The sequence below is a fragment of the Thermobia domestica genome, chromosome 11, assembly GCF_964235325.1.
Source record: "Thermobia domestica chromosome 11, izTheDome1.hap1.1, whole genome shotgun sequence".
Lineage (NCBI taxonomy): Eukaryota > Metazoa > Arthropoda > Insecta > Zygentoma > Lepismatidae > Thermobia > Thermobia domestica.
Window position 1 is genome coordinate 86,757,165 of NC_137464.1, and position 117,583 is coordinate 86,874,747.

The 117,583-nt window shown below is 34.1% G+C and overlaps 2 protein-coding genes across 4 annotated transcripts in view; both read left to right on the forward strand.

The window, feature by feature from the left end:
* Positions 1-6,310, forward strand: part of LOC145664256 (UDP-glycosyltransferase UGT5-like) — a 59,946-nt gene extending 53,636 nt beyond the window's left edge. For all 3 annotated transcript variants that reach the window (XM_081730760.1, XM_081730762.1, XM_081730761.1), the window contains exon 5: positions 5,247-6,310. In XM_081730760.1, the coding sequence (XP_081586886.1) occupies positions 5,247-5,523 (277 nt within the window). In that variant the 3' untranslated portion in view covers positions 5,524-6,310. The remainder of the gene's footprint in view (positions 1-5,246) is intronic.
* A 30,386-nt stretch (positions 6,311-36,696) lies between these two features.
* Positions 36,697-85,805, forward strand: LOC145665202 (UDP-glycosyltransferase UGT5-like). The gene is made up of 4 exons (XM_081732487.1): positions 36,697-37,428; positions 55,474-55,696; positions 64,168-64,387; positions 85,513-85,805. Exons 1-4 carry the CDS (start codon positions 36,697-36,699, stop codon positions 85,790-85,792), a joined length of 1,455 nt encoding a protein of 484 aa, XP_081588613.1. The 3' UTR covers positions 85,793-85,805.
* Positions 85,806-117,583: the final 31,778 nt, after the last annotated feature.

Sequence of the window (117,583 nt, forward strand, 5' to 3'; positions counted from 1 at the left end):
GGGCCATTAGCTCACGTTTAAGGTTTTCATTTGCGTCTTGATCTTTGACTAAATCTTCTATGAGCTTTATTTGGATTTTCTTGGAATTTATTTGGATGTAGTTTACAGCTGCTTTTGCATTGTACAGTGACTAGAACCTTCGTCCCTTATTAATTATGAAAAATCTTAGCTGTTGTATTTGTAGTTACTAATTTTGGTAAACATATAATTGCTTATAAATTTGTTGATAATATATAACTTATATTCAAGTTTGTGAAATTATGTTCATAATAAGATGGGTGCAATATTTTGTGTGCGTGTAACTCCGGTCATATATTGCAGACAGGGTTGTTAATGTTTTAGGTTCCAGTCCCGCGGAAAGAAAGCCCTAAATATATTTTGACATATCGATTCTGTACACAAAACCGAAAACCATGATCCCGTGTTTCCACAACACACCAGAAATATATTTTAACATCATTATATGCAAATATCGTTAGCTCAAGATTATCACAAGCTGCTAACGATGTTGAGACAATGTACACTCATGTCCAAAATTATTGTCGCATGTTTATAAATATGTCGTTATAGGAATATAATTTGATAACGAATTTGCCCGGTATTTCTTATAATGTTAGTATGTGTATAGTCGGCAAAGACATGTATGTGGCAAATTTGATGTCAAAAGAGCAGTAAATAAGAACAATAAAACGAAAATAAAACTTTCTTGTCCATTTAACAACAGTTTGTTTTACTTATTCTAATTTTCATATTTATAATTCTTTTCCTATGCAATTTACCACAAATATACATTTCCCGATTATACACATAGTGTCAGTATTAAAAGTATCCTGCAAAATCATTATCAAATTATATTCTTACAAGAAGACAGTTATAGATATGCGACAATCATTTTGGACATGAGTGTACATTGATAGCGCGAGGGAAAGACCAACAGTGATTTTGTTACAGAAGCTGTTTCTGTATTCTCTGTAGTTTAGCTTCCACCCCAACATCGATTTCGGTTCCAGAATCAGAATTCAATTTCAATTCTCTCAGCAAATCAATTTCAGTTTACAAGCTCAAAACGATTTCCTCAAAAGATTGGTTTCAGTACCGAGCCTGAAACCGTTCTTATCAGAAAATCTCTCTCGATCCCTCTCTTGGAATCTTTTGTTGTTTATTTACTGAATATAGTTTCCTATTCTACAGGGTGACCAATATACAATCACACCCGGAGTTTGAAGTAGTAGAACTTTTGAACCTGAAGCGATACACAAATAATGGTTATACCAAAATGAAATTTTGTTCATGCATATATTTTTAAACTAGGAAGCAACGATTGAAGTAAACTAGAAACTACACAGTATTGCCAGATGTAACCGAAGGTGTCAATCATTAAAAAAAAAAACATGTAAATTCACTCATAACTCATACATATGGATGTTCTGTCGTTAATTTTCAGTTTGTTTAGTTGGTGTAGCTTGGAAACTATGGAGGAGAAAAAAGAATTTTTCATTTGCAGCGATAACTAATCGGATGAACCCTGTATAAAGGGGAACTAGGGTAAATCGTAGTTTTCATAAATTAACACTCTGAATTGGCAACACTGCTGATGTTTCAGTGCAGCAAAAGATACTTTAAAAATATATGCATGAACAAAGCTTCAATTTGGTATAACCATTATTTGTGTACCGTTTCAGGTTCGAAAGTTCTAATATATATCAAAATCCGGGTTGCATTGTATATTGGACACCCTGTAGAACCGAAACCCAGCACAACCCATTTACGCTTATTGGAAATAAAGTATTGTTTTTTTATAGTGAACAGCCCTACTCTGTAAGCGTGTTAATACTATTTTTCATGTAGACTTTTATTACATGAATGCAGAGACTAAATCGAAATTTTCAAGAAATCAATATTATAACTTTATTCACAAAAATGTCATCAGCTTGTTCACAATTACATTCAATCCGAACAGAAAAACTATTGTTAGGATTGTTTACATACAATTGGTGAAGGGTACCAGCAAACTAAAAACAACCAAACATTTGTATAAGAAAAATAATTAGTTACCAAATATATTTGTTTCGAAAGTGAAAGACGGACTTCCTGATATACGCCACAGACCTACAACTTTTTCTGCCTAGGAAAGCCCTGGCCGAAAAGGATAAGAGAATGAAAATATGAGGTATATAAAAGCCACTCGTGATTAGACCAAAGGGTTCATTCTGTTCAGTTCAAATTGTTCTGTTCATTTGTTCATTGCGTATAGTCTTTATCACGATAACGTTCGAGAAACCAACATACTGTATACTTTGGTGTATTAGAAATGGAAAGGATCACGTAAGTTGGATGTTGTTCTTGATTTCTATTTATTGTACTTAATTACAGTCAATTAAGTTCCTTATCAGAACCGAAGGCTTTTATGCCAGATGTTGTTATTGATATTTCATGTATTAATACTATGTGCAATATTAGTTGTTGTATAACGCTAGATGGTTCAGTAACTTTTCCAGATAATCATGTCAGTTACTTTAATAATATTTAATGTTTGTAAGGGTCATCCACCAGCTTGCTATTCTGCTTAATTCAAAATGAAAGGTAGACTAGGCTAATTGTTACGTAGTTATTGAACTCGGGTGATAGCATTAACTTTTACCCTGTTTTCCTAATACATGTGATTGGTGTGAATACTAAAGGTAATTGATGTCTCTACATCTGTAACTATCAGCAATTTAAATTAATCTTGGTTTAACTGCAATTCGATATCAAGTACAGTCACGGTCCATATGATGAAAGTGACAATCATTACAAATTACAAATTGTGATGTCTAATAAATGTCTAATACCTATAGTTGGCAAGCAGGATTTAAATCCCTTGCTCTTGTTAAACCTTTAGTCATAATCTCTTATTTCGCTTTAACGTTACAAGTTTCTTCAATAAAATTAAGTTGTGAAAAATTTCACATAAAAGCAATACCTCTGGCAACCCGTCAATGTGTACGACACTACGTGTAAACCAGTGTAAACCACAAAATTAGTTCGCAATCTTATTGTCTTCAGAAATATATCAGGCGCGTAATAATATTGTATTTATATAATGTATAAATACATTTCTAGGAAATAAGAGACATTTAAATATACCAAGAATAAGAATAGGTAAAATCAAACCATTTAAATTTGTATTAATTTTAGAAAAAGAAAAAGAAAACTTCCCGATATAAGCCAATGCAATGGGCTGAAGAAACAAAATTGTGTAGGTATTAAGTAACCACAATGCTGAGAAATAAACGTACTTTTGGATTGTGTTTATTGCATGAAGTAAACATTAATATTTGTTGAGTAAAGCTTAAATGATTTATTATTAAATATAACATCCGTTACACCCTCAAATAAGTCAAGTTAAATGAAAATGTACATTAAGTAAAATGTACGTTAATAACTCATTTTTATTTTGTATTTAGAAGTTTGAATATTTTCAGGAAATCAGTTATTCCATGTTCGAACTGTCAACCAAACAAACTCGGGTCTCAGGTAGTTAAGGCGCGAATTATAGAATGAAATCCTTCTACTATGTGACTTTGGCATTTATGTGAGTCTGTTATACGAAACTCGAATTTGGTGGAAATCTTGAAGGATCACCGCGGAGTATCCCATTATTATGTATGCATGATATCCTAGTATTATATGTATTATTATAGGTACGAATTTCTAGTCATTTATATTGTTGATAATTTTGACTTTGTTGCGGTCTTTAATTGTTTCAATCGTTGACGAGAATTGATCATTTATCAATGATTCTATATGATAGATAATTCAATACGCAATTCGTTTCTTCGATAGAGACTATTCCATTATTAACTTCAATAATTGGTTTGCTTCAATCCTTTGAGAGAGGAAAAAACTAACGATCAGTAATTAAACATCAGAACAAATATGATTCTGGCTTAAATTAGAAGGAACACTGCACTTTTAGCAACAACAAATTCATAGTATAAACACATAAGAAAATGGAGGGTAAATTTTGTAATATACGCTCCAGCTGCACATCGATAAGTAGGACACTTTTAATGGGTATAGAATAGCGTACGTTCGGGTTATCTTAGTGTTAGGGAAGTTTGGACCCATTTTGTTAAAATTAATCCAGTGTAATTTCTTGTTTGAATAAGGATACCAGCTGGAGCAGACATAGTAAAATTTACCCAAAATGGCCCCATATTCTCTGTCAAATGTTAGTCCAACGTTAACACAATAAACTTCGGTGACATTGTACTATTAATAGTTCTTATTGACGTACTATATAGCACCTGCCTCCGTAAAAATAAATCTTGTAAACTTATATTTCCCCCAAATAACTATCAGTCGACGGAATAAACGGTATATTTTGACAATTCGCTCTCCTCGTGGATTAGTGTGGATTATATCAATATTATATTTTACTAAAATTACATTTCAGTTCACACATTCTTCGAAAATAAGATATTTCGTATGTCAGACGAGGTTTGTTCTTTCGTCAGTTGCAGCGGCGCAAATCTCTCTTCAACATTGGGGACGGGGGGGGGGGGCACGTAAGATTTTTTTTTTTTGTTAAGCGATGCTCAAAATATTTGTGAAGTTGAAAAACAATGCTATGGAGGACCAGGGAGTAGAGTTGTCTTCAACATTGGGAGGCGGGCAGATTTGAGGCTTATTCTGGGGGAACATCAATTTCATCTCACTTTTCTTTGTGGTGATCGGACACAAATCATCATTTTTTCCCCAAAAAGCACATTTCAAATCGGATTATTGGGGGGGACAGCCCCCGCAGTTCCAAGATCGGAGAGGACATCCCCCTCATCCCTCCGGGATTGGCGCCAGTGGTCAGTTGGTAAGTAGAACTGTAGAATGAAACGTTACTCTGGAACTAAGCTGCTTTCAGCAAACTAGAAAATATAATTTTAGCCTTCTTTGAAACAAAAAATCAATTGTAAACTGATTTATCGAAAATTTGACCGTACATTGTATGTACAATACACTGCATTCGTTTATGCACTTTTCCTCTTAAAAGAATACAGGAAGTTCCATTGGTATCATTGACGAGACAATTGTATTTTTGTTTCTACTGTTTAACGTTTTGTAAATCCCTTCTTGAATAAATAATTTGATAGTAGTTGATAATAACTTACCAGTACAACTATCATAATCAGAATAAACTTTAAAATGAAACTGTATAGGCTAAAAGATAAAATAATAATAAATTAATAACTGTTACTGATTTTTTACAGTTGCACCGAAAACGTCCAACGTTTATCAGCCATATTTAAAGACCAACCAGAGTCGCCACTTGAGAGAGCCATCTTCTGGACAGAATATGTAATCCGGCACAAGGGTGCCAAGCATTTACGAGTTGCTGCATTAGATTTGTATTGGTACCAATACTTCCTTTTAGATGTCATTGCTTTTGTTTTACTAATTGTAGTCATTGTATTTGCCCTAGTATTTGTAAGTATTCGCTTTGTTTGGAGATTGTTAAGAAGAAAAGATAAATTGAAGAAAAATTAAATACTATTTATAATTTCTAAAGTATTAATGATTTTGTTTCGAATGTGAAAGTTGTACTATTGAGCAAAAAGCGTGATGACGTAAAATAGGTCCGGAAATATTAATATACTACATTAATATTCCAAGAAGATATTGAAGTCGAGATTAATGTGTGAACTTTCACTGTTTACGGATACGTTTGGATATGTTATAAATTCACCGGTCATACTCGTATTTAATTATCGTTCTTTATTTCAATCAACTTTACATTCTTATAAATTACTACGATAAAAACACAATTATAGCAGTTGACATTACTTAATGAAGTATATGGCAGGCACCTAAGTCTGCACCTGAGGATATAATACCTCAATTAAATGAGGGAGGGGAACATTGAGGTATAAGTAATATTTTGTTCAAAATTGAAGTGAGTTCATAAATGATGACTACATGCCAGGAAGATCATGTGACAAAGGATCTAAGGAGAACAATGTTATTTGTCATGTATGTGACCGTATATAATTGAACTTTTCTTAACAAACTTATGGGATTGGCCAATTTTAAACACGTTTTTCTCGGAAATAAAATGTATGTACTTGTTATAGTTTCCACCCATTCAATCGAGATTATAAAAGAAGAATGTTTTGAATTGCGGAAGGTCCAAAATTATATATGTGTATTACTTATATCTGTGAGTTTTATGTAAATAATGTGTTAAAGTGATTTACAAATGTTAAAAAGATTATTTAATTTGTATATAATCTCAGTGTATTTTTATATGAAAATACAGGACATTTAGATGTGAAAATTATATAATATTTGACAACTCTTACATTTAGACCTAACTTTTGGAAGTAGACAGTACGATGTTTTCGGATTGGCATATTACTATGGAGAATCTATAAATATTTACTATGATATTTTACTAGTCATGTCAATGAAATTACTAATGGAGCAATCTCATATTTAATGAATTATTAAGTATACATAAAATAAGTATGGTTAAAATTAGGCTCATTCTGTACATAGTTGTATGAAGCACAATCAATGAGACAGATTATGCTCTGTAGACCACTACGAAACGAATATGAGTTTATCGATTGTGGAAAAAATTCCTCCTCTATTGATTTGAGTGAATCCAAGGACGCCGATCCTGGGGGAGCCCGGGCCCCCCAAAACTCATGTGGGCCCCCTCATTGCATTTGTGAATATACAATATTTTACATAATTTGAATGAAATTTGTCTTAAAATCTTCATATATATGCCGTCTGGATCTGATTGCCCCCCCCCCCCACCCCTAAAAAAAATTTTGAGAAATCGGCACCCTTGAGTGAATCCTTCGTTTTCAGGCAGAAACAAGCAATTTAGCTAGTTTTAAGTTTAAAAGAAATCATTTAGGAATACCTTTGAAAAAAATTCGAGAAAGAAAATAATTAAGATTTTTCTCTGGATTTCCACTAAATTAGCTCAATTTATTGCCTTTGGGTGGAAATATAGATAAGTCTCAATTACAGAACAACTTATTTAGCGACGCTATGAGGAAACCCAAACGATTTCGATGTAATGGAATCTATTTACGAATTTGATATAACAGTCTCAACTTAACAAAAAATCTTTTGACTGACTGAGAAAAATCATTTTTGGACGACCTAGTTCTTTCCGTTACATTACGCAAATCATCATCTGTTAGGTGAGAGAGAATTATCTTACTATATTTTTATATTAGGAAGGTATTTAGAAATGAGTGGAAAATTCAAGACTAAAAAATTTTTTACAGGAAATCTACCGTTTTGATCTGTGAGAAATCAGTTTGACATTGAGAAAAATTACGATGAGCGATAATTTAAAGTGTTTAAGGAACATTAGTAAGTTTCTACTTGCTCGTCAGGACATTACAGTCAGTGACTATTCTGAGAGCAGAAATTTGTACATCTTTCAAAATATTACTTTGTAATATGGGGCATTCAGAGCACAAGGGAATCAAGTCCAATTACTAAACTTGTGAGAAAGTGAGACATAACGTTTGTACGGTGTGCTGAAGTCTATGTAAAAATTAACAATGTTATTATTATTATTATTATTATTATTATTATTATTATTATTATTATTATTATTATTATTGTGTCCAAAATGACCGTAAATGGACTTGCTTCTCTTGCGTACTGAATCCGCCATATGTCTTGCAGTGCGATGAGCAGGCCAATTATGAAGATAATAGATGACAATGAAGATAATGAGAAATAATGTTTTCTAAAAAAATCTTTCAGTTTAACGTCCTACGATTATGCTCTTTAGGCCAAGAGAGATGATGATTAAGACTAGTGAATGATAATGGAAGGATTGGTGAAACGAGAACGTGGAAGGAAACGGGAGTATCGAGACAAAGCCAACAGATACGAAGTTGTCTACCACAAATTTACTTGGCCGGGGATTGAACCAGGGATCCAACGCACCAGGGGTAAGCGCTCCCCCACTCAGCCACTGTGCCTCCCACTAAATATTATTTTAACAACCCTATAATACGGCATGAGCAAGCCATTTCTTTGAAAATGTCTAGAAAGAATAATTTCTTCTTCAAAGTGAGTTTCCTTCGGACTTACCTAGGTAGTTTTCCGAGAATGCTTATTATAATTTTATTCTTGTGATATCAATAAATATTTTAGTAATAACTAAAACATTGTTTAATTTAAGAAAGAAAAAGGAGGCTTAAATGAGTGGTCTGTATGTTTGTTCTCAATTCTAGTCGAGATATGATATACATTGAATTATGTGGTTGACGAAATATTGATTTATATAACATGAACAAAATCACCTCAATGGGATTTTTACAGAAATTCAATCTCATACATAGTAACCTACAGTACAATCTTCAAGATTTACCCAAACAAATGACTTACACCATGTTGTACGACTATTGATGGAATATCAATTTAGGTACAATCGCTATAAACGTTTTCGACAACGTTGTAAATTTTTGTATATTAATCACCCTGCAATAAACTATCCGTATTTGAGGGTAGGAGAAAACTGTAAAAGAAAAAAGTTGAAGAATCACATTAAAACAAAACAAAACTAGAGTATCGGACGAATGGATTGAAAGACGTCAATCAAAAAGTACTGACTTGAAATGTATAAATCCGTTGAAAGTCTAGAAATTTTCTCTATCACAAAACTTTCTTAAATCCTATTATCCTTCAAAACAAAAATGAAGAAGAAATAAGTCAGTGAGATATGGAAGCACGTTGTTTCTAACACAACTTAGTTATTAAATTCTAATGAATTGAGACCATGCGTTCTTGAACTTTGTCACTGTTTCTCCAGTAGAAAACAATCCAGCGCATTCTTGAGGACGTTGATACATGTTGTGTCATATAATAAACAGAACAATTCCGTGCTCTTGTTAAAAATATTGAAAATGAACCAGGGTTTGTGAAAGTGTATGTCGAGGAATATCAGCAGTATTTCTGTAATGTATTTGTACTTGCAAGCCTCTATAGTGGAGAAACTACCCACGGTGATACGAGTACCGCGAGTAGTATGGTAAAACCAGGGTGCTGTATCCTTATCTAGTCATTACAGCATTGGATGTTTAAAATTATGAAATTTTGAACGAAGTAGGTTCTGAAAATTGCAAATAATAATAAATGAACGTCTTCAATAACAATATATTTGTATTTCCTGCCTCATCGTCCGCTATTACAACTATTACAAATCTTGACTGTTATTTAAAAGGTGAAAATTTTTGAGAGCTTCAAACGGACTAATCCCGCGGTCATATTTATAAAGTAAAACCTTGATATTAAAATTCATTTTCTTATATACCACTGAAATTACCTTATACACTATTCTTATTTAAATGAAAGAAGACTTATATACTGGGTAACTGGGTAACCCTTTTCACTGGGTAACGATACCTCGAAACTCCCCATCTGAACAACTTAATTGCTAATAATAATTATCAAGATCAAATAAATATTTTTCTAATGTTATATTTTCATAATAAGTTGTAAATTAAATAAAAAATAAATTTCTCATATTAAAATGCCCTGAATTTTGTTTCCAAGTATAACACTCACCAGAACGTAACACACTTCCTACAAAATATGTAGTTTTATTATTATTATTATTATTATTTCAAACTTACCTGTGTGAGTAGGATTAGTACATTATGCACTGATATAAATGTATTTACTAACACAAGAAACCTGAAAATAACTCACCTCCAAGAATAAACTACGTGTTTTCTTCTGTATATGGGTCATTATAGACTTGAGCTAAACTAAGCTATATATCATTCAATTCAGTAAAAGAGGTGGAACATTTTGATATTCACACATGTAGGTGGCCATCTATGTATGAGTTACAGTTTATTTAGGGGGGATGTATTAACCATCCCCTAACCTATAATCAGTAGCGTCCTTTCAGACCTGTCACTTCTTAGTATCATCTCTGTGCTAAATTACATCTCGATCAGCTAAATATGCCACATTGACTTGATCCCTAGTCTTCCGTAGCAAGCGCTGCTATCGGCTGAAGGAATTCCACTTGCTTTCTCTCGCTTAGCAACAGCTGAACTCTTATTGGCTCAACGCGTGGATGTGTGAGGGTGTGAGCTTTAGTTCGCATTTTTGTCACGGCTCAAGACATTTTGGCAGCACAATAGTACTTTTTGCTGCTGCGAAGTGCAATTGTTACATTCGTTATTCCCGGAGAATATTCCCCTTGTAGTCGAATCAATTATTATTATTATTATTATTATTATTATTATTATTATTATTATTATTATTATTATTATCTTACACGTAAAGTAATAAGCAGGTTTAGGACTTTAGGAGCAGTTTGCAAGGAAAAAGGATGCTATAATAAAGGGTATACGTATATCGCCTTTGTACTGTGTTAGTATAAAATAGTCTGCATAGACCTACTTATATTAGTTGACACTATAGGAACGACAACCATAAAGCTGTCTTACTTAAGTATTTTAAGATAAAGTATCGTTACAGGTGGTAAAGATTCTTTCCACATCCACAAAGACCAGTAAACCAAACTTTGTATTCCCTCGGAATGGCTGTAAATGCAAATTCGTCAATATTCATATCCTTCTGAAGACTAACCTGAAGAAACCATTTAAGTGTTCCCCACGGAAACAGACAGTCCATTGTTCTTTTCCAAATCATTGTTGTTTCAATTTTTTAATGGCAGCTATCACTCATTATATTTCTAAACGTTGATACAAAGCAATTCTGTCTGTTCATAATTTATCTTTTCAAGCTGAAGTAGTTGATATACTTTAAAAATTGTATCTAAATCCAGAGAAACCACGAACTGCTTCATCTTGTCGGAATTCTCGGACGAGAAAAACACATTTGATCAAGGTTGACCAGGAAATTTTGACTAAAATTCTAAAAGGTAACAATGAAAGAAGAGGACAGGGAGTTGAAGGCAGACAAAGAAAATAAAGGGACAAAGAAATCCTAAAAGAGAGGAAAGGTATAGGAAACTATATATATATATATATATATATATATATATATATATATATATATATATATATATATATATATGTGTGTGTGTGTGTGTGTGTGTGTGTGGGTGAGGAAAAAGTCCCGGAACGGTTTAATATCTCGCGAAATATACACATAGTGATGGGCAGTGGGAATATTCCCGGTGGGAAGGAATTTAAAAATGGGAATATTCCCGGGTTTTTTCCCTGGCCTATAAATTCCCGGGAAGGAATTTATTTCAATTTCTTTACTTTATCTTCCAAATTATAAGAACCATATGACTAATTACTTTATTTTAATATATTATGATTTACTTCCAGGTTTTAAAGAGTTTGGAGGTTAAAACATTTAAAAATATTTGACGATACTTTATATAATTAATAATATGATTTTTTAAGTTCCATTTCCATTTGCAATAAAAAGTAAGGTAATCGTTTAGTATTGGGGGGCCAAAATTAGCAAAAAGTAGGATGATTTATGGAAGAAATGAGTTGATAGTGGTGTTCAAGTAGTCAAGAAATTATCGAACACAATTTGTTTAGGGCAGATGGGGATTTATACAAAACGGAAAGGTAAGTGGAAGTGATTTATGTGAGAAAAGAAAGTGAATTATTAGTAACGAATATAGAAAAGAACGTGCCATACGGAGCTCTAACCCTCCTTAATTCGCTAACGCTCGCTCTGCAATTCTGTCTGAATTTAATGTTGGCAACGTAATTTAACGTATGAAACCATAAAACAATCGCATCGGAATAGAATATTGCAAAAAAGTAGGTGCAAAAGCTGGCCCCCAATGCTAAAGAGCAGCCAAAATTAGCAAAGTACTAATTTACAAATGATGAAAAGGAACCATTTTGTAAAGTAATTTAGAATTATGTAGAATAAGAGATGAAGTATTATTAATAAACCCTGAACCACCATTAGTAATAGACGTCGGTCTGTCTCCTCTCTCTGGCTCGAATTTCTGAAATGGTACTTGGACTACTTTTACATGTTAATTAACGTATGGAATTACGAGGAATATGTAGATTGAAAGGTCGTGTATGGCAATGTTTCGTGCTAAAATATAAAGATAAGTAAGTATCTTGCAAATTTTGTGAACATAAATATGTGTGCGCAAATTTTGATAAATTGGTGAGACATGTATTTGGTCTAGGAATTAATTCGTGCGGTTTTTAATAAAAATTGAAGCTTTATTTCAAAAACAAAGTAAATGAATACGTTAACAAAAATATTGTCCATCGCTAGCCACTACTTTCTCCCATCTTTCAGGCAATTTACGGATTCCGTGTCAAAAGAATTCCTCATCTTTTGACGCAATCTAATCAAAGATCCATTTTTCGATATTTTCTGAAGAAGTGAACCGCTGTCCAATCAAATCGTTATTCATGCAATCGATCAAATAGTAGTCAGACGGAGCAGTGTCTGGTGAATATGGCGGGTGGAGTAACACTTTCCATCCGACATTTTCCAAATAGGTTTTGACCGGTTTTGCGACATGTGGTCGAGCGTTATCATCTTGATAAATAAGTTTATTATGCCTGTTATTCCATTCTGGTCGTTTTCAGGCCAGAGCTTGCTTCAAACGCATTAATTGTAGTCGATAGCGGTGTCCATTAATAGTTTCACCAAGTTTCAGAAGTTCATAGTACACCACACGTTTCAAATCCCACCATATATACAGCATAACCTTTGCACAATGAATATCTCGTTTCGGTTGTGAAGGACCTGGTTCACCTTGCTTCACCCAGGCCTTTTTTCGTTTAGGATTCTCGTAATGAATCCACTTCTCATCACCAGTTACAATTCGATACAAAAATCCCTTCCTTTTCTGTCTTTGAAGCAGCAATTCGCAAACGGTTTTTCTTCTTTCAACGTCTTTCTTTTCAATTCATGTGAAGCCCAATAAGACATCTTTTGAATCATTCCTATGGCTTTGAGACGTTTGGAAACTGTTGTTTGCTCAACTCCAAATGCTTCTGCAAGTACGTCCTGCGTTTGACACGAATCCTGATCAAGCAATGCTCTCAATTCTTCATCTTCAAATTCTTTTGGCTGTCCAAATTGCTTTTGGTCTTCCAAGCTGAAATCACCACCTTTAAACCGTGCAAACCACTTCTGACACGTTCGCTCAGCTAGAGTATGGTCACCAAACACTTCCACTAAAATATGATGACTTGCGGTAGCACTTTTCTTCATGTTAAAGCAATGAAGAATAACTCCCCGCAAAAACACTTTATCAGGCACAAAATGCGCCATTTTCAGTTGAATAAAAAATGTTGTTGTTTCCGCTTCAAGCAACTGACATATACTAAACAAGATGCTCAATGACAGTAGTTTTCAACGCATGTTTGGATCAACGAAACTATGGGACAATAAGCTAGTTACGCCATCTTTTGTAAAACCGCACGAATTAATTCCTAGACCAAATATCTTCCAGCATTTACCGAATCTAATTGCTTCATAACATTTATAAATTTAATGTTTTCATAATATCAAGTTGAGCAAATCCACTTACATATAAATTTAAACTGTTACTATATAATTTTTTCACACATATTTAATTGAAAGAACATATTATAAATAAATATACATTTATGCGTACTCTCTAAATATAATAAAGTGTTAATAAAATAACATAGTACCGTTCAGAATATACATTTTAAAGAATCCTCTGTGGACTACAGTAATAATATGCTGTGATATAAAAATTAATTCAACTTTGAAATCATAATATAGTAATAGAATGCAATTTTCTTTTTGATTAAACATAAATTCCCGGATAAATTCCCATTTTGGGAATCTTCCCGGGAATATTCCCAGGGAATATTCCCGAAAAATATATTCCCGGGAATTTACCCATCACTATATACACATAGGCGTCTCTGGCGGGGGGCGAGGGGGTCTAATATTTTGAAGTACAAAATATTCAATATTTCATTCTAATTTAATTTATTTACCAACGACAGAATAACAAATAAATAAATAATAATATTTATTTGGAATATATTATTCAGGCGGTGGAACGATTATAGAAATATCAGAGTTCTTGATATACCTTAGGGGATCCGTGAAGGTAAACAGAAAGGTAACAAATGGAATTGAAGATAATAAATAGGTTGGGCTAGGTAGAACCATTTTAACCACTTTCTTCGATGTCCCACCCCAAATTTTACATGTCAGAGACGCCAGTGAATATACAGATCAGCAAAACAAAGGTAACCCGTGTTAAGTGGTTTTGAAAAAGCTATCCAATGATACCAAACGCAATCCCCTATCCCCACCACCTTCGGGGTTACGGGGAGTAACTAGGAACCCCCATTTTATTGCACATTTGGATTATCCAGAAAAAGTGACAATGATTTGACCCAAAATTAAAAATAGTGCCTTCACAGATGGCGTTTAAGTAGACACAAAGAAAAAAGGAGGCGGCAAAACGTTCTCATTAACGTTACGAAAATGTTACCTTCTGGTATTGTACTCTGTGCCCAAAAAGTTGGCTTACTGGGCTGCGGAATTAGAGGTCGAGAGTTCGGTTCCCGCGCAGAGTAATATTTTTATTTTTTATATACCCAAATAATGAATTCATACATTTTAACTTCGATAAAAATAATGGTCCTTATGCAGAGTTGTTCTGGAGCGTTATTAGTCCCATACTAAAGAGTTCGACTAACATATGTTTTCTGCAGTAGTCAGCCCTTTAGTATCACGCTAACCATTCGTCAAAACGACTTTGCATAAGGCCCAATATGTTTGTCCATATTTAATAATTTCCAAGAAAATATCTAAATAGACTACCTAATCTAAAAAGGCATCCAAAATGTGCACACCTAGTAACAAAATATTCCTCTAAGAGTTTTCCTTAAAATATATCTGAATATTATAGTCATGGTATCCAGGAGGCATATTCATAATAAACGTATATTTAACATCAAGATTGGTCATATATGGCCTTTACGTAGATCACTTAACACACACACACACAAGGTAAAAAGTTAGTAGGCCTAGTGTTTATTATCTTCATATTTTATTTTTATTATTTATTTCTTTTTCAATTCAAAGAAATATCTTCGAACACATATCATTCTGCTTCTTTTTAATATGTCAATGTCATTTCTGTTAATGTTTAAGTTGCTTGTGTTTACTTGCTTTGCCAGTGCTTTCGTTATATTATTAGTTGGCTATTTATTTGTTTCTATTAGTGCTTTTTCGTTGTTAACCTTATTAGTGTTTCTTATTTGGCTAAATCGAGCTTCAAATGCCAATCATTCTATTTGATGTTCTCATAAAAACATAAACAAAACATTTTCATACCACACGCTCTGACGCAACAATGTTTACTTATGTTGCTTAAGAGTAGTATAGATGAATATGAATTCTCATTTTGTCGGTGTGCGTACGTGGTAATAATGATATTCTTGTGTATAATTTTCTCAATCTTTTTGAAGATAGTGATTTTATAAGAATACCTTGCTTTATACAGTTCTACAAACTATTTGAAGATTTTTTAGCTTCCATTAACTCTAATGTAATAGTGTTGGAGGTAAGTTATTTATTACCTACTAGCTGAATGTGCGCTCTCTATACAGCGCATCATTCACATATGAGCATGAATCTCGTCATTTCTCACATCTGTACATGTCTCTTTACAGACACAAGTGAAAGACGTCTCGATAAAAATAGGCAAGGAGTACCATAAAGGGGAGATTTTTTATTATTTTTTCAACATCTCGCACCGTTTGAAAGATTTGAGCCTACTTCCGGTTGAAGTTTCTAATGTATGATCAGTGTTTTGTTTCTTCTTGCATATAGTATGTAGTACGCAAGTACATTACATAAACAATTAATTATAATGTCAGTGATATAGATGTTCATTGGGCAAAACACTCCAAGCAATAAAGATTCATCTTAGACTGGAGAAATGGTTATCCTTCGTTTTCATTACAATTTGTTCATTTGTTGCAAATGAAGGAGAAAACCTCTAGATGTCGAGGTTAACTGCGAATATACTAAATGAGCAGTCGCGGATAGACGACAAGGGATGGTCCTTCAGCTTGGAGGTTTGGTGTGAGCCTAACAAACTCATTTCGTAACAGAAGTCAGTTGTTCACAAACATTCACAAAAGCCTCGGACCAAGACTGATAACTTGGCACGAACTCAGCAGAGTAAAATGGATATGAGATTTAAAACATGGAAGTCCTTATAGTGTAGTAGCGTTAAAATCTGTACCGAGTGAGTTATATATATATATATATATATATATATATATATATATATATATATATATATATATATATATATATATATATATATATATATAACGGGGCTTTTCGTTCACAAACGAATAATACCAGCAATTAAAGAAGTTGAATTTGTTAATGATAGACTTTCTTTTATTACTCTTAAGGGTCGGTGGTGTGATATTATTCTTTTAAATGTACATGTCCCAACAAAATAAAGGAAGACGATATAGAAGACAGTTTTTAAAAAGAAGTAGAACGGGTATTTGATCAACTTCCGTGGTACCATATGAAAATCCCATTAGGGGATTTTAACGCGAAGGTAGGACGAGAGGGTATTTTCAAACCGATTATAGGGAATGAAAGTCTTCATAAGGAAAGTAATGACAATGGCGTTAAACTCGTGAACTTGGCAACACCCAGAAACCTTATCGTCAAGAGTACAAAGTTCCCACACGCGACGTTCATAAATATACCTGAACCTCACCAGATGGAAAAGCACATAATCAAATTGATCACGTTTCAGTAGACAGAAGAAGACAGTCTAGCATAATTGATGCTCGGTCGTTCATAGAAGATGACTGTGAGTGACTGATCGATACCTGGTAGCAGCAATTATAAGAAAGAGATTATCGTTGAATAAAGCAAATATTTAACATCTGAAAACGTTGAGGTTTAATTTATAGCAATAAGAGGAGAACCAGGTGAGAGAAAAATACCAGATTGAAGTTTCGAATAGATTCTCGGTTTTATAAGGTTCGTAGTGCACTAGTGTTGAGGATTCTTGGTTTGAAACCAGAAATAGCATTAAAATTTCAGCAAAAGAAAAATTGGGACATGCAGTAATAAGTAGTAACAAACCATGGTTTCAGCAGGAATGCACTAAACTAGCAGAGAAGAGAGAACAAGCAAGATTGCGGTGGCTAAAATCCGAACGTGACATCAGACGGATAGCTTTTAGAACAAAGAAACACGATATTTCGGAAGCTAAAATCAATGAACTTGAAGGTAATAGTAAAATAATAATAATAATAATAATAATAATAATAATAATAATAATAATAATAATAATAATAATAATAATAATAATAATAATAATAATAATAATATAATGTATGTGTATGTGTTTCATCAGGATTTCACATAAAAAGGGAAAAAATTGCTACACAGATAGATATTTTACCAGATCTAATAGCGTAATATACCATTTTTTTTTTTTTTAATTTTCGGCTCCGGGGGAGGGTCGGAGAGGTCAAATATTAAACATGTTTCTTCTCTGTTTATTTCTAAGAACGCCTTGAGAGTATGCAACTCACGTTAACTCTGTATTATGCGGGTTTACATAATATTACTGGATAAATACATGGGCAATTGTATGTTTATAGAGAAATTCTTTAAGGATATTCTTCTCTCTTTTTATCTTGTTTGTCAATTAAGACTGGAAATGACCTGTGCCTACTCATTTTAGCCAGGTTTTCAATTAAGACCTGATGACGATGGGTAGTTACAGCTATAGGTAGATAATGAAAACTGAGTTAGAGCCAAATCCGCGTTGTGCAATTATTTCCTGTACTTCCCACAATGTTATTGAATAAACTATTTATTGCTTTCAAGGATTTTAATATCACAAGTAATAAATAATAATTCCTCCTATATTCTGCTTTGAAATTCGAGTTATAAAGGCTATTTATATAGACCCTAAAAGCCAATCAGATTCGAGCAAGATTGAAATAGAGTGGCATTGTCGTCGCTGTTCCTTGTGACGTCAAAAGCAGAAGGAAAGAAATTTAGCTGCTTACTGAGGCCAAACAAAAGTACTGGAATAAAGGGTACGTGCCATTCATTAGACTTTCAGAAACTCATTTCTTAAATTGAAATCAAATCAAGTTGTAGTTATTACTGAAACTTTTATGAATGAAACATGGACAAATTTATATGACTTTTTTGGAAAATTTCCTACCGAGGAAAACAGGATTTTGTAGGGTTTCGTCCCAAGCCAAAATCCGTAGCATTTCGTCCCGATGTAGTAGTGTTTCATCCCAATGCAAATCCGTAGCAGTTCGTCTCGAGCTATTTTTATTGATTAGTGAAGAAGAAAATGAGTAGAGTTTCGTCCCAGCGACACACAGGTGATGACTCACACGTCGATCAATCAGTAATTCGTGAAACTTAAATTGGTACCTCAGAAGACCACGACAAACTCACTGAATTTTTCAACTACTTTGTTGACCAATGATTGGAAAATCCACAAATATCAGTTGGCATATGGAACTGCTACAAAGACGACACCGAGCAAAAACGCTGTAGCAGATTGGAACCATCGCATAAACTGAGTTGTGGGTAAACCATACCCCTGAGTGAAAGATTTGGTTGTATTCTTGAAGAAAAGAAGTACAACGTTTAGATGCAAAGATTATGAGGATGGTTTTGAAAGGAGTGAGAAGGAAGAAAAAGTATGTTTCGATGGACGACAGAATTGTAAGTGCAACTGAGTAACTGGAAAATTCAGCAGACGTTGTCAAGTTTTTAAGAAATGTCTGTCACATAATCCACATGGATTTAAGAGAAAGAAAAGCCGTTAGGACTAACATATGAAAATATTGGACGAAGTTTTGATAGGAGTATTGAAATATCATTTAATAAGTGACAAAGTCCTGGCTGCAATTTTATTTTTTGGATTAGGCCTTAAGTTTTAAGGCTGAGTGCGGTAATTCAGTTGGGTTTTTAGTTTATATATTTTTTTTTTAGAAAATAATCCATGAATTAACCGCTCAGGTCCACGGCGCCCTTTCGTATGTGAAACTTATACGGTAGGCGCACCTCTGTCAGAGAGGTGTCAATAAAAGAGGGCACACAGTTGTGTTAACAATGGGCCTTATCGCACTGTAAACTTAAACAATGTGTGTGTGTGTGTGAGAGAGAGAGAGAGAGAGAGAGAGAGGGAGAGGGAAAGTGTGTGTTTTTAACTACTGGACGAAACGCTACTCGATCAAGTGGGCCGAAACCTAAGCTTAGTGCTCGCGGAATTGGAACGAAACGCTACTGAGATGAAATGCTGCTTGGGACGAAACGATACGACATGTGGGATTGGGACGAAACAACACGACACGAAAACTGTACCCAATAGCAAACTACCACTTATTTTTTTAAAAATGATTTACACCATGTTCTAGATTTCTTAACTGAACATTTATTTACAGGATATTAACTAAATAACAATAGTCATTTTTGAGAAATTTGTCCAGAAAACTCACCCTCAAGGATAAACTACTCCTAGTGACCTTTTAAATGAAAATGATTTATACGATGTAATCGGTTTGTTAATGAAACATTTACTTACGAAATATGAACAAAATTGACTGAGTCGCTTTTGACAAAATTGTCCGTGAATTTTTACCATGTTGTAGATCTAGGTTATTTAATGGAACATTTACTTAAGAAAGAACAAAATTGCATAAGCTAACTTCCAAGAGTAAAATACCCCTTAAATGAAAAAATGATTTGTTTTATATTGCATATTGGTTAATGAAACTACTACTTAATGAAATATGAACAAAATTGCATGAGTCATTTTTGAAAAAATAATTCGAGAAAAACTCACCCCAAGGAAACACCAGCACTTTTGATTTTTTTTCGAGAAACGGCTTATACTATACTATAGGGTTTTTAGTGAAATATTGATTTAAGAACGATGAAAAACTCGTTACAATCGTTTTGAAGAAAATAACATCTATTTTATTTTGACCCCTCAACACCTGCGGTAAATGCAAAAGGTGAGTGATGAGTAGTGCGAATTATGTCTCAGCACACGTGTTTCAATAGAGAAATTAACTCACCACTACAACAGTGAGTCAATTCGATCAATTTCGTCAGTTAACATATGACGTACAGAACATCAGCTGAGGTATCATAGTCGTAGACCAACATGAGTACCTGTGACAAAACGATAAGCTCAACTCTCATCGGCAAAAGCGATGTGTCATGGGACTATGGACAATGGAAGAACGTTGCATAGAGCGTTGAGTCACGGATTTTACTGAATCATGCCGATGGACGAGTTCGAATCTAAAGTAAACATCATGAATACTATCCCCGGGTTGCACCATAGGACTTCAACAAGCCAGCGGCGGTGGTGTCACTACCTGGGTTAGCGATCTCCTGGCATTACTTAGAGACATTAGTCATCATTCACCAAACTTCGAATGGCTAAAGGTATCTCAATTTATTAGCTGATCATTTGGACCCACACCCCAAGCCGAGCTTTCTCATAACAGTGCTACAGTACAAGGGATGGACAAAAATAATAAAACACCTGAAAATTTGCGTATTACCTTTATTAATAGCGAGTAGGACTACCTTTGGCACGGAGAATAGCTTGCAGTCGACGGGGAATTGAGAAACACAAACCACGTGTGGTTGTCAAAGGGACATTGTACCATTATTCCACCAAAGCAGCTGCAAGTTTTTGTAGACGGTGATAGTGGGTTCGCACATTGGCCTCCAAAATTGACCACAAAGACTCAATGATATTGAGGTCTGGTGATTGTGGAGCCCACGGCAGATGTGACACTTCAGTTTTGTGCTCATCAAACCAGTCCTGGACGATGTGAACTGTATGAACAGGGGCTCTGTCATTTTGAAACACGACATTACCATCTTGGAACAAAATTCGCACCATGGGATGCAGCTGGTCACTCAAAATGGTTACGCAGTAAAATGTTCATGCAGGGTGATGATGAGTCCAGCATAACATCACCATATGGCTGTGCAAATCATAATTGAACCACCGTCATGATTCACTCTTGGTAACAGACAGTCTGTATTGTACACTTATACTAGCGTTCTCCACACGCAAAGTCGGCCAGTAGTTAGAAAACAATATAAAGGAAAACTCATCCGACCAGATGACAGCCTTCCACTGCTCTATTGTCCAGTTTGTATGGAGCAGTATGGACGTTGCACCACTGTCTCCGCATAGCAGCATGGTCAACAGTCAATAGTGGTTGGGGAATTCCAGATCTGCCATAAATACCCTGCTCGTAGAGTTCTCTTCTGACTGTTTTCACGCTAACAGGGTTTGTAAGCACTGTATACAGCTCAGCTATCACTTTTGGCTCCTTGGTGATCTGCTTGGTCACACTCCAATTACTCTTCGTCTGTCTCTGTCACGCAACACACACTTGCGTCCACACTGGTGCTTCGCTGATGCGGTTTCCTCGGAGCACTCTCAGGCAGTCACGATCTCCGAGACTGTGCCTCTTGATACACCAACCATTTCCGCTACTTTCGTCACGGAAGCTCCCACCATACGCGCAAACACAATTTGCTCTCTTTAAAACTCCGTCAGCTCAGATACGATTCACAATAACCTGCACGGACCGGTCGCTGAACTATAACGGGTCCATCTGTTCGATTGGCCAGGTTGTATAACTCACAGGATATGCTGATGACCACAGTGACACCTACCATTCAGACGCTAATGTTGTTTGATACCAGGTATTTCCATATTTTTGTCCATTCCCAGTATATTCCAGTGGAATAATGCAACATGTCATCGGCCACAGAATAGTTACGGGAATAAGACGATGAGTTCTCAACACTATCCTGATCTCCAAACTCGCCAGACTATAACGTCATTGAACATGTATGAGACATGCTGGAAGTGCTTCCTCACCTCCCCTAAATGTGAACCAATTGGAGAAGCTCCTACAATAGTTATAGCTTGATGTGAACTTACAAGATGTTCAGCGCTTTGTAGAATCTGTTACTGGACGTTTGGATGCTGTGATTGCTCGCAAAGGTGAACCAACCAGCTATTAGTTAACTGTCCTTCATGTAGCGATCATTCAATGTGTATATACTATACACAGAATTATATACACACAGAGAACTTAGAGATATATCACTGAACGCACTATACATCCAATACATCCAACTGCTTACAACATTAGGTTACAACACTCATTTAGATGGTGCGCAGATCTTGAAAATTTAACACAATCTTAGAAGTTGTCTTAATTCCATATTCGATGCTTTGGTAGGGCGTGGTACAAAAATCTCCTGGCTACTATGCATAATCACTAGCGGGAGGAAGTTCATGACCTTATATATATATATATATATATATATATATATATATATATATATATATATATATATATATATATATATCAAGATCTGAAGTAAATTAAGATCTAAGTGCTATTTGAACAGTTTTGAGATAATGATGTTTTTCCTCGAGAATTTGTGGCGTATACATACACTTCACGCATTCTATTGGCAATGATATGGACTACTATGCACAGGTTTGGCGCTTAAATCTGAATTTACTTAAACTGGCTTGGCTCATAGACCATCATTCCGGTTATAACTCGAAACTTCAGAAAATGGCACTTAGATCGAAATTTACTTTAGGTCTTTTTATTTATATAGGGTGACCCATGTTAATCTTTCCACGGAAATATCTCGAAAACGGTTGAGCATAATTGAACCAAACAAAAACACAAATAGGAAATGCCAAGGAGCACATCGAATGTTGTTGTCGAAGTGAACCCAGGGCCGCCCTTCAAGGGGGTCCAGGGCACAACTTTAAAATTTTGAATGGAAACATGGATCGAGTGATACCTTGTTTGATAGATCTCTAAACACTAAACAGCGTTGTGGCAAAAGATTTTTCATATCGGTCACTGTATTCAAAATGGCCGCCGAGAATTGGTGTTTGTATCAGATAAAACGTCCACTACCACTAATAACGAAGAGAATAAAAAGAGAAACAAGAAAATAGCATGAGGAACGTCCAATAATATCCGGTGATCCTAGGGCCACCCTTCATGGGGGCCCAGGGCACAACTTTAAAATTTTCAATGAAAATATGAGGTGAGTGATACGCTGATACCTCGTTCGATAGATCTTTAAAAACTAAAAAATGCGTTGTTGCAAAAGATTTTGCATATGCGTTCACCGTTTTTATTTTGGCCACCGTGACATGGTGCCTGTATCAGATAAAACTTCCAGTACCACTAATATGAAAATGGTTGAACATAAATGAACTGAACAAAAACTCAAATAGGAAATGCCATGAGACAGATCGAATGGGATTGCCGCGGTGACCCACAGGACTGCGTTTCATGGGGACCCAAGGCCCAACTTCAAAATTTGAAATAGAAACATGGGGCAAGTGATACCTCGTTCAATAGATCTATAAAAACTAAAGAACACTGTGGAAAAAGATTGGAGTTTCAGTTTTCGTGCGTAAAGTTCAGGAACGTGAATTGACGTGACATAACTTTATTTTATGACGTGCAGTTTTCTAATTCACAGATCGAAGATTGGTGGTCAAAGATGTGGAAAGTCAACGGCCATGGCAGTACAGAAGGTACCATCCCGATATTGATTTAGTAGAACAGAAAGACAAGCACAATCTCAGTTATAACGGGCGGAACAGGATGCATGCCCATTTTTAACCTACCCAATACCACCTGCGAGGGAAATTTAAGAGATAGAATATGAGGTCTACTGAGATGTTGTCCACAGTTACATTCCGATTAACTTTCAGCTGTAATTTCAGTTGTGAACCTCAGTAACGAAACGGTACATACTGACGCAGATGCATCCCAAATATGTTGCACTCATTGCGTTAAATTATCAGGAACGGCCAAAATGCAAGTTCCGAAACTGTATTCTTATAACCTTTGCTTCGAATTTCAGTTGCTTCCTCTTTCCTATCAAATCACACTTTGTAATACAAATGAGTGTTACCCTACAAATCAAATTTCAACTTATTTTTATTCATTACAGTACCAGTCAATTGTATACAGAAATGTTTCAGACAAACCACACCTATTGCAAGTAAAAGTACATGCTAGAGACATGCAAGTGGTTCCGTTTGAAAGACTGGTTCATGCCAAAGAAACCGAGGTACGTATCAAGACTTTAGAATAAATAGTGATAATACTGTAGATATTTTACTAAAGTAATTGACTAAAAATGTATAAAAAATGAAAAAATAAAGAAATCAAGATTTTTTACACATGTCTGTTGACTCTAGCAACATGAATCATACCTCATTTTCTACAGCGTAAGGCAAGCTTTCAAATGGTACCACTCAAATTTCGCTATCGTGTACCTGTGAAGAGAAAAATGGAGAAAAGGGATTTTTTTCTTTAAAAGATCCCCTTTTTCCATTTTGGACGAGATTTTTCTGCTTCTAGTACACGATAGGAAAATTCGTGTGGTACATTTCGAAAGCCTGTCTCATGACGAAACCAGCGAGGTACAAACCATGATTCTAGGGTAAATAGTAATGTGTCAGGGATTTTTTGAAAAAACTTCTCAAATATACCCGGTTTTAAACCCATCGTCCATGTTTGTGACGTCACAGCCCCCATACAGAGCACGCGAGGCTGCAAAATGCCCATAAAATATGTTCTATGGTGCTTCCATATTTGAATGAATACAAAAAAACCCTGTCTAAAAAGCTTTACTAGAAACTTATAAAGCAAATTTCGAAGGTCGACGCAATGGCTCAGGTGTTGTGCCATCATAATTTAAAAGGGTTAATGAGCATAGTTAGTGCTTTCGATTAGTGTATAAACAATCTTCCACTTATATATATCCGTCCCTTTTCGTTTTTCTGCACTTGTCGTTTCCTTTCTTTCGTTCTTTCTTTCGTTACACGTTAATGGGCCCCGAAGAGCAGAATCTCACAGTAGGCGCATTTCCTTTCTTTACGTTGCGTACACGAATGAAGGTGAAAACAAACGAACACCCGACTACAGAAAGAAGAATTAAACGCAAGATGTTTGCACAGTGTTATCGTAGAGCATCCAGCTTTGTTCTATCTGCTTTCATTTAACAACAGCTATTAAACAATATGCTACTTCACCCCCTTGAAATTTGAAAATTTCGAGTAGGACCCCGTCTGAGACCCTGTGGAGGACCCTGGGACAAATATTCTTACTTTCAATCATTCTAATTTCGAAGTGATGATTCACGCATTTTCCTGTTCTGACATCTGTTGCACCGTTTCAGATTTTGCACATGGTAATTTTAGAGAGTCGAGACTTGTTTCGTCTTCTTTTATTTCCCAACAGCTTTCCAACGATATGCTACTTGATTCCGTAACATTTGCAATTTTTGAGTTAGACCCCGCCTGGGACCCTGTGGCTGGCCCTGGTACAATAATTTTTGCTTTGATATGTTGTACTTTTAAAATGATCAAACGCATGTTTTTCTATTTTGGCATCTGTCTTACCGTTTCCGATTTGTAGGGGTGGAAATTGACTTTCTAGACACCCTTTATATTCACATAACTCGCACAGTATATGCATTCGGAAAATTTTTATTAGTGTTTCGTAATAGACATCATTAGTGCTATCGATTGGTGTATAAACCATCTTCCACTTCGATATATAATCTCCCTCTGTTTCCTTGTTAGGGAAAATGACAAAAATGACATATAGTCGGAAAGAATGACCTAAATGCTAAAAATTGGCAAAATATGCAAAAAAAGTACAATTTAAAATTTCAATTTCTTTGTTTCAGATCGAATTACAAGGTCATTTGTTCAAAGACAACTATTTGTTAAAGACGGCCCACCCATAACGTTGTTTGGCGCGTGGCGAAATTTGTAACTAACAATTCCTGTTCCAACAGGCAGTGAGGCTTTCAGAAATTGAGTGAATAAGCGCCTTGTTGATAAAAGAAAGCATCCAGCTGCATACTACTAAATATATAGGAAAGTGATAATAATATAACTATCAAAATGGCTGATATAACTCTTTGCTTAATGAAAATTTTTAGATAAACAAGCAAATCTGTAGTTATATAAAAGTCAGGTCTAAAGGATTATTAGATAAGGTGTCGAGCATACAACGCTGCTTCCTGGTTTGAATGCTATAACGTACAAGGATGTCCCTTGTTGTTTTCGCTGCATGAAAGGCGTTGGGGTAAGGCGGCCCATTCTGTGCATTAGTCATGCGGGGTAAGACGGCCCCCAAAAATATTGTTATGGCGGCGAGAGCCCCGACATTCGAGATTTCCCTTTCTGCTCGTATGTCGGGGCTACCCTGCACTAATTTTGAAGCTTTAATTACTCGCATGCCACTTCAATAACCCACAGAAGCCAAACAAATGGGGGCTACGAGTATTTGTATTGGCCAACTCAAGTACTGGGTATATCTCAAAATAAATCCGAGCTGTACAGCTTGCTGTGTCAAAACAAATTCGATGGGAAAGGGTTAATATGTCGTGAATTTAGATTAATAAATAATATTCACCTCATGTCACTGATACCACACATAACACATGTTACGCAGCCGCTTGACAAAACATTTTCCAGATCACTTAACAGTCACTACAAAGTCTGTTGCAACATCTGGGTGAGAAACAATCCAAGTAAGCCTATAAATAAGTTTAGATTTGCGGAAATACTTACTTAGGCGTGGAACAAAAGTGCCAGTGTAGATTTGACTGTCTCCGGGTTCTCGAGCACAGGTATATACGCTGTGAACAGACACAATTCCACCACTTTACTTCAATATCACTGATTCTACTGATAGACCTAGGGCTACTGCAGAAGATGTCACAGCCTCCTCCACAAGTGCAACCACTCCATCCACTGATCCCAACGCCGATGCTGGCCTTATTCAATCTCCAGTCAGATCTAGGCCTAACTTAGATGTTTCAACCCCTATCTTCGAACCCATGCCTTTAAGATCATGTGGGACAACGAATGGAAATGAAAGCAAGGTGTGGTTTGCAGATTTAATTGAGGTATCACGTCTTGATACTGCTAGGTACACGATGAAATGCAGATTTACATCTTCTGAAGAGTTGACATCCCTTGAATACATAGAGAAAGCAAGGGAGAGAAACGAACAGTCAAGAAAGGAAGGCACTCAGACGCACAAGAATTGGGAAGATCGAGAGAAAGGAATCGCAAGCAAACGTAGTAGAAACTATTGTTATAAGTATGGCGGTTATTATTACAATTCAATTGATGGGAAGGATTGGTTCAAGTGTAACGACTGCAAGAGTTGGTTTCATGAAGACTGGTTTGGACGAAATAGAGTCCAGATTGGAATACATGCTGTTTGTGGTGATTAGTGATGGTTTATAGTGAGGTACATAGAATATGGAATACACATGCTGAAAATAGATTTCTCGCTTATTTATTACATTTACTTTACGTTTTTTTTAAATATCTCGGAGTACAATTTAAAGGGTTACATCTTTGCACAACCAACTTTTAATGGTAGGCCGACTTTGACACATGTTTGTAAAAACGGCCTACTTTCCACTACCTGCTATTTTGATTTTTGTGAAGACAGTATGTCTGGTTGAAACGTACCTCTCCCTCCTTACAGATAGGAGAAAGAAGACGATTTATTTATTTATGATTAATCACGATATCAGAAGGAATAAAAAAAAACATTTTATAACGCTTACTTTCCGTCCATGAAAGAAAGAAAAAAATACCGGAATCAGATAGTCACCTTTTGACACACCTTATTGTTTCCAGTTACTTAAACTCACTGTTTCAAATATTTACAATTTAATTTGCATAAAGAAAAACCGAAAAAGGAAATGAAAAAAATTTATATCGATAGTTATTTAACCCAGGTCCTTTCTAGAATTGTACACCAGCAGTAAGATCTGTGAAGAAATCCTTTATCTTATTTTTTTTCTATAGTTTTGTATTTGCAAATATATATTAGTTATGTATTGATAAATAAGGTTAATTTAAACAAATTACCTTTATTGTTCCAGACAATATTAATGCTACAAACCAAAAATACAACGAGGACTGATAATAGCCTTAGCAGAAAATAACTATGATTGTATCGCCGACTTCAGTCTATACAAGATCATATTTTCATGATAATTCGGAGAACAGTTAATGTTCATACTAGTGTGTCGCTATGGCGATGTTATGATTGCAGCCCACGAGGCGCCATCTTAAGTTGGCAGCTTCAACCTTGGACGAATAAAAATATTATGTTACCTGAATGGCAGCAAATTCTCTTAAAAACAGTGACTAGGTTTCAGGTACCAAGGGCTTCCACCTCCGAAAGTTCACAAGCTCGGCTGACGATTCCCTTTATAACTGGATTCCAGCCACTATATTATTCCTGTTCCACAAAATGGCGGATTACAGCAAATGTTTATCGGGTGACATCCAAAAGGCATTTTACTAAATTTTTATTGATCCTCCTGTTTCACACTAAATCATATAATATCAAGGTTTGATCTGAAAACTTTTCGATAAGGTTAAAGTCCAAAAGTGAAAATTTTCTACGTTGACTTTCAAATTACAGGAGGATCCGCCACCGGTAATCTGTTGTTTATAACTTTTTACTTCTTCTTCTTCTACAAAGTACGTCACTAATCTCAAGGACGATAGTACAAACTCACTTCGTCTCGGAACGAATTCATTTTAATTTCAAAATATTGTTTTGAATGTATACTGGTTTTCCCGATTAATAATTTACGTTATTCTAATATTTAACTTTAATATAATTGACTAATGTTCCGTAGTTTCAAGGTAATAATGTTATATGGGAAGTTACAAAAGTGACAAAATTAGCTAGTTTAGTTTCACCCAAATAATAATAAGCTACCAGTTGCCTATAAAACAAACATAGTTAAAGGGAAAATTAATGAAAACTCAACCTAATAAAATATCACTATTATAACATTAACTATATCAAAAGTGACAGATTAACTATATGGGTGCCACCAAAACAATAGCACCAACAACAAAATAATTCATGTACTATGTTGACACTGCACAGATAGAGTATACCAGTGTCGCCGAGTAATAGAATAGGCAACAAAATAATCAATGTATCGTTACCGGGATACCGGTACGTTACATGGTTAGTGAATAAAATTTGTATTTTCCGATAACGTAAATAACAATCGTGTTAATCCTAAAATTTCTTTTTCTTCAAAATCTATATTTTCTTGTTATTCAGGGACAAAGTCCTTAGGGGTGCCGTCTTTGAACAAATGACCCTAATATTATTATATTTGATGGACATTGTGTCCGCGATATCAGAAAAAAGAAGATGGCATTTCGTAATCTTCTGCCTCCTATCAATGTATTTGGCTAGATTTAAAAAGTTTGTGTTACTCCTCCTCTTGGAAATGAGTTTGAATTACAGAATCTGATATAAACAAAGCATTGATTAAAACATTGTTTGTAGAATTTGCAAAATCATAAAACGGGGCATTTGCAACTATGGAAGTTCTGAGTGGTGATAATGGAAATGGTGATAATTTCAGGAGGGGGATCGTGTCAGATGCTCAAGTATGTTTTGCCCAACCATTAAAATGTTGGACATTTACTCAAGTATCTTATCTTGCTATTGATCATTAACTGGAAATCCATGATAGGCACGAAAATCTGGCTAATGGCCAAAACGGGGAGGGGGTTAAATTTTCATACATGATCAAATATAAGCAGGGTTGCCACAAGTTAGATAAAAATTTTACTATGATTTTTCATTAATAAGATTGAATGTTTTTCATTGATCATTTATGTCAAAGAAGATCTGAATATTCCTGAAGTATGTGCATGCGCTTGCAATTTAGGACTCAATCCTAGCAGTTATCACATTCTCAGTATCATATTTTCCATATTAGGAAGGTAAAACACTGCATCTGAGCAATTTAAGGTACACTCATGTCCAAAATTATTGTCGCATGTCTATAAATATATTGTTCTACGAATATAATTTGATAACAAATTCGCCCGGTATTTCTTATAATGTTAGTATGTGTATAATAGGCTAAAACAAGTATGTGGCAAAATTCATGTCAAAAGAACAGTAAATAAGAACAATAGAACGAAAATAAAACTTTCTTGTCCATTTAGCAACATTTTGTTTTACTCATTCTAATTTTCGTATTTATAATTCTTTTCCTATGAAATTTACCACAATTATACATTTCCAGAGTATACACATAGTATCAGTATTAAAAGTACCCTGCAAAATCATTATCAAATTATATTCTTACAAGAAGACAGTTATAGATATGCGACAATCATTTTGGACATGAGTGTACAAACTGGATTTGTTTTATTGCTTAAAAGACTTAAGAAAAAGAGAATAATTACGTAATTACAGATGATATTTATTTAAAACAAACTGTCCTTTTACACCGTATGTACGAATTCTTCAATAAATCACATTAATTTCTTAGGTTATGTCTGTATAATTCAAATAAGCTGTATTGAAGGAAATTATATTAAATTTTCCATTGTTTGAAACAAAATGTTTTATGCGTAGAGTATAACAAAGATTAAGAATAGTGTTAGGCAGGAGACGAGATTTAAGGCTGTTTCGTCTTGAAAATTAGGCGTGAAAGTGTTATCTTCAAAAACGTGTTTATTGGAAGAGTTCCGTGTCATCTCGACATTCTGTTGGGTAACAGTAATACCATAATCTATATAGTACTATTATACAAAAGAATGGAAGTGATTCGCTCATCATCGCCTAGACCATACTTTAGATAAAAATAAACGTGAAATTTGGACAGAATATTCCTTGGGTGTACTCCACTACCTCACCAAGAAATGAAACAAAGTGCTTATGGTATCACGAGTACACAATATTCGACGCTGCATTGTCATGTTTGGAATTGTTTTACATATTATATAAAACATTGTTTCTGTTATGTAGAGAGCCAAATATCAAGAAATATAATTGACGTTTATTATAATATGATTAATTGCCACATTTTGACTTTTGAAAAATATGGGAAGATATTTTTGTATGAAAAGGTAAATAGCAAGAAGTATAACATATACGTACGTAAAATTATTATATAGTAAATTTTATATCCACCATTTGTCTTTAATTGACATTTACCCATTTTTAGTACGCACCTATAAAAAACAAAATATGTAAGCATCAAAGGTTACCACCACAGTATAAGTGCCGCTAAATGTGTAACTTTCGTCAAGGGGAAGATTTAAGTTTGGTTGTATACCAGTTTTAAACACTTTAAAATAGGATTCTTGAATTTCATTTATGCACAATTATCCTTGCTGTTTACTTTGAAACTGATAACGTTATGTTAATAGAGAACGGCAGTTTACTTTTTCAAGTATATGAAAGTATAAAGACAGGTCACGTAATATGTTGACCTATCTCTAAATTTTGTTTTCTTCTCTAGCGCTAAATAAATTAACTAGTATTGTGCCTAGTATTGTGCCTAGTATGATAATATGAAAGTATAAAGACAGGTCACCAGGTCACGTAATATGTTGACCTATCTCCAAATTTTGTTTTCTTCTCTAGCGCTAAATAAATTAACTAGTATTGTGCCTAGTATTGTGCCTAGTATGATAATATGAAAGTATAAAGACAGATCACGTAATATGTTGACCTATCTCCAAATTTTGATTTCTTCTCTAGCGCTAAATAAATTAACTAGTATTGTGCCTAGTGATAATGCAATATTTGTTGCGAGGGTGAAGGATGGTGATTTTGAAAAAAAAAATCCCTATTGCCAAAAGCTGTTTCACACAATCGAGTATCATCGCATCATATTTTGCGCACTCGAGGTTTGTTATTTATGTCATAATCCCACATAAGATCTTGTTTGTGCGTCCCCTACCTACGGTCTATTCCTTTTATCCCGGAGGCAAGAGATAAGAAAGGATTTTTTGGAGCATGTATTCAAAGGGAAATAAAGAGTTTAAAGGAAAAGAATTGAATATCTCACACATTCATGCAATTAGAGATGAAACTCAGCATATAAACTCTACTTTAAAATAAGAGAATACGTATTCAGCGCTTTCAAAATGCCGCTTCTAAAAGAGAAATTTCTATAATTTTCAAACTTCTCTTCCTTTCTTCAGGGACTGTCGAATGAGAAGATTCGCTTAAGTTAAGTTGGAGTTGTGGAATTCGGTACATAGATTCTTAATTAAAAATAAGATAATACGTGTTTCAAGAGCAGAAAGAAGTCATATTCAGTATACAGGGTGGCCCAAAAATAGTTATACAGTCTCGTACTGATCATGGCGTTTTATATCATTTCTCATTGTTATCCATCAGGTAGACTTAGTTTCTTTATTATTTGTTCTTAATGTCATTTTACTTACAGTATAGCTTAAGCTCGAAACAGCCGAAGTAAATAAACCTATAAGCTAGAATGTTCTACTTGATCAATGCAGGGGTGTATACCTACTTTTGGGCCATCCTGTATTGAAATTTCCTTTTATTTATACATAAAATGCCGAGTGTGACAATTTAAAACTCCGTTTTTATATTTATTACACCTCATCTTCCCGTAAGGAGAACGGACACTAATGCTACCGTGTGTATAATCAGAATGCGATAAAATATGTATTTAATACTTAGCCTTCGATTATCTGGGGACTTCGCCCAGAAACCACCGTGCTTTCTCGGTTATACGGCCTCACATCTCATACACCTGCAAGCATACCGAATTTCAGTTCAAATATCAAGTTTCATGTTTCTAACTTTCGGGATCCCCAGATAAGAATGTATTATTATAATAAACTCAAAGACCGTAAAGAGGATTACGTAATAGTTTATCATTCAATATGGGATATGGAAGTTGTAGTATGGTTCTTTCAATTCCGGTTTGAGTAGAAATATTACTGTTGACATGGAATATATTCCTGGGACACTTAATTGATTAAAGAAAATAGCTTCTTGTTATCAATTACTGTTTTTTTTTTTTTTTTTTTTAATTTAAAGTCATCAACATTATAACTGGAAGTGAGTAATTTCCACTTCTGGTTATACTAGAGTGTTAAGGATGAAGATGAAAATTGTCCTTGAAAGGTTTAATCGATTACGCAAACAGGTTTTCGCTATCTATTATCGTTTTTGCTATATAGTGATCAACGTTAAAACAAGACGTGGCTTATTTCTACAACTTCCAGTTTCACTAAAGTGTGAAGGATTAAGATGAAAGTGTAGCGCCCCATTGTATTTCTATAAATTTTATAGATACTCTTTAATTTCAATGTGTAAAATTTTTCAAATAACAAGATCTTGCAACACTGAAAGCCATCGTGTTCGAGCGCTTTCGATAGGAATTCTGGGTACTCACCCGCGAACATGGCTACATTATAGTCCGCAATTATTAGTCTCTGTGTTTTTATCATTGTGAATTTGTTTAACAGTGCATCATCAAGCTACCAAACTGAGGGTTAAACTTCTCCCGAGTGTGAACATAGGATTTCGTTGGCCATTTATCTTCAAGTAATGTTGGTTTGGTAAAAACAATGATAAAATAGAGGCTCGGCATTATGCTTTGTTAAGCCATGCGGCTTGGTTGTTTTAAGCAATTCATTTGTAATCCTTTGTAGTGACTTATTGAAGCAAATAATATTCCTAAGTGCCTAAATACCTTTCAGAGTATTTGCTACCATTAGTACGAACTGCCGAGATGTGGTGTTTTATTAGCAGGAACAGCATGTTATGTACTCTCTCTTTCTTTGAGTTGCGTTGATTACTACAGTGTATATCGTTCCTGTGAAATTTAGTCATGGAAGTGTTTATTTGGAGTAGACATTTTTGCCTAAGTGCGCGGAGTTCATGTGTCCTTCTATATTGCTACAAGACTAAAGTTAAAATGAAGCTGCAGGCGCACATGTAGAATCGCCCAGTTGGTTGGTTTATTTGTTGCTGCGCTTAGTGTCCACTGCTCACCTCTACTCCTATTTCCTGTTTGTAAACGTTAATAATCAAACGTCAGCGGTTGGCATTTGAGGTAGACCCAAACGCATCAATAATTGTAGTGGAGAGAAGTAATGTTGTTTGTACCGGAAGGAGCTGTCCAATATAGACTAGCTAGGGCCCTCCAGCTCAGCGCCGCCCTGCCTTCGTCCAATATAATGAGATAATGTACGCCAGGAGAGTAGTGTTTGCATTTTCCACAGTTAATGGATGATGCCTTGTCCTGTTTCACTCATCAACTAGGATAGCATATATAAATTAAATGAACGATATCCTTGGTTGCATTTATTGGCCTCGACATCTCTTTTCTTTGAAGTTATTTGCAGCCTTTGGTGGTTTTCTGCTTAAGTGGAGTTCCTGGAGATTCCTCATTAATTCCTTAAGTTCAATTTATCAACGTAGCTCATGCGTGGTGCTTTTATTTTGTGTGTGGGTTTAATGCAAATGAAATAGCGATATGTTTGTCATTCTCAGGTGAAGTGTTACAAATAAAACAATTTTTGCTCAAGTGAGCCTACCATCGAAGTGGGCATTTTAGTGTTTTCTCCGCTTCGTACGGAGACCGAAATAGTTTCACGCTATAATGTGTGTTTAGTGAAATCTTATGCATAGCATGTGACCTATTTTCAAGTTCATGTATATGCAGCCAGTGCAGGTAAGTTAGTGCTGCACATAAATGAGGAAGCAGTATGACCATGGCATGTTAGAAATTTTTATCAAGCTGCTAGTTATCAAGCTCTGAGTTTATACACTCATGTTTATTCCAGGCCAATATAAAGCTATCCAGGTTATTCCAGCTATTTAAATTTACACCAGAAGTCCATCTAGCACAAGTTGGTGTTTTACGTTTTCTCCTAGTTTTTCATTACGTTCGTTCCTTCGGCGAATCAATGTTATTGTTGCAGTTCTTACTGATCCCTCTCGAGTTCTTTCTTTCTTACTTCGTAGTACGGTATCCCCACTACATTTTTAAGTTGGTTACGCAACGTTTTATTATGCTGACTACGTGGGTCTTACTTATTGCACCTTAATGATGTTTGCAAGGCGCTAAACACCTCCAACGACCTTTCGTATGTTTTCCGCGTCCCATTTCCGTATCTGCGAACAATTTGTATTATTGTTACAACATGATGACTTTCATTTCTTGATAGTTGCAAGTATAATTGCCAATTGTCTCTGTCAGTGAAAATGTATTTTCTTAGTCCACTTAACTTAATTACTATATTGTGCACCCGACTAGTCGAGGTTTTCATATAAGCGTACGCATATTACGATGAGTAAGTTTAAAGGTATATATCCTATATTGCAATTTTATTGGTAGCCTAATTATTGCTTATTTTTGTGCATTCTATATTTCATGATTACTGTAAAAATCTTGTTGCTTTATCATTTAATTTGGTTTTTATGTTTCGCCTCCATTGCATATTTAAATTGGCACTGCATTGATAAGAGGAGTAATTTTAATTAGATGTGCCTATATTACTTGGTTTTAAAGATGCTAACTATGCATAAGTATACAAGGAAAGATTACAGTTGGTGCATCCTATTTTACAATAAATAAGTTTAATTATGAGCACCAAGAATAATGCTATAATAGAAATATATATATAGAAATATAGAAATATATATACTTTGCATTCTTGCTCAACTTGTATTGTATTGCTCAAACAATTATTGAGACATTCAATATTTGATAGCATAATAATAAAAGTCTAATTCAAAATTTTTAGTTGTTGATATTTAGTTAACTCAATTCTGGTGAACGTTTACAAGGTTGTTAATTTATTTTCAGAGTTACTGTCTAAGTACCAAGGTAAGAGTTTCATAACACAAGAAAAGGGCTGCTTCCCATTTACTCGTAGAGTATGTGGGGAGTAGCTTGGCTTAGGTTGGACACGTTAGTTGCCTCTTTCTTTTAATTTCGTCTTAGTACAATTTGCTTTTCCCCTTAGGATTCCTGTGTTCCTTTCAACACACAGGTGGCGACCCTCTGTTGTCATTAACTCAGTGCGGTAGTGTTGAACGTTAGACTTAGCCGTGGCTTTCTAGAGATTAGGGCCATCTGGGACGCTACAAAAGTTGTCCTTGAAACTTGTAATCGATTTCAGAAAACCGTTTATCTCTGTCTATTACCGTTTTCCTCTACAGTGATAAATGTGGAAACCGGAAATGGCTCATTTCTACTACTTTTGGCGAGCGAATCATCTTCATCAACGAACTTCCTCGAGAAAATCACTCTATCTATCTATGGAAAGATGAGAATTTAAAAAATCGCATCCGTTCAAAAGTTATCGTGCGGAGTATAAAATTCCCCCAGGGCCATATTTCCGTCTATGCTCAATATGGATTGCTACCCGTAGAAAATCTTAAATCCCCACTGGATTGAAATTGTGATGATCTGGCCAAAATGTTGAATTTTAGAGTTTTCTTTTCATGTGATTAATTATAGTTCTGTACGACGGGAACTAGAAGATTTCAATTATCTGCATACAAGTCAGAATTTTGGGTGGCACTTTTAAAAGAGCATATCGTAATCCCCCCACTAGTTTTTAAACATGTATTTTAAATATGTGTTGTATTTCGATACAATCCAATTCTTTACTTATTGTTTTACAGGTAAACAATGGATAAATGTGGTTTCATCGCAATATTGATGCTGTGGTGCCTATTACACACTATTATTATCAATTGTTCAAGAATTCTTGCAGTGTTTCCGTTTGCAATGCGCAGTCACACTCACATGTTCTACGCGTTGACTTCAGAACTAGCCAGAAGAGGCCATGAAGTTGTTGTTCTTACTCCATTCCCTTTGGAGAAACCAGTTCCCAACCAAACAGAAATATTCATTCCATTCATGCAGGAATACGTAGCGAACAGGGACTTCGATCCTTTAGCCATGAAGAACATGTCTCTCTGGCAGGTTTTACAAACTTTTCATTTCACTTCTACAAGAATCTGCGAAAATGCATTACAAATGCGAGACGTTCAGAAACTAATTAGAGGAGAGGAGAAATTTCATTTAGTGATTCAGAGTATGGTTTTTAATGAATGTTTTTTGGGAATAGCATACAAGTTACAAGTTCCTATCATTGGTATGTCACCAAATACGATCTTGAGCTTTATGAATGTCATGGTGGGTAATCCTGAAGCTTATTCGTACGTGCCCAACAACGGATTGGCATACTCAGACCGAATGACTTTCATTCAACGTGTTGTTAATACAGTTATTGGAATCTTCCTGAATTTCGTGAGAGAGATTTCCCTTCTTCCTCGGGTGGACGGAATTGTTAAACGATTCATTGGCGAAGATGTTCCACCAGTCTCTAAAATTGCAAGGAATATCAGTTTGCTTTTAGTAAACTCTCAAGTAGCCGTGAATTATCCAAGACCATTAGTTCCCAGTGTTCTTGAGATTGGAGGTATTCATCTAAAACTTCCAGGAAAGCTTCCACAGGTAAGAAAACAACTGTTAATCGTTTTCAAAACTTTTAACTAATCTTACAAAAACTACATAGCACACCCATAAAGTCATTTATTGATTTTTATTTAATTTTATTTATTTATTTATTTTTGCAACCAGAGAAAGAGACCCATCACAGGAATAACAACAGCGAACTGTCTGTCGAGTGTTGGACTAGCTCCGATCAGCAATTGAGTAGTAGAGTTTAACTATGCTACACGTTTCGCAAGGGGTTGATCAAGAATTCAGCATGGAACAGAACGCTGCAATTAAGTCTTGTATTTTAAAAAGTAGAAATATTAGAATACGGAAACGTGTGGCTTGCTATACAATGCTTACAAGCATCAAGCATCGTCTAAAACAGTGGTTCTCAACATTTTCTACCCTAGCACCCCAATTTGAGTGAGGTGACTAGGGTGGTCAGACGTCCTCTTTTATCCGGACATGTCCTCTTTTTCAGACTCTAAGAAGGCGTCCGGGGTGGGGGATTTTGTAGAAAATAGTCAAATGTCCTCTTTATTCGGATTCCTTTATGAACCATAATATTAATACAAATTAACATGTGAAAGAAATATATTTTTACCTGATTTTTACATAATCAGGTAAAAATATATTTCTCCCAATCTTTTCTTATAAAAATAAATTTAAGAAATTTATTCTGCCTATTGACATGAAAGGCTAAGCTGACTTACCGTATTTAGTAATCTAGGGAAAACGTGAGAGCGTTTTTTTTAATTTTGCTTCCCTTTTACCTGGCAACATTGTGTTTGTCAGAAGTAAACGGCGTAAGTTGTAGAGCTTTGAATCAACATTGGGAGTTCCGCGGTGCATGTGATAGTGTAAACATCTCCTATAGTGAGCTGCAGAAGAGGAAATGGATAAAATGAAGAATCCTCATCGTTCACTTTTATACACCCTTACATATACTCATCACAATATTCACATTCATCTACAATTACTTTATACGTATTCATTTCACGTATTTTTCACTTTTTTAACTTTTACACCCTGAATATCTGGGTAACTGACCCTCTTCTTCCCGTTGGAACTCCATGATTTTGACTGCTATTACACCTGATTATGACTATATATTTCTTTAACTGAATTTGACGAACTTTTTTTCTCTAAACTTACGCAATAACAATTTTTACTTTATTACATTTTCTTACTATATATGACAGGTAACATGACTGGAAAGTCGACCAAAAAGTGCAAATGGCGACGTCCACCATTTGTAAACTTCTTTACATTTTTAAACAAAATAATTCAATTCTTGTACAAGTAATTCAATTTACTCACATTTTTAGCATACTTGCTTATAAAGCTCCTATTAAAAACACCGTTCACTGGTGAAGAAGACAAGAAGAAGAATTAACATTGCGCGTTTAATGGGGTTGCGAAGTGTTATAAAAGATACAAATGCCGAAAAGTGAAAGTGTTTTTGCTGAAGCTTTATCCAAGAGATTTTCTGGTTTGAAGCGAGGAAGAAATGACTGGGAAGCTGAGTGTTTGGTGAAGAAAAATAATTGGTGAATCAGCGTAGCGTTTTAAGTTTATTACAGTAGTAATATAGTATGCCATATTTTCTACTTAAATATATTTTTGTATGCACTCTTACCATTCAAACAATGGTTGATTTTTGTTCATAATGCCAGGTTTAAGAAAGAAATATAAAATTTATAAATATTTCTTAAAGCTCTCAGAATATGTTTCCATTATATATAAATTCTTAACCCTTTCACGGTATAATAGTATGTAATATTACTTATTAGTCTTACAACCATCTCATCAACTTGAAAGGATCATAGGGACACCCTGAGTTCACAATATACAAGTAGCTATTTTCAGTATACGGTAATTATTATAGATATATGTTATTTCGGTTCACGTCATTTTAGACAAACGTCTTTTTTTTCACGTTAGTACTCTGGTCACCCTAGATGTGACTGTATCTGTCAGGATTAAATTATATTAATAGACGAATACAATTCCAGGGAATACAACGCAAAAGTACGAGCAACGCAACAATACTGTTGCTTTGGGGCCGCCCCTAGGCACGATTCTGCCTACCGCCCTTGTGTGTTTTGCGAATATAGGAAACGTGTCAACGTAATTTCCCTTGTACTTAGATAAATGTTAGATGATCAGGTTAGTTAAGGTGCTGTTAGTGATGGAGGCCGTATTGTAACAATATGGCTCTTGTACTTACGTAAATGCTAAAATTTATACAAAACGATACAAAATACATCGCCGACATCATAAGAATGTTTGATTTCGTATTACTGAAGAGAGACTAGCATTATCTCAACGTTTTTTGTGCCTTAAAATTTTGGTCCTACTCTGCTATACAAAGGCCATACTTCGACCCTACCGCTATAATTAAGAAATTTGTTCTAATTTTCCTACAGTTCACGCTCCTATTATTTTCCAAAAATTTCTGTTTCAAAGAAACAAGCTCGTAAAATAATCACAAAACATCAAAAACTATGCAGTAAGAATGATAAATATTACAACTTTATTGTGCTTTGACTCATAGCAGATTACAACTGCTGGGCAGTAAAACCATTGGACTACCTACGTCACAAAATGCGACGTTGCCTTATTCACTTCGTGGCTAGGAACTACCGTATATAGAAGGCTATGCTATAGCCTATTATATTAAAGGGTGGCACGGAATATTTCATTAATGAATTTTAAAAAATAAATCCTCCTAATGAAATTAAATTGAGGGTCATATTGAAGAACTGTAAGTACTAATGTTCCTATAATTTATCGGTAAAAAAAAATTCTTCCGGCTGCCGCCCCTCAAATTCTGCGCCTCTAGGTACGTGCCTAGTGTGTCTAATGGTATGTCCGCCACTGGCTTTGTTGTTTTCATACAATATAGCGCTACTACCTACCCATTTTCCGATTGTTCGAAAGGAAAAATCGTTTTCCCCTCTGATGGTGCGAGTACAGAGAAGTACCAAATTTCACAGAAGTAAATCCCCACGTTAAACGGGTTTGCATATCCAGGCTCCTAACTATGAAAACATTTACGATAAATCCAACCCCAATCATTTCACAGATTAAACCTGTTGTATATAAGTTATTAGGACATAAAATTGAATATATTTTATACGAAAAAGACTTGCATTGCAAGAGTTGTAACATCCAAATATTCACCACAAACTTATAGTCGTATCGACATAAACAAAAAAGTGTGGAACAGGAAACCACTTTACAAAAAAGTCAAAAGAGGCTCAGTGACGACATACGAACTTGTCTAGCGGTTTGGGTCACTAGCCTATCAATCAGAAGTTTATGTGTTCAAACCCTGTAGGAAGTATTCGTTTTGTTGTTTTTTCTTAAAAGTGAGTTCCCACTTTCATCAGAGGATTGAGAACATTTCTTTGAATAAATCTTTGGCAACTACTTTTTTCTCAAATTCGATTAGAAGCGAACATTATATGAATTGCAAATCTAAAATCCACAGCTGAGAACAAAATATTAAATATGTTCAATATTTCATTATTATCCTTTCATTTGTAATGAAAAACTAATTATAAGCATTGACGATTTCAGAAGATTCTCCCCGGGGGATGGCCAATATATGAATGAGAGAAAACTGATAAAACATTATTAGTCCACTTTGAGCATGATCGAAGATATGGCCACGAACTTATGTCGACAGGGTCTCAAATTCTCCGACAGGTCATACCCTGAAATCATCACTGTTTCAAAGGTTTTCTTAACAAATAGAATATTACATTTATTTCTCGTTCTACGTTTTGAAATGGAAAAATCATAATTTTAAAGAGAATTATAATACGATAAGCATAAAGATATATAGAACTAATAAAGTAAATATTCTTGTGTAAGTTATCGATTTCTAATCGCATTAAAACTCAAATATTCGTTTGCATCGCACTTTAAAATAAATCATCTCTCTATATAATTCTTACGGGAAAGCATGTTTAACTCCAATTACTTAATCAATATTTTTAATAATATATTTTTATTGTAATACTTTTACTATTCATTGTTGTATACGCTTCATTTCCCAAAGCAAAACACGCAAATGTATAGTGGACTAGTGAATATTATCGAATACATTATCATTTAGTTCACGTAAATACTGCATCGCCTGATTTGAAACTTCGTACTTACAATAATAATAATAATAATAATAATAATAATAATAATAATAATAATAATAATATCATAGCCACATCTTTATCAGAATGTCAGGCTTAGTTAATAAATGAATTCAACGTAGTCTTTATTCAAAGTTCTATTTACTCGAATCCGATAGAAATACAAAGAGAAACTTGGAGAACAGGTAAAAGAAAAATGTTAGTTTTGTGGGATTGGAAGTAACCTTTAAGAGTTCTTTACAATTTGCAGACAAGTAACTTAGCCACTTTTTCCTTTTCTTTAAGTTAACTGATTCACCGAACGTATCTAAGTAACTTGTCTCTATTTTCTACCGGTTATACACGTTTTAAAATCATTTCCATTAACCTTGAAGGACAAGAACACTAAAACATCTACTTAGGTAGGACAGCTAAAATTCCTAACTTCTCCCACCAGGAATCGAACCCGGTACCCCATACACTCAAGGCACACGTGTTAGCCACTAGGCCAGCGGGAAGATCGAGTGAAATGTATTCTGTAGTGTCTGAAGTTTATACCTATTTCAGCATGCTGTATATATGTATTGATTTTTAATGTTTACCGTATTCGATACTTTGAGGAATTATATATGTTGTTGATATATGTTGTATTACATATTCGTCCATAAATATTATATAAATTATCAGAATTATTCATGGAAATTCACTGGTGCATGCGCAGTAGAAACAGAAGGATTCAGTTTACTGATATTAGTCAGAATGCAAATTTATAACAGGCTGTCAGAATTTCTTAATGGAAAGCAGTGGTTCCCAACCTGGGGACGCGAAGCTCCCTCCTGAGTAAGCACGAAGACGGAGTAAGAAGGCGAAAGCTACTGGCAGAAATGAATTGTGAAATAAATAAATAAAGCACCACTTATAATGACTTAAAATTTAGCTTGACAATTTTATAAGGACCGTTTAAAAACATAATACTGTACTGGAGGGTATGCAAAAGTCTTGCTGGAAATAAATATAAATTTCTGAGATTATTATTATTATTATTATTATTATTATTATTATTATTATTATTATTATTATTATTATTATTATTATTATTATTATTATTATTATTATTATTATTATTGGTCTCCCACTTCTTCGCCGAGATGTGAAATATCCACCACCTTCTTCATACCGCTAAATCAATTTCTTCACTGTTTTCTCGCCACAGCTCATACTTCTAGCTATCTGAATGGCGGTTTGTCCCATTGTTGCTCGACCTATGATTTCCCCTCGCATTGTAACAGATAGTTTTCTACAGTCTTTAGAGCGAGGCATTTTGGCAGACTGTAGAAATTTGCATTGTGATTCGTATTAGCAATGACAGTGAAATGGATCTTCCTGTTTCTACCGTGTATAATCAGCATCATTATATCAGTAGTATTCCGCCATTACCAGCGGGTCACTTACCGCAGCTGAGAAGCTGCCATGCTCCACGATCTTCTATTAACCTCTCCATCTTCACATACGATTTTTCTATTTCGATATCTCCAATAGCCTAATTTTGTTTCTATATAGTCTAATAAGTCCCCTCCCTCTCTTTCCTGCCACCATACCCTCTAGCACATCCCTCATGATACAGTTTCTTCTTAACCAATACCCCAACCAGTTTCTCTTCCTCTTCTTAATAATATTTTTCTCCTTCCCTTTCTAACACCCTCTCATTCGTTTTCCTCTCGACCCAGCTATTTCTCCCCATTCTTCTCCACGCACATATTTCGAAAGCCTTTGATTGTTCCTCATCATTTTTGCGTAATGTCCATGTTTCTGTCCTATAAGTACAGTAAAATACAGTACACGAAGCATTTTATGAGTCTTTTTTCAACTCTATTCAAGGTCCCACAAAATAGGATTTTTTCATCCTAATAGCTTCTTTCGCCATTTCTATCCTTCCTTTTATTTCACGTTCGCATGTCATATCATCACTAATAATACTACTCAGATATCGAAAACTAGTCACCTGTTCTCTTTTCCCGCTCCTACTTCTATATTTGACACCGATCGCTTCGTTTCAATCACCATGGATTTTGTCTTTCTAACATTTATTTTCATCCCATATTCTTCACAAGCCTTACTCAAATTTTCTACATCTTATTAATTTTCTTTTTAGATTATGCAATAACAACCATATAAACTTCAAACCGTATACACATCATGCCTACCGAAATTCCATCTTCATGTAGACTCCTTTTCGCTATCTCTTCTACATAGCTATTAAATAATGTCGGCGAAATATATAATCTCTGTTGAACTCACCTTCCAATTACAATGTCTGTCTACTGTGCATGCACCAGTGAATTTCCATGGAAGACCATGAATAATTCTGATAATTTATATAATATTTATGGATGAATACGTAACAGACCCCATATGGATAACATATATCATTCCTCAAAGTAACAAATACGGTAAAAATAAAAACATTAATAGACATATTATATCATGGCGAAATAGGCATAAACTTCAGACACTACATAATACATTTAGTTCCTCCCGCTGGTCTAGTGGCTAGCACGTGTAACTTGGCTGTACGGGGTCGCGGGTTCGAATCCCGGTGGTGAAATTTTAATTGTACTAGATGTTTTTGTATTCGTGTTCCTGTTGTTCAAGATTAATGGAAATGATTGTAAAACGTGTATAACCGAGTAGGAAATAGAGACAAGTTACTCAGATACGTTCGGTGAATCAGTTACCTTAAAGAAAAGAAAAGGTGTCTAAGGCATTTGTCTGTAAATTGTGAAGAACTCTTAAAAGTTAGTTCCAGTTCCACCAAAGCAACTTTTTTCTTTTACCTATTCTCGAAGTTCCTCTTCGTATTTGTGTCGGATTCGATTAAATAGAACCTCGAACAGAGAACCCGTTGAATTCATTTATTGACTAAGCCTGAAATTCTGATAAAGATATGGCTATGATTTATTATTATTATTATTATTATTATTATTATTATTATTATTATTATTAGTAGTAGTAGTAGTAGTAGTAGTAGTAGTAGTAGTAGTAGTAGTATTTAAAGTACGAAGTTTTAAATCCGGCGATGCAGTATTTACGTAAACTAAATGATAATTTATTTGATAATATTTACTAGTCCACTATAAATTTGCGAGGTTTTGCTTTGGGAAATGAAGTACATACGACACTGAATAGTAAAAGTATTACAATAAAATATATTATTAAAAATCTTGATCAAGTAATTGGAGTTAAACATGCTTTCCAGTAAGAATTATATAGAGAGATGATTTACTTCAAACTGCGATGCAAACGAATATTTGAGTTTTAATGTGATTAGAAATCGATAACTTACACAAGAATATTTACTTAATTAGTTCTATAAATCTTTATGCTTATCATATTATAATTCTCTTTAAAATTATGATTTTTCCATTTCAAAACGTAGAACGAGAAATAAATGTAATATTCTATTTGTTAAGAAAACCTTTGAAACAGTGATGATTTCAGGGTATGACCTGTCGGAGAATTTGAGACCCTGTCGACATAAGTTCGTGACCATATCTTCGATCATGCTCAAAGTGGACTAATAATGTTTTATCAGTTTTCTCTCATTCATATATTGGCCATCCCCCGGGGAGAATCTTCTGAAATCGTCAATGCTTATAATTAGTTTTTCATTACAAATAAAAGGATAATAATGAAATATTGAACATATTTAATATTTTGTTCTCAGCTGTGGATTTTAGATTTGCAATTCATATAATGTTCGCTTCTAATCGAATTTGAGAAAAAAGTAGTTGCCAAAGATTTATTCAAAGAAATGTTCTCAATCGTCTGATGAAAGTGGGAACTCACTTTGAAGAAAAAACAAAGCAAAACGAATACTTGCTACAGGGTTTGAACACATAAACTTCTATTATTATTATTATTATTATTATTATTATTATTATTATTATTATTATTATTATTATTATTATTATTATTATTATTATTATTATTATTATTATAGGGCAACAGTGATGGTTTATTAGTTGCATTGCCAAGTAGTAGTTGTTTCCCTTCATCTCCTCAGTTAGAACTTAAGACTGCTGGTCAAAGTGAGCTTCATGCACCACCTGCAAATGAATTTAACAAGATAGTGCAGAATCCTTCAGCTGATCAAATAACAGTGTCAAGTGGTCTTCCATTCCAGACAAACCTGATTTCTCTCGTGAAGATGTACGGTCCTATCCAAAAGCTGGAACTCGAAAACTGACAGCTCGAAAAAGGAAGAGATGTGCTATTATCACAGACACTCCAGGAAAAAGTGCTATCGAAATGAAAAAGAAGCGTCTAAAAACAGGCGGAAAGGTGAAGTCATCAGCTAAGAAGAATTTATTCTCAAGTCGTTTCACAGAAGATTGTATCTGTTTGGTTTGTGAAGAACCGTACGAAGAACAGGATGCAGAAGAAGACTGGGTACAGTGTTTATGTTGTGAGAAGTGGTATCATTGGTGTGTGCCAAGAGAAATCCGTATTACATCTGTATAGATTGTAAAGATATTGACTGCCACAGTGAAAGTGAGTGAAGCAATGTTGAAACTGTAGATTTGATAGCATTTACTGCCACAGTGATAGTGAGTTAAACGATGTTCAAACTGTAGATTTGATAGCATCGACTGCCACAGTGATAGCGAGTTACACAATGTTGGAACTGTAGATTTGATAGCTTGGATTCTGAACCAAGTCCGATTGTTGCAACTTACCCCACATGATGTTGCAATTTACACCATGGGTGGGGCAAGTGTCAACAGTCGGACCTAGTTTAAAAAGTTGATGCTATCAAACCTACCGTTCGATTTTTTGCACTTCTATATATATTTTTTGGGTATGTACCTTTTAGTCCACTCAATATGGTTTTTGTATTTATAATAGTTTTGAGTAAAAAAATCAGACCTGAAAAGTGTTGCAACTAGCGCCACCTTCCCCTATGTTAGTTGAACTCTTTAGTATGACATTAATCACGCGTCAGAACGACTCTGCATAGACCTGTATAGTCTACCAAAACAGCCATGACGAGGGAACTGAAGATCATCCAGGAAGTTCGCTAAAGAGAGAGATTTTGCTCCATCAACTCCTACAATGGATTCCAATCGTTGTACTAAAGAACAATGTTGCGAATCGAGAGAGGAGGTGACAACACAGACACTAAAAGGCATTATCTTCCTGCAGATATTCTTCACTTAAGATCTGACTGAAAAACTTTATTGCTGTACTGTGTATTGATAGATTTCATTTGTATCATTTTTTAGCGTAGAAGTTTAGCTATAACTATAATCATTAACTTATTTCATTATAACCTAAATATTGAACTTTAATCCTTGCAATGACGGCTTTTGAGAGAAATCTCATTTAAAAACAATTTATATCGAGAATAAAATAGGTGATGTAAACTTTATGTTCCTGAAAAATGTTTGGAATTCGAAAAGAAACTATGTAGATCGTTTGGTCACGATTGCTCATATAAAAATTTAGTTTGTTCAGAACTTGTAAACAATTTCTTTATTTTTCAAAAAGAACAGCACTAACTTTACATATCTGGAAAATGTTCAGAAATCGAAAATAAACCATGAAGATCATTTGTTCATTATTTGTTCACGATTGTTCATTAAAAAATCCGTATGTTCATAATTAATAAATAATTTATACCAAAAACAAAATGATGGTATGATTTACCTATAATAATAATAATTTAATCCAGTTCCAGTTCTTATGAATTGCTGTAAGAACTACTAGAGGAAAACATTAAAAAGGACATATTACGATTTGTAAGGGAAACACATATAATTAATGTAATTTTACACGTAATCATTAATAATCTGTATTTCATATTACATTGATACATTTTTATAGTACTTTTATAGTGTTAACTATTTTGTACTTTTGTTGCTCCATGCGAACTTTCGCCTTTCCCATGCGAGCTTTTACTTCACAGCACAGAGGGATAAAATGCCAAATTAGCTGAAAAAAAATCCAAATTTGAAGTTGATCAAAATCATGAGTGACGACATACGCCAGATAGGATAAGGTCAGAAATACATTAATGCACGTTTGTTAGAAACACCACTGTAGAACAGCCACAGTAAAATCGCGGTTATTTGTCTGTTTTACATATCGTAATTTGAGATGCGTAAGTTAGCGAGATATTATAGTCATGATATCATTTGGCCAAAGATACTAATGAATCTTTGGCATTGGCCGATATTTTAAAAAGTCTACGTCAATTTTACGTATATTACGAAACAAAAATTCATTTGCATGCACCGCCATTTGCTATAGAAATGCAATGATAAATCCTATTATTACTGTCGTGCTTCTTCAAAATTATGTATACATTCCAATTATTAACTTTAAAAAATATGAGGTTCATTAGTGTCTTTGGCCAAATGACATCGTGACTATAATATCTCACTAACTCACACATCTCAAATCACGGTAAAGCCAATAAATAACCGCGATTTTACAGTGGCTGTTCTCATACAATATGGCAGTGATTGTTCTAACAAACATAAATTGCTGTATCTTTGATCTTACCCTATTAGACACATGTCGTCACTCATGGTTTTGTTCAACTTCAAATTTCGATTTTTTTTAACTATAAGGGTAACTAGGAAAGTTCTGTCGCGTTTTGTGGAGGTCTGTGTTCAATTGACCCTCACACGTGAGTTGAATGCGAATGGACATAAGGCAAAGGTCAGTTATTGGTGTGGGTACATCCAATATACTACCTGCTTGTGGCAGTTCAGTTGCGTAAGGGAAGAGTGAACATGGGACCTCCACAGAGCGTCATAAGCGCGTGTATTCTGTACGAATTCAAACTGGGGTCAAACGCCGCTGCAGTGGGGCGGAAGATATGACAGGACTTTCATGGAGGTGTCGTGACTACGCGGACACTGCAGCGGTGGTTTAACAAGTTTAAGGACTGTGACGAAACACTCAAAGAAGCACCACATACCAGAAGGCCAACACATGTACAAATCTTCAGGCAACAATTGAGGCGAACAGTGGCGAGACATGTAACGAACTGGAACTACAATTCAATGTGAGTGGAGAAACCATTCGGCAGCATCTCCATAAATTTGGGAAGCACAACAAGTTTGGTCGATGGGTCCCACATGATTTGACTCCGGTCCAAAAGGCAACGCGAGCAGACACCTGTGTTTCTTTGCTGTCTCGTCTGATGAAGGAGCCATTTATGGACAGGGTGGTGACATATGATGAGAAGGGGATCCTGTACGAAGCTCCACAGTGCCGTTATCACTGGTTAGCATCCCATGAACCGGTTTCAGAACAACCGAAATCAGTGCTGCACCAGAAGAAGATCCTCCTGTGTTTGGCGGACTGCTCGTGATATCGTGCATCGGGAACTGCTACCAGCTGGTCAGAGCATCAATGCAATTTTGTACTGTCAGCAGTTGAGCCGTGTTCAAGAAAAACTCAAAACTCTGGAGGCAACACTTCTAAATTGCAAAGGGGTCCTCTTGTTACAGGACAATGCTAAGCCCCATGTGGCTAGGATGACCCGGGACATTATTCTACGCCTTGGATGGGAAACACTAATGCATCCGGCATACTCTCCGGACATTGCACCGTTCGATTATCACCTGTTCCATTCTTTGGAAATTCACCTTAGAGGACGCCAGTTCAAATCCCTAGTAGAGGATCAAAATGCACTTGATACCTTCTTCGCTTCATGGCCCACCAAGTTCTATCGCAATGGAATCCGTGGCTTTCCAGAACATTGGCAGAAGATTGTCGATGCTGATGGGTACTACTTTTGGTCTTTCAGATACGTCTTAGGTGACATGTTGATGTTCGAAGGTGCTGGGTGAAAAAGCGACAGAACTTTCTTGATTACCTTTATAGATTGGCGTTTTGTCCCAATGTGCACCGGTACGGTAAAAGTGTCTTTTCACCGTCGGTTAAATTATCATTTAGGAACCAGGATCTATACATCATTAATATCAATATGCTCAAACTAAAAGGAAAATGTTTGAAGATTGTCAGGTGTAAATTACGATCCTCTGTTTCCCTTTGCAACCGAGATATGAATTGAAACTAATTTTATATTAGGTATTAATTTGTTTGGATTAGTACAGATTTAATTTTTTATAGATAATAGCAATTAATAATTTTCGCCTTTTTAGCGCTTTGGCTGAAGTCGGTTGATATTTTTTTTAAATATATTATTATTGAAGAGTTTATATACCGAGTTTCGTTTCTCTGTCTTGATAGACTTAGGAAATACATGCATTTTTGAACTCCCTCAACCCTTTTTAGGATACTCCTTTGGGGAAAACTACCTGTAATATAACGATAACTTAAGTTGGATCATGATTCATTTATGTTCCAAAAATTATCAAAATCGATCGAGCAGTCTAGAAGAAATTAGCCGTATATGTGTACGTGTCTGTGAGGTGCTAGACCGTAGCCACCGATATACAGGCCTGAGAGCGCTGACGTCACGAGACTCATACGTCATAACCGGTAGGGTCAAGTCTTATTAATATTGTACTCTTGCTTATTTGATGTTTTATTGTAAATTGTGAAGGTAAAACATATAAAACACATCATTGTAAGCAAAATTACAGCAATTGTGGTAAAAGCATGAGAAGATAACGTTAAAAAGCAAAAGTTAAATGAATATACTTAGCTTAATCTTTAACACAACCGAGTCGAAGCCCATTCCTGCGATGTTTCTCCCTCAAGTTGGCAGGTTTTGCGATACTTTTCGATTTTTATAAACAATAATGTAAAAACGATAGAGCAATGAAATATTTATTTTCTTGAAATATGAACTTAGTACTACAGAATACAGCATTGTCAATCTGTTTTCTCATTTTTATTTGCCTTTTATATTGTTTTACAAATGTACCTTTTTCAGTTATGAAAAAAATTCGACAAGCAATATGATTGATTATAAGTATCCATATATGAGCTTTTTTTTGGTGCATTACAGCCCTTCGAATGTTACAAACCATCAATAGAAATATTAGATACTTTGAAATGGTAGAAATATATAAATAGAAAGTAAAAATGTAGTGCAAGATCTATTTTTCGCCTGGAGTCGCCCTTTTTGCATTCGCTCTTCTGTCGTGCAACCATTGCCAGAAAATGTATAAGAATATAAATAAATAAATAAGATTGTTGTACCTAAGAAAATATTACAAAGAGATGTTTCCCACCCACTCACATAAATGCTTATGTTACAGTCATCCTTATTTGTCAGGCATTACAATCTAAAAGAAAAAAACTCAACCTCCCCGCCAACATTATCTGGATCAATATTTTGAATCATCAATTTCACATCCAGAATGAACAGCAAACTCATCAAGCATATTCTAAATTTCTTCTTCTGATAAATCTCCCATTTTGAATCAGAAATGCATATAAAATTGCTAGAAACGTATGCGAATTGTTATCGCTCTAACTCGCTCTGCACCGAATGCATTGACATTTTTTATTTTTTTTTTATTATTTTTATTTTTTTATTTATTTTTTTTACAAGTGCTAAAAGGATCGCAAAGTATATATGAGAATAGAAAGTCACCAACCGATAGCCATCCAATGTTCAATTAACGGAAATATCATCACGTCGGAGAGACGTGATCCATCCACTGAGGAAAAAAACATCACGGATATGTGACGTGCTGACGCTCGAATGTGTTAAATATAATATTGTAAAACTCTGTCCCATATAGGATGTAGGTAGAGCAAGGTAATAAAATGAGTGTCCGGAATCGACTCTCACTACCGGCTGTCATAAAATTTCACTAAATAACAGTATTTTACAGAAATACTACAAAGATATTTTTCTCTATGCTTGTGAGGTTAGAGACAGGTAGTCCTTGACCGAGGGGTCGCAGACAGGATCTCCACAAAGCCCCGTAGCAGGCTAAGCAGAGTGGCGAAGGTTTCCCCAAAGCTTCGTGGCATGCAGTGAGGAGGTTAGTGATTACAGAGCCCGAAACAGGCTAAATAATGGGTGTAGGATTCCCGACAGAGCCCCGAAGTAGGCTAAGCCAGGTGAAAGGAAAAGTCAAAAGTGCCGAAGCAGACTAGAGCCTTGGGGTTAGGTTACTCCTAATGTTCCGAAGCAAACAGTAGGAGGTCACCAGAGAACTGATACTGGTCCGCTGTTGGCTGCCGAATTTATAGATCCCCAGACGGCGGTGCAGCTGCTGCTCCGATGTCGTCGTTTGCTTCGTGGGAGGAGCCAGGGGTATGTCGTCTGCTGGTTGTTGTGGATCAATGTGGTGCATAGTTACTTTACGTAAAACCATGTGGTGGTGTTTATAAACATAAGCGTAAAGTGTTGTTTATACACAATATCACGTGGGATATCTTATATATAAAAGAGAACGCACAAATCCTTTGTTCCCTCATCACGCTAATACGGCTGAACCAATTTCTTTCATTTTTGGGGGGTTATTAGGATTTGGACCCTAAATGGTTTTTATCATATCACTTTAATTTTCAATTACCAGTGTCTTGAGATAATTGACCATTCAAGTGTCCATAACGTACAAATCCTTTGTTAGTTCATCATAGGTAAAAATAAACGTATTTATATGCAACCCGCATGACCGTGTCACTCGGCGGGTTAACATAAATGACAGGCGATATAATGTTAACATTTACTGCAATCTACTATGGTTTTTATCATATCACTTGAAAGCGAAAAAGTAAAAATTATCTAAGTAACAAAGTTTATTGCGTTCCGGGGTGACCGCAGCGAAGCGGGGTGAACGCTGCTAGTTACAATATAAAGTTCATAACTCCAGCAGCATCTTTGATTTCATAGCTTTATCTACAGTATAAATAGAAGAGGTTGATTTTAATGTATGTTTCTCTTTCCTTTGTTGTAGTTTATCGATAAGGATCGTAAAAATCATAAGTGATACAACAATTATTTATTCTTGTACCAGAAAATAAAAGAGAATGACAAGTGTACTATAGTCTGGAAGGATAAGAGAGATTCATTATTACAGACTGTAAGCAGCCAATATGAATCAAAAGTTCTGAAATAGGTTTTAATTGAATATTGTACGTCCATATACATACAAAAATCTGTTTTCAGGGAGTGCGCACATTGAAATACTGCAAAGAATTTGTGTAATTTTTTTAGTGTATAAGGTGCATTATGAGTAATGCATACAGCTACACCTTGTACATCACCTGTACTCAATTATGTAAATCCATGAGGGAAATTGTTGAAAAGTAGCCTTAATGTAGTGTATCAATTGCATCATTGTGATTTAAGTTTTTGAGTGCGTATTTAGTTTGATTTTCCTCATGAATGACTTTGCGGTGTTCATTAAGTTGGGTGCAGATATAGAACCTGGTTCCAAATTGACTTGAATTACTTATCCTTCCTTTTCACCAAGAAACACTCTTAGTACATAAGATCGTGTTTAATTTGCGGTGTTATATTCCTCAATACAAATTCGTTCAGGAATATACAAGCGTTATTACTTAAAAAAAAAAATCGGATTTATGCGAAAATACGCACGACCCTGTGGTAGATAGTTACTATGGGTAAAGTTCCGTAGCTGGTTCCCCCAGATTACTTTCCGTGATGAAATAGTGGCCGCGATTATTTAACACAAGCTAAGCTAATTCAACCTACTACTACTACTACTGCCGAACTACTTATTACTTTAGTATCGCTGGAATAAATAATAATGCTGATACAAATACATTATAATATAATAGCAATACATAGTAATCATATTAATAGTCAAGTCACTGTACTAGCCATAGAACATAGGAGTTGTTAAACACTAAGCACAGTACAGGTTGTTAATTACTAATCATTAAATTGTTTATATAATACCACTGGCTGTAAGTACCATTTTTTGTATCTGTGGAGATAGTGTGCAAATTGAGGATTTTTTTCCAGGCGGGGATGAGTTTCACCCATATACTCACCCAACCATTACATGTAAACTATATAGAGAATGAGGAACGTTACCCCTACCAAGGATGAACATTATCTTCTCCAGAGGGAGGATGAAGTTTTGCCAGAGGGAGGAATTCCTAGCATCCCGCCGTCAATTTGCAGTGTGTGTAGGAACCTGAAGAATAAATTAAACTCTATACTGTAATAGGTTCTATATAGAACAGCAGGAACGTACGCAGGGGTGGGTCATACAGGTAGTGTTATATGCCGAAATATTCTAGACATAATTTACGTACTTGGACCTTTCGAATAGCTAGCTTGCAGGCAAAAACCGGATTATTTTTATTTCATGAAGATCGTTTGACCGGTTTCCAAGTTAAAATTTTAGTTCTCCCATAATGAAATGTCGCCAAGTAAACTTTCCGAAAGTTAGGACTAAGCTAAATCTATTTCTTGTACATGAAGATGTTTTATAAAATTTCATAATGATCGCAAGAGCTATTTTAACTTGAAATTTTGTAGCCTACAAATAATGCGGCTGGACTAATTTGAGGTACTTGAGTCTTAGCTAAATCGCTTTCTTGTACTTGAAAACGCATGTGTACAAAATATCTTGAAGATAGTATGTTCAATTTGAAATATAATTTAAGCGCCCGAAAACTCCGCTAAAGTGATTTGTGATAGTTGAGCCATAACTAAATCGCTTTCTTGTACGCTGCAATGTATTAGTACAAAATTTCTTGGAGATCCTTTGTTTATTTAAAACATAAGTGAAGCGCCCGAAAACGCCACTAAACAAGTTTCTTCGAAAGTTGAGACTATGCTAAATGTCTGTACTGTACTCGAAGAAGGTAGTTTTACAAAATTTCACAATGATCGTAAAAACTCTTTTAAGTTAAATTTTTCCGGCCATCAAATGAAGTTCCGAAAACTCTACTGAACTAATTTGATGAACTTGAAACTAAGCTAAGACGCCTTCTTGTACGCGAAAATACATTTGCGAAAAATTTCATTTACATAATTTGTTCTTTTTGAAATATAATTGAGGCGCCCCTAAAATGAAGCGCCCAAAACGCCACTAAACTAATTCTAGATAATTGATCCATGCCTAAACCGTTTTCCTGTACGTGAAAATGAATTTTCACAAATTTTTTGAACATTCTTTGTTGCTTTTGTAATACAAGTAAGGCGGCTCCAAAATTGGTGCGTCCGAAAACGCCACTGAACAAGCTTACCGAAAGTTGAGACCAAGCTAGATCGACTTCTCGTATCAAGAAACGTTTCACCACCAAATTTCATGTAACTTGTTGGAACCGTTTCAAAATAATGGTCTTTCAATCTTTCCTCTATTGTAACACGAAAATCCTACAATGATGACGTCACATTTTTGTCCACAGGCCTGTATATCGGTGGCTTGGCTAGACCCGAATTCAATTTCAAGTGGGATTTTATGTCAATCGTGTCATTTGGATCCCATGTTTCGGCTATAGGTCTACATATTGCATAGTTTCGGTACTGAAAGCTACCCTAATATCCAATTCAAGTAATAAACCAAACAATTGTGCAAGTAATTTTAGCAAAGCTTCGTATCAAAGATGGCATAATACCAGTATTTTCTTTCAAGAATCTTCACATAACATTTTTCCCCATTTTATATTAAACCGACTAAAGTAGTAAATTCAAGTAAATTTGGGCAGTAATTGAAGTCAATGTAAAGAACAATATAGCCATTTGAAATTATTTAGTTGAACAGTTCTTGGTAAATGTGATTTGGAAGATATTGAGGTACTTACAAGCCAGGTGAAAATGAATTATCTAAATATTCTATGAGAGGTATGGTTACAAAATTCGATTTTGTTTTTTTGTCTTCAAAAACTCTCTATTAAAAGCACTTAAATTTACATTTTTAAAAGAGAATTCGAGGATAATATCCTACGAACTACAAAACTACAAATAAAAACTTGGCTATACTATATTTTTTTATTATTAAAGGATTTGCAGATATTTCTGGATGAAGCTAAAGATGGTGCTATTTTCTTCAGCTTGGGAAGTGGTACACGTGGCGATAAAATACCAACAGATAAAAGACAAATATTTTTAGATGTGTTTTCTGAATTGCCTCAAAGAATTCTGTGGAAATGGGAGTTTGATACACTGCCAGGCCAACCGAAAAATGTGAAAATAGGAAAATGGTTACCGCAGCAAGATATTCTAAGTATGTCTATATTTATTACTTTAATTATGCCATTACATACAGTTTTCTCATTATCATAGCTAAGGCTTATATGTACTAACAAATAGATTTATGTATACATACATGTGTAAATAATGAATCAATAAGACTTTTTCACTGTGATATCCTAATTTGTGTGTGATTTTTTTTTAAAAAATAAACAATTTATTATTGCACTGGACTAATGCTTTAAAATGACAAATCACAGACACAGAACTTAGCGTAATAGAATAATTGAGATTATAAAATATACCTGATCGCAAATTTAATATAAATTTACTTAAACAAAAATAATAGTTTTTATAGGAAGTATTGTACATAGTTTTAAATGTTCTCACTAATTTTTATTTTGACTAACAATTTAGCAAAATGGTCTCACGCCAAAGTGAACTAACTCCAAATTTCTATTTTTTGAGTTAAACATGGGAATAAGTTGTAAATTATGTAGTCTTTCTTATGCCAAAATGAACCAAGCTATTTTGTAAAATGATATTTTTTTACGATAGAATTTTTGTTTGGCATGAGGTTAGCAACACTGGGTTTAGTGTGACAGAACGAACTATCTACACAAACAAGATGACTTCTCCGGGAGTTAGTTCAACACAAACGCTGAGAAATGTTCGCGTTAATTATACAGATGAAGAAGATTCTGACATAAGTTGTGGATCCTCAGATGTCTATAAACCAGATTCTAACGCGGGAACGTTTGAGACAGGAAGGCATATTTTGCAGGGTTGATATGTTTAAAACAAAATGTTTAAAACAAGTGTTTAAAACATGTTTAAAACGAGGGCTGTTGTTTTATTCAGTTTGTTTTAAACGTTTTAAACAAATTGTTTTAAACGTGTTTTTTTTCGATGCTGGTTGGACATGTTTAAAACAACTAAAATATCAGATTGAAGAAGCTAATTTAATTTTCTAACAAACAACCCATCCTCCGCAGGGTTTGTGCATGGAGTAAATTACAAGCAGAGTTATATTCTTATTATAACAGCAATTACTGAACGAAATTCTGCACATCAGTGTGCTTATAACTAAACCAATAGAAGTTCAAGTGAAGTATTTGAACATTTCATGAGATATACACCATTGAAAAGCTTATAGACCACAACTTCCAACGAGATAATATGCGTCAAATTCCCGCCGTATTCGTAGAAAAAGAACAGACATAAAAAAATCATTAAAAATATGAAAATATTGACTTTGCGGGGCCCTGGCAACCCTTGCAGTTACCTGCGCTGACAAAATGATGCTAATGTGTAGGCCACATACTTGTGACAATAATATAAGAAATGGTAGCCATTGCTGCCATTGCGTAATGAATTCGTTTTATGTAGGAAATATTTTTTAAAAAAATATGCGCAGAAAAACATTCATTGAATTAGACATTCTCTCCCCTCCCCCACTATAGTACCACGTCCATATGCAAATCATTTTTGCTGCACACATCATGTATACGAACAATAATTATGCTTCTAGACCACTTCAGTGAAATATATCTTGTGTTATACGGGACCGTCCCGAAAATAAATGTAAATTAACCAAATTTGACCCCCTCTTCCTCTATAAACAACAAGTACACATACAGGTTACTATCATGTAGGGGACTTCTTCATTGCTTCACATACCAATTTTTATGGATGTACCACACAGAGGGGAAGAATACCCGCCAAAACCTGATGAAAAAAAATTCATCCTCCCTCTCTCGGCCGTACATACGTACCCCGTATATACATAAAATGCAAGTGACGGAAAGCTTTATCTCTCAAAAATACTTTGGTACCAAATCACCTTTCTAGCTTAATTAAGGACTGAGCTATTGATGTTTGTTGTAAAAATAAATGTAATTTACGTCAAAAAACTGAAACTCCAAAAATTGGCTAACTTTGTCCCCTCCCTGCTCCCCATAATAAGCAAGAAGTACAAATCAGGGTTGGCAAAAACCATGGTTTTTATTGAAAAAACAAAAAAAAACGTTTTTTTGGTTTAAACCGGTTCTTTTGGTTTAAATAATTTGCTCTATATATTCATATCATATATGGACAGAAATAAGTTTGTTTCGCCTTGATGTTATTATGCAACTACCGGGTTATGCTGGAAGGGATCACATAAGCTTAAAGCGGAATAAAAATCGTTTCTCGAGTTACATCCGAGAGAAATTGTCCTCCATTTGAACTCGGAACCAGGACTAATTGGCCACAAATGCGATACGTCTGCCGACTCACTCACGAAGGAATCCTGATAAAAATACGTTGTACTGATCTTTACATGCTTCTTAATATAACTGTCAAGAGTCATTTCAGAAGGACAAAAAGATAAACAGTTGCACAAGTGAAAGCATTATACAGAATTACATATGGACAATTTCAAAGTACTACGGAGTACAGAAGAACTAATTTAGTTCGAGTTAGTTAACAGCAACTTTTATTGGTCCAAATTAAAGAAATACAACGACTTAATTTGCATATTAGTAAGAAATGTGAATAAAGATACGAATTATTTGAGTCCACTTTGGCTCAGACTCATTTATACATAAATAAATACCAAAGAGACTTCTCATTTCACTAAATGTCTCTCGTGGGGTCTGACCCCCCTCCCCCCACACAAAAAGTACGGCATTTCGATGTATTTTATCAATAGTAAACATTAAAACGAAACAATATTTAGAATTTTTCTTTGATTGCAATTAAATAAAAACAATAATAACAACTACAAAAAAAAATCACAAAACAAACATTTATAAACTTATATATATATATATATAAAGTTGCTTATGCAGTATAATCTTTTTGAATAATGAATGGGGAATTTAGGTCTGAATATAATACGAATAATATACGGGAGTGAAACGTGATAACCCACAAACGTGTGTTCATCAAGATTTTACAAACACTTACACTTTTAGGAACATTTTTCGTTTTTTGGTTTAAACCAGCCAACCCTGGTACAAAAACACGATATTACCATGTAGTAACCTACTTCATTGCTTCATGTAACAATTTTTATGAATCTATTCCCCAAGAGGGGGAACGGCCCCCAAAAAACTGTTGAAAAAAAAAACACGATATTTACCCTCCTCCCACATACATAAAATGCACACCAGGAAAGTTGCATCTTTGAGGAATAAATTAGTACCAAAACCATCTTCCAGCCTTAATTTGAGGTTTAAGACTGAGCCATTGAGGTTTAAAGCCCTGACACAGCAGTTGCGTCAATGGGCATTTAAAGATTAAGAATGCAGACGTCCAGTAGAACGTAACACAAAGAAACTAAACTACATAATCTGTGAACGGAGATCGGGAAAATCCCGATTTTTTCTCCGGAATTGAACATTTGGGCGGATCGAGATTAGGGAAGTTCCCGAAATTTGATATAGCGGTTGAATATAGATGGCAAGCAGTACCTAAGAGTGTAAAAATGTAATATATATGCTTATGTAGATTATTGTTTTAAACAAAATAAACGTTTTAAACATGTTTTTTTCTTGTTTAAAACAAAGTACTTTGTTTTAAACGTTAAAAACGTTTTAAACAAAAAAAACATGTTTTAAACATAAAAAACGTTTTTTATGATTTTTTTAAAAAAAACATGTTTTTTTTCAACCCTGATATTTTGTTTATTGGTCAAATTAGATCAACAGAGTAATATTGTGTTTCTTATCCTGTGTTATGAATTCTAGTTAAACTGTTCAGATGCCAAAGTGAACTAACTTTAAAAAACAGTTTGCGAACGCTCGTGTGAGTGACATATTAGATGTATAACAGTATGGCAAATCCCGCAAGTATATTACACACTAAATGTTAAAATTATTGAGTATTAGTAACCAAATGCGGAATAGTATACTTATTTTCAGAGCAATTTGTATTTAGTTCATTTTGGCATGTCAAGAGTATTATCACTTTTCATCAGTTCGAACGAAAAGAGGTGGATCATAGCAATGAATAGAACTCTCAGAATCCTGATGTATGAGCAACTGACGAAACAACAGTAGTATTACATTAAGTACGTTGCTCAAGTGCAAGCCTGAAGCGTTTGGCCAGTCCTCACATCGGAGATACTCGTACTTTACTATTTTCGCCTCGCCAATTCGAGTAGGTTACTTAGTTTGGTTTGTTTGATTCAACAATGGGAAAATACAGTTAATTCTCAGGTTGGTCCTTGTACTTCAGAAAACGAAGGAAGTATTAAAGGTTTGTGACGTCAGCTGACTTGTTTGTTACTTTTGTGTAATGCATGGACATCAATCCCACTTTTAGTATCAAAAATATCCTACTTTGAGTTTCCTGAAGAAAATAAACTACAATCAACGAGTTAAAAAACTCAAAATGTATCTCTTCCTTGCAAGGAGTGGCCAAATGCCAGTTGATCCAATCTGTTCAGGGTTTTCAAGTTGTTGTTACAAAGTAAATTTGAAAATAGTCGTACTACAAGTACGACCCATGACCCGAATAGCTGTTTGACCCGACTCGAAGCTTAAAAGCTTTCCTGACCCGTAACACGAGTACATCTGACCCGACCCATGACCCGAGTTACTCTGACCCGATCCGTGTCCCGAGTTCCCTTACCTGATTCGACCCGTTTGTGAGCACTAATTAGTACAGAGGGAAAGCTGACAGTATTCTACTTTCTGCGAGTTACAACAGACTTTTCAAAATATAACTCGCACAAACTAGAATACTGTCAGCATTCTCTCTTCGTGTCAATGGCAAACCAAATATCAAAGTCTTATGCCATAGTGAACTAAGTTACAATTTGTACTAATATTATTGTATTTTGCACTATTATTTTGTTGTTACCCACTTAATATTCGTCATAGTTAAAAGATCAAAATTTGTAACAAAAGATAGAAATAAAGCTATATTTTCGAGTGTTAGGTAGATTTTTTGAAACAACTAAAACTTTAAGCCTCGATTTCTCGAAAAGCTGGTTTTGGCGGTTGGTTCACTTTGGAATGAGACCATCCTTATAGAATGTATTTTTTGATATCATCGTTATTTTTTTTTTTCATTTTTTAAATGTTTACAGTCAGTTCTAAATTGAATAAATGAGTGTATTTTGCGCACAAATAGTTGAATGTGTTAGTAACCTTCAATTATTCATTTTCTATTACAGAACTATTTAAGAAAGCATTGTTGCACTATTTCACGCTTATTTTATGAGTGTTAAAAATACATATTGTAACAAATTACTTAATTGGAAAAATGAAATGAAATCTTTGAGTTTCATTTCATTTTTCCAATAAGTAATTGGATTGCTTATTTGCAAAGCAGTGCGACACAAAACATTGTTTCAAGTTTTCGAATGTGAAATTTCGTCTATTGTGTCTCAACATCGCGCTAGACATGACAAGCAGTAATGGAGGTCATGTTAAAGTTTGCAACATCTTGAGACGTGGTTTATCATTTAAGATTGCACTGATTTTACTGGCCTTACTGTAGCCAGTAAAAAATCAGCGGAAAAAAATCTAAGTCTACTTTGGGGCAGTTTGCACAAATATCTTTTGCGCATCTACGAAAGAAATGGCTGCAGTAAAAGTGAATTATCTGCAAATAAATTACCAATCAACGCTTCTCCAGTCTTCACCATGTAGGGAGCTTTGTCACTGAGAAACAGGAGCATATTTTCATATTTGATATCCCCAGACCATAGAATAGACATCACACCATTGACTACTTTGGCATTGTCTTGTCGTTACATTTATCAACTACTTGACACGCTAGAAGAACAGATTTACATGGATCACATGTCATTACACCGACGACGATATTCACAATCATCCGCATCTCTTTCTCTGTAGTTTCATCAACTGAGACTCATATTAATTTTTCTTGAATTTCCTTCCTTGTAGCGGTCAGTGTTTCTTCGTACATATGACATTTTTACTTAATGTTGTCTGGTGTACTATATACTGTTGCAAAAACTGTTCCAACCAAGGGTCAGGGTGGTTGTACCGCAAATCCATTGTAGGCATACTACGTCTGAGAGAATATGATGAGATATGGAGATCACCAAAGTGTAATGTGCTATAGACGATAGGGAGAGGAGCTAGAGGTCCTGGAACTTAAAAAGTCAAACATAGCATATAATGGGCAGTATGCAACTTGGAATTGAAGCCCGCACCAAGTGAACATTGTGGTAGACAAACATCTTGTGCGTGGATTTCCTCGGGGTTCTCCCGTTTCCTCCCACTTTCTTCATTCCACCATTTCATTCATTTCTCATCATCACCGTCTCCTTTAGCCTAACCGGCATAATCGTTGGACGTGAAACTCAAAGATGTCATGATGTTGAAATTGAATATTTTGAAAATGGATAGAGCAATCGGAATGAAACATTACGAATTTAATAATGATAAAAAGTAGTAACGAAATATATAAACAGTATTGTCATCTGTGAAACGGTGTTGCCAACTTACAATAAAATGTATTTTCCTGAAATGGCATCATATACGTATATAGTAATACAAAAATTTAAATTACACTAGTAAGGAAGAAAAAGATAGCAAACTTTGGCGATCCAGTATTGCAAACTATGGACATTATATCAAGTTCAATAAGAAGAATCGACATTGTCCCAGTTGAAGCTTGTTTATTTGAGACAGTTTGCAACACTGTGGTCTTTGCTTTACATATATTGTGCAGCATTACTAGGGGTACGAAATATACAATAAACGGATGTAGTGCTATTTGAAATGGTTCAACTTTACAATAGGTTCGCAACAGTGTTAACCAGTGACATCACAGTTTGGCTTCAGATATTCACCTTTGTGACAAATAAATTCTCTCAAAACAAAAGCCACTACCTTACACATATAACAATCTGCTGTCACACAACAAGTGAAATCGCACCCGAATTCGCATCACAGTGAATTCGCATCTATAGAGGAGTTGGTGTGTTAAACATTGATTGTTTCTTCCATTTGTTGATAAACTGCTGTCAATTTTTCCACCATGCTTTTTTATATATGTTTTTAAAGTTTCATATATGTTTTTAAATTTAAAGTTATCAAGAGACTCGTGACCTGTGTCATTGCTGGTTGCGATATACAAGCCTTATTCAATAAATACTGCAAATGTGCTTTTGTACAAGTAGAATATTTATTATAAGCTGAGAGATAACTAGATCGCTATTTTTCAATGTACCTATTGTTCAATTCATCTACACTAGCACTTGGTAAGAGCACTGCTTCCACAGGGAAATATATTTTGGACACTTGCGTAAGCCCTTATGCAGGGATGTAATGGGGAGTATAGGAAAGTATACGACGTGACGTGTACCTAATTAATATTTTTATAATCCAGCGCATATTCACCTTAAATTAATGAAGGAACGAGCTCATACAGGGGTGGGTATACGAAGTATACTTGAAAACGGTCGAGGGAATACCTATACAAAATTCTAGCATTATATCACTCCTTTCTTCATCACCAATTGGGCTTCCTCGTCATTCTGGAAATTCGATCTACTCTGTACATCAGAGGGCCCAAATGTTGAAATCTTAAAGTTTAAGATCAAGGGCAGCGTAAGTAGTCAAACCGAAGGTTCTTGATGATACAATGTGATGCTGGAGGCATGTGATATCGCATTGTCATGGAGGAAAATCACATAATTGGACACCCGGCCAAGTCTACTCTGCAGAATGGGGCTGATTTCAGTTAAATGCGCAGAAAGTTGGAGCAGATCGTACTGTTTACGTTATGAACTCTGAGTATGGAATGTTCAAGAATTGATAAACTGTGGTCCCAATACAAATTTATCTTTTCCACCACTTACTTTTGAGTATACACTTTCTTCTGTGTGGAAGGCGGAGGATGTTACCATTCCATCGTTGTCCTCTTGCGTTTGGATTCATAGAAATAAATCCAACTCCCAAATTTCATTTCTAGTGCTAATACGATGAGAAAATTGTCCAGTGATGTACACATGAACATGTCTGTCTTTCATTTACAGTGTCAAACGTTTATGAACACACCTCGTTTACACTATTAAACATCAATGAGTCATGAATAATATGGTGGGCTCATCCTGCACTTATATTATCTATGACGCAATTTCATATATAATAGTTGGCAGTTTTCCTTTAACATTGTTGCTTTTCATGGCTGCAGTGAAACGTTGACTTGAACGCGGAGGATCTTCAACACTGCTTGTTCCTGTTCCAACTTCTCCTCTGAACCACTTTTTCTTATTTTTTATTGAAATGAGAAATACAATAATCGTTTCCTAAAATTTTCATTAATATTTTCACGAATAGGCCAAAGCCCTGTCATTTAGAGTAAAACGACATAATAATATGTACAAGAATTGGATTTGTTAATTACAAAATGCTTTCAAGAAAGCTTATTTTTCGCAAAATTGTTTACAATTTCAAACCTGAGTCTTAAACCTGCAAGGAAATATAAACTTAGGTCTTCACTGTACCATTAACTATTCATTTACAATTAATCTTACAGATCATCCAAATGTGAAACTTTTTATAACCCACGGAGGCCTCTTCAGTTTACAAGAAGCCGTATATCATGGGATCTGCGTTCTGGGTTTTCCAATTTTTGCAGATCAGGATCTGAATATGGTTAAAGCAGTTGATGCGGGAATTGGTAACAAAATTCCTCTGGAAGATCTCACTAAAGATAGACTCCTGAGCACTATACGGGGATTACTTCAAAACAGAAGGTAATGTTTTTCACACTTTATTTACGATTCTGATATGGTACGACCTTTGAAAAAATACGTTTTAGAAAATTACTAAAAACATTGCTAAAATTACTAATAGTATTAGGTTGTTGAGAGATTCCTAAAAGTACTAATAGGATTATGCTGTTGAAATATATGTATGGAGTGTGGTATCGTGCGTGTGTGAGACATGGATTCTAGAAGAGGAGAAACATTGGTGCTATTTGAATACTGTTCAAAATTGGGTGCGTGGTTAAGGTGTCAAACGAAGAAGTATTGGAAATGGTTGGAGACCAATAAAAATTTCCAAATAATTTATAAAATAAACGTTTATTAAAATTTGTTTTTTCGAAAATTTCACTAAGTACACATCCCACATTGATGGCTTATAACTCGGGAACCAACAGCTTATGCATCATAATATTTTACATTCTCCTATACAAAATCAAGGTTTATCTTCATGGCAAGATTGATCCAGGTCGAATGAATTCAATGTATATTTATTTTGTTTTCGAAAATGTGTCCCAAAATTGGCTGGGCCTTCACTCCGAAACATAAGTCTGCAGCAAGTCAGGCCTACCACCATTCCAAGTTTAATTACCAGATAGGAATAGTTCGCTGTATGTTTCATTAGTTTCGGAAAACGTGATCCAAAATTTGATAGCACTTAATTCGTACCAAAGGCCTGCTTGCCTAACGTAATATTTCACATGCTTGTTTAGCGGGTCATAGTCTTCCACCACGCCATGTTTCATCTATAACAGATGAGTCCAGTTTAATTCTTGTGATAAATCATGTCCTTAATTTTTCAGGAAAAATCAACGAAGGAGTCTATTGGACGAAAAGAGTCTATTGGACAATATCCTGTCGTAATCCAATTAAATCAAGGTTGTTAATCTTTTCACCTTTTCGGTTAATTAACAGGTTCTTCCGCCATGGGCTATCGATAGTAAAAATGTAATGCATCGCTCAAATACTGATTTATCATTATAGACATGTATCCCATCTAACTTAGGTCTCGATTTAACCCTTAGACTGCTGCTGTTGTTCCCGTGTTTAATCTCTAGACCAATGGTTCTCACGTGGATATTAACGGCCCTATGGGAGATTTGTTTCCAAAGGGGCGATTGGGGGATGATATACTGTTTAGGAGTTTGAGATTGCATGACCTGTTAGACTTTCTATCATTGGACGAAAGCTTTTACATATTTTGCAAATCATCAAAAGTTTAGTTATTTTTACAAATACTAATAATAATAACTATTATTATTATTATTATTATTATTATTATTATTATTATTATTATTATTATTATTATTATTATTATTATTATTATTATTATTATTATTATTATTTCAATCAACAGCTAAAGATTTGATGATTCTGAGGAACAGGAAAAACCCGGATAAGTTAGCACTTTTTATAGAAATAATAATACATCAGACGTGAAGAGAATAATAATTGGAAACTGACTAGGTAGTAGAGCGTTATGTTGTGAAGTCAGCAAAGCAACAGTATTGTTGGGTCTCAAATTGGTCGTGCTTTTGTGTTGTATTCCGTGGAATTTTATGAGGCGCATGTCAGAAAAGAAAGGCCGATATTTCTTTTAAGAAACAAGAAAATGATAGCAAAAGGAATTTATTATCATTGATATACAATTCCATACAGTGGCTATTTTGCGATGTAGTCATCATGAACCTCTAGGCATTTCTGTGACCTGGCACAAGCTTTCTGATATTCTCTGTGTAAAAATTTGCCACCTGAGAGTGTAGTCAGTCCAGAAGTGATGTCTTGAATGTGTGTGAACCTGGCAGAACCCATTTTCGGAAATTGAAAATTAAACATGTAGATCGTTTGTTCATCGTTTGTTCACGATTGTTCACATAAAATTTTCGTTTGTTCACAATTTATAAACAATTTATACGAAAAACAAAATGAGCGGTGCCAACTTCACACAGCAGAACCCATTTTCAGAAATCGAAAATAAACCATGCAGATCGTTTGTTCATCGTTTGTTCACGATTGTTCACATAAAATTTTCGTTTGTTCACGATTTATAAACAATTTATACGAAAAACAAAATGGGCGGTGCCAACTTCACGCAGCAGAACTCATTTTCAGAAATCGAAAATAAACCATGCAGTTCGTTTGTTCATCGTTTGTTCACGATTGTTCACATAAAATTTTCGTTTGTTCACGATTTATAAACAATTTATACGAAAAACAAAATGGGCGGTGCCAACTTCACGTACCTGAAAATTATTGGAAAACGAAAATTAACCATGTAGATCGTTTGTTCATCGTTTGTTCACGATTGTTTACAAAAAATTTTGGTTTGTTCACGATTTATAAACAATTTATACGAAAAACAAAATGGGCGGTGCCAACTTCACGCAGCAAAACCCATTTTCAGAAATCGAAAATAAACCATGCAGATCGTTTGTTCATCGTTTGTTCACGATCGTTCACATAAAATTTTCGTTTGTTCACGATTTATAAACAATTTATACGAAAAACAAAATGGGCGGTTCCAACTTCACACAGTACAACCCATTTTCAGAAATCGAAAATAAACCATGCAGATCGTTTGTTCATCGTTTGTTCACGATCGTTCACATAAAATTTTCGTTTGTTCACGATTTATAAACAATTTATACGAAAAACAAAATGGGCGGTGCCAACTTCACGTACCTGAAAATTATTGGAAAACGAAAATTAACCATGCAGATCGTTTGTTCATCGTTTGTTCACGATCGTTCACATAAAATTCTCGTTTGTTCACGATCTATAAACAATTTATACGAAAAACAAAATGGGCGGTTCCAACTTCACACAGCACAACCCATTTTCAGAAATCGAAAATAAACCATGCAGATCGTTTGTTCATCGTTTGTTCACGATTGTTCACATAAAATTTTCGTTTGTTCACGATTTATAAACAATTTATACGAAAAACAAAATGGGCGGTGCCAACTTCACGCAGCAGAACCCATTTTCAGAAATCGAAAATAAACCATGCAGATCGTTTGTTCATCGTTTGTTCACGATTGTTCACATAAAATTTTCGTTTGTTCACGATTTATAAACAATTTATACGAAAAACAAAATGGGCGGTTCCAACTTCACGCAGCAGAATCCATTTTCAGAAATCGAAAATAAACCATGCAGATCGTTTGTTCATCGTTTGTTCACGATTGTTCACATAAAATTTTCGTTTGTTCACGATTTATAAACAATTTATACGAAAAACAAAATGGGCGGTGCCAACTTCACCCAGCAGAACCCATTTTCAGAAATCGAAAATAAACCATGCAGATCGTTTGTTCATCGTTTGTTCACGATTGTTCACATAAAAGTTTCGTTTGTTCACGATTTATAAACAATTTATACGAAAAACAAAATGGGCGGTGCCAACTTCACGCAGCACAACCCATTTTCACAAATCGAAAATAAACCATGCAGATCGTTTGTTCATCGTTTGTTCACGATTGTTCACATAAAATTTTCGTTTGTTCACGATTTATAAACAATTTATACGAAAAACAAAATGGGCGGTGTCAACTTCACGTACCTGAAAATTATTGGAAATCGAAAATTAACCATGCAGATCGTTTGTTCATCGTTTGTTCACGATTGTTCACATAAATTTTCCTTTGTTCACGATTTATAAACAATTTATACGAAAAACAAAATGGGCGGTGCCAACTTCACGCAGCAGAGCCCATTTTCAGAAATCGAAAATAAACCATGCAGATCGTTTGTTCATCGTTTGTTCATGATTGTTCACATAAAATTTTCGTTTGTTCACAATTTATAAACAATTTATGCGAAAAACAAAATGGGCGGTGCCAACTTCACGCAGCAGAACCCATTTTCAGAAATCGAAAATAAACCATGCAGATCGTTTGTTCATCGTTTGTTCACGATTGTTCACATAAAATTTTCGTTTGTTCACGATATATAAACAATTTATACGAAAAACAAAATGGGCGGTGCCAACTTCACGCAGCAGAACCCATTTTCAGAAATCAAAAATAAACCATGCAGATCGTTTGTTCATCGTTTGTTCATGATTGTTCACATAAAAGTTTCGTTTGTTCACGATTTATAAACAATTTATACGAAAAACAAAATGGGCGGTGCCAACTTCACGTACCTGAAAATTATTGGAAATCGAAAATAAACCATACAGATCGTTTGTTCATCGTTTGTTCACGATTGTTCACATAAAGGTTTTGTTTGTTCACGATTTATAAACAATTTATACGAAAAACAAAATGGGCGGTGCCAACTTCACGTACCTGAAAATTATTGGAAATCAAAAATTAACCACGCAGATAGTTTGTTCATCGTTTGTTCACGATTGTTCACATAAATTTTCCTTTGTTCACGATTTATAAACAATTTATACGAAAAACAAAATGAGCGGTGCTAACTTCACACAGCAGAACCCATTTTCAGAAATCGAAAATAAACCATGCAGATCGTTTGTTCATCGTTTGTTCACGATTGTTCACATAAAATTTTCGTTTGTTCACGATTTATAAACAATTTATACGAAAAACAAAATGGGCGGTGCCAACTTCACGCAGCAGAACCCATTTTCAGAAATCGAAAATAAACCATGCAGATCGTTTGTTCATCGTTTGTTCACGATTGTTCACGATGTATAAACATTTAATACGAAAAACAAAATGGGCGGTGCCAACTTCACGTACCTGAAAGTTATTGGAAATCGAAAATTAACCATGCAGATAGTTTGTTCATCGTTTGTTCACGATAGTTGACATAAAATTTTCGTTTGTTCACGATTTATAAATTATTTATACGAAAAACAAAATGGGCGGTGCCAACTTCACGTACCTGAAAATTATTGGAAATCGAAAATAAACCATGCAGATCGTTTGTTCATCGTTTGTTCACGATTGTCCACATAAAAGTTTCGTTTGTTCACGATTTATAAACAATTTATACGAAAAACAAAATGGGCGGTGCCAACTTCACGTACCTGAAAATTATTGGAAATCAAAAATTAACCACGCAGATAGTTTGTTCATCGTTTGTTCACGATTGTTCACATAAAATTTTCGTTTGTTCACGATTTATAAACAATTTATACGAAAAACAAAATGGGCTGTGCCAACTTCACGTACTTGAAAATTATTGGAAATCGAAAATTAACCATGCAGATCGTTTGTTCATCGTTTGTTCACGATTGTTCATATTAAATTTTCGTTTGTTCACGATATATAAACAATTTATACGAAAAACAAAATGGGCGGTGCCAACTTCACGTACCTGAAAATTATTGGAAATCGAAAATTACCCATGCAGAGCGTTTGTTCACGATTGTTCCCATAAAATTTTCGTTGGTTCACGATTTATAAATAATTTATACCAAAAAGAGAATGGATAGTTACATCTTCACGTACCTAGAAATATGGCGGATGTCGCAAATGAAGTCTCCAGGAGGATTTAAAATTATTTTTATATATAAACCTTGACAAACCAGTTTTCGGTTTTGACGGGAAGTTTGATACAGCCACATATGTAGCGGAAGACATCAGGCTTAGTTATGCATCTGTATTTAGTTGAAGAAGCCGTGATCCAATTGGAAGACTGGAAAAAGAGTGTGTTAAGAACGTATACAGACGAATCATATTTAAGAAGAAAAAATTAAACAACTTTCTTAGTTCTTGTGAAACCATATATTTTTAATTACATCATTTAGTCCTGTTAAAAGTTATTTGAGAAAATTAAAACAACAATCGCCATCTGGCAAATATGAGATGCATTTGACAAGGTAAAAGAACGTGCGGGTAATTGACCCCCGTGAAGTTAGGGACCAAAAGTTTAATAAATCAATACTTTTTTAGAGTTCTGAGTAGCACTCAAAGTGTTCTAGAGTTCTTGCTAGGTTAGACCAATAGTTCTAGGTAAATAAAGATTTTATACCGATTTTAAAGTTTCGCTGCTAACTTCACGGAAAACCAAAAATCTTAAAATGTCTATACTTTTTAGAGTTCTGAGTAGCACTCAAAGAGTTCTAGAATTCTTGCTAGGTTAGACCAATAGTTCTGGGTAAATAAAGATTTTATAGCGGTTTTAAAGTTTCGGTGCGAACTTCACGCAACACCAACAATCTTAAAATGTCTATATTTTTTTTAGAGTTCTGAGTAGCACTCAAAGAGTTATAGAGGTCTTGCTAGGTTAGACCAATAGTTCTGGGTAAATAAAGATTGTATAGCGATTTAAATTGTCGCTGATAACTTCATTCAAAACCGAAAATCTTAAAATGTCTTTATGTATTTAGAATTGTCAATAGCACTTGAAGAGTTCTAAAGTTTCTCATGAAAATTTAGAACAATTCTTGCAAAATAAGGGAATAAATGGGAAATAAATGTTTCGTCATAATGTACTGACCACACATGCATTCGGTGCAAATGATTAGCAAGTATATAACACGTGCCTAATAAAATTTAAACAATGTTACCCAAAACATAGGAATCGACAAGTGCTACTCAAAACTCTCATCAGAACTCTATTTCATCACGAAATAAAAGAGTTCTAACACCTTGCTCACAGTCGGCTTGCGAGTGTCCCATAAATTATTAATCTAAATTCTTATAGAATATATTAATAGAGCTTGAGTAGTGCTAGTGAGAACTCTCATCGGAACTCTATTTCATTGCGAAATAAAAGAGTTCTATCACCTTGTTCAGAGTCTGTTTGCGAGTGGCGCATAAATTGTTAATTTAAATTGTTAGAAATAAATATTTAACCATTCTACCAACAGAACCCTGTAGAACTTCACGAGTGCTACTCGGAACTCTTACCCAGCACCAAAATGTACAGTACCAAAATGTACTACATCCACATATAAAACCAGAAGGTACCATATCCATAATTTCTAAAATTTTAAATATTTTATTAAAAATTACTAATTACATGTATTCACCGAATTATGTATCATAAAAATAAATTGTAAAATATTCTACCTACATGAAACTGAATCACCATTCTACAGCAAAATTTAATGATCATATTTGTTTTTTTCTATTTCCTTTAAAAATTCCTAACTGTGATATAGTACATTTTATAAACAAGCTCCTCAGTTGTTGATTTAAGTTGCTATAAAATAAAAAGTTAACCATTCCCGGATAGGAAACAGCATAATCTTCGAGTATTGACTAATGGGCATTATCGTATATTTTGTGACCTGTTTATAATTTTAAAAAGAAATTTTGTCGCCTGACTTTTTTTTTAACAATGTCAACAATAATCCTTTTGTTTAACAATGTCAACAAGAACTCTGCAGCAAATACCATAAAAAATACTATCTCATATATAAAAGAGAACGTACAAATCCTTTGTTAGCTCATCACGCTAATACGGCTGAACCAATTTCTTTCATTTTTGGGGGGTTATTAAGATTTGGACCCTAGATGGTTTTTATCATATCACTTTAATTTTCAATTACCAGTGTCTTGAGATAATTGACCATTCAAGTGTCCATAACGTACAAATCCTTTGTTAGCTCATCATAGCTAAATCTAACCGTATTTATATGCAACCCACATGACCGTGTCACTCGGCGGGTTAACATAAATGACAGGCGATATAATGTTAACATTTACTCCAATCTTCTATGGTTTTTATCATATCACTTGAAAGCGAAAAAGTAAAAATTATCTAAGTAACAAAGTTTATTGCGTTCCGGGGTGACCCCAGCGAAGCGGGGTGAACGCTGCTAGTCTACTATATAAAAGAGAACGCACAAATCCTTTGTTCCCTCATCACGGTAATACGGCTGAACCAATTTCTTTTATTTTTGGGGGGTTATTAGGATTTGGACCCTAGATGGTTTTTATCATATCACTTTAATTTTTAATTACCAGTGTCTTGAGATAATTGACCATTCAAGTGTCCATAACGTACAAATCCTTTGTTAGTTCATCATAGGTAAAAATAAACGTATTTATATGCAACCCGCATGACCGTGTCACTCGGCGGGTTAACATAAATGACAGGCGATATAATGTTAACATTTACTGCAATCTACTATGGTTTTTATCATATCACTTGAAAGCGAAAACTTCCGGGGTGACCGCAGCGAAGCGGGGCGGGTTAACATAAATGACAGGCGATATAATGTTAACATTTACTGCAATCTTCTATGGTTTTTATCATATCACTTGAAAGCGAAAAAGTAAAAATTATCTAAGTAACAAAGTTTATTGCGTTCCGGGGTGACCGCAGCGAAGCGGGGTGAACGCTGCTAGTATATATTGTTTCCGTTTATTGTTTATTCCTTTTATATAAAAAAATGAAATTTACATTGACAATATAATAAAATAAATTGTTTTCAGCTGAAATTGTATACGTAGCGGAAGTAGTAGCTTAAGGTGACCATCAAGTGGTCCACATAGTTCCGCCTTAGAAATTATCTCATTCTAGTAAAAGGTACAATTATTACTTTTATACAAAATTATCGCATATTAAATGCAAGTAGTGTTATCTAAAAATATTTTTACATACTACACTGAAGAATGGACGTGCCTGAAGTTGGCCCCCCCACCTCTCCCAAATTACACCAAACGTTGCACATCGTTAGTGCATCGTTAGTGCACGTTAGTGCATTTAGAACTAACGTTAGTGCTATCAGCGTTTACGAGATATTGAAGATTTTTGGTGGGGGGGGCCAACTTCATATGAAGTTAGCCCCCGACCCATCTTTATGCAGACAGATTTTCACAAAACTTAGACCATCGTTAGTGCATCGTTAGTGCACTTAAACACACTAAGCACTAACGTTAGTGCTACCATATTTTGGGATTTATTCAAGATTTTCGGTGGGAGGGCCAACTTCAGAAATATCAAATTCTATATAAATAGAGGTAGAAACATGGAGTTAACGGCAATCGTTAGTGCATCGTTAGTGCACTTAAACCTACTAAGCACTAACGTCAGTGCTACCATATTTTGGGATTTATTCAACATTTTTGGTGGGGGGGCCAACTTCAGAAATATCAAATTCTATACAAATAGAGGTAGAAATATAGAGTTAACGGCAATCATTAGTGCATCGTTAGTGCACTGAAACCTACTTAGCACTAACGTTAGTGCTACCATATTTTGGGATTTATTCAAGATTTTTGGTGGGGGGGCTACTTCAGAAATATCAAATTCTATACAAATAGAGGTAGAAACATAGAGTTAACGGCAATCGTTAGTGCATCGTTAGTGCACCTAAACGCAGTAAGCACTAACGTTAGTGCTACCATATTTTGGGATTTATTCAAGATTTTTGGTGGGGGCCAACTTCAGAAATATCAAATTCCATGAAAAGTGTCAGTATTTTTAGGAAGCACTAACGAATGCACTAATTACTTTGGTAGTGCTTGAAGTGGGCGTAAATTCATGGTGACCACCAAAGATATTTTACTTGTACTACTTACACTAATTAAGCACTAACGTTAGGGGTTGGTGCACGAAGAAGCACTAAGGATTGTACTAGAAGTAATCATTAGTGCTTTTTAATTTGGCAGAAATTTGACATAGTGAAAAACTCCCTTAAATTTCTTATGTGAGTTTCCTGAGATGTAACTGGCCATAACTACACTAATAGTGAAGCACTAACAAAACTAAAAGGATTTTCTAGAAGCACGAACGATGCACTAAAGAAAGGCACTAATTTTTTCGTTATTGGTTGAAGTGGGGGCTCCAAGTTCATGAAGGCTTCCAAAGGTTCTTTTACTTGTAGGACCTACATTAATGAAGAACTAACGTTAGGTGTTAGTGCACTATAAAGCACTAACGATTTCAGTAGAAGAGGTCATTAGTGCTTTTGATTTTGGCGGAAATTTGACGCAATGAAAAATTCCCCATTAATTTCTTATGAGACTTTGTGACATATAATTGGTCATATCTACATCAATAGTTAAGCATTAACGGAACTATGGGTGTTTTGCAGAAGCGCTAACGATACATTAAGGAATGGACCTATTCTTCGTTAGTGCTTGAAGTGGGAACCAAGTCCACAAAGGTTTTTTACTTGTAGCACCTACACTAATGAAGCACTAAACTTAGGTGTTGGTGCACTAGGAAGCACTAATGTTACAAGTAAAGAAAACTTTCGAAATTAGCGTGAACTTAGCCCCCACTACAAGAACTAACGAATACATTAGTTTTATTCGTTAGTGCATTGTTAGTATCTTTAGAAGATACAAGTAGTTTCGTTAGTGTTTCACCATTAGTGTGGATACGGCCAATTATAAGTCACAAAACACATGGGGAATTATTCATTACACCAAATTCCCATCGCATTCAAAAGCACTAATTACCTCTGTTAGTGCAATTGTTAGTGCATCGTAAGTGCTTCTTAGAGCACAAACACCTACCGTTAGTGCTTCATTAGTGTAGTGCATCACGAGACTCACAAGAAATTTATGGCAATTTTTTTATTGAATCGAATTTCGCCCAAATTCAAAATCACTAATGATCTCTTCTAGAGCAATCGTTAGTGCATTGTTAGTGCTTCTTAGTGCATCTACACCTAAGGTTAGTGCTTCATTAGTATAGTTGCTACAATTAAAATACATTTTGAGGCGAGAGTGAACTTAGCGCCCCCACTTCAAGCACTAATTAAAAACTTAGTACCATTCGTTAGTGCATTGTTAGGCTTCTAGAAAACACTAACAGTTTAGTTAGTACTTCACTATTACTTTAGTTATGGCTAATTACATGTTACGAAACTCACATAATAAATTTATAGGAAATTTTACATTGCATCAAATTTCCGTTATAACGACTCTATAGAAAAGCGTCGTCAACCTGGTTCGTCTTGTAAAATATCAGTTACGAAGCGATAATTACTTTTCTTTATGCAAAAATCAACTCAGATATTCAAAGATTATTAGTCTCACCTTTATTGCTTGATATGTCTTAAATATTCTCTTTAAGACCGTAAAATACATAAATTCACTTGACTAGGTCAACACATAACATGTACATAGCCACAACTATCCCATAATAATCTCTTACATATATTAAAAACATTCTTCTTTTCTGTTAATTTAAAATGAACATTCTACTAAGTATATTACATATTTATGAACACTTTTTGCCCAAGGTACAGGTTAATATTATACAAACTAAAGTATTTCGTTATAGAAAATGTCGCCCGAAAAAGGGACTGAATATAAAAGTCATTAGTGGGCTTGGCTTTTATATTCAAGAACCACTGGTCTGATTAGATTAATGTTCGTACATTACATATGTTCTTTATATTTTGATCACACCTCGTATATATCTTCATTACTTTTTTTGGTTAACCCTCATATATATATAAAATATTAGTTATTATCATTCACATAAATACATTTACAATAAATCTTTGATTTCATTAATATTTCTCTTTCATTACCTTATTATTTATTCTTTATCATTAAAAACATCGTCGCTTAGAAATATAATTAACGAGGGTGAAACACAAATTATCAAGATTACTAGTTTCGATCATTATTACAAACGATGATGTGACAAATAATATTTGTTCTTTTCGGGCGCATGGTATAACAAATAAGTTAGATGTTGCAATTGTAATGTATACATAGTAGCACTAAGATGTCCAAAATAAAGAAGAATTTCACTCAAGGTAGTCATTGAATAATTGATTTTATAGAATGGATCTTATTCTTAACATAATCTTTGATAATTAAACACAAATCAATCTAATATAAAATAATTTTTGCCTTTAACTAATTATAAATTGAATTATGATTCTTCACATTAATAAGAAAGAATAAAAATTAAACATAACCTACGTTTGAATAATCAAATGGAAGTAAATAAATTTATTTTACAGAAACAAAAGACACCTTTTTGTTATTAAATAATCACATTTTTCATTATTATTGTTATTTTTCATTCTTATTTATTTGATCAAGAATGTTGGGTGTTACTAACTCTTTAACTAGATGCATTTCAAATATTTATAACCATCGTTTTCATTATTAATATTAACACAAACTTTAAAACGAAAATTCACAAGAATCTATAACCAACATGGGTTTAACCTAATTTCGTTAACGGTAATCATGTTACATTCGCACTGGCATATGAATCTAATAAAGTGCATTGTACCGCACAATCATGGTTAGGTTCTACATTAGGTTGTACATGTCTTTCATCGTGATTTGAATTTGGATACGAAGTACCATCTCGTGAACAATGATTATGTCTATACATAGGATTGGTAGCATCTCTAGGATTTCGACATGTATTTCTATTATTTTTGTGTCTACTTCGGTTGATTAGGTTAGGCGGATTCCCTACATAGCCTTGTCTATTTTGTTCATTTTGATTGCTAGAGTATACTCGTCTTAGGTTCGATTCAGTATTATTCATACTTCGGATATTCAAATTCCGAACAGGGACCAAATGATCTGAATTATTCTTATTTTTACCCATTCCTGATTGTGTTAGATTCATAGCATGATATTGAGTTTCGTAGCATTGTACAAGCATTAATAAATGACTGAAACTCATACACTGTGTGGAAAATAAGATCTGCTGTAATTTAAATGGAAGCAAATTGCGAATCGATGCAATTATTCTTGATTCCGATTGCAAGGGATTAACAACCTTTAATTCATTATAGACATTTACAACAAACTCTACAATAGATTTGTGCAATCGAGGATTGAAATGTTGATTTCTAAGAGTGGCATCTCTGTTTGCCAGCAAAAAGTCATTTTCGTAATTCGCGATCAATGCCGCTTTAAATTCCTCATATGTACTAATGTGATCACGTATTGCCTTAAACCATAAGGAACAAGGTGGGAGTAATACATGGGGTATTAATTTCATGTATTGTGATCGGTCGATAGACATTATACTGCATTCGTCTTGGAACTTCTCTAAGAAAGAACTAGCATTTTCATTGCACTTACCACTAAATTTACTCATGGCTTTGATTTCGCTCATCTTGACACTTAACTTTACCTTTCTTTTCTCACTCCTTGTTCTTGTGGTGTGATTGTTCCGGTCCGTAGCGTGTTGTGTCATGATACCATTTATATTTCGTTCATCAGTGATCTTCGGACAATTTTCCTCTAATATAATATCCTCCTCAGATTCCGGCGAAGGCGTATTTATATCCGGTGATTGGGGAAACTCGAAGCGATCACTGCCCAGATTATTGCGATAAATGTTATCTCTAGCCTGTAACGTTTTAATTTCTTCCTGCATAGTAGCCAACTGGATCTTTTGATGTTTAACGGAAGATTCTATTAACGTTAAATCCTTTTTTACAGCGCAGATTTCATGATTTTGATGATCGTGCTTTTCTTGACACTCATCGGCTAACCTTTTTAACTTCTCTTCAAACTGCGAGGATATGTCGTTCATCACATGGACGATTGTTTGTTTCGTATCGTCTGATTTCAGTTCTATCCGTTCTATTCGTTTACTTAATTCTTCATACTGCTTGCTAGCTTCGTTGAATTTCAATTCTATCTTCTGTTCCATGGTCTGGTTAGCTTCATAGAACTTCTGTTCCATGGTCTTGTTAGCTTCGTTGAATTTCAATTCTATCTTCTGTTCCATGGTCTGGTTAGCTTCATAGAACTTCTGTTCCATGTTTGTGTTAGATTCATTGAGCTTCTGTTCCATGGTTTGTTTTATCTCAGTCGTCATTTGCATAATTTGTCGCTGCACAGCTAACAAAAGTCGATCCTCAGATGACAAACTTGGTGTTGCACTAATTTCACCTGGATTACTGGTATTAGATTCCTGTTGCACTATTTCACTATCCATTTTTCTTTTGATGACCTTACCGCTTCGTAATACGGTTAAGTTCGTATTCATAAATGGTAATATCCAAGTAAATTCAGCCCTACTTTCCTTCTTCGGGAACTGAATTTTCAAAAGTCCCGGGTTTCGTAAACCAAATTTTTATAACGACTCTATAGAAAAGCGTCGTCAACCTGGTTCGTCTTGTAAAATATCAGTTACGAAGCGATAATTACTTTTCTTTATGCAAAAATCAACTCAGATATTCAAAGATTATTAGTCTCACCTTTATTGCTTGATATGTCTTAAATATTCTCTTTAAGACCGTAAAATACATAAATTCACTTGACTAGGTCAACACATAACATGTACATAGCCACAACTATCCCATAATAATCTCTTACATATATTAAAAACATTCTTCTTTTCTGTTAATTTAAAATGAACATTCTACTAAGTATATTACATATTTATGAACACTTTTTGCCCAAGGTACAGGTTAATATTATACAAACTAAAGTATTTCGTTATACCGTCAAATTCAAGAGCCCTAATACTTTCTTCTAGTGCAATCGTTAGTGCTTCTAGCAAATACTAACAGTTTCGTTAGTACTTCAATATTAGGGTAGTTATGGACAATTACATGTCACGAAACTCCCATAAGAAATTTAATGGTAATTTTTAATTACATCAAATTTCCGCCAAATTCAAAAGCAGTAATGATATATTCTAGTGCAATTGTTAGTGGTTTTTAGTACACCAACCACTAACGTTAGTACTTCATTAGTGTAGGTGCTACAAGTACAATATTTTTGGAGGGCACGGGAACTTACCCCAACTTCAAGCACTAACAAAAAATTAATGCCATTCGTTAGTGGATCGTTAGTGCTTCTAGAAAGCACTAAAGGTTTCTATGGACTTTGATATTTCTGAAGATGGCCCCCCAACAAAAATCTTGAATAAATTCCAAAACATGGTAATGCTAACGTTAGTGCTTAGTGCACTTAAGTGCACTAACGATGCAATAACGATTGTCGTTAACTGCATGTTTTTACGTCAATTTGTATAGAATTTGATATTTCTGAAGTTGCCCACCTTACCGAAAATCTAGAATAAATCCCAAAATATGGTAGCAGTAACGTTAGTGCTTAGTGCGTTTAAATGCACTAACGAAGCACTAACGATTGCTGTTAAACGCACGTTTCTACATCAATTTGTATGGAATTTGATATTTCTAACGTTGGCATCTAACCAAAAATTTTGAATAAATCCCAAAATACGGTAGAACTGACATTACTGCTTACTGCGTTTAACTGCACTAACAATGCACTAACGATAGCCGTTAACCCTATGTTCCTATCTCTATTTGTAAAGAATTTGATATTTCTGAAGTTGCCCCCCCACCGAAAATCTTGAATAAATCGCAAAATATGGTAGCACTAACGTTAGTGCTTAGTTCGTTTAAGTGCACTAACGATGCACTAACGATTGCCGTTAACTCTATGTTTCTACCCCTATTTGTATAGAATTTGATATTTCTGAAGTTGGCTCCCCCACCAAAAATCTTGAATAAATCCCAAAATATGGTAGCACTAACGTTAGTGCTTGGTGTGTTTAAGTGCACTAACGATGCACTAACGATTGCCACTAACCTCGTGTTTCTACCTCTATTTGTATAGAATTTGATATTTCTGAAGTTGGCCCCCCCACCAAAAATCTTGAATATATCCCAAAATATGGTAGCACTAGCGTTAGTGCTTAGTAGGTTTAAGTGCACTAACGATGCACTAACGATGGTCTAAGTTTTGTGAAAATCTGTTTGCATAAAGATGGGTGGGGGGGGCTAACTTCATATGAAGTTGGTTCCCCCACCAAAAATCTTCAATATTTCGTAAACGCTGATAGCACTAACGTTAGTTCTGAGTGCACTAACGTGCACTAACGATGCACTAACGATGTGCAATGTTTGGTGTAATTTGGGAGAGGTGGGGGGGCCAACTTCAGGCACGTGAAGAATGGTTGAATTAAGCCCAATGAAAATTTAATTATTTTTTATTCTAACAAAATGAAATCAGTCCGTTAACTTTTTATACTCTCTTATATAGACATTTTAAGATTTTCGGTTTTGCGTGAAGTTAGCAGCGAAACTTTAAAATCGCTATAAAATCTTTATTTACCCAGAACTATTGGTCTAACCTAGCAAGAACTCTAGAACTCTTTGAGTGTTACTCAGAACTCTAAAAAAATATGGAGATTTTAAGATTTTTAGTTTTCCGTGAAGTTAGCACCGAAACTTTAAAATCGCTATAAAATCTTCATTTACCCAGAACTATTGGTCTAACCTACCAAGAACTCCAGAACTCTTTAAGTGCTACTCAGAACTCTAAAAAAATATAGACATTTTAAGATTTTTTGTGTTGCGTGAAGTTAGTACCGAAACTTTAAAATCGCTATAAAATCTTTATTTACCCAGAACTATTGGTCTAACCTAGAAAGAACTCTTTGATATTCAGAACTCTAAATATATATATATATATATATATATATATATATATATATATATATATATATATATATATATATATATATATATATATATATATATTAAGATTTTTGGTTTTCCGTGAAGTTAGCACCGAAACTTTAAAATCGCTATAAAATCTTTATTTACCCAGAACTATTGGTCTGACCTATCAAGAACTCTAGAACTCTTTGAGTGCTACTCAGAACTCTAAAAAAATATCGATTTATTAAACTTTTGGTCGCTAACTACACGGGAGTCTGAAATTGGCCTCCCCACTTCTCTCAAACTACGCCAAATGTCGCACATCGTTAGTGTATCGTTAATGGACGTTAGTGCAAGAACTATCATTAGTGCTATCGCACTGTACAAGTTATTCCAGAGTTTTTTTTTATTTAAGATTGAATACCCATCAATATGCAGACAGATCTGCACCAAACCTATCACATCGTTAGTGCATCATTATTATACTAAAACGCACTAAGCACTAACGTTATTGTTACCATATTTTGGGATGTATTTAAGATTTGGAGTGAGGAATATGAAATATCACATTCCATACAAATTAACGTAGAAACATGGAGTTAACGGCAACCGCCAGTGTATCATTTGTGAACTTAAACGCACTAAGCACCAACGTTTTTGTTACCATATTTTGGGATTTATTCAAAATCGAGAACAAACGAAAATTTTATGTGAACAATCGTGAACAAACGATGAACAAACTATCTGCATGGTTTATTTTCGATTTCTGAAAATGGGTTGTGCTGCGTGCAATTGGCACCGTCCATTTTGTTTTTCGTATAAATTGTTTATAAATCGTGAACAAACGAAAATTTTTTGTGAACAATCGTGAGCAAACGATGAACAAATGATCTGCATGGTTTATTTTCGATTTCTGAAAATGGGTTCTGCTGCGTGAAGTTGGCACCGCCCATTTTGTTTTTCGTATAAATTGTTTATAAATTGTGAACAAACGAAAATTTTATGTGAACAATCGTGAACAAACGATGAACAAACGATCTGCATGGTTTATTTTCGATTTCTGAAAATGGGATCTGCTGCGTGAAGTTGGCACCGCCCATTTTGTTTTTCGTATAAATTGTTTATAAATCGTGAACAAACTAAAATTTTTTGTGAACAATCGTGAACAAACGATGAACAAACGATTTGCATGGTTAATTTTCGATTTCCAATAATTTTCAGGTACGTGAAGTTGGCACCGCCCATTTTGTTTTTCGTATAAATTGTTTATAAATCGTGAACAAACGAAAATTTTATGTGAACAATCGTGAACAAACGATGAACAAACGATCTGCATGGTTTATTTTCGATTTCTGAAAATGGGTTCTGCTGCGTGAAGTTGGAACCGCCCATTTTGTTTTTCGTATAAATTGTTTATAAATCGTGAACGAACGATATTTTTTGTGAACAATCGTGAACAAACTATGAACAAACGATCTGAATGGTTAATTTTTGATTTCCAATAATTTTCAGGTACGTGAAGTTGGCACCGCCCATTTTGTTTTTCGTATAAATTGTTTATAAATCGTGAACAAACGAATTTTTTTGTGAACAATCGTGAACAAACGATGAACAAACGATCTGCATGGTTAATTTTTTATTTCCAATAATTTTCAGGCACGTGAAGTTGGCACCGCCCATTTTGTTTTTCGTATAAATTGTTTATAAATCGTGAACAAACGATTTTTTTGTGAACAATCGTGAACAAACGATGAACAAACGATCTCCATGGCTTATTTTCGATTTCTGAAAATGGGTTCTGCTGCGTGAAGTTGGCACCGCCCATTTTCTTTTTCGTATAAATTGTTTATAAATCGTGAACAAACGAAAATTTTATGTGAACAATCGTGAACAAACGATGAACAAACGATCTGCATTGTTTATTTTCGATTTCTGAAAATGGGTTCTGCTGCATGAAGTTGGAACCGCCCATTTTGTTTTTCGTATAAATTGTTTATAAATTGTGAACAAACGAAAATTTTATGTGAACAATCGTGAACAAACGATGAACAAACGATCTGCATGGTTTATTTTCGATTTCTGAAAATGGGATCTGCTGCGTGAAGTTGGCACCGTCCATTTTGTTTTTCGTATAAATTGTTTATAAATCGTGAACAAACGAATTTTTTTGTGAACAATCGTGAACAAACGATGAACAAACGATCTGCATGGTTAATTTTTGATTTCCAATAATTTTCAGGTACGTGAAGTTGGCACCGCCCATTTTGTTTTTCGTTTAAATTGTTTATAAATCGTGAACAAAGGAAAATTTTATGTGAACAATCGTGAACAAACGATGAACAAACGATCTGCATTGTTTATTTTCGATTTCTGAAAATGGGTTCTGCTGCATGAAGTTGGAACCGCCCATTTTGTTTTTCGTATAAATTGTTTATAAATTGTGAACAAACGAAAATTTTATGTGAACAGTCGTGAACAAACGATGAACAAACGATCTGCATGGTTTATTTTCGATTTCTGAAAATGGGATCTGCTGCGTGAAGTTGGCACCGTCCATTTTGTTTTTCGTATAAATTGTTTATAAATCGTGAACAAACGAATTTTTTTTGTGAACAATCGTGAACAAACGATGAACAAACGATCTGCATGGTTAATTTTTGATTTCCAATAATTTTCAGGTACGTGAAGTTGGCACCGCCCATTTTGTTTTTCGTTTAAATTGTTTATAAATCGTGAACAAAGGAAAATTTTATGTGAACAATCGTGAACAAACGATGAACAAACGATCTGCATGGTTAATTTTTGATTTCCAATAATTTTCAGGCACGTGAAGTTGGCACCGCCCATTTTGTTTTTCGTATAAATTGTTTATAAATCGTGAACAAACTAAAATTTTTTGTGAACAATCGTGAACAAACGATGAACAAACGATTTGCATGGTTAATTTTCGATTTCTGAAAATGGGTTCTGGTGCGTGAAGTTGGCACCGCCCATTTTGCTTTTCGTATAAATTGTTTATAAATCGTGAACAAACGAATTTTTTTGTGAACAATCGTGAACAAACGATGAACAAACGATCTCCATGGTTTATTTTCGATTTCTGAAAATGGGTTCTGCTGCGTGAAGTTGGCACCGCCCATTTTGTTTTTCGTATAAATTGTTTATAAATCGTGAACAAACGAAAATTTTATGTGAACAATCGTGAACAAACGATGAACAAACGATCTGCATGGTTTATTTTCGATTTCTGAAAATGGGTTCTGCTGCGTGAAGTTGGCACCGCCCATTTTGTTTTTCGTATAAATTGTTTATAAATCGTGAACAAACGAAAATTTTATGTGAACAATCGTGAACAAACGATGAACAAACGATCTGCATGGTTTATTTTCGATTTCTGAAAATGGGTTCTGCTGCGTGAAGTTGGCACCGCCCATTTTGTTTTTCGTATAAATTGTTTATAAATTGTGAACAAACGAAAATTTTATGTGAACAATCGTGAACAAACGATGAACAAACGATCTACATGTTTTATTTTCAATTTCCGAAAATGGGTTCGGCCAAGTTCACACACATATGTCATGAGCACTTCACTGTCGTTAAAACGCTCCCATAGAAGCCACTTTTTTTAGGTGAAGAAAAAGAAGGAAATCGCTGAGGTCGAAGTTGCAAGTGTAAGGATAATTGAGTAGTTCCCATTGAAATCTTTGATTGTCTCAATAATAGCTCTGTGTGGGCTATGAATCAGAAGAATTCCAGAGCGTATCATTCTTCTCCGTCAATTTTGAATATTATTCAGTGTTGGCGATACGTATCAGCTGTAATTGTTCGCCCTAGTTCCAAGAATTCTAGAAGAATCACATTCTTTTGTTTTCTGAGATCCTTCTGGAACTTCTTTGGTGAGTTCAGTTATTGTGAACTGGCGACTAGATCGCACTTTCTATCGTTTCACCAGATCGTCTGAACAGTAGGCCTTTCGCTACGCTTATCGGTATGAACATTTGAACGCCCTTCCTGAAACTTACTGCACCATTGCCAGATCTTCCCTTCACTCATTACTGTCGGTCCGTAAATGGCACACAATTCACGGTGGATGCCAGTTTTATTCTGTCTTTTGGCGTTCAGAAATCAAATTACATGAAATCTTTCAGTTGACTATTCCACAATTATGCCCTTTAGGCTACGGGAGACAGTTGATTAAGGCAAGTGAATGATGATGGAAGAATTGGCGGAATGAGAATGTGGGGGGAAACGGGAATACTGCGAATAAAACTACAAACATGATGTGCACCATAAGTTTACTTGGATGGGGATAGAACCAGTGACCTCACGCGATTTACCGCGGAGCCCCCCTGCCCCCCTTTAGTGTACAGGAATCTTTTGACAAATCTCACCTCACATTTGACGGCATTTTGTATTACTGTAGCCCTTTCACCTTACTACTACTGGCACGTACTGAATTCCACTGGTACGATTCTATCTCTGTTGCAGGCACAAAATACTAGGGCATACTTATGAGCATACTAAGTCTCATCAGTATTGCCAATCCCGCGTAAAACATTATCGACCCTTTGATAAACATGTTATTTCTTAACCGTAGTACATTTGACACATTTCTTTACGACAAAACAATAAAAATTAACTGATAAAGGTTAAATTTTGTCTTTGGTGGGAAATTGGTTACAGAAAAAATAAGAACGTAGAGTTGGAATGGAAGACCCAGACTAAGTTCCTTTTTTAAACCTTTATAGTAAATTATCGTTATAATTTACTATAACGATATTAATTTGAAATGTAAAAATACTAATATTTACTTAATCACTTTCAGCTGTTCAGAGAATGTCCAGCGTCTGTCAGCCATATTTAAGGACCAACCTGATTCTCCACTTGAGCGAGCCATTTTCTGGACAGAATATGTGATTCGACATAAAGGTGCTAAACATTTACGAGTAGCTGCGATGAATTTACATTGGTATCAGTACATTCTCCTAGATGTCTTTGCTTTCGTTTTACTGATTACAGTAATTCTATTTATTTTAGTTTTTGCTAGTATTAGGATTGTTTGGCGATTATTAAGGAGAAGGAAGGATAAGTTGAAGAAAATATAAGATTTATGGTTATACCTCATACTTGTTATTTCAATATGTATATAGTCATATTTTAAAATAAATATTCAAATTATTCTGTGTAGATTTCCTTTCATTAACATACCGACAACTGTGTTTAGTTTCATCATTGCTGCATTATTATTAGCTGCCAAAATGAAGAATAAAAAGTGCCTAGTAATAACAATTCACAAACCAGAGATAATCATTCTGCAATTTAGGCAATTTAGGCTTGCACAAGCTCAGGGTCACTATTATTAATGAAACTTGCACTATTTGTATCTCACTAGGCCCGTGCTCACTAAGGGTTCGACGTATCCTCAAAGAGGCTACCACGTTTGCTCACTAATTTCATTAGAGTTTACGCAGACTCGAGTTCGGGCACGCTATCCATTTGTAGAACTCGTGTTTATAGGTTAACACTGATGAAGACGTCTGCAGAAAAGCTCCAGGCGATCTCAAACAGAAGAGAGCAGTAGAAGAACAAGTAACCAGCAGTTTAAGCTTCGAGAATCTCACTGAGATTCATGATCTTCAAGCAGCAATGTGAATTGGCACAGTCTTATAAGATAATCTGTTGTCTCTTCAAAAAGATAAATCAGTACAAATAGATAGAGTACGCTCTGCCTCGACCACATATAATACTTCTACCTACACATGAGTATATCTTGGTGGGATAGTGATTATTTTGCTGCTGCATTGGCCTCTAGATCAGTCATGGTGATATTTTTACTTCCAGTAGGCTTTGCCAACATTCATAGATCAAGAATCGCAATATTGTTTTTCTTGATTGCGACTGTACACCCTCAATTATAAAAATAAAGTTTGGCCCTTGTTAGACCAAATAGCCAAAACAGAACATTGGCCTTTATTAGATCGAAGAGTTAATTATAGAACTTTGGCCCTTTTTAGGACTAACCAACAATTTAGAGTTGATCCCTAGGGACTCTAACACAAATTATGCTAAATCAAGGAAATTTACCAGAAAGCTCGTATCTTGGAGATGTGAAACGCCACAAAAGAAAGAGGGGACCGAATAGCTGACATGGAGTCAGTCCCTTCTAAATGTCACAAATAATGAAGGAAGTCGGAGGTTCAGAATCATAGATGACGTTCTGAGCAAAATAGAAAGGAAGATGGAGATCATCGATATGATGACGATTCATCCTGTGCCACCTGTTCAACAGAAGATCACAGAAGTGAGCTTTTGCTACCCATAGCGGCCACAAGAAGTGAATTAACAACACCAGCAGCATTGCAAATTTAGTTCTTATCCAACTAAATCTAGTCTTTTTGAAAGATTGTCTAATTGGCAAATTATGTTTTAGCTGTTAATTGGAAATTACTTATTTTATAAGATTATCTATGTTTTAAATGATTAATATCAAGTTATTTTTCAGTGCATGCTTTTCGTTCAAAAACAAATTTTATCTTTTTTTCAAATAATTATTTCGAGGATTGTCCGTATTCTAGAAATACGTAGTACACTTGTAGTCTCGTACTAACTTATCCTAACCTACCCTATTTAACTGTATTCTACTAACCTAACCTAACGTACTTTACTTTACTCTACTCTGCATTTATTGTGCATGTTCTTTTTGGCATGAATAGTTATTTTCATGGCACATGAGTTTGTGCACATATTATCTTCATCAGTAATTCCTACATCAAGGAAATTCTAGAAGTCGAGGTTGCACCTATTCCTAGGAGAACTGCAAGCAATTCTCGGCCACGTCTATCTCTGAAAGTGTGGAAGCCTTCTACGAGGAACTATTGGTACCACTTTGGCCTGTATGGTGGTCTGATATATCATGCTTCGAACATTTGTGGAGGTGGTTAGTCGGTACGTTGTTCGTCACGGTCTTCCAGCAGACAGTGTCGATGTCTTGTGAGCTCGCACATAAGCAGTGGAAGACAATTAATCAGAAATAAATTCTAAATCCGTTTGGTTCAATAGAGGATCTGGTTGTAGCAGATGAATGCTTTACCACATGCCGATTCATCAAGGTTAGGGGTATTGTAAAGTTCTTAATTGTAATCATTTCTTAATACTCATAGAACGAATTTGTGGTATAAACCTCATTCCACTCTCTCTTGCACTTGCAATACTCAGAAACACGCTGTATTAATAACAACCATTGGGTAAACATTAGCTATTTTGGCTGTAGTGCCAGAGCGTAATAGTCTAAATTCCAAAGGATAATAGCCCGATCAGTTGCAAAGAATGTGAAGAATGTAGTTCGTATCGTGTCCTTTGATTCAAACTTCTGTTGAAAGAAGCATATCAGCTAAAGTTAATAAAAGCATTTGATAATAAACAGATCTTTTCTCGGTGTAGGGAACAGGTAAATGTACACTCATGTCCAAAATGATTGTCGCATATCTATAACTGTCTTCTTGTAAGAATAGAATTTGATAATGATTTTGCATGGTACTTTTAATACTGATACTACAGGGTGCGGCACGTAAAACCGGCCCGTAAAGTGAACACATAAAATAAAATGTAATGTATTGAATATGATTAACTACAACACATAAATGAAATGTAATGTATTGAATATCACTACTCACCTTCACAGCAGGTGCTGAAAGTGTCCTCCGCCCACTTCAATACACATGTGAGCACGATTGAGGAGATTCATATATACCCTTGTCAGTTCTTGTGTTGTAATGCTATTGGTGACATCCTGGATCCTGGTCTTGAGTTCTTCAATTGTGTGTGGATTTGTTTCGTATACTCTTCCCTTTAACAGTCCCCATAAGTAAAAGTCACACGTGGACAAGTCTGGTGACCGAGGAGGCCACAAGCTTTGCTGATTGTCCTCTCTGGTGTAAACATCTCATGCACAAGGGACAATGATGCAGCTGATGTGTGGCATGTTGCACCGTCCTGCTGAAAGTAACATAACTGACGCTCCTCTTCGGTCAAGTGTGTATAAAACTCCTCCAGGATTCCCATATACACGTCACTGTTCACTGTCGTCTCAAAGAATATGGGCCCAATAACGCGTGTGGCGGAAATGGCACACTAAACACCTATCTTCTCATCATGCAAGGGTACCTGGTGGATTGCGTGTAGATTTTCTGTCGACCAATACCGGTTGTTTTGGGAATTTACGTACCCAGACAGGTGGAACCACGCCTCGTCACTCATGATGAGCATTAGTGGATCCAAGAAACCACTGGCAACATTGCTCAACAGCCATGAACAGAAATGCACCCTCTTCTGCAGGTCAGGCTCCTTCAGTTCTTGCACAACACTTATCCGGTACGGTTTTAACTTCGGTCCCCTTAAAACGTCTGCAACTTCTCTCACTCGCATGAACCTGTTGACTCAATCTCCTGGTTGACTTTCGAGGACTTCTTGTCATTATCTCCTCCACCTGCATCTTTAATTCAGGTGTGCAGACAGATGGTCGTCTGTTCCTGGGAGCATTTTGAACCGATCCTGTACGCCGCCATTTTTCAATCAATTCCTGAATGGTGCTTTTTGCTGGCACAGAACGTCCTGGAAATTTCTCCCGAAAGAAATTCTTTGTTTTCACAAAAGATCCAGTGAGAATGAACCCTTCAACAATGGCAACACGCTCGTGTATCGAATACGGCATTATCACACACTGACACTCACCCGGCTTAACACAACGAGGCCTTTTTCTCAACTGGTTTCGACAAGTTTCACTGGCTGCGGCTGCACGTGACTGCTGCAGGTCACGTAAGTCGACCCGACCTCGACACGCCATCTCTTGGTAGGAAAGTAGATTATTTAAATGTTGCCAAAAACACAATATACCAGAATATTACGACGGGCCGGTTTTACGTGCCGCACCCTGTATGTGTATAATCGGGAAATGTATATTTGCGGTAAATTTCATATGAAAAGAATTATAAATACGAAAATTAGAATGAGTAAAACAAAACGTTGCTAAATGGACAAGAAAGTTTTATTTTCGTTTAATCGTTTTTATTTACTGCTCTTTTGACATAAAATTTGCCACATACACGTCTTTGTCAATTATACACATACTAACATCATAAGAAATACCGGGCGAATTCGTTATCAAATTATATTCCTACAACAAGATATTTATAGACATGCAACAATAATTTTGGACATGAGTGTACCTCTTTAGGGTGGACAGCAAACTTTCTTTTATCGATTAGGATAAGAACATTGTTATTAAAGATATATAAACAACACCTATCTCTCTGTACTACAGAAAGTTTCCATGATTAAGATATATAACAACAGATAGAATATTTACACAAGTAGTCTATTTCTAAGCGCGTGAAATAAAATTTTGAGTTCGTTGCAATATATGAGGAGTTCAGAGTACAAGGAAATCAAGTTTACTTCCTTGATTGTGTGTGAGAGGTGAATTTTGCACGGCACGCCAAAGAACATGGAAAAGGTAACACTGCTTCTCACACAGTGCAGGATTTACGTATAAGCTAAACAAGCTATAGCTTATGGCCCCACTTTCTTGCCCTCCCTCCAAAAACAAAATAAAAAAAAAGACTAGATTTACATTTTCAAAATATGACAGAAACAGTAAATTTGATAAAATCTACATATAGCAACAGTGCCTCGTGTTGTGTAAGTCTTATGATGTAAGTAATGGGCCTCCTTCTGCTAGCATATTTTTTTTTTAAAAATATCACTAGTTTCTTCATTTCTGTATATAGGGCGCCTATGTTCATCAGGACACATAAAGGGCCCCATTACCTTCAATAGCTTAGGGCCCCACCAACCTAAATCCAGCTCTGTTGTCACACCATAAAAGTTATTAACAATAGCTAGACATGAATCTTTTAAACTCTGAAAGGAGCTTCAGATAGAGATCTTCAAGATGCAATATGGCCAAAACGACAAAAGGTGGGCTTGATTCCCTTGTGGACTGAAAGCACCGTATCATTTCATTTCTTTTAACGTAGCAGATATAATAATGCATCACTGTACGCTGATGAACTAGAAAAATGCCTAGTCACATAGATTATAATAATATGATATCATTAATTAATATCCAACTTTACTGGTAATGTAGGAAACCAAATCTTACGAGTTCCACCCTTCTATAAATTAGGTATGTGAACTACAAAATACAATGTTAGAAAGTCATCTGTGAAGCATTTAACCCTTTATAATTTACAAAGAATTTCCACTAGTAGCTACTCTCAATTGGTACATACCTGTCTATTATTTTATACCTAGTATCCACTGTATTAGTCAAATACTTAATTAGTTTCTCTGTCCGACTGAATGACTTTGGAAATTAAAATGAAATGAAATTTTTGAATTTTACGTCCCACGGTTATGCCGGCTAGGCTAAAGGAGACGGTGAAGATGAGAAATAAATAAAATGGTGGAATGAAGAAAGTGGGAAGAAACGGGAGAAACCCGAGGAAACCCACGCACACGGTGTTTGTCCACAACAAAGTTCATTTGCCAGGAGCAGGGTTTGAGCCCGCGACCCCATGCACCAGAGGTAAACGCTCTACCACTGAGCAACCGCGCTTCGCGCTTATTATGAAAACAACAGATCTGTGATCGCGACACAACGAGCTTTTCGGCGACAGTTCAACATTCCACTCAACAATGCCGTTCCTAATGCAAACACAATTCGGTCCTGGGTTCGGCAGTTGGAGGAAACTGGTAGCACACTAAGAATAGATACACATGACCAACGCAGATGCATCATCAGAACGACAGAAAATATGCAGCGGATGAGAACAGCAGTTCAACAATCGCCGCAACGTTCTGCTCGACGACATGCTGTTGCATTGGGGATTTCAGACCGCAGTTTGAGAAGGATTCTGCAATGCGATTTGAAGTTCCATCCTTACAAAATAATGATTGCTCAAGAATTACGCCCAACACACTACGCCAACCGTCAAAATCTGTGTGAGCAAAAGCTTGCTAAGATCCCTCCGAATGCAGCTTTCTTCAGTAGTGACGAGGCACATTTTCAGCTTAGTGGGTGCGTGAATAAGCAAAACTTTCGCTACTGGGCTGAAAGTAACCCCCGAATTATTCATGAAAGACTGCAACATTCTCCTAAAGTGACAGTGTGGTGTGCCATATCACAATTTGGCGTGGTAGGCCCTTACTTTTTTGAGGAGGAAGGAAATATCCGTGACAGTGAATTCCACACGTTATGTTTCAATGTTGAAAAATTTTCTGCAACCCAGAATGGACGAGATTGTTGAAGAACATGCACTGGGGGATTTGTGGTTCCAACAGGATGGGGCTACTGCTCACACAGCTCGAATTTCACTTGATGCTTTGAGAGAAATTTCCGAGACGCCTCGTCTCTTTGAGGGGTGATGTCGAGTGACCTGCGCGGTCACCAGATTTGAGCATTTGGGACTTCTTTCTTTGGGGATATCTGAAGGAAAAGGTTTTCAAAAGCCGCCCTCACACCCTACCAGAGTTAAAACAGCGGATTATTGACGAAGTGAATGTCATACCCCGCGATATGTGTGCAAGAGCTGCTCGAAACTTCAGGGATCGTCTACAACAATGTATTGATGCTAACGGCCGCCATCTTGAGGACATTATTTTCAAAACTAAATGAATGTAATTTGGTATATTGTACTAATTTAGAAAATAAAAACATTTTTTCTCTATATATCCAGATTTACTTTTTATTGCTCCTTAAAACTGCTTAGTTGGTTCTGCCGTACCCTGTATATATATTAGTACCCAAGAGCCCCGTGTTGGAATTCTGGCAGACCCGAACTTTTTAACATGTTTCAATTTCAATTCACACTCAATGTGATAAGCGAGGTCTCTTCCTGTGAAGAAGGAAAGAAATGTGGGAATGTCGAGGAACTGGAATAGGATTATGAATGAAGACAAACATTTACAAACGCGTTTCCTTCAATTGTTCCAGATCTGATATTTTCAGTTTATTTTAAACATGTATAATCAGTTTTTGTTTTGTTTCTTCTCACGTGCAATACGTAGTGAAATAGTTCATTATACACATAACAAATTAATATATCACTGATATATGGTGTTCATCACACGTCACGCTCCAAACAATAGTGATTCAATTTAATTGGAGAAATTTTTCATGCATCATCAACTCCACAGCATAAACTTGTTTTAGTGCTGTTCATATTTAAAACTGCCTTTGGTTGCTATAATTGTTTTGTGTTGAGTACAGAAAGTCATTAATTTAAAACACATTAATTTAGGTAAGTTGGGTTGCATGTATCGAGGTGTTTGTGACTCCAGTAAAAGTACTGTACCTCACCTAATGGATTTAGCAATCAGGGGAAAGGATACGGATGTGAATGGCTGTATATAAATATGTACACTAACGCTTTATATTCACATTGATTGGCTTATATTATTCTGTTATAAGTATTAAATATAGTTTATTTAGGTTCAATGAACATACCTCATATCATGAACTACATAACTTGATGTGAGAAAATGTTTAAAACGAAAAAACAAACCATGACAATTCACTTAAAAATCATATAATACTTGTCATTCTAATAACACTGGTCAACAAATTTTCACTTTTTATTTTTTACAGAAACGAAAGTAGCCAATCTTTATAGATTTCGAGGCGCTGAACACGAATATCACACTTAAAATTAGCTGGTAGCTCAGGGTTGCCAGTAAATGTGGAATTTACCTAAAAAATTCATGTTTTTCACATTTATTTTGTTAGGTTTTACTCACGAACGTATAATTACGTCCCTATTTATCGTTGCGGAATGTGTTATACCTCTTTCTATTCGTCGATGACCGTACTTCCTGAAAATTTAACAATCGTTCCGGTAACCGGTATCGTTTGGAAATTATATATCCATATATTCGAAAATATCCCTTTTCTAGAGGCAAATCCGATTTTTTAAATTTTTACTGGCAACCCTGAGCTACCTTTGAATAGTAAAATTATAATTTATATTTGAAAAGTAACCTGTCAATATTGGGAATGTTTTCTGCAAATGTCGTCATGATCGAAGCTAGCCGAACTGTGAAAAAAATATTATCCCTTGTACCGAAATGCTGAAATTTTTCCTACTTTACAACATGTACATTAAATATGTAATATTGACTTCCGTATGCCGAACAGAACTATAGGACAATACATTAGACAATGTAACTATCGTTTCGGTAGTCTGTACTGGGGTGAGGGATTTTATGCACTGAAAAATTGCACGAAAAATTCCCTTTCTGCAAAATTCCGACTTTTTTCTGCATACAGCGCAATCCTGTAATAAATAACCACTGGCAATCCTCGGATAAATATAGTCATAAAATATACGTTGACACCAACAATTTATATTCTATTCACATCCACGCAAAAATAAATAAATAAATAAATAAAAAGTAAATGTCACACGTACTTAGGGAACAAATTAATTGTATTGTTGTTATAATAGCAAAATACAAAGAAGTGTAACGACGGTTTTGCTGCCGTCGTTAAGCAAGTTGTACTTGTTAGATCTGGCAACAATGCGTAAAGCTCACTCATGTGCCCACGATCCAATCACCTGGTCATTCGACAGGCTGAAAGTTGTTGGCGGCGTACGTGTGTATGTCCGCACTCTCTTTTACTGTACTATAATGTGTGTTGGTTGAGAGGTGGTTGGTAGTGAATGTATATACAGTAAAGTATTTGAATTAAAATGTGAGTGTTTGTGTTATTTGAACGAGTGTCGGTTTTCATGAAAATGCCCCGCACCTGCAAGAACAATCCTGATAACTTTTGTTACATTTGTGCAGACGCTATTTGTGGTAATAGAAGGCGACCACTTACTGATGCAGTAAGGAAAGCCTATTCATTGCATTTTGGTTGTCAAGTGGGAGACCAAGACAAATCTTGGGCTCCACACGTGTGTTGTACGTCGTGTTCTTCCCTACTAAATACTTGGATGCATGAAAAAAAAACGTCTCCATGAAGTTTGGCGTGCCTGCTATTTGGCGTGAACCCACAAATCATGTGTCTGATTGTTATTTTTGTATGACTCCAACCTTGAAGAAAGGAATCAATACCAAAAGGAAGAGAAATATAGAATACCCTGACATCCTATCTGTAATTCGCCCTGTGCCTCATGGACAAGGACTGCCAGTTTCTGTTCCCCCAAACGCAACAACATCAAGCAGTGATAGCGAGAATGCTGATCCTAAACATCCAGGCGAAGAAGTGCATCCATCTACCAGTGTTGTTGATCCTTAATTTACGCCATCTTCACCCAGCGAAACACACAAAATCACACAACGTGAACTCAGTGATCTGATTAGGGATTTAGACCTCCCGAAGTGTAAAGCTAAAGTGTTAGCCTCACGACTGCAGCAGTGGAATCTTCTAGCTGAAACAGTGCGAGTGTCAGTTTTTGGGATCGACAGAAAGAACTTGAGAACCATTTCAGTACTGAAGGTGACGTTACATTCTGTAGTGATGTTGAAGGTTTGTTTCATGACCTACATATTTCATACAAACCGGACGAGCGGAGACTATTCATAGATGGTTCCAAAACAAGCCTGAAGGGTGTACTGTTACATAATAATAACGAAAGACCGTCCATCCCTGTCGCATATGCTGCTTTAGCAAAAGAAATGTACACTACGTTGAAATCTGTTCTACGCGTCATTAATTACAATCAGCATGAATGGCTAGTATGTGGAGATTTCAAAGTAATTTCGATTTTGTTGGGTTTGCAAGGAGGTTATACTAAGTATTGTTGTTATATATGTGAGTGGGACAGTCGTGCAAGAGATAAACACTATACACAAAAGGAGTGGCCTTTAAGAACAGCTCTGATTCCTGGCTCAAAAATATTGTCAATGAACCTCTAGTGAACCCTCAGAAAATTGTTCTCCCACCACTGCATATTAAGTTGGGACTTATGACAGCGTTTGTAAAGGCAATGAACACGAATGAAGCAGCATTCGGATATTTGTGCATGAAGTTTCCACGATTAAGTACAGAGAAGATCAAACAGGGAATATTCATTGGTCCACAGATACGCCAGCTACTAAATGACCCTGACTTTGAGGCCACTCTAACCCCTGATCAGCTGCATGCGTAGCGTTGTTTCTGTAATTTGACCACATTGTTCTTGGGAAACAAGAGAGCCGACAATTACAGGGACCTTGTGGATGAATTAATCATGCTTATCAAAACGTTGGCTGCAACATGACACTGAAAATGCACTTTCTTCACTCACACTTCGATGTCTTCCCAGAGAACTGTGGTGCTTTCAGTGATGAACACGGCGAGAGATTTCACAGGGATATTTCTCTCATGGAACATCGATACACGGGTCGGTGGACAGCTGTAATGTTGGCTGACTTCTGCTGGACGCTACAGAGGGATACTCCAGACACAACCTACAAGAGGATGGCAAAGAAACGGCGCATTCATTGAAGGTGAGTGCATTCATTTATCCTAGGCAATAAATTTGTGTACAATTTACTTTTGTGCAGCAATAACGAAGGTCCGAGGACCAATTTATTTTTTTGGCCAAAAATGTAGTAGACAAGGGAAATTTGCGGTATTTCAGTTCAAAGGATAATATTTATTCTCAGTTCGGTCTTCTTGATGGCACCAGTTATTTATTGCAGGATTGCCAGCTGTAGGCAGAAAAAAGTCGGAATTTTGCAGAAAGGGAATTTTTCGTGCAATATTTCAGTACATAAAATTCCCCACCCCAGTACAGACTACCGAAATGATAGTTACATTGTCTGAAGGTATTGTCCTATAGTTCTGTTCGGCATACGGAAGCCAATATTACATTTTTAATGTACATGTTGTAAAGGTAGGGAAAATTTCAGAATTTCGGTAGAAGGGATAATGTTTCTTTCACAGTTCGGCTCGCTTCGATCATGACGACATTTGCAGAAAACATTCCCAATATTGACAGGTTACTTTTCAAATATAAATTATAATTTTACTATTGCAGGGCTGCCAGTAAAAAATAAAAAATCGGATTTTCCTCTTTTAAAAAAAAGGATATTTTCGTATATATGGGTATATAATTTTCCAACGGTACCGGTTTTACCGGAATGATGTATAATTTTCAGAAAGTACGGTCATCGACGAATATAAAGAGGTATAACACATTCCACAACGATAAACAGGGACGTAGTTATACGTTCCTGAGTAAAACCTATCAAAATAAATGTGAAAAACATAAATTTTTTAGGTAAATTCCACATTTACTGGCAACTTTGAGCTACCAGCTAATTTTAAGTGTGATATTCGTGTTCAGCGCATCGAAATCTATAAAGATTGGCTACTTTCGTTTCTGTAAAAAATCCACTGTAGACCAAGGTGACCAGAACTTTTACTTTCAAAAACGGGACGGATACGAATCGGCGACGGGGGGGGGACTTCCACATTACATGTGGACTCAGCAGTGTTTTCAATTTACAAAATACACACGTAAGAATGATAACACAGCGTTTCTAACTTAAGTACTGCCCAACAGTACTTTTTACTACTTCAATACTCAGAATTCCCACTCAACTTCCACTTGAAACACGGAACTCTCAATTCTCATTTGAATATCCAGAAGTTCTAAGCACGGCTGAACCTTTCCAATGCGTGTCTGTGCAGAAGAATGTAGAATTAGCATTGACCATTTATATTTTGGATAATAATTACGGGTCAGCTGGGTCATGTTTGCTTTAAAACGGGACATTTAGGCGTCCCATTTGAGAATCAGAAAAAAACGGGACAACGGTTTAAAATAAGGGACTGTCCCGGCTAAAACGGGACGTCTGGTCACCTTGCTGTAGACCAGTGTAATCATTAATAAGTTGGGTTCAAATAAGTTTATAGAAGATCAGTGGCGGTTCTAGAAGGTAAAAACGGAGTAGGGCAGCCAGAACCCAGACTACGATAGATATATCATAAGTTTTCTATAAACTTTCAAAAATCTATAAATAATAGCTTCAGTTATTTTTGTCAATCAAAAAATGGGGGGAACAGGCTTCCCGGATCCAGGCTAGATCCACCACTGTAGAAGATCCAATCTAGCACATTAATTTACAACTTCAAACGCCTTTATCCAAAAACATGAGTTATTAAGTCTTTGTAGCACACCCCTCAGTTATTAATGAAACATAAAGTTATTTTTGAGAATGTTGTAATATCCATTTTTCATTCTATGAAATGTCGTTCTTTTTTGCAGGGGGATGTAGGGAGACGATACGATAAATCTCCCCGAGAGAATCCCTTAAAACCTAAGTTTAAAATTTCCTCTGTATACGTTGAATATCATGGCCTCTAGGTTTCTTTACTACAAAGTGACAGACGGACGGACGAACAACGAGAAATTCTTTTGTGACATCTACAGATTAAGAAACGTTTACATTTATTGAAATTTCGAGTTGTATTTTACTCTATAATGTTTCTACCAACTTGAGATAGATTGAATGTCGTTCAAAATTCTTATCAATTTTCAAGCGACAATAGGAATCCATCATATCTTGCTACTTCCGTGAATTAAACTCTCTATCAATTTACAAATTGCGTAACTCAAATTAAAGACTGAATTTCTGATAAGAGTGAAAGAAAAACAGCACGTCATGTTTTACTAAAACTCAAGTTCTAATTGATAATTTACTAGGAAAAAACATATTTCGTAAATAAACAACGTTAATAGAAGAAATGATAACATTATTAAACAATCGTTTTCAATAACATTTGAACTGTAACTATGACAGATCATTTTTAATAAAAGCGTATCAAAGGAATTTAAACTCGTTTATTCAGAATTAATAAGGTGATATTGGCAATACACAATTTCGCTCTATTCATGCTTTAAAATGGATAGGCTATACCGCATGATTGAACATACAAAGAAGACATTTATGAATGGAATGAAATTTATACAACATATTTGTTACATGACTATAAAGAAATTATCATAATTTTAGAATTGTATCTACAACCTTGATAAATTAGCATTGCATGAAATTTTCACATGCTACAGTTAGAGCCTCTATGCGTTGTGGTTTTGAATCAGAGAGCCATTGGATGTTTCTTTTGTGAGGAATTGCCAGTTATGCTGCCTGTAAGCAAGTCTACAAGTAGAACTGCCAACAGGTGCCTTCAGTAAATAGTTAATGATCCACAAAATGTAGTTTAAGTTAGGTCAACTCGTCTTCAATTGTAAGCAAATTCAAAATTCGACCAACATACTAAAAATTCTAATTCCCAAATTGATTACGCGTTGAAATTACCTATGGGAAGGTGACGGTCTATTATAAACTTGCGTTATACAATCTATTAAAAAATCATTAAATAATGAAAAAATGATATGATTTTTTAATTAACATTATCTTGCAAAATTGACAAGTTCTTTAGTAGGATAGTCATTAGTAAGTGGAAACCGCGCAGTCCCAATTTAGGTACACATACTTAACATCATAATGTAACCATTATCTATATCATCTAAGTATCCATTATAATGAGGAACGCTATGTTACATAGCCGAAACTATAACACCAACATATAATTTTAAAATATGTATGCTATTTTCGTCAGTTGTAGTCTTATTAGTAATGTATCCATGTCTTTCAACGGCAGTTTTACTCTTGCAGAAGGGCGGACTTGCATTACTGGATGCAGATTTACTTTAAAAAGGCTTAGTAGTTATCGGTACAAGTATAGAGAAGTGCCATAAAAACTAAGAGTAAATAGCTACAAAAAGCACTAACCAACTTGTGTTAGGTAGCTACTAAAAGCGAGAATTTAGATTTAGGAATTAGATTTCTGGGCTTTCGGCATCAAAGGGCATTTTAGCCCCTCACTTTTTTGAGGAATTACGTCTCTTGGCGAGCACACTGAAAGGTTAGAAAGAAAGAATTGAGGAAGGAAGGAAGGAAAAGGTCTAGGATCTATGTTAGGTACAACCCCGGCGTTTGCCTAGTGTGAATAAGGAAACATCTTTAAGGATGGTTCGCATTAAAAAGCTTTTTATAGTTTTCGATCGAGTGCCCCCACCGGGATTTGAACCCGGGACCGCTCACACTGAAGGTAAAGCAAGAATGGTATTTAGAGCGCACAGACTAGGAGCAGCAAAAGCTTTCCTTAGCACAAAATCATAGATTATTTTTAACAGGTCAAATCATAACACTTACCACGTTACTAACGGGTGCAGGTTTTGTTTTGGTGCATTCTATTTTGAAAGGGGTTAAATTCCAAAGTTGGGGTCCGTTTCCAGCGAAATTTTTTAAAATTTACAGGAAATATATGGATAATTTGATCGTTTGTGTACTTGATAATATATAAGAGTCTCGAAAAATATGTTTATTTGTTTTATATAAGCGGTTATAAACATGGGACTATATGGCAAGCAGAGGGAACTACTTGGCGCAAGGTAACCGAACAGTTGCATTGTGGGAAAGAAACTAGCATTTATGTTACCAACATGGCGAATGTATGAGGGCAATGAACTAGCAGTTTTAACATTTGTGAAAGAATAACTTGATAACGAGCAAAATCTTTTAAAAGTTTGTGAAGAGCACGGATTAATGAACCTAATAACAAATTGCAGAAAGTGTGGAAAGGAGATAACAGTTAAAAAACTTGATGAAAGCGGACGCCCAACTTCGGAATATATGCCTTTGAAAGATTTACAGACAAAATTCAATACTTTGCATGAAACAAACATGTTTATAAGGTTTAAATTTCTGCAGGCATCAGAATTAAAAACAAATTAATACACCTATATTTTAGGTTTACAAGGGTAAGGTTACTAGCGTAAAATAATTACAAGTGCTTTACGATGGATAAAATAAGTGAGTGCATATGAAAGATGGCTCTATTAGATGCTATTTTCCACCTGTGTCATATTTATGCAAAGTGTACAGAGCCTTTATTTTATGTTTACAAGTGCAGCCTTACTAGTATGAAACCATAACAAGTGCTATTGAAACTCGTATCATTGCCAAAATCAACTTTTTCCTACTACCTTCGATTGTGCGCATACCTACCATCGCTGGCGCTCCTGGTCTCTTCAGACTTCCCCCTCCCGCGCTACTACGCGGACCCACTAGCTTCGTCCAGCCTGACTCCGTTAAATAGTATTTTTCTTTCAATGGCCACCTAACAAATGTTGGTTTGCGTTTCTTAACTATTGGTTTTATTCTTCGCACCCGAAAGCAGTATATACAAGCAAATCGTAAAAGAATTGTAATTTTTCAGCAATTACTTCTTGTGGCCCCTTTGGATTTTATCTATGCCAAGTTAGGTATTTTCATGGTGCCCAGTGAAACTTTTTAGGTTATAATAAGAAGGATGTAAGAGTAGGGGATAAATGTATGTTCTAGCGCACTTTCACCCCCACCCCTCAATAACATAGCACACCCCTGCTTCCAAATATCTTCTAATCTACCCCCTAATAATTTTTAACACTTTTTATCCCCCAAATAACTTCTATCACATCTCAAATAACTTCTATCTTACTCATAATAACTTCTAATGCATTCAATTCCTAAATCTAGTTACAAAAAGTCACTAAATCTAGTTATAAAAAATCACTAAATCAAGTTACAAAAACAAAAAAAATCACTAAATCAAGATACAAAAACAAAAAAATCACTAAATCTAGTTACAAAATCTGGTTATAACCGGTTTTGACTTCAAAAATCACTAAATCTGGTTGCAAAAATCTGGTTATAACCGGTTTCGACTTCAAAAAATCACTAAATCTAGTTACAAAATCTGGTTATAACCGGTTTTGACTTCAAAAATCATAAAAACTTACATCTAAAAACTTACAATGGAATCCTAAACAAAATATATTTATTGCATCTTAATCTCCAGTTTATAAGCTTTCATCTGACACTTGAATCATGAAAATCCGTTAATAATTAGCTTTAAAAACTCAATAAGAAGGAATACATACAACTTCGGAACAGGTGATCTGTCACTGATTCATTTTGAACGATTCCAGTACTAACATTGGAACTTCTGAGTATGTAATAATAACAACACCAAAACTGTCCGTCCTGGCTCTCTGTCCAGGCTGTCTGTCTTAGCTGTCACGGCTTGTTGTCTGTCCCGCTTTTTTCGATTCAAGATTATCACTTTGAAGAAAATTCTTGATACAAAATCTGTCCGCAACTCTCTAGCTTTTATTACTCTGAAACATACCACATGCAACACCATCTATTGAGTAGGTGAGAAACTTATTGATCATAGCCACCTAACCGGGAAATTTAGTTAAAACATCAATGTTCAAAAAAGAAAATATCAGTGTCTCCAACTCAATATATTTTTTCGGAACGTTCCAGGATTTTAATTTTTCAAGATATCGCTTTAAAACATATCGGGATGAATTCACCCCATTACTAATAAATATGATAATTGTTAAAAGTGAGTTGGCAACACTTGCAGTCCCACCCCCAAATAACGTTATTATTTAATACCTCGGTCCCTAATTAACCGATTTCAAAAATTCAAACGGTAAATGAATACTAATAACATAACCAATTTTTTAAAATGCATAGATGGTTGTATAACCCAAAGGATACTTTTCCCTTTTTCAATATCTCCACAAAATTTCAACAAATCGAAAAAATAAAAATACTACCATAAGTCAAATAATATTTTAAGACTTTTTTAAAGAATAACATTTTCCCGAAAACTCAAAAATAAACCCGTAAAAAATTCCCGAAATTTTGAACTTGCTATAACATCGTCAAATATTAACCGATTTTCAAAATTCAAACGGTGAATGGTTTCTATTTTCTTATAATTTTTTTCTAACGCGTTACTGCTTGTCTATGTCTAAGGATAAAATTATAAAAAATCAAAAATCTTCACTATGTAAGAATGTATTAAGGAAATGTAAACAGGACATAAATAGTAGACTACAAAACAATTATTTTCATGCATTACTGGTTGCCTATGTCTAAGGATAAAATTACAAAAACAACTTTTATGACTTAAAAATATAAATTTTATCTAAAACTAAACTATACATAAAAGTTAATTAAATTTTATCTAACACTAAACTATACATAAAAGTTAATTAAATATGACCTAAAACTAAACTAAACTATACATAAAAGTTAATTAAATATGACCTAAAACTAAACTAAACTATACATAAAAGTTAATTAAATATGACCTACAACTAAACTAAACTATACATAAAAGTTAATTAAATGTGACCTAAAACTAAACTAAACTATACATAAAAGTTAATTAAATATGACCTAAAACTAAACTAAACTATACATAAAAGTTAATTAAATTCTATCTAAAACTAAACTACACCATACATAAAAGTTAATTAAATTTTACCTAAAACTAAACTATACATAAAAGTTAATTAAATATGACCTAAAACTAAACTACACTACACATAAAAGTTAATTAAATTTTACTTAAAACTAAACTACACATAAATACATTTTAATTATATCTTATAATGCCCCCAAGCTAATGTACTTATACCACCCTCTAGTATATATATTTTATCATCATTCGAATCTAATGCTAACTTATTTACAGCTATAGTATATACATCATGCTTACAACTTCGAATTAGATTTATATTTTTGTATGTTTTCACATCATTGAATAGGGTTTGCTTATAATCATCAAATTGTAACTCTTTTGCTACTACACATTTTGTTATTCCTTTTGCTTTTTTCTTCTCTTTATTTTCAACTTTAAAGGCATACATCTTTGATCTTAACCCAATAAATTCTGTCATTATTTTACCATTGTTTTCATCCTTCATCTTTCCTAATATTTTTTGTTTACTAATGGTATTCCATATTGATTATCCTTTCCATATTCACTTGTATCAAATAAATCAACCATTTCTTTTAAGTCTTTGTAGAAATCATCTGTATTAATTTCATATATAAAACTATCAGTATCCATATAACATAAGCCTATATTAATATCATATTTAGGTTTCATAATGTTGTAATGGAGATCATACATTAATAATTTTGACAAATCTAGCACACTCATACCAACATATATAGGTTTGTTGAAGGTCAATTTTTCTTTTTTCATATGTATCGCACACAAATCTTCAGTAAATATTGTTCCATAATCAAAGTTCGGTTTCGCTATTAACTTTTCCACCCTCATTGGATCACATTCTAAGGTAATAGATGGCCTCTTTCTAATGTTTTCCATTGTTTTACCAAATACACTATTGTTCATTAACTTGTAAAAATCTTTCTCGAAATCATTCTTAGCTTTTGTTCTCATATTTGTATTTAGATCAATATATTCCTTTAACCAGTTTGATTGCTTGAACTCTAATACTCTATGAATTTTCTTTAATATCATCCCAAGTGACATATACAATTTTAAGTTTCTGTAGTGAATAACATATCTTTCTTTATTGTAAAGCGTTGTTAATAATTTTGAATGTTTCGATCCTGGTGGACACATATTTTCTGGAGCTAATGGTAGATCTGTTTGTTTATCATGTAAGTATTCTGGATATTCTAAATCAACTTCTAATATGTAGCCAGTTTCTGAATCATCTGGAATATTCATTACGTTTATGTAAGGTTGAACCCATTTAAAGTCTTTGTAAGGCATGTACTGACTCATAGCCCATCCATATAAATTATTTGCATCTAGATAAGCTAAATACTTTGAAGGTTCGTCTTTGTTATAATTTTTCATATACTTATTATTTGCTTTTACATATCTCTTACTACATTGTGAAATTCCACCTCTTCTACCTTTTTCTATCATTAATATTTTGTCATAGTTAGTTAACATTTCTAGTTTGATCTTAGTCATCTTTAACATTGAATCCCACGATAAACCAGGAGCAGTGAAATACCAAGCAGGATCTAAACCATATGCTTTTAAACACACATCTCTAAAACTTTCAAATACATCAGCTAATATTAATACATCTGTCTTGTTATAAAGTTCTGTATATTCACCTAGATTTTTAATATTGAATAACTTCCAAACATTTTTCGCATGCTCATAATCTTCATCACTGATGTGGATTTTAGTAAGTTTATTAAAGAACATTTCTTTTGAAGGTAGTTTTGTTTCTTCTAATCTTTCAATTGAGTCAATATAATCATATGGGTACACACCTTTTTTAATTACTAAATCTAACAAATCATTAGGGAAGTACTTTGAAGTTTCTCTATATTGTTCTTTTGTAAGGTTATTTGCTAGTTCTGCTAAACTCCTTGGCATAAACCTAAATGAATCTAGAAATCGTAAATTAATTCCATTCTTTTTATCAACCTTCACATATTTTGAGTATGTTATATATTTTTCCTCATTATTTGCAATTAGTTTTATTTCATTCTTATCATAAGCAAGTTCTTTAACAAACAGGTGAGTATCATAACCACTTAAGTTGTGAATAAATACTGGAATAAAATTAGGATTTCGATAGCTTAAGTTACAATAACTGTGAGCTGCACCTCTAAACTTCCCAGTTAAATGATCATGATCTCTTACTTTTGCCTTATTTTTATTTATATCCTTTAAACATTTTCCTAATTCATTTTTCCATTCTTCTAACTTTTCAACCATGCTATCATTATCTTTAGCGAATTGTATTTTCTTATTTAATATATTTATTTGTTTTTCAATTGCTGGTGGTAAATAATTCAAGTTTCTCTCACATATATGACAACTATTGGAATTATTATATATCTCGTTCTCATCTTTAGTTAGGCCATTCATTTTAACTTTTTTATTATATATTTTCTTTATTTCTATTGCTTCTTGTTTTAACTTCTCCACAAACACCTTTGCAGCAACTAAACCAATATAACTAACAGGACGTTTATACACACCATTTGAGTATTTAATATAATAACAGAAACTCATTGGTAAATGCTTTTGATACTCCACAGTTTTAGAACAATTATGGTCTACTTCCATTTTACATAACAAACATTCAAAATCGGCATATATCGTAAATGGTACTCTAAATGATCTATTATAATTTTGGAACTGTATTTGATTGTCATATGGTTTTGGAAGTTCTATTCTAACAGATTCATGCTCCTTACAATATAGCTCATGTTCTTGTAATTGCATCTCATTTCTAAAACGTCTTGTTAAACACCTATCACAGAAGTATAATTTTTCAGTATGTTTTGTTACTTGACTTCTTATTAATCTCGATAAATCCTTTATCCAACAAAAATGATCGTTATTTTCATCTTTTACATATAATAAATTAACGTGTCTGTCCTGCTTATTTTTTGTAATTTGAAGTGGGTATATATTATATTCATCATCATAACTATACACGTTAATGGATATGCTACTTCTCTTTTCAAACTTTACTATATCTTTTAATTGTACAGGAAATTCAATACCATTAAAATAGTTATTTTGTAATTCATCCACAATTTCTGTATAGTGTGAAGGTCGTTGAGGATCTTTTTCTGCTGGTTTTAAATAACTTGCAATAGAATATAAGAAACATTTATTATCTTTATTTTGAACATTAGTTACTGCTTTCTTGTCTTTAATTGGTTTAGGAAGGTCAATGTAGGAAGAAGCTCGTAATGGTACATATTTATTTAGTCTGATTTCTAAATGTTTAATTTGGTGCAATGTCCATCCTGATCCTCTACCTTGAAATTCCTCCATCTCTCTACATAGTTTTTGTTTAGCATTGGTTATATATTCATCTAAGTCAGTTGATTGTAATATTCTTTCATTCATAGTTTTAAAATTGCGTTCTTGTACTTCTTTATCTTTAATATAATCACAAATAAATACAAGGTTGACTTTTAATGGGTGGTGCTTTAATACTTCCTTGATTTTGTTAATAACTACTTTCCCACTTATATTTAAAAACTTCACTGGATCTTTATATCCTCCTATGTTTTCAATTGTGATAGTTTGTAATCGTTTCTGTATTGCTGTTTCCTTTGTTTCTACTTTAATTGGTATTCGTTGTGGTTTCGATTCTTCAAAGACATCTTGTTTAAATGGAAATATGTTTCTAATTTGTGATCTGTTTTGTTCATCTTCATATTTTTAATACGGTCAATAAGTTCAGCCTTTCTTAATTTAGAATAACCTTTTATTCCTTTCCTTTTACAATGGTTTTTTAATTCATCAACTTTCATTGTGTATATAACTTTCAATTCATCTGGTTCATTTTGATATTGTTCGATTTTTTTGATTAATTCACTCTTATTTAAAGAACTATAGTTACGGATTTTCTTGACTTTACATATTAGTTTTAGTTTTGTAATCGACATCTCCCTCATCTCCTCACCAGTAAAATTAATATTATTTATACTCATCTTATATGAAAAAATACTGTATCGTTTATTTATATATTTACCAAATTTTTAAGTTCATTTTCATAATATTTTTTTCATGTTATATATACCAACATTAGCATACTTATTTTTCCTATACAACTGCTAATACTTGTACACTCCTGCAATTGTCTACATATATTAGTGTGTTGTGTTAGTATAGGGCTTTTATGGGATCACCCCATCAAAGTCATTATTAATATGATAAAAACTGAATCATTTTCATAAACTCACTCATCATCATAATTATCATTTACCTTCTTATCCTATTTACCTTTAATGAAATAATCATAAAAGATAACATTTATAATATTATATTACTTTTATTTATTTAATTATTATGTAAATTATTAAAACCCTAACCATTTAATAAACAATTTATACCTTTAATGAAATAACATTTATAATATTATATTACTTTTATTACTTAATTATTATGCAATTATTAAACCCTAACCATTTAATAAACAATTTATACCTTTTATGAAATAATCATAAAAGATAACATTTATAATATTATATTACTTTTATTTATTTAATTATTATGCAAATTATTAAAACCCTAACCATTTAATAAACAATTTATAACTTTAATGAAATAATCATAAAAGATAACATTTATAATATTATATTACTTTTATTTATTTAGTTATTATGCAAATTATTAAAACCCTAACCATTTATTAAACCCTAACCATTTAATAAACAATTTATACCTTCAATGAAATAACATTTATATTATTATATTACTTTTATTTATTTAATTATTATGCAATTATTAAACCCTAACCATTTAATAAACAATTTATACCTTTTATGAAATAATCATAAAATATAACATTTACAATACTACATTATTTTTATCTATCCAACTATTATGTGAATCATCAAACCCTAACCATTTAACAAACACTTTATTACCTTTCTTTCTCAATATTTTTTCAACCAAATACTCATCCTTATATTTAGTTTTCAATAATTCTGGTTCATAAAATCTTCCTCTAACTTCTTCATTGTTTAAATCTTTAATTTTATATGTTGGTGTATTAGATGGTATAACCTCATTAATAACAAACACTTCTGTTGACCAATTTGGTGTATAACCTTTTTCAAACAAACCTTTAATTTTACTTATACGAACATAATCACCAATCTTATACTTTAACTTAACAGACTTATATTCTTTCTTATACACTTTTTTCAATATCACATGCTCATTTTTCTTATTCACTTCTACAGGTTTCATACCAATTGTTCTATGTACTTTGTTATTATATTCATCAACCAAACCTTGCAATATTTTTAACCACTTATAATTACCTTGAACAGTAAATTTCTTCCACATATTTTGTTTAAGTGTTTAAGTGTTTAAGTGTTTTGTTAAATCTTTCAACAACAGAAGCTTTTTTACCACTATATGTTGAGTAATGATTGATATTGTTTTTTCTCATCAAATCTTCAAATTGTTTATTGTAAAACTCTTTACCTTGATCAGTTTGTAAGTTACTAGGTTTTCTAATTTTTAACACTGATTCAAATGCTTCTGTAACATTCTTACCACTCTTATCTTTAACAGGAACAGCAAACGCATATTTTGAAAACACATCTATAATCGTTAGCAAATACTTATACCCTTTATTTAATTTTGAAACACCTTTTAACACACCACTATCCATTTCCACAAGATCAGCTTGCCATAAATCATCTATACCTTTAACAATAACACTTAACCTAGGATAATTCTTTCTAGATGGTTTATGAATTTCTTCTATAATATCTTCTCTAATACCTTCACCTTCATATATTCAATCTGGGTTTTTAATGAATTGGGATTTATTAGTATCACATACAACACATATACCTTTCTTAACATATCTCCCATTCTTTGTTTGTCCTATTCTAATGTTATCTATTTTTGTATCTGTTGATTTCTTACACTTAACACAATACATTATACTATTTATTATATGGAAAATTATTAACCTCAATCTATAATTCAAACACTATATCAACTAACATCATTCTAAAGATCAGCCTAATTCAAACTATAATTCAAGCATATGTTTGTTTGATGCTGTTGTGATATTTGATGATTAATACTATAATTAACGGGTGTCGGTATTTGATGATTAATACTATAATTAATGCTGTTGATTAATACTATAATTAATGCTGTTGTTGATTAATACTATAATTCAAACAATAATTCAATCTATATAACAATTTATAATTCATCTGTATAATTCTATCTATATTATAACTTCTACAATTCAAACACTGTTCATCTATATAATTTAATCAATATAACATTCTATAACTTAGTCTATAATTCAAACAATAATTCAATCTATATAACAATTTATAATTCATCTGTATAATTCAATCTAGAATGTTGTTATATAGATTGAATTAAAATGTTGTTATATAGATTGAATTAAAATGTTGTTATATAGATTGAATTAAAATGTTGTTATATAGATTGAATATAGCAAATGGTTTTATGAAAGTTCTCTTTCTATGTACATTACAACAAACAATAATTGCCCTTCTTCCATAGCTGAATTCTTATTTGCTTGAAAAGTAATTATATCACCCTTTTTAATGTTTACAGGTAAATTTTCAATCAAAGTATCACCTAAATATATCTCTAGAAAGTATTTATCCAAACTTAATTCCATGTGCATTATTTTCCCATTATAGAGAAATTTGTAACCATTAGAGAGATTAAATATTCTAAAGATTGGTTCCTTAACATTTTTAGTTCTCAATCGACATAATAAATTTATAGTTTCTTTTTGCATAATCAATTTAGTAGTATCCATCCTAATCTTTTGAAAATCATCTTTCTTTATATATGTGTCTTGTAATGTTTTTAATACATCTTTAAATTTGTTTCTATCACCTTCCAATTGACTATTAACATTACTATTTATTAAATCTAGCTGTTGTAAAGTTACTACATCTTGTTGGTTAATTGCATCACCTACATTAATAAGTCTTTTGTTTTTGAAATCAACCCATGTTATATTATTTGATGTAAAAACTTCACTTACATGATTGAGGTTTGTAGTCCTCCTTTTAGTATTACCAAAAATATCCATATTTATTATATAATAATTTGAATTATTTAACAGCAAGTAAAACAGTTATACGAGCTCCACCAAAATCAATCAAATCACCATTCTCATCTTTAATTGAAACTTTGAAATTATTAAATTTGTTGTGATGTATTGGAAAAAATATCTTTTGTCTAGGTTCATATATGATTGGTTCTCTAAACTCTGCATTTGTTCTAAATGTTGCTATTAAATCTGTTTCGTTGTGTGTTGTATCATTATGTTTTAAAATCATACCTTCTGCTAAATCACAGTGAATATTTATAGTATAAAATGGGTGAAACTTTGGTGGCTTATCTCCAACATGTTCTATATTATTAGCTAACTTTTTCTCACTAAAACCTAATACAGTATTAATGGTATCTAAGGTTATATCACAAACCTCACTAAATATTTTAACTCTATTTCTTTTCCTGTCTTCCGTAATTTCAAAAGTATCTTTGAATTCATCAGTGTAGAATGGAAGGTTTGATTTAATATATTCTTCTAATTCTTTTAAACTATATTGACCAGGTTGAACTATGGCTTGTCTTGTAACTTCAGGTTCTTCAGTGCAAAACGTTAATTTATTGTTCTTTTCTGTAATGTTTGGAGTTAAGTATGTTGTGTAAAATCCTGCAACAGCTACTTCTAAATCGTTTTCAAATGGGTAGTGCAAAGACATGTTTAATACAGATGAATAACCATTTAAATTAAATACTTTCATTTACTATATAATATATAATTAAAATGGATAATTGGGATATTAAAGTAAGGTTAACAGAAGAAACGGCGAAGAGAAAGAGGAATGGTGAGTTGTTACCTGATGATATAAGATGTTTAATAGTTGGGCCTAGTGGATGTGGTAAAACAACGTTAATGATTGATAATTTTTTGTTGGCACCTAAATGGTTAAAATATGCAAATGCTTATATATATTCTAAAAGTTTAAATCAACCTAAATACCAACACTTAATACAACTTTTTCGAGATATAGAACGCAATATTAAAGATTCAGTAGCAATAATAAAAGGAAACAATGAAGAGATTATTCCATTAGATGAATGTGAGGACTATTCTGTGGTAGTATTTGATGATTTCATATTAGAAGAACAAAATCACGTTAGAGAATATTTTACTCGAGGTCGTCATAAGGGTTTGAACTGTTTCTATCTTGGACAAACATATTCTAAAGTGCCAAAACAATTAATTAGGGACAACTTAAACTTTATTTGTATATTTAGACAGGACAATGTAAATTTAAAACATATATATGATGAATTTGTTGCATCTGATATGTCGTTTGAAAAATTACAATCATTATGTAATAAGTGTTGGAGTGAAGAACATGGTTTCTTAACAATAGATATGACTAGGAAGGTGAATAATGGTAAATATAGAAATAAAATTAAAGAATTTCTAAAAGTGTAAACTAAACGTATATGTTATGTTATGTTATGTTATGTTATGTTTTTATTTTTCTTTATATAATAAATGGATGTTAATAAAGCTAAGAAGTATATTAAGTTAAAAGAAGAACTTATTAAAAGATTTAAGGAAATTAAACAAAGTAATCGAAGTAAGTATGAAAAATTTAAAGAACAAGATCAGCCTGTTATTGATGCAATTAAAGATTTAGGGCAAGATATATCAAAAGTAGCAGAAGAAAATAAAAATCTAATTCAAGAGTTAGTTCCAGTTGTGTATAAAAGTACGAGAGTGGATTCAAGCTTATTAGAAACACCACCTATGTATGATAGTTCTATAAATGAAAGTGATACGCCTATAACAGAAGAAATAAAACACACGAAAAAACAAATTAAATATAATGTAGAAGGAATAGAATCTTTAGCAACAACTCATTTTGGTAAGATTGCCTCAAGATATTATGCAACTAGAGATGATAAAAGTTTTGGAATACAACCATATGATGAGGATGGGAAAATCATACATATGATAGGAAATGCGGAAGTTAAATTTCATGGTGATGATTTAGTTATTAATAATCGACATTATACAGGAACAGAAGGTTTATGGGAATTATTGACAAAACATAATCCAACAATTTATAATGATAATGATCTAGAAAAATATAAACAAATAGTAATTGATTCTAGTGTTGCATTTCATAATAATGATCCGAATACAAGAAAACAAAAATCTAGTAAAGGTAAAAAATATAAAGAAATTATCAAACCTATTTGGGATGAATATATAAAACCAACAACACCTTCAAAAAAAGACACCAAAATCTGGAGAAGGAATAAGGGTATATAACGAATTATCAAAATAATACATATGGATGGATGATGTGAGAAAACTGATTGATCGCTTGATTGTTATTGATGGGGAAGAAAAATCTGGAAATGATAACTTTTATAATGAGAAAGTAGGTATTATGGATATGATTAATTCTAAACTTCCACAATTTATACCTAATGATCCAAAAGGTATAGGTTATTTGATAAAGATATTGAATACACTACCACCAAAGTTTTGGAATAGTGAAAAGTATGGAAAAGGATTAGTAAACGATTTGATTAATAAACTTCCATTTGAGTTGCATATTCCAGGATTTCAATATTGTGGTCCGGGTACAAAACTTCAAGAAAGGTTAGAGAGAGGTGATGAAGGTATTAACCCATTAGATGAGGCTTGTAAAGAACATGATATATACTATAGGGATAATAAAGATACAGAATCAAGACATATTGCAGATAAGGAATTAGAAAATAAAGCTTGGGAAAGAGTTTTTGATAAAGATGCTAATTTAATAACTGAAAAACTACCTGCTCTTGGAACTGCTTTAGTGATAAATACAAAAGTAAGATTTGGTTTAGGTTTATAAGTAATGAAAGTAAGATTTGGTTTATAAGTATTTTTTAGATTTAGGTTTATAAGTATTTTTAGATTTAGGTTTATATGTACTTTTTATGGAAATTTTTCATAAAAAGCTTTTAATTATATAATAAATATGCAGTTAAAAGGTTTTACATTTACGATTCCTAATCAGGAACTTAAACAATTAAATATAGATCACATTTTAACTAACAAACAACTCAAACAAAAGGAAGCAAAACTAAGTAAAGGACAGTGTATGTCTCTATCTCTTTCTATACCACAACTTAAGAAAATAAACAAAGAAATGAAGGCAAATGATAATAAAGTTCATTATGGTGGTTTTATATTTACTATTCCAACGATTTTAGCTTTAATAGGTGCTCTAGGTTCTGTTGCTGGAGGTGCGGCTGCTATTGCTAAGACTGTAGGTGATGCAAAAAAGAATAAAATGGAATTAGAGGAACAGAAGCGACATAACTTAGCAATGGAAGAAAAACAATGTGGTAAGCTTTCAAAAAACGTAAACTCCAAAACAGTAAAGAAAAAGAAGAAATTAAACCTTTAAGTAATTTAGACCTAATACAACTTGTTAAAAAACTTAAGATAAGAAACTTTAGAGGTGTATTTATGAGTGATGAATTGCCTAAACATCCAAGGAAGAATGAGTGTGGTATTGTTAATTTTGATACGTCTAAAAATATAGGAACGCATTGGATTTGTTATTGGAAAAAAGGAAATAGAAAGTATGTGTTTCATTCATTTGGAGGTAATCCGCCAAAAACACTCGTAAAATATCTTGGTCATAATATAGAGTACAATAGCAGCCGTATACAACATTTTAACGAGATAATTTGTGGACATTTATGCATTATAGTGTTAAAAATGTTTACAGATGGGTATAGTTTTTCAGAAATTATTAGTCAGGTGAATAGGAATAAGGATATTTGGAGAAGTTATATTTAAGTTTTTTATGGGTTTAATTCATATAACGATTACAAATATTTTTTATAATAAATATGGATAAGATAGAATCATATGAATTACAATCCTTTAAACCTAATCAAAAAACAATCGAGAATTTAAATAAGCCAAACAGGTCTATTGAATTTGATATTGACGTGGGTGATGGCTTCATACATCCTTATTATGCTGATATGTATGTAACTTTTGAAATTAGAGGTAGAGATGGTGATGGAGAATATACTACTGGTCAAAATATTAGACTTATTAATAATTTCTTCCCACATTTGTTTTCTCAAATTCAAGTTAGTAAGCATGGACAGATATTAGATATTATAGATTATCCTGGTTTAACTTCAACAGCTGTAAACACATGTACGATTTCAAAACCAGAGGCAAATCACTATGATGAATGTGGATGGGAAGGAATTACGTGGGCAAGAACAGTTGAAGAAATAGTGTTTTTGCTAAGACTTTTGCCAGGATTTTGTTCAGATTTTAAAGATATTATGTGGAAGGGAGGGTTGAAATATACATTTAAAAGAAGTGGTTCTGATGATAATGCATTTGCTATTTGGAAAACAAAAAAGCAGGATGGAACATATGAAGACAATCAACTGCATCCAGGTAAAATTAAGATTACAAATATGGAGTTAAGAATGCCTATTGTTAATTATGAACCTAACTATGCCACTTTGTTAAGATCTAATATGTTAAAAGAAGGTAAGATTCCTATTTCATTCAACACATATCAATGTTTACAGAAATCAGTTAGTGGTAAATATTTAGAATTCGATTTAACCACACAATTTAACTCAAGTGAATTTGATATGCCTAATTTTGTGATTGCTTTTTTCCAAACTGATAGAAATGATAATCAAAAAAGAGATTCAAGCTATTTTGATCATTGTAAAGTTCAGAATATCCATTTTCGTAATTCTAGAAATGAATCTTTCCCATTAGAATCTTTAAACTTAGATTTTGCAAAACATAAGTATTTGAAAGTTTATAAAATGTATACGGTATATAAGCGAGCTACAATTGGAAATACTGAGATGTTTTATTATCCTAAGGAATTTTTAGAAAATAGGCCGATGTTCGTAATTAACACAAGCAAGCATAAATCAGTAACTGTAACTGATAGAACTAATTTGAAACTGACTGTTAATTTTGAAAGCGATGTACCAGATAAAACAATTTGCTATGTTGTTATGATTGGTAAGAAAAATTTAGAGTATGATGTTGAGAAAAAAAATAATTGAGAAGATATAAATCAATTATATAATATGTTTATTAGATTTGTTTAGTTTGTAAGTGTTTTTATGATAATATCATAAAAACTTATTTAATAAAATGACTATTCCAGATAACATTCCACGTGAGAATTTAATTGTGTTAATTAAAGATACTATATTAAACCTTGAGAAGTTATTAATGAAAAACAAAAGGAAGTTCAAGAGAATAAAATGTGTTTATATTACTCTTATTACGTTATCAATTCTATTATCAGCTTCTACAGGGTTCATCAATGTATTTATTCCTGTTACAGTGTATTCAATTATTACAACTGCATTTGCTTCGGCTTCTGCTGTTATCACTGGCCTATCAACACGGTTTAATATAGCTTCAAAGAAAGAATATTATAAAAATATGGTAAATCGAATTCGGCTGTTTAAAGATGAGCTTAATTTAATTAAGCTCATGAATGGTGAATTAACAGATGAAAATGTAAGAGATATTGTTAACAGAATCAATGACATACTTAATGAAATTCGAGGCTATTAGAAACTGATTTTTAAAAAGTTTTAATATAATAAATACGATGGCGAGTCATATTGAACTTTTAAATAAACTTGGAAGTCTTGAACAAAAACAGGTTATTGGATTAAGAGAATTAGAATTAAATACAGAATATAAGATTGTGAAAATGGAAAAGATAAAAACTAAGTTTGGAAAGAGTATTTTAGTTGAATGTGAAGAGTTTAAGGTATTTTTTCCACCTAGATTTACAAAACACTTAACAGATAAAATGATTGATGAGATCGTTAAAGATGGAATAAAAATCAAATACACTGGTTTAAAAGATAATTATCCAACTGTTGAGTTTTGTATGTGAATCCAAAAATAATAAAAATGATCAAAAATATGTCGTCAGAAGTAAAAAATGGAGTGAATAGAATGGATCCTCAAAAGAAATTTATACTTACTAATAATTTCAATGTAATTGTAAAAAATGTACAAACCGAAGTTCAAGTTGTTTTTGATATTAACGGCTGTCTATTCAGCTTGAATTATGATCAGTGGACAGAGTTTAAGAAGTCATTGTTTCCTATAGAGAACGAGGTTAGCAGAAGATTCCATTATCAGTATCCAAACTTGTAACTATCAATATACTAATTTGTAACTATTATGTAATTATGTAGAATTTAGTTAACTTTTATGGTAAAATCATAAAAGTGTTTTGTAATTTTATTTTACTAAATTTAGTGATTTTTATAACTAGATTTAGTGATTTTTTTTTGTTTTTGTAACTTGATTTAGTGATTTTTATAACCAGATTTAGTGATTTTTGTAACTAGATTTAGGAATTGAATGCATTAAAGTTATTATGAGTAAGATAGAAGTTATTTGAGATGTGATAGAAGTTATTTGGGGGATAAAAAGTGTTAAAAATTATTAGGGGGTAGATTAGAAGATATTTGGAAGCAGGGGTGTGCTATGTTATTGAGGGGTGGGGGTGAAAGTGCGCTAGAACATACATTTATCCCCTACTTGTAAGTGAAAGATTTATAATTTTTCAACAATTCTTTCTAGTGGTGCGGCAAAAGTAGACCTGTACGTTCTAATGGAGCTTATATAATCTAGTGTAAAAAGCGATTGGTTTCATGAACCAAGCTATCTTTTGTTGAGGTATATCTTCCACGCCTGCACCTGACCTTTTCGAAGCACTTTAATATTTTTAATTTTATTACGTAGATCAGCAGTTGTGATTTTAAATTCATTTGATGAATAAATCTAGTGCTGTTCCTCTAGTAGCAATATTTCTGTAAAGAGTATGTTTTGTATTCCATAAACATTTATTTTTCTCATATAATTATAACACTAATTTAATGTAAAATATTCATAACCGCATGCCGGACACTTTTCCTTTCCCCTGAAAATGTTTTGGAATCAGGTGTTTACATTATGGGGCGTTTACACTTAGTCGATTTGCGTTCAATTCAGTTGAATTGACGTCACTTTCAACTTAATCGACTGTGTAAACGGGAATTCAACTTAATCGCTTGTTGATCAAAAGCGACTAATCGACTGGCAACTGAATTGAAAGACGTGGTCGATTCGATCAGATTGCCTAGCGAATGCGACTAAATTGCCTAGTGTAAACACCTGATTCCAAAACATTTTCAAGGGATAGGAAAAGTGTCCCGCATGTTGTTATGCTTATTTAAATTAAATTACTTCTATAATTATATGAGAAAAATGAATGTTTATGGAATACAAAAAATACTCTTTAAAAAAATATTGCTACTAGAGGAACAGCAGTAGATTTATTCATCAAAAGAATTTTTTAAAAAAATCACAACTGCTGATCTACATAATAAAATTAAAAATATTAAAATGCTT

Excerpts from the sequence above, each read along its gene's own strand:
- LOC145665202 (XM_081732487.1), top strand. The coding sequence starts at position 36,697 with ATGCGCAGTCACACTCACATGTTCTACGCGTTGACTTCAGAACTAGCC. Across the intron at positions 37,429-55,473 it reads TTCCAGGAAAGCTTCCACAG|GATTTGCAGATATTTCTGGA; the intron begins GTAAGAAAACAA and ends TTATTATTAAAG. Across the intron at positions 55,697-64,167 it reads ACCGCAGCAAGATATTCTAA|ATCATCCAAATGTGAAACTT; the intron begins GTATGTCTATAT and ends TTAATCTTACAG.